General features: G+C 41.6%; 4 protein-coding genes and 1 long non-coding RNA gene across 10 annotated transcripts; 2 read left to right on the top strand and 3 right to left on the bottom strand.

Annotated features, from left to right (window-relative positions):
* Positions 1-4512: 4512 nt before the first annotated feature.
* LOC124259857 (helicase with zinc finger domain 2-like) lies at positions 4513-73308 on the bottom strand. Its single transcript, XM_046694073.1, is given in 35 exon segments — positions 4513-6073; positions 7673-7840; positions 9812-9968; positions 11118-11333; positions 12273-12485; positions 13691-14076; positions 15154-15411; positions 16395-16480; positions 16941-17128; positions 17130-19550; positions 19552-20945; positions 22187-22268; positions 23251-23462; positions 23848-24190; positions 26826-27072; positions 28075-28266; positions 34607-35071; positions 36412-36932; positions 37507-37617; positions 38858-39068; positions 40113-40416; positions 42506-43802; positions 43805-44103; positions 45881-46348; positions 46549-46597; positions 47100-47146; positions 48844-49140; positions 50070-50112; positions 51296-51460; positions 65936-66057; positions 66684-66720; positions 67573-67773; positions 70638-70665; positions 71295-71409; positions 73207-73308. Coding segments are annotated over 34 exon segments (11436 nt in total). The 5' UTR covers positions 71393-71409; positions 73207-73308; the 3' UTR covers positions 4513-5963.
* LOC124259863 lies at positions 61681-62083 on the top strand. The gene is made up of 2 exons (XR_006893938.1): positions 61681-61714; positions 62007-62083. It is a non-coding gene; the product is annotated as an uncharacterized LOC124259863 (long non-coding RNA).
* Positions 73309-75267: 1959 nt separating the features above from the next.
* LOC124259886 lies at positions 75268-77252 on the top strand. The gene is made up of 4 exons (XM_046694107.1): positions 75268-75369; positions 75597-75711; positions 76122-76167; positions 76458-77252. Exons 2-4 carry the CDS (start codon positions 75597-75599, stop codon positions 77086-77088), a joined length of 792 nt encoding a protein of 263 aa, XP_046550063.1. The 5' UTR covers positions 75268-75369; the 3' UTR covers positions 77089-77252.
* An 8806-nt stretch (positions 77253-86058) lies between these two features.
* On the bottom strand, positions 86059-92384 carry LOC124259845. Of its 3 annotated transcripts, none has more exons than XM_046694059.1 (7): positions 92367-92384; positions 91091-91981; positions 89331-90812; positions 88543-88670; positions 87753-87898; positions 87304-87363; positions 86059-87052 (listed from the first exon to the last, which is right to left on the bottom strand). In XM_046694059.1, exons 1-7 carry the CDS (start codon positions 92370-92372, stop codon positions 87000-87002), a joined length of 2766 nt encoding a protein of 921 aa, XP_046550015.1. In that variant the 5' UTR covers positions 92373-92384; the 3' UTR covers positions 86059-86999. The 3 variants fall into 3 exon arrangements, with proteins under 3 accessions (XP_046550015.1, XP_046550016.1, XP_046550017.1); XM_046694060.1 differs by having other exon boundaries at positions 87783-87898; XM_046694061.1 differs by having other exon boundaries at positions 89397-90812.
* Positions 92385-94100: 1716 nt separating this feature from the next.
* Positions 94101-107734, bottom strand: LOC124259844. Of its 4 annotated transcripts, XM_046694058.1 has the most exons (11): positions 107594-107681; positions 106712-106745; positions 103635-103870; positions 100613-100714; positions 100089-100267; positions 98329-99219; positions 96569-98050; positions 95792-95919; positions 95060-95205; positions 94615-94674; positions 94101-94359 (listed from the first exon to the last, which is right to left on the bottom strand). In XM_046694058.1, exons 3-11 carry the CDS (start codon positions 103867-103869, stop codon positions 94307-94309), a joined length of 3276 nt encoding a protein of 1091 aa, XP_046550014.1. In that variant the 5' UTR covers position 103870; positions 106712-106745; positions 107594-107681; the 3' UTR covers positions 94101-94306. The 4 variants fall into 4 exon arrangements, with proteins under 4 accessions (XP_046550014.1, XP_046550011.1, XP_046550012.1 ...); XM_046694055.1 differs by lacking the exon at positions 106712-106745 and having other exon boundaries at positions 107594-107734; XM_046694056.1 differs by lacking the exon at positions 106712-106745 and having other exon boundaries at positions 95090-95205; positions 107594-107733.
* Between the last annotated feature and the right edge of the window lie 2214 nt (positions 107735-109948).

Raw genomic sequence — 109948 nt, 5'->3', positions numbered from 1 at the left:
CACTGGTGAGAGGTGACATATTTGAACTTGGATTACTTACAAAACACCGCCCTGAACATAATCTAGATTTAAGACCAAACTTTGTGTATTGTAAATTAAAATTTATTTCATCTCAATAGTTTATGTATGTTATTATCAATGGCACAATTTTCATATCAATAATCTTTGATAATTGTTCCCATCAATGATATTTTGATCCTTTTAGCAGGGTATGAAACTTGACCTTCCAGCCTGCATTATCATTACCCATCAAAGTTCTCCTTCCAGCCTGCATGATCATTACCCATTGAAGTTGTCCTTCCAGCCTGCATGATCATTACCGATCAAAGTTGTCCTTCCAGCCTGCATTATCATTACCCATCAAAGTTGTCCTTCCAGCCAGCATTATCATTACCCATCGAAGTTGTCCTTCCAGCCTGCATGATCATTACCGATCAAAGTTGTCCTTCCAGCCTGCATTATCATTACCCATCGAAGTTGACCTTCCAGCCTGCATTATCATTACCCATCAAAGTTGTCCTTCCAGCCTGCATGATCATTACCCATCAAAGTTGTCCTTCCAGCCTGCATTATCATTACCCATCGAAGTTGTCCTTCCAGCATGATCATTACCCATCGAAGTTGTCCTTCCAGCCTGCATTATCATTACCCATCAAAGTTGTCCTTCCAGCCTGCATTATCATTACCCATCGAAGTTGTCCTTCCAGCCTGCATGATCATTACCCATCGAAGTTTTCCTTCCACCTGCATTATCATTACCCATCAAAGTTGTCCTTCCAGCCTGCATTATCATTACCCATCGAAGTTGTCCTTCCAGCCTGCATTATCATTACCCATCGAAGTTGTCCTTCCAGCCTGCATTATCATTACCCATCGAAGTTGTCCTTCCTGCCTGCATTATCATTACCCATTGAAGTTGTCCTTCCAGCCTGCATTATCATTACCCATTGAAGTTGTCCTTCCAGCCTGTATTATCATTACCCATCGAAGTTGACCTTCCAGCCTGCATTATCATTACCCATCGAAGTTGTCCTTCCTGCCTGCATTATCATTACCCATTGAAGTTGACCTTCCAGCATTATCATTACCCATCGAAGTTGTCCTTCCAGCCTGCATTATCATTACCCATCGGAGTTGTCCTTCCAGCCTGCATTATCATTACCCATCAAAGTTGTCCTTCCAGCCTGCATTATCATTACCAACCGAGGTTGTCCTTCCAGCCTGCGTTATCAATACCCATCAAAGTTGTCCTTCCAGCCTGCATTATCATTCCCCACTGAAGTTGTCCTTTAAGCCTGCATTATCAATACCCATCAAAGTTGTCCTTCCAGCCTGTATTATCATTACCCATCGAAGTTGTCCTTCCAGCCTGCATTATCATTACCCATTGAGGTTGTCCTTCCAGCCTGCATTATCATTACCCATCGAAGTTGACCTTCCAGCCTGCATTATCATTACCCATCGAAGTTGTCCTTCCAGCATTATCATTACCCATCAAAGTTGTCCTGCCAGCTTGCATTATCATTACCCATCGAAGTTGTCCTTCCAGCCTGCATGATCATTACCCATCAAAGTTGTCCTTCCAGCATTATCATTACCCACTGAAGTTGTCCTTCCAGCCTGCATTATCATTACCCATCAAAGTTGTCCTTCCAGCCTGCATTATCATTACCCATCGAAGTTGACCTTCCAGCCTGCATTATCATTACCCATCGAAGTTGTCCTTCCAGCCTGCATGATCATTACCCATTGAAGTTTTCCTTCCCGCCTGCATTATCATTACCCATCGAAGTGGTCCTTCCAGCCTGCATTATCATTACCCATCGAAGTTGTCCTTCCAGCCAGCATTATCATTACCCATCGAAGTTGTCCTTCAGCCTGCATTATCATTACCCATCGAAGTTGTCCTTCCAGCCTGTGTGGGCCTCATGACAGCATCCAGTGAGTGAGTGAGTGGTTCTGGATGAGCGAGCTAGCATTCCTCTGGAAATATTCCAGCAATATCATGGCAGGGGACACCAGAAATGGCTTCACTCACTGTACTAATGTGGGGAATCGAACCTAGGTCGTCGACATGACAAGTGAACATTCTAACCACTAGACTACTCCAGCATCTGAGACAAGTGACTGCTTCAACTGGTCGCTAAACAACGAGTCTTATACACAACAAACATCATTGCATGGAGTTTTATGGTTTATTCTCTATCAAAACAACACTATATGACATAAAGATGTTGGCTTGATGCCTTCACACACTGGTAATCCATCACTTTCAGCACATGGACATAGTCTGCAGCAGGAAATCTAGTCTGTGTTTGAAACTGAAAACTGGAGCCATTGACAAATAAAAGTAACGTGAAGCACTTCAAAACAGATTACATTTGGATAATAGTTGGGAGCTAATCCTTGTCCTACACAGATAAGCTTGGGAAAACAAAACTGTCCTGGTCCTACCACATTATGACGGAAACTGGAGGTCTAAGAGTAACTGTAATAATGAAGCCGGGATAAAGCACAATACAATACAACAATATATACAACGGCTTCATATACACAGTACAACAAAACAGGCACTTTGGTTAATAGGCAGCAGATTTATCACACCTGGGACAATATCAACAAATTCCACATGAAACCAATAAATTTATCTCTGATAGTCAAACAACATCTATTTCACAAAAACTTCGACTGAACTTGTTCCACAAACACATCAGCAGCAAGCATATTATGTACAATGACAACCAAAGTCAACACCCCCAGTTTCTATTATACACTAGTTTCTATTATACACTGGTAATAGTCATCACAACACGCCAGTATTGCTAATAATGCATACCTGGTATATAATGCATAATAATGTTCTCTTTATACTAGGTATGTCTGATCTACAACACAAGGCATTTTTCTCAACACAAAACGACACAATTCCCTGATACAGGCAAAAGGTATTGTTCCCTCTTATTCAAAATTTCTATTGTAAGAATATACTATACTACTAAAAATAAGTCGAAGACCACTCAACTGTTTCATAAAATTATAGTTCATCTGTCACAGCAATATCGATACAGATTATTGAGATCTATAATTGTTACCTGAAATTCATTGATTATTGATAGATATTGGAGAAGTAACTTTGAGGAAAAATGACAAACCTTTTGATAGAAATCAACATATTTCACATCACTGGTGAGAGGTGACATATTTGAACTTGGATTACTTACAAAACACCGCCCTGAACATAATCTAGATTTAAGACCAAACTTTGTGTATTGTAAATTAAAATTTATTTCATCTCAATAGTTTATGTATGTTATTATCAATGGCACAATTTTCATATCAATAATCTTTGATAATTGTTCCCATCAATGATATTTTGATCCTTTTAGCAGGGTATGAAACTCCAAAAATTTCAGCCAGCCCTGACCAAAACTTACCTGCCTACAAAATATCTTCATATGCATGTCTAAATTTTAACCAGGTGAATTTGAGAATCTGGCAGTCCGTGTTGAAAATAACCCGTCCCAGGCGGTCGGACAGACAGGTATTTTGAACGCTGCTTTTAGTCATCCCTAAGCAAACTTGTCCGATCAACTGTAGTAATATGACAGAGTGGAGGGTCTGTAACCTGGTTCAAGTGGTATTGTTTACACAAATCTAAGTGTCATTCTGTGTCGTGTACTACATGTGCATCAATAAACCTGTACAGAATATTTAAATGTATTCCTTGCAACAATAGTCGATGAATTCATGTAACATCTATGTACAGAGTATGACATTTACACCATGTCAAGGAGGATTATTACTATGCATTTACACATTTCTCAAGCTATCAAATCAGAAATATTCCTCAAACATAATTCATATGCATATCACACACAGGTAAGAGTCCAGCATGACTATCATAACTATTAATTATATTACATGTATATATGTATATACACCAAGATAATATGCTCTTTCTATACATTCACTGACAATGCATAATTCCACTGCTCATCGAACTATAGTTTGTTGTTGTTTTCTAATGTAGACAAAATTATCGGTTTGAGTCATTTTCAATGTGAGTATGGACATTATAATCTACCTGTTTCTCTTTTATCATAGACCATATTATCGGCTTGTGTCATTTTCAGTACAGACTATATTAACAGCCTGTGTTATACAGTGACAATATTTTAAGTACTTAGAAATTCTGGAATAGAGGATGGTACTTCTAAATTATACAAAGTGAGGGCAGAGCGAGGAGTGCTTAACTGTACTTGAGCCCATTCCTCTATGATCTGATAGATAAGGTCCTGTCTCAGAACACTGACAATTACTTGGGATTCATGAGGGCCATGCTCTATCTAGTCTCTGTGTATCAAGTGACAGCATTGAAACTTATAGTAATTGTACTGATTATGGGCTAACTGACCTATTTGACCTATGACTGACTGACTGAGTTTGGTTTTACGCCGCTTTTAGTAATATTCCAGCAACATCATGGCGGGGGACACCAGAAATGGGCTTCACACTATTTGACCTATGACCTTAATGTCCTCGAGGGTTGTAATGAAACACTGTCATTATAATATATTAACCCTGTTATGTAATGCTGCAATCAAAATGGAGACCCGATTCATCGTAAGCACAGCTGTGTCAATTAAACTCTGGTTCAACATGTATTGCTCATGCCATCAGAGGGTATGTAATAATTCTTATATTCATATAGAGACGTATTCAGAGGCAGGCTAGCAAGCACTAAATCTTGAATCATTTCCTCTCACCTTCCATTTGTGTTAGAATAAACTTGAAAATTTATTTACTTATAATACATAAACAAGAACAGTGTTACCTGTGTGACAAAGTGGAGCCGTGGAAGTTTGTGTGTACCAAAGATACTGTGAAACCTGACAAAAAGGCATCATAAACTGGTTCACATTCTTCATAGGAGTGAGTATGGTTTTACGCTGCTTTTAGCAATATTCTAGCAAAATCATGGCGGGGGACACCAGAAATGGGCTTCACTCGTACCCATGTGGGGAATCGAACCCCAATCTTCGGCGTGATGAGCAAACGCCTTTACCACAAGGCTACCCTACGCCCTTCTTCATAGGAACCATAGAATGCATCAAACCAAATTGTTCGCATGATTCTGTCACAAATTTTTGTTTGCTGCCAAATATGTCTCATCAAAGTAATTGTTACATTACTTACAAATCCAGCCTCCAAATATTATCTAATGCTTCTAACTACTACATTTTAAGAACTTTGATGCAATAATACTGGACAAATCCATACAAGCTTGTCATGTTAAAGTAACAGCCCTCACTTAGAAACACAGACCCTGGGCCCAGTTCCACTAACCTAGCAATGCAAACACCATGAGTAAAATTAATGGGAGTTTGGACGGAAATGGCTTTGTGAATATGATGAAGTTTTATCACTCTTGAAAGACATTTAGTCATGCAAGGTGAATTGTTAGAGATTTGCAGCAACAATTTCTTAACTCTTATATTCTAATTAACTTATATATGACTTTAATTGTGAAGATCGGAGCTCATTACGTCAACCACTTGATTGTCTGAAAATGTAAAGACTGACATATAACTGGAACGTACCTGAGTACAGTATTACACAACACACTGATATACTGAGTTCATTTATATGTGTATTCTCGTGTTTGACAGTATCAATAACAACAGAGACAATTAAAATAAACAAATCCAAATAATGTTGGCAAACCCTGCACCAAAGTATATATAAGACTATAACTAAGATAGTGATAATCTGTTATCGGCAAGACAATCTTACAAGAAGCATTGTTATAATCATGCAAATTATACACTATAGCAGGCCATGTCTGGACGTCCAGAACAGATCCTAACATCCACTCCTCGTCGTCATCGTCGTCCTCCCCTACATCGTCTCTGATTCAACTTCGTCATCACGGTAACGTTACCATTTTATCTGATTACACAGATTTAAGTCATTAGTCGAAGAAAGTCATCAGCATCAAGTAGCTTCTGTTTGTTTCTGTAATCTCTGAGAAGTTCTCGCCACAGTGGGTCACACTGAAGCAGGTACTTGTTACCTGAAGGAAAATTAGTGAAAGTGTTAAAGATACATCAGTGCAAGAACATTAGTTGTTAATATGCAGACAATGACTGGAGTACCAGGATCCTATGGGTCCTAGGATCTTATGTGGACAAAGATTGGGTACCGGGATCCCATAGGGACAATAATGAGGTCCTGGGATCCCATAGAGACAATAATGGGGTCCTGGGATCCCATAGGGACAATAATGGGGTCCTGGGATCCCATAGGGACAATAATGGGGTCCTGGGATCCTAGGGACAATAATGGGGGGATCCCTATAGGGACAATAATGGGGTCCTGGGATCCCATAGGGACAATAATGGGGTCCTGGGATCCTATAGGGACAATAATGGGGTCCTGGGATCCTATAGGGACAATAATGGGGTCCTGGGATCCTATAGGGACAATAATGGGGTCCTGGGATCCCATAGGGACAATAATGGGGGTCTGGGATCCCATAGGGACAATAATGGGGTCCTGGGATCCTATAGGGACAATAATGGGGTCCTGGGATCCTATAGGGACAATAATGGGGTCCTGGGATCCTATAGGGACAATAATGGGGTCCTGGGATCCCATAGGGACAATAATGGGGTCCTGGGATCCCATAGGGACAATAATGGGGTCCTGGGATCCCATAGGGACAATAATGGGGTCCTGGGATCCTATAGGGACAATAATGGGGTCCTGGGATCCCATAGGGACAATAATGGGGTCCTGGGATCCTATAGGGACAATAATGGGGTCCTGGGATCCTATAGGGACAATAATGGGGTCCTGGGATCCTATAGGGACAATAATGGGGTCCTGGGATCCTATAGGGACAATAATGGGGTCTGGGATCCCATAGGGACAATAATGGGGTCTGGGATCCTATAGGGACAATAATGGGGGTCTGGGATCCCATAGGGACAATAATGGGGGTCTGGGATCCTTTAGGGATGGGGTCCTGGGATCCTATAGGGACAATAATGGGGGTCTGGGATCCTATAGGGACAATAATGGGGTCTGGGATCCTATAGGGACAATAATGGGGTCCTAGGGATACTTTAGGGACAATAATGGGGTCCTGGGATCCTTTAGGGACAATAATGGGGGTCTGGGATCCTATAGGGACAATAATGGGGGTCTGGGATCCTTTAGGGACAATAATGGGGTCCTGGGATCCTATAGGGACAATAATGGGGTCCTGGGATCCTATAGGGACAATAATGGGGTCCTGGGAACAATAATGGGGGTCCCTTAGGGACAATAATGGGGTCCTGGGATCCTATAGGGACAATAATGGGGCATTGGGATTGTATGTGGACCAGAATGTGTGGAATAAAAATCTTAGACATAAACATTACACAAGCCAGTAACCTTCATAGAAAATCTTTAAAACATGCCACACACATGGAAAGGTCTCAGTATCACATGATATCAACTGAGCTTCTCATATCCATGGCATTGTTTCTGAAGTCGTGAACAAACACAAACTTCAACATACTTGGGAATCAATTTTGCCAGTTCATAATCTCTTACATAGCTACTGATAAAAAACATGGGAAGCCAAGAAAATGCACACAATAAAAAGCAACACATTTGTACCTACCAATAAGCACAAGTCCTTTTCTAGCTCGCGTGATCGCCACATTAACTTGGTGATGGTCTACAACTGCTCCCATGTTGCGGCAAATCCAGCCACTAGTAGGTTGTCGTTCTACCTGACATTTAGGCATCGATCGCACAGTTGATATTATAACATAGTCCCATTCTCTACCTGCAGAAATGGAAAGGAATTACATAAATAACCAACAGCTCTTACTCCTTGATCAGTTACTTCACACCAGCTTTTACTGAATCATTACAGTAGTCAGTTATTTCCACCCAACCATTATATGTCCAAATCTCAAAGCATCACTAGTGATACAGAACTGATTCTGGCTTCCTATGCATTATATTCTCAGACAAGAAGGATCTTCATTCTTCACACTGAAACAATGACAGCTTGAATGCTTCCACATACTATGAACATGATCAAAACATGATCAGATCATGATTGCTAATCGAGCAATGGAAGCATTAAAAAATCTTAACTGAGTCCCATACCTGCTCTATCTACCCAAGAGTAAATGACTACAGGCCGTTTGAGTCAGAAACGGACCGATGAATTGCAAATTTTATCATTGTACAAAATTGCCACATAAATACAAATAGTATACATGTTTATCATTTACTAATACCCAACAGCTTTCTTATATTTGAAAATTTTCCGGACTCCACCAAAAAAGTTCTTTAAATATATCATTAAAATTTTGACACAGTTCACTATTTGTTACGAGGGAGGAGTGCAGAGAAAGGGACAGCCAGGTGTTAGAGAAGCATGTGCACAAGTGCCCACCAAGTTATTGATTCATTAGCCTGTGCTGTGCCGTCCCATCCTTTCTTGCACACCTGGCTGTCCCTTTCTCTGCACTCCTCCCTCGTAACAAATAGTGAACTATGTCAAAATTTTAATGATAGTTATTTAAAGAACTTTTTTGGTGGAGTCCGGAAAATTTTCAAATATAAGAAAGCTGTTGGGTATTAGTAAATGATAAACATGTGTACTATTTATATTTATGTGGCAATTTTGTACAATGATAAAATTTGCAATTCATCGGTCCGTTTCTGACTCAAACGGACTGTACTGTGTGTTGATACTGTGTAAGGATACAGTCCAACACTGTTTTTGAACTCTCATAAGTTGAACATAAGGTTGTCTCCATGCAAAAGCTTGTTTATTGCATTGTCCTTCTATATTCATCAACGTCCAGTGGCAGAGAACCTCATAGCTTGAATAATTTACTTGTGTCCTTTGAACTTGGACAGTGTTCGGCTGCTTCTCACTAAGTGAGTTCGGTTTTACATTGTTTCTAGAAACATTACAGCAATATCACTGTGAGGGACACTGGAGCTAGTTCATGTTCAGTTGGGGCTAGCTAGTGGTGGTCCGATTAATTGAAATAATCGAAGATTGGTTGCAGTGACTAAACGACCAAGCAATCGATCACACAAACAATTCTGGAACACTTTTTGCATTAACAATATTTTTCACAAGGTTGGTTTTGTAAGTTACATTTCATAACCACTACAAGCTTGTTCCAAGTCATGATTAAATTTATCTTAAAGACTCATGGAATTTTATGTTCCTAACATACTAGTTAAGTAGTAATCCTTTCAAGATGTGAATTTGCCACACAAAAAACCCCCAAAGAACTACATGTTTTTTCATTATGTTTTTTTTCAGTAACAAAAAACAACAACAAAAAAACATGAAAATTTCATAAATGACGCGAACCAATTATTTTCGATGATTGATCGGTTGTAATGAAGCAATCATCAATTATGAGGTTTTAACCAATTCCCAACACTAGGGCTAGCAATATAGTTTTTGAGTCATTTTCTTTGTTTATGCCACTAAGCACTAATTCAGCCTTAAGATGGCGATAATCTGTTCGAACCAGACAAACAGGGGATTGATATAATGAACAACATACCTTGCCAACAATGTATGCAATGAACTAAGTTGCCATGTGTGAACACATGATCATTTACTTTTCTTATAAACAGTCCAGCAAACAGACGACTTGGGACATAATCTCAACCAGAATCGCTACATCCTACAGACTCAACTTTAATCTGACCAATCACACCTGGCCATTACAAAAGCTGACAGAATTACCAAAACACACAAGAGAAGCAACTTTACCTTGACTCGCTAGAACTGTGCAGACGGTTATTTTGCGAAGTCCCTTCAGCTGCAGTTTTTTCTGAATAGCGGCACACTGGGCTTGGTGTTGTGATAATACTACAATATCAGACTCACTCACTCTGTACCGGTTAACTAAGCTAGTGGCGATAGTAACCTGCAACACGAGACAAAACAAAACACAATTATTAAAACCAAAACAATATACCAGACATGTAAAACATGGCTCAGCTATTTTGTCAAGTTTTGTACAACAGATACATTTTTACAACTAAGATTTGTTTTGTTTGTTGTTAAATGATGCACACAGAAAGTTTTCAGCTATTTGATTGCAGTGTGTAAATAATCAAATCTGGACTAGATAACCTGATGATTGAGATCATGAGCATCTACACTATTGGGGATATGATGACATGCCTCAACTAAGCCTGACCACTATACTAGGTGAGGTGAGGTGAAATGGGGTTTAACGTCGTGCTTGAGAATATTTCGCTCATATGACGACGTGCATGCATGTGTATGTGTAGGTGCGGCTGCTTGTACTAGCCCAGACTGAAGCTGGTTTTATAGTGCTAGCCCACTGAGATACCATGCCGCAGTGAAGCATGAATAACCCACTCAGACACATTATACTGACTCCGAGCCAACCAGTCCTTGTTGTAGCCATTAATGCCAAGCGCCAGGCAGGGACCAACAAGAACCATATTTTAACGTCTTTTGGTATGACGTGGTTGGGGATCGAACCAGCGGCCTTCCGCTCTCCGGGCAGACGCTCTAACCACTACACCACGGAGGCGGTCACTACTATACTAAGAATGAGTATACATGGCATACATATTGGTTAAAAGGTATCACAACTTCAACAGAAACAAGAGGACATGGTCATCAATATTTCTCCCCGCCAGTGTCCTTTTCCTGTTTGGTTCCTGTTTTTTAACTCCACCATGACATTTGTGTCCTGAAAACACATACCACATTTGGTTTCCCTATCTATAACAGTAACTGAGAAAATCTTTTCCCATTGGGGATAACGTGAACTACGTCAAGAAACGCATGACAAGTGCAATAACTCTGTAACAAATTGTAACACGGTACTCCATCAAGGCACTCATGTCAAACACATACCAAATTCCGTTTCCCTATCTTTAACGTTTTTTGAGAAAACCACTTTCATGCATGATTATGTAATCACACTTTCTTTCTCAAGCCAATATGGAATTACTTTCGACATTCAAAAGTTGACACCTGTTGAGCTTTGTTTCCTATAATTCCCAATATCTGTTCATCACAAAACAATTTGACGTACAGCGTAATTGACTTCCCGGTCGTTGATCTTGGACTGAGTGGAAGTGGCAGCAGGTGTCTGCGAGTCCTCGGTGCCAGCAACATGGCAGAAGGTAACAGGCTGGTTTCTACCGTTAGGCCAGATTGACAAGGGGGCGGCGTTAAGCTGAGACGACGTGCCACATTCCAGGCGATCAGAGTAGAAGTAACGAGAAGGGAACTCAGCTATTCCTTCATGCTGGAATGAAATGTTACACTTATATGAATGACTCTATTTGCTTACGACTATATATAATAATCAATAATCACTTTGAAGAAATATTAGTATGATGTCTTGTAAAAGGATGTCTGTAACCTGGAAATTGGCTTCATGACCTGTCAAGTGAGTATGACCTTATTGATCCAGTAAACATTTATAGCTAAATTGCTTTTAATGAACTGTGAGACATACAAACTGTAATTTGGTCCAGCTCACTTGCTGCATATTCAGAGTGAGTACCCCGCTTCTGTTACAGATAAGGAGTGAGGTGAGGTGAAATTGGGTTTAACGTCGTGCTTGAGAATATTTCGCTCATATGACGAGGTGCATGCGTTTGTATGTCTATGTGAGGCTGCTTGTACTAGCCCAGACTTAAGCTGGTTTTATAGGGCTAGCCAACTGAGAAACCATGCCGCAGTGAAGCATGAATACCCCACTCAGACACATTATACTGACTCCCGAGCCGACCAATCCTTTTCGTACCCATTAATGCCGAACGCCAGACAGGGACCAACAAGTACCATATTTTAACGTCTTTTGGTATGACGCGGTTGGGGATCGAACCTGCGACCTTCCGCTCTCCAGGCGGACGCTCTAACCACTACACCACGGAGGCGGTCCAGATTAGGAATGAGTGAGTTAGTGAGTTTAGAATTCAGCCACACTCCGCAATATTCCAGTTATATGGCAGCGGTCTGTAAATGATCGAGTCTGGAAAAGACAATCCATGAGCATCGATCTATACAAATTGGATACGATGAAATGTGTCAACCAAGTCTGCAAGCCTGACCACCCGATCCTACATAGGCAACACAGGTTGCTGGAATATTGCAGGGGAAAACCATACTCACTCACACTGCTAATTTATGTTGCATATATTATACTAACTAGAAGACAGCCACAAGAAGCCATACATACCATACGATACTGAGTTGTTAACATGAGTGCTCTTGAGGCGTAGCGTTCAAACAAAGATTTATTGAGACCAAGTTGTTTAGCAGCCATCTCCTTGACAGGTGGCTGAAGTTGGTGATGGTCCCCGATCAGGACTACTTGCTTTACTCCTTGGAACAGGATAATTGGGATCATGGCTTCTGGCTCTGTACACATGCCACACTCGTCGATGATAACCTGGAACATAAGATCGAGAATAGTCATACTTTTGAAAACTTGATTTGCTGAACATTGTCAAGGAGAGTAGACACAATTTATGGACAACCTCTTTGAATAAACTGTAATTATGAGGTTCGGGTCTTGATTCTTGTATCTCTCTAACGTAAGAGTGACTTAATTCATCATGTTACAGAATATATGGCTTATGTCTTCCTTGACTAAGTTCTATTGACATATTTACAGGGATGGCAACAGGAAAATCTATTTTCAGCGGAAAACTTTATATTGTGTCATCGAATGGGGGTTTCTCAATGGATTTAGACGATTCACAATTGAACAATTTGAAATAAAATCAGCAGAAAATTGCCATCCCTGTATTTACAACAGCACACAGATCTATGCCAAAAGATCCGTGAAGATCCGGGGTAGAATAGGTCTTCAGCAACCAATGCTGTTGATCACTGGATTGTCTGGTCCAGTCTCGGTTATTTACAGACCGCCGCCATATAGCTGGAATATTGCTGAGTGCGGTGTAAAACTAAACTCACTCACTCTATGCCAAAATGTTGCTATAAGGATATATTGAAGAAGTTGTTATGCATTAACTCTCTCCTTTGTCATCCATGAACTAAGAAATGGTGACTAAACAATTCCTGTTTGCAAGAGATCATTACATCAGAAGACTGCGAGCCTGATCATCTGATCAAGTTAGTTGCCTCTTACGACAAGCATGGGTTACTGAAGATCAATTCTAACCAGGATCTTCATGGGTCACAACAAGCAAGAGGTGCTGGAGAACTATCATAAACCCTCAATCAGCCTGGGACTTAAAATATTTGCATTAAGTGAGTGAGTGTGTTTAGTTTTATGCCGCACTCACCAATATTCCAGCTATATGGCGGCGGTCTGTAAATAATCGAGTCTGGACCAGACAATCCAGTGATCAACAACATGAGCATTGTACTGCGCAATTGGGAACCGATGACGTCAACCAAGTCAGCAAGCCTGACAACCCAATCCCGTTAGTCGTCTCTTACGACAAGCATAGTCGCCTTTTGTGGCAAGCATGGGTTGCTGAAGACCTATTCTACCCCGGATCTTCACGGGTGATTTGCATTAAGAACCTTCACACAAAATCATCATCAAAAAGAGATTCTTTGATAGAGTGTCTCGAATAATCGGACAAGACCAACCACAAAGTTAAACAAGAATATGGTACCAACCTGTTGTACATTTGTTCCCCAGTTCATCTTATGTCTTGCACTTGTGGAACAAGTAGCCAGCAGAATCTCTGCCTGCTGCAGTTCCGCCACGGATGCTGTGGTAATTAGCTCCAGATAGTCGTTGATCTGATCATCACTTATATCGTCCGGGTAAAGCCCAAACAACGTATCTAACTCTTGTATCTGCTGGCTGTACTGGTTCGCAGCTTGACGGATCAGCTCATGAAGAGCTATTTGTTTTATATGTGGATCTACATACACTTCGGAGGCTTTGCGCTTCTTAGGGGCGATAGGGTCTCGAGGGAGCGGGTAATCTCTACGCTCTAATTTCTCACTATACACATGTACAAGACGAGGGCACCTGGGACCCATACTCAGTAGATAAGCTGAAACAGATAGGGGATTACAGAAATAATCGCGATTCAGGATTCTGACTGTGTTCATATAACAGAGATCACAGAGAATGAGAAATGTGTCTTGCTATGTTCTTGTATCTTTTGATGGAGAGCTCATGAGGGAAGCGAGTTAAAATGTAACTTCACATCAGCAATAATGGTGGTGGTGTGTGGTAACGTAGAGAGTGAGTGAGTGAGTGAGTGAGTTTAGTTTTACGCCGCACTCAGCATTATTCCAGTTATATGGCGGCAGTCTGTAAATAATCGAGTCTGGATCAGACAATCCAGTGATCAACATCATGAGCATCATACTGCGCATTTGGGATACGATGACATGTGTCAAACAAGTCAGCGAGCCTGACCACCCGATACCGTTAGTCGCCTCTTACGACAAGCATAGTCCTTTTGTGGCAAGCATGGGTTGCTGAAGACCTATTCTACCCCGGATCTTCACGGGTCAGTGAGGGAATGAGTATGGTGTTTACACTGCTTTTAGCAATATTCCAGCAATATCAAGGTGGGGGGGACACCAGAAATGGGCTTCACACTTTGTTACCATGTGGGGAATCGAACTCGGACTCTTTAACTTTTAACTATTAGGCTACCCCTCCATCCCCCTCTGCATAGAGCCCAGGTCACAAATTTTTGTTAAGTTAGGCAGTGTTAGTCACGTAGAATCCTTAGATAGGTGAACATGTTACACAGCTTGGCATTTGAGAGTTTCTAGGACTCCAGTCCCACAACAAAGCACACGTGACACATGTGGTCTCACACCCTAGCCAATTGCCTCTGGTCACCCAGCAGCGAATGGGTACCCAGTGGGATAAGTCATTTGAGTGTTAACCTTCTCTGCATACAGGCTCTTTATACATAGCCATTATTATATCATTAATACTGTGATCAAACAAATACGCAAAAATACTTGAATGGCTGATAATTATTTTCGCTCCAATTAAAAAACCTTACTTTATCTGTCATTGAAATGCCAACTTTCATCTGGATGACAAAACAAATTTTTCAAATAGTGACAGTGCAACATTTGACAAGATAAACAGTGAGTTTTGTTACCTGCAACAACATGAAGTGATTTATTAGTAGGCCCACAGATGAGGACTTGTGCTGGTTGGTTTGGACTCTTCTTATTGCGCTCACAGAACATAGAGGCCAGCTTGGCCCCCGTCATGGTCTTCCCTGTGCCTGGGGGGCCGTGAATAACTGTGAAGGGCTGACTAAGTGCCTCCTGGGTGGCTCGTTGCTGGTTCTGGTTGGGAGGAGGAAGTGGGGTGCATGGCATCTGTGCCAGGACGTCTACATCAGCAAAACGATCTGAAACAGCAAGGTCCACATCAGCAAAACAATCTAACTAGTAAGGTTCACATTCGTAAAATGATCTGAAACAGAAAGGTCCACATCAACAAATGGATCTGAAACAGAAAGGTCCACATCAACAAAATGATCTGAATCAGAAAGGTCCACATCTGTAAAACGATCTGGAACAGAAAGGTCTATATCCATAAAACGATCTGAAACTGGAAAGCCCACATCAACAAATGCATCTGAAACAGAAAGGTCCACATCAACAAATGCATCTGAAACAGAAAGGTCCACATCAACAAATGGATCTGAAACAGAAAGGTCCACATCTGTAAAACGATCTGGAGCAGAAAGGTCCATATCCGCAAAGTGATCTGAAACAGAAAGGTCCACAACAGCAAAGTGACCTGAAACAGAAAGGTCCTTATCTGCAAAACGATCTGAAAATGTAATTTTCTGACTAAAATTGATATTTTATACTTCAAGGGATTTCAAGTGTTCCACTATCATTCGCAAGAGGAAGGAGACAAGCATAATTAGCATGAGTCAGGATAAGGAAAAATCAGAAAGGTCCATAGGTTTCATTTTGTTCACTGGAGCAGTTTCACCAATCTTTGCAACCTATGCACTTCCACAAAACAGTTCATGAGATATCGCATTGACAAGAGTTTCAAAAGTGGTCAAAGTGTCGTGGTGACCATGAAAATAAGGTCAAGGTATCCCAAATCGACTGGTGTCTGGGTAATCCCCCAACATAGGCTGTCACCAAATTTGAAGACATTGAGTACAACAGTTCATGAGATATCTCGTTAACAAGAATCGGGACGTACGGACAGACGCCACTGAATACATAGTCCCCGTTCCTCTGGGGGGACAACAACATATTCATTTGATTTGGGACTGTTTTATCAATATATCATCATTAATGAAACAAGGAGGGAAAGAATAAGAAAGTTTCATGGTCTTGATAACAGGCAATACTTTGTCAAACTTACTATTGTCTACGGGCTTCCTTCCTGTGGCTATTGCCCTAGCTAAATCTGCTGCCCCATCCAGACATCGCAGTGCATACTCAGCATTCCTGAAACAGTTAGATACCATTGTATAACATAAACGTATTCAGAAATAATAACTGAACAGACATATTTTAACAGCAACAATACAAGCTATAAACACTTTCTGTGTATTACAACACGATTAAGGAGACCAGTTACAGGCAGAGCTCAACACCCCACCCCATTGTTTTTAATTACATGATGTAAGATAAACCATTGCTGAATCATTTCATCTATCATGACAGGGTAATTATAGTAATACTGAAGAGTAAGGTCACTTTTTTGAGCACAAAATCACCATTGCTCTACAAGAATGGGATCATGGGAACTTATTCTGCACGAAATTCTTGAAGGCCTGGGCCACGTTCCACAACACAACGCTAAGATGATCGTAACTCCCTTACTTAACACAGACTTATGACAGTTGCAGAGCTATGACAGCTTTGTGGTATGGAGCTGAGAGCGTTACTTGTCTAATGAACCAACCTGTCTTGAGGAGTCTTGGCAATCCACTCCACTGTGCACTTCATCCTGGCTCCTTCAGGGCCCAGGAGTTGATCTGGCAGCGCCATACTGCTCTGGTTGAGGTCCACCTGCACCTGCAGCTGCTCACCCATCATCCGCTCTACGCCTCGGACACGACAATGTCCGACCCACGTCACTGGATCCGAGGAAGTTCAACAGAACAGACACATCTTCCTGCAGAGTTGGATCAGGAGGCAGCTGGAGCTCCTTGTACCTCACACACATGAAGTCTTGGAAGAAGCTCTGTGCTAACGAGCTGCTCTTGTCAAGCAGGTCATCGAACTGGATATCGCTGGAGAACTTGATCTTCCTCTCTTTACAGAAGTTTACAGGGAGGGTTATTTTGCCTGAGTAAGAAGCTGCAGATGCAGGCCCCCATTCCACACTAACATTATGTACAATGATGCTCTCCAGGCTCTCAACTGCCCGGGTAGCGGCCTCCATCCCAATGATAGGCATCCAACACTGCTGATAATCCCTTTCACTGCTGTATGTGGGTCTGGACGCTGGTTTGGCAGTACTGCCAGTGAAGCATTTCATGGGTGAGGTGCGATGTTCCAGACAAATGTCCAGTTTTGGGGTCAGATGAAGCAGCTGGACCTTCGGAGTCAGGAGACCTTTGTTAACTTCTGCAGCTATCTGAACACACATTACCATACTAGGATGTAACTTGAGAGAGAAATCTACAAAGCTGCTAGCGTTTCTGTTTCTGGAGCCTTCAGATGAAACATCCTCAGCAAAGTGACCTTCTGGAACAATACTCTCCACTTGATCCCTGACAGAGGAGACCATTGTCTGCAGCTTAGCGAAATCTTCCTCTCGGATGGCATTAAGCAGACGTTGCCAGTGGAAGGCGGGAACCTGGTTCACAAACTTGTCTGGGTCCAATTCCTTACCTCGGTCTGCCTGTGACATGTTTGCAACTGGTCCAGCAGTATCGTAGATCCTCTCCTGCCATTTTACCTTCACTTCTACAGGATCTTCAGATACTTCAGGCTTGTCGCTTAGACCAAGATGGACCATCTTGACATTCTTCTCCAAGACAGGAACATCCTTGATGTTGGGGAAGAGCAAGGTGATGGTTGAGTCATCTACCTTCTCAACTACAGGATGCATAACAATCGGCTTCTTTCTCAGGGCAGCTGCCAGGTGGAGGGTCAGCATAGCTTGATCGTAGCTATGTTCACTGTTTAGGACGCTACTGAACTGACTGCAAAGGGTCTGAATGTCCAGCTTACTATATGGACAGGCCGTGTTGTCTATCCTGGCGGCCATCAACCTCTGGACCACGACATCTATGTAGCTACTGAGAGGTCTTGTGAAGGAAGTGAAGGGTGTAACATTTAGAGAGTAGTGTCCCTGTTTATCGGCACTGACATCAGCCGAACATGCATAGTTGGTGGGTTCCTGGATTCTGCACAGCTCTGCTTGAGCGATGGCAAGTTGAGGATGGTTTTCTGGAGCAACAATAAGCTGCTGGACAAGCTCATAGTTCCCTGTGTCTGCTGCAATGCATAAGGTCTTCCACAGACCCTTGATAATATCAAATGTTCCTTGAGCTTGGATCCCCCTCTGTCTGATGTAGGTGAAGATGCATGTACAAGCTACTCTACACTTACAGATTCTGTTTCCATCCAAGAAGGGTTTGGTCAGGGCCACAGTATTGATAGCATCTGTGGCATGCTTTTCTTTCCATTCATCAGACAGCTGCTGGTTCATTGGCCCCTGGCATTTCAAGGGTGTAGCCTGTGGATAGACATTCAACAGGATCTTTGCTACTTGGTGGTTGGCAGTGATCCCCAGTTCCTCCATCAAAAGATGAGCTTTTGGGGTCATCTTGTTGGATCCTTCCAGGTTGACACACAGGTAATCATTCCCCAGCCTGTTCCGGCGCCATAGCAGTGCAACTTGGTACAGAACCACCATACAGCTAGTGAAGTAGTCAGTTTGAGCACCCTCAGAATTGTGAAGAATTTCCTCCGTTTCTCTGAAGGAGAATCTCTTCTTTGAGTTAATGATGCATTTCTTCATGTCTACTTTTGTGATCTCTCCAGACCCATTAACAGTCATGAAAACTGACAAAGTCAATCTGTCTTCATCTGGCTGGATACTACAAAGATCTGTACTAAGCCTGTTGGGCAACATGTGAAGTGGATCTCTGCTGAGGGGGAAGAAGGATGCTCCTCTACGCTGGGCCTCTTCATCCACACTGGAGCCCTGTTGCAGGAAGAAGGCAATGTCGGAGGTGTGCATCCCGACCTCGTACATGCCATCGGCTGTCTGCTCTATGCTCATAGCCTGATCAAGGTCTTGTGATGACGGCTTCGTGACTGTGAAGCACCACCTGTCAGTCAGGTCCTCCCTGGAATTATACAACTCCTGAGGAAGGCTGTAGTTGTGGTACATTGCCATAATCTCATTGTCCACATCTTTCTGTGAGACACTGTGTTCCAGATCCACCAATTTCATCCCAGTGTCCAGATCTCGGCCCTCTGGTAGAACACCAATCACAATTCCAAATGGACAGTAGAACGACAGGTCCCACTTCAAATAACGTACAAGGAACAATTTCCTGGTTGCATCGCTTCGGATTGACTGTTTCAAAGTGGGAGAACTCCACCTTCTGGTCCTGTCTCAACCTGTACACACAGACCTGTTCACTTGACCCCATCTGTGCCTGTGTCGGGGTTGTCAGGTTGAAGATCCTAGGGATGCCTCTGTTGATGGGTATCAGGACACCAGTCCTACTGGCTTCAACACTGCAGACAAAGGATTTACTACTGGGGTCGATTGCTCGTCGTAGAATTCCAACCACTTGGCCATGGACTTCATGATGCTCTGCTTCGTGTTCCAAAACCTCCACAACCACCTCGTCATTGTTGAAAGCTTGACCGCAGTGTCTTCGACTGCTCAGTTTAATCTGGTGGATCGGTGAGGTGACGTCGATTACTCTGGCAAACATCTTCCTGGATGATTCAATATGAAGCACACAGTGCTTGTACTTGTCAGGACTACTCTGGATCAAGCTTCTCAGATGGAAGATGCTGTAGTTCTTTAGGAGATTCCGCTGTCCCTGCTCTTCATCCAACAGTGCCGTGTCTGAATCTTGATCCTCATCGGACTGAAGTCTCCTCTTCTCCTGGGCCCAGGTGGTATCATAATGTACAACAGCATGGCCTCCATCTTCCTTCACCCTGATACACTCCATGTCCAGATGACTTCCATCTCCACCGTCAGCAGCAATCTGCTTGATGATGCCATCACATTCATGTGTGACAACCTGCTTGTCTTCAGCAACTGGCAGCTGTCTACTGAACTGCTTCAGAGGAGGTGGTTGAGGCATGAAGCCATTCGTCCCCAGGGGCCTTAGAGGTTGGGGTGCAACTGGTTTCTGACCAACTGGGGAAGACCGCGATATCTGAGAAGGCTGCTGAGTTGGCGTCACTGTCCGAGATGATGGCGGCAGTGTATGAGATGATGCAGGGGCAGGCTGAGATGTTGAAGATCCAGGGCCATTCTTGCTTTGCCAGACCTTCGAATCCTTTTCTCCCCGTGCTCCTGACAGCGATGCCCTTTGCATTACATCAGCATTACGACTCAGTTCCGTTATCTCTGTCAACCTCAGTCCCATCGGTGACATCTGCAGGTTGAGGACTTGGCTCTTGATGGAGTCGTATGTTACTGATGGAGGGAACAAGCTCTTCATGTTGGCGCAGTGCTTCAGGTAAGTCCTCCACACTTGGACACACTCTCCAACTGCACACAAGCCGACCGGATCACCCACAACACACACATAGGACTTGGCCCGAGTCAGGGCTGTGTTCAGCAGCTTAGGGTCTGACAGGAAGCCGAAGTCCCCGATATCACCGTCACACTCGGATGATTTCAGCAGGTTCTCCACGTGGCTGGACTCCAGCAGATGCCGAGTTCTGCAGGTACTGATGAATAGGGCACGGAACTCTTTTCCTGCAACACAGATGGTGACGTATCATGTACACATCTTTATGAAGGTTGTCAGCAGACATCAAAAGCATGTTCCATCCATATCATGGCAGCTTGTTAAGTAGCAAGTCTTTGAAACTAGTGGTTCAAAGCATGAATTTTTGGCTTGTTTATTGTTAGTTCAACACCACACTGCTTCAATTTACAATGCTTATAATTACAACTTCTCAAAACTTCTTATTCAAACAATCTTTTGACACTGATTCATTTAAGATGTTTTCAAGACTGAGTCAGTTTACACTGAGTGAGTGAGTTTAGCTTTACGCTACACTCAGCAATATTCCAGCTATAAGGCAACATTCTGTAAATAATTGAGTTTGGACTAGACAATCCAGTGATCAACATCATGAGCATCGATGCTGTTGGGATTCAATGATGTCAACCAAGTCAGAGAGCCTGCCCACCCGATCTATTTAGTCGCCTCTTACGACAAGCGCCGCCATATAGCTGGAATATTGCTGGATGCGGTGTAAAACTAAACTCACTCACTCACTCTTATGACAAGCAAGTATCAAGTAGTTTTTCCACAGTTAAACGTGAATATGCCTATTGCTACATGCATCATATCATGATCTGTTACCAAGAGGTGAGGTGAAATTGGGTTTAACGTCGTGCTTGAGAATATTTCGCTCATATGACGACGTGCATGTGTGTGTATGTGTAGGTGCGGCTGCTTGTACTGGCCCAGGCTGAAGCTGGTTTTACAGCGCTAGCCCACTGAGATACCATGCCGCAGTGAAGCATGAATACCCCACTCAGACACATTATACTGACTCCGAGCCGACCAGTCCATGGTGTACCCATAAATGCCGAGCGCCAGGCAGGGACCAACAAATACTATTTTAACGTCTTTTGGTATGACGCAGTAGGGGATCGAACCCGCGACCTTCCGCTCTCCGGGCGGTGTTACCAAGATGCATATCATGAGCTTGCTGCACCCATGTACTGACATGTCCCACACATAGTAAAAGGGGTCACTCTAATGTTGAGCATGGGGCGGTGGGGTAGCCTAGTGGTTAAAGCGTTGGCTCGTCATGCCGAAGACCCGGGTTCGAATCCCCAGATGGGTACAATGTGTGAAGCCCATTTCTGGTGTTCCCCCGCCGTGATGTAGCTGGAATATTGCTAAAAGCGGCATAAAACCAAACTCAGTCAGTCTAATGTTGCCCATAATAATGTAGATGAAGGAATAAAGTCCCACAAACCTTGAACGTTGTGGATTGTGTCGACGCTGATTCTCCGTAGCTCTGGCCTCCTCTTCCTCAACATGTGTCTGATCAGAACAACCTGGAAATGATTTACTGGGTATGTGAGACTAGCTACCAAAATGTTGGATACATTTGTTAAACATCAGTATATAGAATATATAAACCATAAACAACCAGCTGATTATCCATCAAAACCGAATCCACCGAGCACAAAGACACAATAGTGATGAAAATTATGAATGGATCACTGACATCAGGTGTCACAACAAAATGTTGGCAGATCCTGCTCATTTGTTACAGTCAGACTCTATTGAACTGAAAAAAACATTTGGGCCGTTTTCGTGTTGATTTAACATTATTAAGATTGGAAAGTCAACTGGACACTGGTACAGCGTGATATACAAATTTGCTTGCCCGACAGAAAAAAACACTGGACTCGGATGTCGGGCAATGGGTTATTTCCACCCCTGTTTATGTCTCGAGTTTGGCCAAAAAGTCAACACACTCAAAACTGTGTGAAAAGCATTAAAATGCCTTTCAGACATGTAACACTATATTTTGGATTACACTTTCTCAGCGAAGCACTCATAGCTTCGGCTTTGAGCCGTCCCAATTAACACTTGTTAGAATGGTACACAAAGAAGTGGTATAGATTATCAGTGTTCAGACTTTCAGTTTTGTGGAACCCATGGTGGTGACCAGGGTTAGATTGCTGATTTTGTGTGCCTCAGTCAGAGTGGGTTTGAATCCAGGAGGGGACTAAACCCCAAAAAGGGCTAGAATCAGTATTTTACTAAGAAAGTGTAATCCCTAAAATAACATGCTACATCTGAAAGGTGTAAAAGAATTATGAAAGAGCAGCTAAATGTATGGTGTCTCAGTAGGCTATGAAACTAGTTATTTAAAGCTGCAGTCAGCAATTTTCCAGCTACATGACGATCCCGTTAGTCGCCTCTTATGACAATTGCTAAAGACGAACACCTTTACAGGTACTACATAGCTTGTTGGGACTTCTACAAGCATGCATGCAAGTTTGTGTACTTGAACAGTCAGACACACACCTGGTCATAATATGGGGTGACGACCTCAATCTCCTGAGGTGCTCTCTCCCCCCACTCAGTGGGCCAGTTATTGAAGAGGTCCTCCACCCTCTCTACGATCTCCTCCACCTCTGACATGTTGTAGTAGGAGGTGCTGTCTGAGTCCTGGATCTCTCGCCCCTGAACCACGTAGAACACCAGTGGCGTCAGCTCCACCACAGAAGGAACAATTCCTGAAACAGAATACAGATTAGTTCAGGAACTGTTGGATCATTATCATCCCAGTTTAAACAACTCTCCTATCTACTGTGCCCTCCGAATTTCTGAATCAATTGCAGTAAATTTCAGATTTTATTAATACCTGTGTTTAGGTAGACCAAACAAAAGCTCACAAAACTAGTCATTCAAACAAGTAGCTGAGATTACCAAGTTTGAAGCAATGTAGACAAGTAAGGGATGTAGCCCTTGGATACATAGCCATATCCCCTTCATCGGGGTGAGATATGTTTGTTTGTTTGTTGTTTAATTGAGTCTGGACCAGACAATCCAGTGATCAACAGCACGAGCATCCACCAAGTCAGCGACTGGCCTTTAAAAGCCTGCATGACCTTCACATACCCATTGCCTTGAGGCTATCTGGTCCCCCATAGAAGATGGCGGAGATGAAGCGAAGGATCTCCATCTTCGTCCTGTAGTTGATGCTGAGGAATATGTTGAGTGGGTTGTTGGACTTGTTGGCGATCTTCCCTGAGAAGCTCTCGTAGTACGCGTACAGTCGTTCCAACAGCGAGGTGTGGAAGCCGAGCTGTCTTGCCTCTGGGCTGTAAACCTTGGGGCTTATCTGCTTGTGGTCTCCCGTCAACACGATGCAGGTCCTCTCAGTAGCAAGTGACAGCGGCATGATTGTCTCACACTCCAGTGCCTGCGCAGCTTCGTCGATGAATATGTGTGTGAAGTAGCCCTGCAAAGTTCAAGGTATCTTGGGTCACATTTAGAGTGAGTGAGTGAGTGAGTTTGGTTTTACGCCGCTTTTAGCAATATTCCAGCAATATCACAGTGGGGGACACCAGAAATGGGCTTAACACATTGTACCCATGTGGGGAATCGAACCCGGGTCTTCGGCGTGAGGAGCGAACTCCTTAACCACTAGGCTACCCCACCGCCCCAGGTCACATTTAGAAAATTTACAGTTTCTTATATTCATCTACTCGACACCTCTGCTATGTATTGCAGCAAATAATTTTTTTAACAGAGGATCACCAAAATAAAATAATCATCCAAACAATTACCTAAAAGGGCACTATAATGATTGTTAGTTCTCATTCTATCAGTTGCTAGCAATAAGAATCCAAATCTTCTCCTGAAGCCCAATTGTCCAGACTAACAGACACCATCTACACAGCACATCACCATTTCCTGGCAAAACTGATCAAATTACTCAGCATAACTGACTGACTGAGTTTGGTTTTACGCCGCTTTTAGCAATATTCCAGCAACATCACGGCGGGGGACACCTGAAATGGGCCTCACACATTGTGCCCATGTGGGGATTCGAACCCGGGTCTTAGGCGTGACGAGCCAACGCTTTAACCATTAGGCTACCCCACCGCCCTACTCAGCATAAGACCCATGATCCACGTATACCTCAGACTGACTGACTGAGTTTGGTTTTACGCCGCTTTTAGCAATATTCCAGCAATATCACGGCGGGGGACACCAGAAATGGGCTTCACTCATTGTACCCATGTGGTATACCTCAGAAAATGTCAAGAAAGATCAAAGTATTCATCTGAAGGCTCATTATCTTGATTAACACTCACCATCCAATATTTACACAACATACCTTAAATATGTCATGAATGATCAAAGTATTCACCTGAAGACTCACTAACTTGATTAACACTCACCATCCAATATTTACACAACATACCTTAAAAATGTCATGAATGATCAAAGTATTCACCTGAAGGCTCACTAACTTGATTAACATTCACCATCCAATATTTACACAACATACCTTAAAAATGTCAAGAAGGATCACAGTATTCACCTGAAAGCTCACTACCTCAACATTCACCATCCAATATTTACACAGTATACCTCAGAAAATGTCCAAAAGGATCAAAGTATTCACCTGAAGGCTCACTAACTTGATTAACATTCACCATCCAATATTTGCACAACATACCTTAAAAATGTCAAGAAGGATCACAGTATTCACCTGAAAGCTCACTACCTCAACATTCACCATCCAATATTTACACAGTATACCTCAGAAAATGTCCAAAAGGATCAAAGTATTCACCTGAAGGCTCACTAACTTGATTAACATTCACCATCCAATATTTACACAACATACCTTAAAAATGTCAAGAAGGATCACAGTATTCACCTGAAAGCTCACTACCTCAACATTCACCATCCAATATTTACACAGTATACCTCAGAAAATGTCCAAAGGATCAAAGTATTCACCTGAAGGCTCACTAACTTGATTAACATTCACCATCCAATATTTGCACAACATACCTTAAAATGTCAAGAAGGATCACAGTATTCACCTGAAAGCTCACTACCTCAACATTCACCATCCAATATTTACACAGTATACCTCAGAAAATGTCCAAAAGGATCAAAGTATTCACCTGAAGGCTCACTAACTTGATTAACATTCACCATCCAATATTTACACAACATACCTTAAAATGTCAAGAAGGATCACAGTATTCACCTGAAAGCTCACTACCTCAACATTCACCATCCAATATTTACACAGTATACCTCAGAAAATGTCCAAAAGGATCAAAGTATTCACCTGAAGGCTCACTAACTTGATTAACATTCACCATCCAATATTTACACAACATACCTTAAAAATGTCAAGAAGGATCACAGTATTCACCTGAAGCTCACTACCTCAACATTCACCATCCAATATTTACACAGTATACCTCAGAAAATGTCCAAAAGGATCAAAGTATTCACCTGAAGGCTCACTAACTTGATTAACATTCACCATCCAATATTTACACAACATACCTTAAAATGTCAAGAAGGATCACAGTATTCACCTGAAGCTCACTACCTCAACATTCACCATCCAATATTTACACAGTATACCTCAGAAAATGTCCAAAGGATCAAAGTATTCACCTGAAGGCTCACTAACTTGATTAACATTCACCATCAATATTTACACAACATACCTTAAAAATGTCAAGAAGGATCACAGTATTCACCTGAAAGCTCACTACCTCAACATTCACCATCCAATATTTACACAGTATACCTCAGAAAATGTCCAAAAGGATCAAAGTATTCACCTGAAGGCTCACTAACTTGATTAACATTCACCATCCAATATTTACACAACATACCTTAAAAATGTCAAGAAGGATCACAGTATTCACCTGAAAGCTCACTACCTCAACATTCACCATCCAATATTTACACAGTATACCTCAGAAAATGTCCAAAAGGATCAAAGTATTCACCTGAAGGCTCACAACCTTGATCAACATTCACCATCCAATTTATACTGTGTATCCAATATTTACACAGGATATCACACTGTCAAAAACGGTCAAAGTATTTACCTGAAGGCCGAGCTTGGTGAGTTGCAGAGATGTCTCTACGGTAGTGATGACAATCCTGTGATTCATGATGTCCTCCTTTGAGGGGAACTCGAAGGCGATGTTTTCGGCATTGAAGATGCAGTACTTCTGGACCTCAGGTGGCACAGTGTTGACTCGCCTCTCCTTGATGTAGATGCGGCGGAGACTGACGCTGCTGTTCCGTCGCAGGAATGGGTCCAGGTGTTTAACGATGTACAGATCCGCAGCACTGAGGGGAACAACAGCTGAGGTCACTGACTACTTGAACTAAGTATCCAAGACAGATACAAAGAATGAGTGAGTGAGTGAGTTTAGTTTTACGCCACACTCAGCAATATCCCAGCTATATGGCAGCGGTCTGTAAATAATCGAGTCTGGACCAGACAATCCAGTGATCATCAGCATGAGCATCGATCTGCGCAGTTGGGAACCGATGACATGTGTCAACCAAGTCAGCGAAACTGACCTCCCGATCCCGTTAGTCGCCTCTTACGACAAGCATAGTCGCCTCTTACGACAAGCATAGTCGCCTTTTATGGCAAGCACATGGGTTGCTGAAGACCTATTCTACCCGGATCTTCACGGGCCAGATACACAGAAAGTCAAGCACCTTACTAACCGTGCTACATATTTATCTGGAGACAAAGTTCAAATGGCATGGAATCTAAATACGCTTTCTAAAAGGAATATATCAATGTCCTCTTTTTCTAAGATTCCATGCAATAACATTAACACAAATTATAAAAGAGTTTGTCAAGTGTATTAGTCCTTACAGCAACTAAATATGACACAAACTTGCATAGCCATCATTGCCATTGTACTTGTGATCATTTTAATAACTTGAAATGGGAAACACTGATCATTTATAATAACTTGAAATGGGAAACACTGATCATTTATAATAACTTGAAATGGGAAACACTGATCATTTTTAATAACTCGAAATGGGAAACACTGATCATTTATAATAACTTGAAACGGGAAACACTGATCATTTTTAAAAACTTGAATTGGGAAACACTGATCATTTTTAATAACTTGAAATGGGAAACACTTATAATTTTTGAATAATTTGAAATGGGAAACACTGATAATTTTTTAATAATTTGAAATGGGAAACACTAATAATTTAAAATAACTTGAAATGGGAAACACTGGTGATCATTTTTATTAACTTGAAATAGGAAACATGGAGGACGTATCTGCACATTTCTAACATTTGCCTCTATACCTGTTGGATTGTGCACAGATGAGAATTTTTGTCTCTTTTCTCTCCTTTAAGAGCACCATCGCTGCCTGGGCTAGTGTCTCTGTCTTGCCAGTGCCAAATGGACCAAACATAATGAAGGTCGGTGTGTAGCCGGTACGTTCAGCTACGATGTGTTTCACAGCTGCCATCTGGTCGTCATTCAAGATCTTCGAACTAAAAAATACAGCATGAGCATCAATCTATGCAATTGTGATAGGAGCAGCTGGTGTTGTAATTTAAGTAAACTGAAGATCACTGTCTACCTGATCTAAGCACATGTTTCAACAGTTTCAATGACACCTGTCACAAACCCAGAGAGATCATCATTATATCTACCTGATCTAAGCACATGCTTCAACAGTTTCAATCACACCTGTCACAAACCCAGAGAGATCATCATTATATTTAGTCCAGGAGGAGAATCTCAAAAGGTGCCTAGAAATAGGATTTCGTAGCCTCCCCAGTACTGATTTGGTTTGAGACTATTTTCAGTTAGTATGATGTCTTGGGCTCATGAAAAGGCCTGTAATACTCTCAGATTGTGGTATCAGGTTTTTTTTACAGGCCATTATATGAGGTGGGGGTCTCCGAGCATTTTCGTCACATTTGGTTTGCTGTCCGACAACACATAAAGTTAATCATTAATAGTTTTTTACTATCAATCTGACCCTTTCATTTTGACTTCTGTGTACTGCTAAAGGATGTAGAAATTATTTGACATAATTTTGTTTTGAAAAAAAAATCAAAATGGCCGCCATTTTGGCCGCCATTTTGTTTTGTCAGTGTTTTGCCTTCTCGGTACTTAAATTTACATAAAATGAACACGAATGTTTCCATTTACATCCAAAGTTGATACTTTTGATGTTTTTGACACTTGTTTCTCCTAGAGTGATGACTTGGGCACAAAACAAGTTATTTTGTATGATAATATCGTGTTAATTGAATGTTTTACAGCTTATTCTTTGAGACAGGGGTATTTTAGCGATTCTCCGACTTTTCATGGAAATGTGTGATGGTGATTTATTTAATGGTAGTTAACATTATTTTTGTTACTAAAACAAGTTGTTTTTGTTTTCTCTTTACTTCTAGAGTGACAGCATATTATTAGGAATTTTTATATATTACCCAGAATTCAAAATGGCGCCTAAATGGCGCCATTGTAGTTTAACTTCATATGCTTAGTGGAGGACTAAATTTGTACTGATATGAAATCCAAACAACTCATTTGGTGTCTAATGTTTAATACAGTTTAGGAATAGAGCTAAATTTCAATGATATTGTCAATCAAAGCTTCACACTCCTAAAATATTTGATGAAATAACATTATCCAGAAGTGTTTGAAAACTATGCTTCATGACCGATAACTTCGTTTAAGCTTTGGTTGTATGTATTCAAATTGTTCTATCAGATAACTCTTAATCACATTTGATGCATCCATAAGCTTGCAATTAACCCTCCTTTTCACTTTCTTTCATTTCATATGTTACTTCATGTCAGAATCGGACCTGTAAAGATCCGGGTTAGAATTGATCTTCAATAACCCATGCTTGTCGTTGGAGGTGACTAACGGGATCGGTGGTCAGGCTCGCTGACTGGGTTGACACATGTCATCGTATCCCAATTAGCGCAGATTGATGTTCATGCTGTTGATCCCTGGATTGTCTGGTCCAGACACGATTATTCACAGACTGCCGCCATATAGTTGGACTATTGCTTAGTGCGGTGTGAAACTAAACTCACTCATGTCAGAATCGGAGTCATCTACTGGCAACAAGTCGAAGATGTTCGGGCAACAATCATCTGCCATACAAATGAACATGCCTCTGTACACACTATATCATTCTTTCTGCTGGCATGCTGACCTTTTGCATTTACACGATGTCAGTTCAACCAATCCACGGGGAGCAGGATCTCAACACATAGAATAGGGATAAGCTGACCATCACAAATGCTCCAAGCATGGTCAACTGGTGAAGGAATGTTCATGATTGGTTGCAGAGACTGTTTCCAAACATGGACTTCAATGTGATGTTTGGGACTGTTGGATGTTGGTGGGAGGTTTTCATTCAATATCTTGTGTCATCTACAAACATCACTGGATTATTTGGTACATACATAGAACTTACAAACTTGCCACAAGATGTAATGAGTGTTTCTTGAAGATCTAGATTGTCACCCAATTGTGTCAATGTTTGTTGGTGATTTTCAGAGGACTTCTGTAAGTTAATTCCCCATGTCGAACGTTCTACACGTTCTAAAATTGGACGGAGTAATAACGTACTTAAAATGAGATTGCCATACTAAAAACGGAATTGCCATACTACGAACGGAATCGCGGCGCTTCAATCTTACTGGGTACGTGTGCGGGACGTAGTGCAGTCCGGCATCAATTGCAATCACGTTTGTACAGTTTCCAACTGGTCCATCCCATTTGCAGAACTCTACTGAACTCTAGTTAGTCGCTATTCCAATCAATTATGTTCAAAGAAAATGAATTGTTCTGAAGAAGCTTGTAGTAGAAGGTTTTAACAGTTTGCAATGGGTTCTCATCACGTTCTACTACCGTAAAGTATGTTTATGTAGTTCTCATGCAGTTCTTACTTTGTCAACTCTGTGTGCATTACGATATGACAAGGTAGAATTATATATATACATCGTTTTTAACATGGTGCGTCATTTGGGATTGAGTTTCTATGAACAAGTTTGCAGTTGTCAAAATATTGAATGCTGGTTTCCTGCAATTTTATCGGACTGACTGACTGACTGAGTTTAGTTTTACGCCCGCTTTTAGCAATATTCCAGCAATATCACGCGGGGGACACCAGAAATGGGCTTCACACATTGTGCCCATGTGGGAATCGAACCAGCATAGCCGTGACGAATAGCGCTTTAACCACTAGGCTACCCCACCGCCCCATTTTTATGGAAGCAGAGCAAGAGTACAAGGAGTTGGTAGAGCAAGAAAGAAGGAAAACACAAGAACTTGTTGGGTGAGGAACTGGCTTAAACCTGAGAGGTGAATAGTTGTGGGACATTATCATCAACTGATGGGCGAGCTCCGCCTTGATGATCATGAGTCCTTCTACAATGTCTTGAGAATCACCCACACCATGTTTGATGAACTTCTTGAACACATTGACCTCTTTAAAATTAGTTTTCCACCCTTCTTCTTCCTTGGAGGCATGGTGATGTCAATGTTTCCACCTTGAAACTGAAGCGGAATAAGAATGGGCAGGGTATTTATACAAATCGAAACCAGGAAGTGATTGCTATTACGACTGCAGCACTAGAAGCGAATTGAGAAAGTAGTGAGAATGGGAAGAAGTGCCTGAAAATGAGTTGGTTTAGTTAAGAATGAGTTAGAACGGGGTTGTGCTTGTTAAGAGCGAGATAGGTCTAGTTCAGAAGGGATATAAAGTGACTAAGGGCGGGACTGGACTGCTTGAAAACGTTGTCCACACGAGGTGAGCGGGCAATTTTACCCACTCTAAGCGTAACACCAACTGTCTGGGAATGGGGTAAAGAGGAGACAGGCGTACTGAGAACTGTTTATGATCAAACTAGCATTGTAATTTATACAAAAGTTACACGTTCTATCCGTTCGAGCTCACTTTACAATTATTGTTTGGGCGAGTCAGGACATCCTAAGAACTACCTTGGTGTGACTCGGGCTTTACCCACAGGTAGCATGGCTGGATCAACAGAACACCATCGTTAGTTCATAAATACTACAAGACTAGACTTGTTGACTGCTGATGTGTTTGTCCCATTGTCTTGGCATTGGTTTGTTTTGCCAACAATCTTGACTTCTACGCCGTTGGCGATCCTCTTTTGATTTGCTCCCCTACTTTGATTGACTCTCGTCTATGCATACCTGTCCCAAACAACATCAACTCTAATGTAGTCTGTTCGATTCAGAATTGAAGTGAAGTTGTCCCAATGCATATCAGCCAAGTCTCCAAATCTGGAAGCAGTTCCCTTTCTGAACATTTGCAATTTTGCCATTCCATCAACTATATGAACTGGCAACATTCTAAGCTTCTGCTAGTATAAGCAGCGAAGGACCAAAACTTCCTTTTCATGTTCAATTAACAAACCGCTTTTGATGTTCTTTCTTAATTTTTCCATCTGAATGAGCCATTGTAAAATGAACACTAGAAATGTCCATGTTCACATCAAGGCTGATGACAAATCCATTCAATCTTCAAATAAATTATGTCTGTGAACATTGAAAGTGAAGTTGTTGTCCCAAAGGATATGATTCACAGCCTCTTGCATGTTAAACAGATTGGGGCAGAGCAAAGGGATAACTTCATAAGTAGTCGATTGAACTCTTCAGGACAAACTTGTGGTCACCTTTACATCGACTGAACCTGAAAACCTATTCTACATTGATTCCCAAAAGGCTGTAAAGCCCAGGGGGTGAAGCTTCACACAACAAATGGATGACAAGTTGGATGTTCAAGAAACACTCATTACATCTTGTGGCCAGATTGTGAGTTCTATACATGTACCAAAAAATCCAGTGATTATATGTCTGTAGATGACACAAGATACTCAATGGAAACCTCCTACCAACATCCAACAATCTAAAACATCACACTGAGCAGTAAACTACCAAGTCCATGTTTGGAAACAGTCTCTGCAACCAATCATGAACATTCCTTCACCAGTTGACCATGCTTGGAGCATTTGTGATGGTCAGCTTATCCCTATTCTATGTGTTGAGATCCTGCTCCCGTGGATTGGTTGAACTGACATCGTGTAAATGCAAAAGGTCAGCATGCCAGCAGAAAGAATGATATAGTGTGTACAGAGGCATGTTCATTTGTATGGCAGATGATTGTTGCCGAACATCTTCGACTTGTTGCCAGTAGATGACTCCGATTCTGACATGAGTGAGTTTAGTTTCACACGCACTAAGCAATAGTCCAGCTATATGGCGGCAGTCTGTGAATAATGGAGTGTCTGGACCAGACAATCCAGGGATCAACAGCATGAACATCAATCTGCGCCAATTGGGATCACGATGACATGTGTCAACCCAGTCAGCTGAGCCTGACCACCGATCCGTTAGTCACCTCCAACGACAAGCATGGGTTATTGAAGATCAATTCTAACCCGGATCTTTACAGGTCGATTCTGACATGAAGTAACATATGAAATGAAAGAAAGTGAAAAGGAGGGTTAATTGCAAGCTTATGGATGCATCAAATGTGATTAAGAGTTATCTGATAGAACAATTTGAATACATACAACCAAAGCTTAAGCGTAGTTATCGGTCATGAAGCATAGTTTTCAAACACTTCTGGATAATGTTATTTCATCAAATATTTTAGGAGTGTGAAGCTTTGATTGACAATATCATTGAAATTTAGCTCTATTCTAAACTGTATTAAACATTAGACACCAAATGAGTTGTTTGGATTTCATATCAGTACAAATTTAGTCCTCCACTAAGTATATGAAGTTAAACTACAATGGCGGCCATTTAGGCGACCATTTTGAATTCTGGGTAATATATAAAAATTCTAATAATATGCTGTCACTCTAGAAGTAAAGAAAACAAAACAACTTGTTTTAGTAACAAAAATAATGTTAACTACCATTAAATAAATCACCATCACACATTTCCATGAAAAGTCGGAGAATGGCTAAAATACCCTGTCTCAAAGAATAAGCTGTAAAACATTTAATTAACACGATATTATCATACAAAATAACTTGTTTTGTGCCCAAGTCATCACTCTAGGAGAAACAAGTGTCAAAAACATCAAAAGTATCAACTTTGGATGTAAATGGAAACATTCGATTGTTCATTTTTATGTAAATTTAAGTACCGAGAAGGCAAAACCGACAAAACAAAATGGCGGCCAAAATGGCGGCCATTTTGATTTTCAAAACAAAATTATGTCAAATAATTTCTACATCCTTTAGCAGTACACAGAAGTCATAATGAAAGGGGGCAGATTGATAGTAAAAAAACTATTAATGATAAACGTTCAGGTGTTGTCGGACAGCAAACCAAATGTGACGAAAATGCTCGGAGACCCCCACCACATATAATGGCCTGTAAAAAAAAACTGATACCACAATCTGAGAGTATTACAGGCCTTTTCATGAGCCCAAGACATCATACTAACTGAAAATAGTCTCAAACCAAATCAGTACTGGGGAGGCTACGATTTGAAATTTTTCAGCTGCCTCCTCCTGGACTAATTTACCTGATCTAAGCACGTTTCAACAGTTTCAATCACACCTGTCACAAGCCCAGAGAGATCATCATCATATTTACCTGATCTAAGCACATGTTTCAACAGTTTCAATCACACCTGTCACAAACCCAGAGAGATCATCATTATATTTACCTGATCTAAGCACATGCTTCAACAGTTTCAATCACACCTGTCACAAGCCCAGAGAGATCATCATCATATTTACCTGATCTAAGCACATGCTTCAACAGTTTCAATCACACCTGTCACAAACCCAGAGAGACCATCATCATATTTACCTGATCTTTAGGACATGCTTCTCATTCCACTCAGGGCTGAGCTGGACGAAGTCAGGGAACACGATGTCCGTGTTCTTCAGGCAGTCAATGGCGTAGTGCATGCGGCAGAAGTGGAGGCGATGCATCTGGAACTGTATCTCCAGCTCCAGCTTCATCTCTGGCCGGATCTTCAGCCCCTTGACGCACACAGGCGGAATACACAGGTAGATGTACTCCTTGCCTCGGCCGTCGTAGTTGAAGTTGTCCTCGCGCACAATATTTGCCTCATAGACAGTTTTCTTGCTGTCATTCACTGGGGCCATCAGAACCTTTTTGACACTGGTCAGGATCAGTTTGCCGGCATTTGTGTCTTCTGTGAGATTCTCTGTGAGATGCACTCTGCCGAACATTTCCCCAGGTCGAGGGTAGATTGCACACTTGTCTTCTATTTGATTGATGATTTCAATTTCAGTACGGAGATTGTAGCTGCAGCAAGGAAAATCGTAACACATAAATATTTACATGCTTCATGATCATATTGATCTATAGCTGAAAATAGTTTGATATGAAGTAAGAGCTTAAGCTGCACTTTTAATACATGTAATTGGCAGCAGTGTTCCAGCTTACCAGTAACCTAAGTTAAGGGAGTCTGGGTCAGCCTAGTCTGTGTATGATGACCATGATAACATGGGCAATGATTTCTGCTGTTGTTCACAGCCAACAATCATTTTAACCTTGTAACACAGCTGTCACAGCAATCACGTGACTGACCGACTGAGTTTGGTTTTACGCCGCTTTTAGCAATATTCCAGCAACATCATGGCGGGGGACACCAGAAATGGGCTTCACACATTGTGCCCATGTGGGGATTCGAACCCGGGTCTTCGGCATGACGAGCCAACGCTTTAACCATTAGGCTACCCCACGGCCCCCAATCACATGATGCTGGAGGAAAGTTGTTTACTATATGCCTGTCATATAACTACAAAACTTCAAGCAAGGCTCCAGATAACTTTAGAGGATGTGGGTGTACTTACACCTCATATTGCAAGTGGAGGTGTACTGAGAATTTTGAAGAAGTACTGACACATTTTTGTGTGAGCGAGCCGGTGATGTGGTTTGTTATTTATAATATTAAACAACTTTTCAGCTATTAAATTTTATATACGCTAGTTGTACAAAGGTATTGTCCGTACATGATACACTTGAGATCTTAAATTATGTCGTAGATTACGTCATTGAATTTTAGGCGTACATTACGCATGTATATCCCTTATCTGTAGCCCTTCAAGGATGAAAAGGTCCAGTATTTGAAATAAAGAATGCAAAAACAAGGGGTCTTGTCATTACTGTAATGTGAAATACCAAAGGGTGGAGGGTAACAGTAGTAGAAAACCCTCCAAGTGTCAGTCTATCAAAGACTTATCATTTCCCTAGTGAAGAATTAAAGAACTGTCCGCAAAATTTTCACAGAAGTAAAACAGATCGGACTCCAAAATGCTCTTGAGAAATTTCACTTACTGTGATTAAACTTAACACGCCTGCCATGATACATTAAAAACTGAAGAATAGAAAAGAAATTTTCACTTCCTATAAAAAACAGGTCAAACATACCCATAAAGCCTTCATCGTTCAGAATTATTTACAGACCGCCTCCATATAGCTGGGATATTGCTGAGTCCGGCGTAAAACTTAACTCACTCACTCACTTCATCGTTCAGAAGTAAAAGGACTCCAATATGCTCGAGAAATTTCAGTAACGGTTCCCAACAGTTATGGTGGCGTGACTTTAACATGACTGCCATACATAAAATGGTGATGCTGACCTGGATATGATGTGATGTCTGGTCATCTCCTCCAGTTCCAGGAGCTTGTGCATCTTGTGGATGTAGTTGTTGCGGTTGAGCTCCGCGATGATGCTGTTCTGGGTGACAACATGTTCCGAGGAACTGGGCTCCTTGTATTTCCTTAGCAGCTGTTCGTTGAACTCATCTCCGCACATGTTGCCTGGACGTATTATTTCCCGATTGAGGCTGGTCCATCGATCAAATGCCAACTTCTGTCGGAGGGAATGCACCTGTTCATGGATCCTCTGATGACCAACCTCCACGGACATCTTCCGGACCAGGACGGGCGCAGAGCCGAAGTCGAAGATGACCCACTGGCTGAAGGAGCCGAACATGCCACCAGTAAACTTGATGTCAACTCTATAGCAAGCCATCCCTTTGGCATCTGTGTTCTCAAACGTGTCTCCAGGAGCAATCTGGTGAGTTTTGCCATCCTGAGAGCAGATGGTGAAGTGGAGTCTGTCTCGGTTGTACAGCAGGGCTACCTTCTGAAGAGGATTCTGAAAAGATGATGGCATAATACCATCAGGTTTTACACAACTCAGAAAGAAATATGCAAACAGATACACGGACTCGGAAAACATATATATATCTTTTTGTGTGTGTTGTTTATTAAGCTTGTCATTTCAAGCATATTTCAGCCAGTGGTAAGTCCTGGAAACTTGTGGTCCAAAGCATGAACGTTTGTTTGTTTACTATTACTTGTTTAACACCACACTCAGTAATATTCCAGCTACATGGCTGTGGGCTGTAAATAATCGAGTCTGGACCACACAATCCAATGATCAACAGCATGAGCATCTTAATCATACCTTTTAAATTGCTATTTGTATATGTTAGACCAGTTATGTTAGATGACCAGCTGTCATGCCCAATGTCAATGTTTATCTTCATATAAGTGCCAATTCATTATCTAGAATTGTTACTGCTCTGATTTATACTGTATCTTATTTCGAGTGTACCTTAATTATTTAACTCACTCATTGTATTTGTAAAGAAATGAAAAAAAAAAATCTATCCCAGATGTTCACAGGTTTGTGGTGACCTATATCCAAGGTATATGTTGACACTTACAATTGACCTGATGATGTATGTCCACACAAGCGAAGCCTTCTTATCCTCTCTGTACACATTCAGAGACTCCATGGGCGGAGTGACCGTCACACCTTCAACTTCCTCCGACATCTGAAAAAGGTGTAGTGATTTCATGCTGTGCACTAGGGGACTGAGGGGAAATGAATAGGTTTTGGTAACTAAATTCATACTAAAGGTGCTTAAATCACCTTTTGGTGTTACCATGGTAACTGTAACCTGCTGAGTAGGTCAGACAGCCGACTTTGTGTCCTGGAGTGAGTGAGTGAGTTTGGTTTTACGCCGCTTGCAGCAATATTCCAGCAATATCACGGCGGGGGACACCAGAATGTACTTTTCAAGTAAAATTGATATTTTTATACTTATCCTGACTCATAATCTTTTGCTTATCTCCCTTTCCCTTGCGAATGGTAGTGGAACACTTGAATCCCTTGAAGTTCCCGAAGCGGACGTAAAAATACACTCACCCACGAGTTACCTCCCTTTTCCCTTTCCCGCGTAAACAGTCATGTGACCAGCCTTACTTGTCACTCTCACCTGATTTTTCTGCCCATGCAGACTTTACAAGACTCAGGAGTCTGGCAAATGGTTAACGCTCCAACTAGTGTATAGATACTGCAGTCAAACAAGTACGCTGTGGGATTTTATCACACTTGACCTAATATGCGGTCAAATATTCCTTGAGAGGCATTTAGAAGTTGGAGCAGATGACTGTGGTCAAATAACTTCAGTGAGAGGCATGTAGAAGTTGGAGGTGAGGTGAGGTGAAATTGGGTTTAACGTCGTGCTTGAGAATATTTCGCTCATATGATGACGTGCATGCGTGTGTATGTGTATGTGCGGCTGCTTGTACTAGCCCAGACTGAAGCTGGTTTTATAGTGCTAGTTCACTGAGATACCATGCCACAGGGAAGCATGAATACCCCACTCAGACACATTATACTGACTCCGAGCCGACCAGTCCTTGTTGTACCCATTAATGCCGAGCGCCAGGCAGGGACCAACAAGTACCATATTTTAACGCCTTTTGGTACGCTCTAACCACTACACCATGGAGGCGGTCGTAGAAGTTGGAGCAGTAAGGAAGGATAACAATATATGGATGCTGTTACATGTCCAGGTTCCGACAAAAAAGAACTCCTTGAAAAATTATTTTTTGTGAACCAAAACAATGTGTCAGATTCAAGGCAAACACTGAATTGGGAAATCAGTGACCTGTTTGATTTGATCAAGAAAGTCCTGTCCTCTCAAAAGAATCACAACCATCACTTCAAATGATCAATGAAGAAGGGGTTTCTTTAAATATTTCAAAAGAGAGAGTATTACGACTTACAACAGCGATCCCAGAATCGGATGTCTCATACTTCTCAAGGAGTTGATCCATGTAGGAAAAGACCTTCTGTTTCTTGGCCATGTCTCTCTTCAATTGCCGCCACTCGTAGCGCTCTTTCCACTCGTCCAGTTCCTCCTCCGAGTGGGCGTAGTTACAAAGGTTGTACATCTCCGGAACATGGGAGTACTGACACCTCTCATCAATCATGTGTCTGCAATAATATGGAACATGTCATGCATATTACACACACTGCTATATCATGAATTCATGAACAGGTATGTGTTCTCATTGTATTATATCCTGAATTCTCCAGCTTTAGGCCAAATCATGTAAATCATGAATTTGTGAATCCTGGGTTCATATACCCTTGAATCTTAAAATGGGAGTAGAGAAACCCACAAAACATACCCATTGTACATTGTACCCATTCTCCAATCACGGTCGCATTTTCCTCTTGTATCTTATCATGAATTATAGAGTCCTGATGAGTCGAATCGCTGGGGACCAAGTAATAAATTCGACTTATCGATGTATTCGAGACATAGGTATGTCTATGAGGGTAGAAAAAAAGATGATCCCATCCTAATTCCTCCGCCTAAGCATTTGTTTATCTAATGATTTCCATATCACTAATAGGGGCACCTTATCAGTTCCAGTCTGATTAGCACAGACAGTGATATCCGTAAAATCACTAATCTGCCTTTTGAACTCACCGACAGGTACTTCGAGTTATGCATAATATTCGAGACACCAGCATTCGACTCATCAGGATTTGACTGTATATGGCTCCATTATATGAATTCTCTAACCACAGGCAGAATGAATTTTTGAGAATAATGGAAATGCTCATGCATGTCTGTGCATGTCTGCCTCTCACTACCTTGTTTTATGCCACACAGCAATAATCCAGCAAGAAAACATAACACTGTAAATAATCTAACCATATTAATAAAGGGACAACCCGTGAAGGTCTGGGTTAGAATCGATCTTCAACAACCCATGCTTGTGGAAAGAGGTGAATAACAGGATGGGGTGGTCAGACTCCCTGACAGGGTTGACACATCACATCCCAATGTCCATACACCGATGCTCATGATGTTGATCACTGAACTGTCTGCACCAGACTCAAGTATTTACAGATCACCCATTTCTCTGGAATATTGCTGAGTGCAGCATTAAACAAACAAACAAACAAACAAACAAACCAATGAATAAAAGGTCATACTGATCACCTAAACATACAAGATAAACTTACTTAGCGCAGAGGTCGTAACTGGAGGATGGTATTCCCCAGGGAGGCTGGCGATGGTTCCACTGATGATCCTTGTCGGAGTTGACGTTGAACGTGTGCCGCTCCGAGGCGCAGTGGTTGTCCCACTGCTTCTCACTGTTGGACTGTATACCGCAGTACTGGCAGTAGTGGGGGTTAAAGTTCAGGTCAGAGGGAGCAATGACGCGAGCTGCAGCTTTCTGTACAGACACCACAGACTCGCCCGGTTTTGGTGGAGGTACAAGTTGGGCTTTGCGGGAAGCCTCGGCAAGGTCATCCAGCGTTTTCACTGGAAACATCACACACACCATATACAGACTTGAAACTGTCACTCCATGTATGTCCGCTAGGTGTTAAAATATACAACTGAAAGAACTTAAAGCCGCTCATTTTTCCTAAAAGACTCAAGTTAATCTGTCAGAACGTTCCAACTGTGGGCATTCTTTAACACCTGAACCAGTAAACAACATCAACCGATTATGATTATTATCATATATTCTAAACCAAAAGTCACTGTGTTCTTTAATTTGATTGGTTGAAAAACATGATCAAATGGTATTCGATTCCCGGAAATTCGCAGCGTATTATTACATACAAACATCGCTCACACCATTGTATTGTTACGTCGTCAGCTGTGATGACGTCATTAAACGATATTGTGACGTAAAGTCCGAATGACGTCACAAATGAGCAGTTCCAGATGCTACCATGGGAGACAGCTGAAACGGCCGGCTGATGACATTTCACTGCTGGTCCCGTACTCGATGTCAATGAGTGCAGACACAAAACGTGTGTGGACCTTTTGGTTTACTTTTGTGTTTACAATGTCGATAAACATCATGTGTTGGCCAATTTCCGGGTGTTATTGAGTATTTGAAGCAGGGAATATTTCATTTGAAACCTCCGGCTGACGCCATCGGTTCCAAATGAATTCCCATGCTTCAAATACTCAATAACACCCTGAAATTGGCCAACACGCGATGTTTATCTCCTAAATATATGTATAAAGCGCACATATCCACGCAACTAGTGCATGCTCAAGGTGCTGGAGTATTCCCTTGTTCAACGGATGTCTTTCTTTCTGGCATTCTTTAAACCAACTCAACTCCCTGGGGATCATGCAACTCATGCAGCCTGTTAGGTGCAGCGAGTTATCACACAGCCATAATCCTCAGTAGAGCTACCTTGGTAAGATGGGCCTTCAGCATCAGCACTTGGTAATGGTGTAATAGATTTATCAACATGTACCTAGCATGGTTCATCATTTATCAACTTCCATGTCAGAGATGCCAACCCTGAATCTAATGACAGTAGAGCCATGCCTGCCTAAAAGCCAGGCCTGAGCACCGAAAGGTGCGAGTTGGGGGCAAGTGCGAATGGGTCTCACATACATATGGGCCATGACATGCATTCGGTGAGGTGAGGTGAAATTGGGTTTTAGGTTGTGCTTGAGAATATATTGCTCATATGACGACGTGCATGCGTGTGGATGTGTATGTGCGGCTGCTTGTACTAGCCCAGACTGAAGCTGGTTTTATAGTGCTAGCCCACTGAGATACCATGCCGCAGTGAAGCATGAATACCCCACTCAGACACATTATACTGACTTCTAGCCGACCAGTCCTTGTTGTACCCATTAATGCAGAGCGCCAGGCAGGGACCAACAAGTACCATATTTTAACGTCTTTTTGGTAAGACGCGGTCGGGGATTGAACCCGCGACCTTCCGCTCTCCGGGCGGACGCTCTAACCACTACACCACGGAGGCGGTCCACATGTATTTGGAAAAACTATGTGAAAATTTATCCTCAATAACATGCAACATACCCAAAGGATCACATGCTAAGCTTCCAAATGCTTTACCTGATGACGACTCAAATATATCACTGGTGACTTATGAAATTGTATACTGTAAAAACAATTTCTGAACTTCTGAGTTTTTTAAAGACAAATTGGAGAGCAGATTTTGCATTTGAAAATCGGAAGGCTTGGCATCTCTGCCATGTACGAACGTACTCTTCATTTGGTATGTGCAACCTTATGGTTTTGAATCATCTATCAGATGATTTTTTAGGTGCGTAGTTATTTGTATACTGAACTTAATTCAGGACCGAATAATTTTTTCAAGTTTTGTTCTTTTGCCCATTTGACACAGTATTAACGCTGCTCAGTGCTTATTATGAATATGATCAATATAATTAATTATTATCACTATCAGGGAGACTGTAGTGAGTGAGTGTGTCATGTTTTCACTGTATTCCACTTTCTTTGAAGGAGGCAAACAGTGTTCAAAAACATAAACCAATCAATATTAATGGATACACACACTACAATAAAGAAACTTATACAATACTTGGCAGAATTAATATTCCTAATTACCATTATTTTTGCACATCCATTTCCAGATCTCCAGTTCCTCTTCCCCGTGTGCAAACTGACATGGCCCTCCCAGGTTGTAGTCACACTTCTTCTTCTCTCTCACATACTTGCAGATAATGAAGTGGTAGTTGGTGGGGATCTTCCTTGGGAGAGGCCGAATCTCTTTCAAGCTTGGGAGAACCTGGAACATGCGAATCTGGTGCCACAGGTTGTGCAACTTGCTGCATCTGTCCTTGTTTCCGTCTTGGGTGCTTCTGGCTCCCTTCTTCCAGCATATTCCACAGATGATCTGAACGTTGTAAGGGCAGTCACCAGGTCCTGCTGCTGATGGTGGTGGCGTTGCAGTCCTCGTCGGTGCTGTTGCTGCTGTTGTTTTTGGAGGCGGACGTCGAGTGTCTGTAGAGAGCCCAGGCGGCAGAGGTGGTTCTGCTGCATGGTTTCGACTGGTCAGGATGTCAGACTCCTGGACAATCTCCTTTCTGCTCATTCCAGTATCACGCTCCAGCATCCATACATCTCGCTCCACCATGCTGTGGGCAAAACGACAGGTTCCCAGAAACAAGTTTCGACAGAAAAGAAGCCATCTGCAGATTTTAAAGAAGGCTGTTTTGTGTAGGAATCCTCTGCTGTTGATGACTGTAACAGCCCCATCTGGAGCAAAGTGGGCCAGAACAGAGCCTGACTGCCATGGATGTTTGAACATTCCCTTGCAGAATCCACTACCACCTTCTGTAGCTATCATTGGGGGTTGGCTGTAGTAGCAGTTGCGGCAGATGAAGGCAAAGTAACCACCATGTTTGGAGAGGATTTCATTGAGAGAGAAACCTCTGTTCTTACTTGAGGACCGATTCTGCATGATGAACTCGGTCACATTAAAATTGCCTCCATCTTTTTCCAAAGTCCATAGAATCTGTTCGATGATGTTGTGGGCAAAACTGCAGTTTTCCTCTCCATAGTGACACCAATCAATCCGATTGTACGTGACACTGTTACAAATGACATAGTTCCCGGGGAATTCACGGTGATTCTTCCGTTCCCGCACCCGGTACCAGGGATTGTTTCCCTGCCGCCCCCTCATGGCCAGGAGGTTCTCTTCACACAAGTGGGGGTGGGGGCTGTAGATATACCGGCCTGGGAAATTGTTGTAACACAAACACATCTTACACATGACCTTGAACTCATAAGTCTCTGCTATAGGATTATCCATCTTAACCCTCGAGCCTGCATCTCCATCTGGATGTGTAGCTGCAGGTGGTCTGTATTCTTCGGGGGGTGCGTAAGCAATAGGACTTGTCATACCTGGTGGGGGTCCTCGAATGTTGGGGGGTGGAACTGAAAAGTTAGGGGGTGGATGGTGAATTGTTGGGGTTGTTGCATCATAGCACTGCCTGGAATTAGTGGTATACCGACAGCAGGTTGTTTAGTTATCAGGGGAGATTGCCTGGATGGAGGTGGGGCTGATGGCATGTGGGTAGGGCCAGCAGGCACTGGTTTCGCTTGAGCAGTCGGGGTAGCTGTCTGGTAGTTCATTCCTGGGATGACATGCTTCTGGCTGAGGTCAGTGACCGATGAAGCTGGCACTCTGCCAATGCTGGTGTCTGCAAGTACATAGAACAATTACAACACTGAATTGTGTGCTAAAATAGAATTCCATGGGGTTTGTCTTAGACAAATGTTAAACGTGAAAATGAACAACTTCATGGATGACTTTGGGCTTATTGCTTTAGCTACTTTTGATGTAAATTCAAACATTCTTGATCTTATGTTGGAAGAATTTTTAACATTTAACTGGATCCAAAATTCTTTCAAAAAGCAAACCTCGTAGAACACAAGACATCCCTCAATATTAAACACTCTGAGTGAGTTAATGTTACATCCAGAAGGAGGGGCGAAAGGAGAGAGGGGCCGAGGGGGAGAGGGCTGAAGGAGGGAGGGGCAAAAGGAGAGAGGGCTGAAGGAGGGAAGGGGCGAAAGGAGAGAGGGGCTGAGGGAGAAAGGGCAAAGAAGAGAGGGGCCAAGGGAGAGAGGGCTGAAGGAGGGACGGGCAAAGGAGAGAGGGGCCGATGGAGAGAGGGCTGAAGGAGGGAAGGGCAAGGAGATGGGCCGGAGGGAGAGAGGGCTGAAGGAGGTAGGGGCGAAAGGAGAGAGGGGCCGAGAGAGAGGGGGCTGAAGGAGGGAAGGGCAAAGGAGAGAGGGCTGAAGGAGGAAGGAAGCTAAGGAGATGGGCCGAGGGAGAGGGCTGAAGGAGGTAGGGGAGGCTGAAGGAGAGAGGGGCCGAGAGAGAGGGCTGAAGGAGGGAAGGGCAAAGGAGAAAGGGCTGAAGAAGGAGGGAAAAGGGGAGACCAGAAGGAGGGAGGGCTGAAGGAGGGAGGGGCCGATGGAGAGGGGCTGAAGGAGGGAAGGGCAAAGGAGATGGGCCGAGGGAGAGAGGGCTGAAGGAGGTAGGAAAAGGAGAGGGGCCGAGAGAGAGGCTGAAGGAGGGAAGGGTAAAGGAGAGAGAGGGGCCGAGGGAGAGAGGAAGGAGAGAGGGTCCCAGGGAGAGAGGGCTGGAAGGAGGGAGGGGCAAATGAGAGAGGGGCTGAGGGAGAGAGGGCTGAAGGAGGGAGGGGCTGAAGGAGGGAGGGGCCAAAGGAGAGGGCTGAAGGAGGGAAGGGCAAAGGAGAGAGAGGGGACGAGGGAAGAGAGGGCTGAAGGAGGGAGGGCCAAAGGAGAGGGCTGGAAGGAGGGAAGGGCAAAGGAGAGAGGGGCTGAGGGAAAGAGGGCTGAAGGAGGGAGAGGGAAAAGGAGAGAGGGGAAGAGGGAAAGAAAGGGCTGAAGGGAGGGAGGGGCCAAAGGAGAGGGCTGAAGGAGGGAGGGCAAAAGGAGAGAGGGGCCGAGGGAAAGAGGGCTGAAGGAGGGAGGGGCCGAGGGAGAGAGGGCTGAAGGAGGGAGGGGCTGGAGAGGAGAGGGCTGAAGGAGAGAGGGCTGAGGGAGAGAGGGCGAAGGAGAGAGAAGGGCTGAGGGAGGAGGGCTGAAGGAGGGAGGGGCAAAAGGAGAGAAGGGAAGGAGAGAGAGAGGAGAGGGCTGAAGGAGGGAGGGGCAAAAGGAGAGAAGGGCTGAGGGAGACAGGGGGCTGAAGGAGGGAGGGCTGAAGGGAGAAGGGCTGAGAGGAGGGAGGAAGGGCTGGAAGGAGGAAGGGCGAAAAGGAGAGAAGGGCGCTGAGGGAGAGAGGGCTGTAGGAGGAGGGTCAAAGAAGGGAGGAGCCAAGGGAGGGAGGGAGACAAGGAAAAAGGGCCGAGGGCTGAAGGAAGGAGGAGTGAAGGAGGGAGGGCCGAGGAGAGAAGGGCTGAGGGAGGAAGCTTTTTGGTGTTGACTAGAATTCAAATTAAAGCTCACCAACTCCAATCTTTTTAAGATGCTCCACAAATTCTGTAATGATAAACTTGCCCTCCCTGTCCATGCCCCAGAGTCGAACTTCTGGCCAGTGATGTGGAAAGGTACAGCGCTCTTCCCCTACACGACATGGCACTGAGTTCTGGAACTGCTGACAAATCTTGTAGTTGGCATTGCGATGGATCTGGGACTCTGCTCGGGATCGAACTTTCAACCAGTTCAAGTTCTCCTTATCCTTAAGTCTAATTAGAAAAAAGTTCTTCAAGCAGTTGTGTCGGAATGGCTTATAAACATAACCTTTGACCCCCTCTCCAATCTTCTGGAAACAGACTTTACACGCTAACTGGAAGTCAAATTCATCTTTCAGTGGCCAGTCTATTTCAATCTGAGGTGTTTTAGCAGCAGGTTTGGGAGATCTTCTGTCTGGGCTGGCACGCGAGACAGAGCCGGCACGTGTTTCTGCCATCCTCCCTGAAACCAAGACGCTACACATGATGAAGAACAAATAAATCATGATGCTTGTGTTACAGAAAAGAACATTACGAAAGTTAAAACATCTTTAACATGGATACAGCTAATTAAAGCCAAGTGTCTCCAATACAACATCATGTCAGAAGAAATGTCTACGGGTACTTGTGAACACCGGTCCAAACTGTGTCAGTGTTACTTACCTGGAGCCCCAAAATCATCTAGTCCCATCGTCGGAGCCACTGCAGTAGCCTGACAACATAAACAGTGAGATGGAATACAAGTGGGTTTGTTTTGTGTTTAATGCCGCACTCAGCAATATTCCAGCTATATGACAGAGGTCTGTAACCAGTCTGGACCAGACATTCCAGTGATCAACAGCATGAACATCAATCTACGCAATTGGGACACTATAACATACATCAACTAGGTCAGGGAGCCTGGTCACCTGATCCAATTGGTTGCTTCTTATGAGTGAGGTTAGTTTTACGCCGCACTCAGAAATATTCCAACCATATGGCGGTGGTCTGTAAATAATCGAGTCTGGACCAGACAATCCAGTGATCAAGAGCATGAGCATCGATCTGTGCAATGGGGAACCGATGACATGGTCAACCAAGTCAGCGAGCCTGACCACCCGATCCCATTAGTCGCCTCTTACGACAAGCATGGGTTACTGAAGATCAATATTCTAACCCGGACCTTCACGGGTCGGTTGCTTCTGATGACCAGCATGGGTTACTGAAGAACTGACCCAACTGATCTTATGGGTGGAGTGTAGTGTTGGGCATTGGTTGAAATCTCACAATTGATGATTGCTTCATTACCAACGAACAATCATCCAAAAAAATTGGTAAGCGTCATTTTTCAGATTTTCCTCTCCAGGTTGTTATTGCAGATATGTATAACATGATGCAACTTGCTACTTTTAAAGAGATGAATAATATATCATGAACATAAACTTCCTGGAGTCTTCAAGAAATATTCAGCCATGACTTTTCAGTTAGTGAAGTGAGTTTTCTAAGAATTAAACAAGTTTTCAGGCCATGACAACTTCGAAAATATGTATTGTCGTTAAGTGTTTCAAAGACAAAAACAGCAGTTCCAAAATCGTTTGTGTTCGATTATGAGAAAATGTGATCGATTGCTTGGTTGTTTGGTCACTTCGACCAATCTTCGATTATTTCAATTAATCGGAGACACCACTAGTGGAGTGAGAGCAAAGCATGGGAAAGACAATTTACAACACACATTAACTTGATCATTAGTGATATGCTACTTGATTTGCACACCATTCAAGTAGCACTAACTACGAGTTAGGACCTAGCAAAGTGATGATTGACTGCAAGATTGGCGATCACTTTGGAGACTTGATTACCAAGTGATACAGCTAGGAGAACAGTGATATTCTACCCCATACATAAGGTGATGCCCACCCCCATCACACATCCCACCCCACCAATCTGACCCCTCTAATCCTATGTACGAAAACGTCACGTTGAACATGGTGATATACAGAAGGTAGCAATGTTTACTAAGGCTGTAACGATTAACTCGCATGTTCGGTGAATCGAACCGTAGCCCTTCATGAATTCAATTCATTATTTGTGGTCACCAGAACCGATTATTAACGAATATTTACAATTTTTTTAAGGGAGCATGTTTTACTTGAACCCTTATGTCCTTTCCAAAGTGAGATAATCAAGAATGGAACATGTACTAGCCTTGCAGTAGCGCAAGTCATGTTAGTTTGCCAAGGCCACACATGGTACTGTCGACTAAAACTATTACATACCAAATTTGAGTGTCATGAGATCACTGGTTATTGCTGTGACAAATCAAAACTGTCAACAAGGGCGTTCCATATTGTGCATCAATCACTTAACTACAATATTGTATTCATGAATAATTATTCGTATTCGTTACCCAATGTTCATGATACGTATCATATTCGCCACATAGTGTATTTGTTGCAGCCCTAATGTTTACCCTTTACCCCGAAAAGCTGCAGGCCCTAAAAACCCAGAACCATAAAAAGTTGTGGGTCCTGATCAGAACATGTTGGCCCTATATCTTAATATGGAAATAATAGTCTTAGTTATTGGGGATGAAAAAGCTGTCGGCAATAAGGACCTGCAGAAAACAAAAGCTGTGGGTCTGAGAGGTTTTACAGTCGGCTTCGGCCAAAAGGACAGACATTAAGCATTTTCAATCCCTGACTTATGAATCAGCATCATTATGGTGAGTCAGCTTTACATGGAACAAGTGATACGGGTCTTAGACACCCAAGCAACCGATGTCCCTGTATCATGTTAAGAGTGAGCGAGTTTAGTTTTACGGCACTGTTATCAATATCTCATCAATATGACGACGAGGATCACCAGAAATGGGCTTCACATATTGTACCCTTGAGGGGAATGCGATGCTTTAACCACTTGGCTACTCCACGGACCCATATTATGTCAGAAAGTGTGAGCTACAAAATCTGAAGCACCCACCTTGGATCCTATTGGTCCCACCTTCGTGAAGGCTTCGAAGGGCATCATGTCTCCTCCAGTGTCGGGGGAGTAGCGGGGACGCCCATGCTTCCTCCTCCTTAGGCACTTTAGGCTGGGTGATCTTAAACGGAGCGGCTTTTTTCACATTGGTCCGCACACTCTGAAGCTGCTTAACAAACTTCTCGTCCTCCCCGAGGTCACTTGAATCTCCATCCGATTCATCAGTGGTACTCTCCTTCTCCACTGAGTGGGCGGGGGTCTGTACAGGTGCACTCTTCACACCGTTTGACTTGTTAGCTGTGAACATACAGCAGTGTCATACAATAGACTGACTGACTGACTGACTGACTAAGTTTGGTTTTACGCCGCTTTTAGCAATATTCCAGCAACATCACGGCGGGGGGACACCAGAAATGGGCTTCACACATTGTGCCCATGTGGGGATTCGAACCCGGGTCTTCGGCGTGACGAGCCAATGCTTTAACCATTACGCTACCCCACCGCCCCCATACAATAAACTGTTTATAGTCAAGACATTATAATGACGAAACGGATATAACAAAACGTATAATATAACAAAATGTATATTTGTCCCTGACACTTGCTGAATATTTTGTTGAAATGCTTAAAACGAACTATGGCTATAATGAACTAAGATGAGTGGTTCCTTTGAGTTCGTTATAGAAGTAGTTTACTGTACCTGCTGTACACATTGCTGATGGGAAGTGTGTACAGTACTATACTAGTGTCTAGCAAATCTCTAACATGTCTGACAGTCAGTGCGGTTTAACAACTGAAGTCATCAACATCGAAGCAATATGACATCTTGTAAATAATCTAGTCAGGACCAGATAATCCAGTAAAAGATATGCATATTGTGACATTGTATCGTTACCTATGTATCACAATACATATCTCATGACATTGCAATATTGTTCCACCCTTAGGCCCCAAAAAATAAATGTTGTGGTTCCGATTTCCGACATTTCAGAACTAGGGTAGGTAGGTAGGGTTGTTGTTTTTTGCAAAATATTTTTACATTACTTATGTGTCAGAAAATAAATTTAATTTATTATGTGGTGAGTAAAATTGTTAGGCTCAGCGGGAATATTAAGGGTTGGTCGGGAAATCGGAACCACAAGCCTTTTTTTAAGGCCTTACCGAAAAACCACCAAATGCTGAGCTATTACTTCAGCATGTATCAAGTTGAAATAGATGCAACTTACCTTTCTTTTTCTTCGGCATCTTTGCAACTGCCACTTCTCTTTGCTGATGAATAAAGATCACAAAAATATATCATATTGTTCTAATAATTAGCAACAAATCAGAACTCTTCTAATTTGGTGAAAATCCAAATTTTACTTGAGAGAGATGTCTGTGATTTTGGGTAATAATAATGACAGCAACAACAAACAACAATAATAATAGAAATAAATAGGCATGTCATATCCTATAATTGAACATTCTTCCATATAATTGAACATTCTTCCATATAAATACCAACTGAGATAAACAGGCATGTCATATCCTTAAGTTGAACATTCTTCCATATAAATACCAACTGAGATAAACAGGCATGTCATATCCTTCAATTGAACATTCTTCCATATAAATACCAACTGAGATAAATAGGCATGTCATATCCTTCAATTGAACATTCTTCCATATAAATACCAACTGAGATAAACAGGCATGTCATATCCTTCAATTGAACATTCTTCCATATAAATACCAACTGAGATAAACAGGCATGTCATATCCTTCAGTTTAACATTCTTCCATATAAATACCAACTGAGATAAATAGGCATGTCATATCCTTCAATTGAACATTCTTCCATATAAATACCAACTGAGATAAATAGGCATGTCATATCCTTCAGTTTAACATTCTTCCATATAAATACCAACTGAGATAAATAGGCATGTCATATCCTTCAATTGAACATTCTTCCATATAAATACCAACTGAGATAAATAGGCATGTCATATCCTTAAGTTTAACATTCTTCCATATAAATACCAACTGAGATAAATAGGCATGTCATATCCTTCAATTGAACATTCTTCCATATAAATACCAACTGAGATAAACAGGCATGTCATATCCTTAAGTTGAACATTCTTCCATATAAATACCAACTGAGATATTTAGTCAATGTCCTAGATCATGACCCTGTATGAAAACCTAGGTCACACTCTGCTCAATAATATTCTGGTGCCATCATTTATCTGAAAGACCTTTGAATATAAGTTTAGTCAATATTGGAAACTGGAACCAGCGTCAGAATTTAACCTGGTCAATTAGCGTGGAGATTAAAAGTGTTAAACTGTGTTTAAGCAAATCCAACACCATATCTTCCATGAAACTAAGAGCTGGAGGTTAAAGGTTGACTGACAACAATAGTATAGACCCAAGAGATCCGACAAACCCAAGTCAAGTATCAACTAACCTTCTCTGCTTTCAAGGCATTTGTGCCCTGAAGCCATTCATTATCAACCTCTGTTTTGGCTGCAGGTTTAGCATCATTAATGGACACCTGCGATGTCTTCCTAGGTGCAGCTGGGGACGGTTGTTGACACAAGACCTGCAGCTCGTCCAGCAGATCCTTGAATACCTGAAGCAGAGAGTGAGTGAGTGATTTTAGTTTTACGCCACTTTTAGCAATATCACGTCGGGGGACACCAGGAATGGGCTTCACACATTGTACCCATGTGAAGCAGAGAAGTTGAGGCATACACTTACATAGTTTGTGGATTAAAGGAGCACTCAGCAGTACAAAAACAGCATTCTATTTATAGTTGAGTCTGGACTGGATAACCAATGGTCGATACTATGAGCATCAATCCACAAAATTTATGTTCATGGACATGCTATTAACCGTCTGACAACAGTGATTTATTTTGTTACCTCTTACGACCAGCATAGAATATTGGGGATCTTTTCTGAAAACCTGTATTCTCGAAATAATTTGTTGATAGGTGCATAATATTAACGCTCATTGGGACATTGGACACTTTAAGGTACATTTTATTATTTCATACCATTATGGGACTCAATGACTGTCACAAAAAAAAAACCCAAACAAATCTATATCAATTGGTCAGCTGTTTCAATTATAAATGTCAACGTCTTGACATTCTCTGCCTGATGTATCCAAATTCACTAAAGTACTGTCGGAAATAGAAAAAAACTGTATTTTCTCATTTATCTCTACAATTGATATAGTTGATATGTGAAAGTGTGAAATATCTGTTAAACTAAGTTCGGCCTAACTACAGTCTCAGTGGTAGAGAGATAGGAAACGGAGAAAGAGGACTTTCCTGAGGGGAAATTAGTGCAGAAATGAGCAATGCGTTTTTTTTCTAAGTCCAAAAAGACTTATTTGGAACAGACCATGGCTTTATGCAAATTAGCGTGCAACGATATTGTCAGAGCTCCAGATAAGATTTTGCTCATGTGGGTACTGTACCCACTGTATTTTTTTGGAGTGGGTATTATGAATGTTGAGTGGGTATTTCATTTTCCGTTACCCACTGCTTTCAATCAAATATGTGCGTATTTCAGTCATTTTACTCACCTAAGTATTATGTCATTGAGTAAGTTTACTAAACAGGTATGTCCTGCCTTATGTCATACCTAATCAAAACCAACTTAAATATAATGGAAATTATTTCATAAAAAATCACTCATCCTATACTGACAGTACAACACTTGTCCTATACTAACAGTACAACTTGATAGCAATCGATGTCTTTTTCATTACGCAAACGCTTTATAAATATATTCCGTACGCATTAGTTTTAAACTTTTTGCGAATCTAACATTTTAAATGCGTAATTGGTACGCAATAATTATTTTTCAATGCGTAATTGGAAATTTTATATGCATATTTTACCCGGATACGCAGCTTATCTGGGCCTCTGTATTGTATTACAAAGGACACTTTTTAAATGCCCAACTTGAAATTAGACGTAGATTCATTATAAACGATAGCTGACGTAGGATGTAGCTACCATGCAGTCTCACTGTCACTATGAAAAGAAACAGATAGGAGGGGTCGCCTCAAAAGCAAAACCTGGGGTCGGGCTTGGGGATAGAGATATCAGCTAAGATAAGATAATCCTTTAGGGCAATTATACTGGGAAGGTACACGGCACATCAGAACAATTTACAAATAATATCCAGTCCTGTCGATCTTCGGGTGGTCATGCCACCTATATACTACGATGCGTTTCTATGGTTTTCGGCTATCATACTCTCTTACATATCTCAACATAAACTTTATGAAGGAAAGACACGTAAGATGTTAATCAATAGATGAGGCATAGTCAACACACATGAAAAAGCACAAAATATCTTTGAGATGACCCCTTGTGCCTGTAGGCAGCACGTGCATTTCATGCCAGGTGAGTCGACGGTCCGTCGTCATACCTAGCTGAGCGACCTAATTGCCATCTATAGTCTGATCTATTGTTTCAGCAGCTATTCGTATTTTTTCTAAGTTTTGCACGATTTTATGAGTAAACATGCTTTTCTGGATTTCGTATTACGCATCCCACTGAACGCCCAGTTAGGCCGAAGTGGGTTATTTCAACATATGCTATTTGCAATTGTGTCAATTTTAGGGATACAGAGTTAACAGCCTAAAAACAGTTTTTTTTCTATTTCCGACAGTACTATAGTAGAGCCTTTCAATTAATCAATCTTTATTTACTGTACTGAAAAGGCCTTAGGCCTATAGTACATTTTTACATACAGTAGCAGAGGGTGCAAAAGAAATGAATATATTGTAAATATCACATCTGTAGTGCAGAGGATCTGATATTCATCGCATGATATATATACATTGCAAGGTATTTTGTGACTGTGTGATTTTGAGTAGTGCTGGTATTGGCATACAACCTGCCATGCGATGCATCACGATACTAAAATTTTAGTCACGATGATATATTGCCAAAGTATTGTGCACTGAAGCTGCGATACAATACGAATCCCGATACAAGGGTGGCGATACGATACGTATCCCGATACTAAAACCTAATTCTAACACCAACTATAAAACACCTTAAGATCAAAACAAAACCACTTGAAAGTATTTCGTCAAATTCCGCCAGCGTTTTTCAATGTTCATTCGGAAATGAGATAATTACGTTTATACATGGACTTTGTGAATGTTAATAAAATGCGAGCGCTATATTTGACACAGTTCCTGACACAAGAATTTCCAAGAAACTTATGAAGGGAAAATAAGTATGCATACATTTTAATCATTAAACAAAAGTAAGTCTTTCTTGACAGATATTGGGATTCGGCAATATTCAAAGTAAAACATCGATGTATCATGGCCCATTTGAAGTATCGTATCAGGATATACCACAATGTAAAACTCTGTATCGATTCACTGTATCGGCGGCCTATGGATCGATGCATCGATGTGTATCGATGAATCGTCACATCACTAATTTTGGGATGACATGAGTGTATACAATTTGTCTATTCGGGGGTTCAAATAGAAATATTTCTTTATGTATTCTTTTCTGGTATTTGCATACAATGGACAAACAAGCAAGAAATGGTATTCATCTTCTACCTCCTGAAAAGTACAATATTTACACAATCAGTTTTTCCCCTGGTATCCCCAAATGTCTACAATTTTCTATTAGAAGATCACGAGAACTACATCTGAAACGGGCTAGTGCTGTTCGGAATTTCTTAACATTAATGTCTAAAAGGTATTTTTCAGTAAGAATGAATGATTTAAAACAAAAGTAATGATTTAGCTTATTGTGTAAACATAGTGAAGAGTACCACTTTTCAAAATACATATCTTTTACTAGTTTTAGCCTTTGAGTTAAATCATATAAGAAATGCTCTGGTGCTGTTACATTTTGTTCTCTCCAGATGTAATCATACCCGCAAGACTGAAGTATCTTTGACACCAGAGGTCTAGTTACTTTTACCTCTATCATGGTAAAGCATCATTGGCTGAACATCACAAATGGTCCAATCAGAACAGTGCTGTCACACTTACACAAATACAGTAGACAGGGTCCTGAAAACACCAAACTGGTTTCTCCTTCAAACGACTCCAGTATGGTGAGGGTAACTGCCTCAATTTTGTTTTAAAGTAAATTAAAGTGTATTGCAATAATGATTTGATCATGCACCATATTGCATATGTTCTTTTGTTATGGGCCTGAATGAAAATACCTGAAACCATTTCTCCCCCTCCCTCGTCTTGCATTTTTTACACCTACAGTATTTTGTTGGATGTTGCTATATCACAATGGCTAAATTAACACACACATTTTACACAGGAGTGAGTGAGTTGAGTTTTACGCCGCACTCAGCAATATTCCAGCTATATGGCGGCGGTCTGTAAAGATCGAGTCTGGACCAGACAATCCAGTGATCAACAACATGAGCATCGATCTGCGCAATTGGGAACCGATAACATGTGTCCACCAAGTCAGTGAGCCTGACCACCCGATCCCGATTTTACACAGGAAACCGGTCACAAGAGATCAGTTATTCGTTTCACGCATCTTTTAAATTCAGTTCAACTTGTCATTTGTTTTCCTTATATAAACTTTCCAAGCAAGATGACGATCAATGATTTATATATATGCAATGTACCAGTATTTTTCAAACATCATATGTACTCACTAGTATTTCAAACTGTTGTATAACAGAAATACTGCACACCTCTGCACACTATATGCCTCACATAATGCATCTTAGGGACCGTTCATAATTTATGGCTAGGGGTGTGTGATGATTTTTGTGGAGAAACATGTACAATGTGAAAGACCCCCCCCATAATTTATGTACAAAGTAGGTGACCCCCTGCATGTCATGTACAAAATCAATGACCCCCCCCCTTTCCATATTTTTAAATAATAATTTTTAATATTTTTGTGTACAAAGTTGCTGACCCCCTAGAAACGTACAAAATCGATGACCCCCTACCTCCCAGAACAAAATGGGTGAACCCCCTAAAAATCACCCCACCCCCTAAAGCCATAAATTATGAACGGTCCCTTACCATGATGACACGAAGGAAAGGTAGAAAAGCTAAGTGAAGTAGAAACTTTCAATGAACTTCGTGTAATTTCTTTGAGAGGCATTTTAGAAGTTGTGAAGATGAAAGAAAACTGATTTCTATGGATAGTCAACTTCTTTATTGCAATGAGTGCGACGTTTCGGTGTAGGTACTAACACCGTTATCAAGCAAGTGATACAACAATTTGAAGCAAGGAGAATATATACATAGCTGCATAGTGAGTATATACAATTAACAAGGTTGATGTACATTGGATATTTGATAAGTGATTACAGCAGAGGAGGTTGATGTACAGAGTGATTGATTGTGATTAGAGTTGAGTTTATACAATTGATGACTTGACGTACAATGATAAGTGAGTAGGTTGAAGTACACTAGTTGTGATTACAAGCACAAAGGGGGGAGCATGGAAGCCAGATGGACAAAGGAGGTAGGGAAGGATTACTGGTGGTGGTCTTTGATTAGGTGGTGATAGGCTGAAGTGATGAAATAACCTTGATCTCGATTCATGGTGGGGTTGTGGTGTTGGATGTTTATGGCTTCAAGGAGTTTCCTAATTTTGTAGTCTTGTCGGTTGATTTCTAGGATATCAATGTTGTTCCATAGGATGGCATGGTCAGGGTACGTCAACTCATCAATTGTATAAACTCAACTCTAATCACAATCAATCACTCTGTACATCAACCTCCTCTGCTGTAATCACTTATCAAATATCCAATGTACATCAACCTTGTTAATTGTATATACTCACTATGCAGCTATGTATATATTCTCCTTGCTTCAAATTGTTGTATCACTTGCTTGATAATGGTGTTAGTACCTACACCGAAACGTCGCACTCATTGCAATAAAGAAGCTGACTATCCATAGAAATCAGTTTTCCTTGAACTTGGTGTAGCTGCAGCCTAATTAAGAAACAATATACTATGATACCCATCAAAAGTTTAGACACCTAAAGCACTCACTATGTTATTCATATATATTACATGAAAGATGAATTTCTCCACTAACTTGGGGGGGGACCAACTGCAAACTTTATGCAGATGATTTGTACGAAGATCATGCATCAAATTGCTAAAAGGCATGTTCAAATATTGTTCATGTGAACAGCTGCGTTTTGGTGTAAAGTTTTGTTAAGAATTCGCCATTTTACACTGAGTTTCATCATTTACTGAACTCATGACAATAATCTTTTCAACGTTACAAATCTGTTTTACAATACATTAGTTCATGTATAAACAGTACCTTTAAACTGAATGGAATATTTTGCAAAATCAAGTTCAGAACAGTTGACTGAAGTGGCTACATTTCCACTAGTGAGTCTAAACTTTTGATGGGGAGTATATATGTCATGTCTTGTATCAAATGTGTGAATTAAGGGACAAAACTATGTCCCTGTTTTAGAAAAATTACTTCTAAGAGAAGCTCTAGTGACAGATATCACCTACAAGCTGTCGACAGAGGGCGCCATTCCAGGAACTATCCTAAAGCTCAAGTCCAATAAAATGTCGTCTAGTATAGCATGTGTGAGATCAGTTTAACCTAGTCCATATAACTAATGCTTCAGGTCTCACTTCGTAAGCTAGAAAGAATTGACACAGGCTGTATACAGGTAATAAACAAGTGTAGAAGTGAGCAAAGCTCACATACCCCCGCTTCCCACTTTGGGACATGGAAATGACTGATATTGATATATATAATGTCACAAGGATCAGCAGCTCACAAGACTTTCTCTTTGACTCTACTAAACTTTATATAAATGTTAGATAATAGTTTTGGCATGTACTGATTACGGTAATAATTTATGGAAACTAGATTTTTTTGTGTTTTCCGTGGAAACCTGACATGTAATTGAACTTGAGTGTGTCATGTTGCACACAATGGACGTAGATGAAGATTGCTATTTTTTTTAGCACATGGCATATCTGTGGGTCATGATTAACTTGTGTATTAAGTTTGGTGAACCTAGCATGTATAGTTGCGATGATATGCCGTGGTCAGGTCACCATCAAATACATTTTGCATGTACCTAGCATGAACCTAGCATGAACCTAGCATGTAAACTTTAAGAGATATGCTCTGGACAAAATAATCAAACATATTTGGCACTAAGTCATGTTTCCATGGAAACAGCAAAAAATACAATTCATATCTGGATGTAAACCCCAAAAGGCACATTTAGGGATCATGCTTGATATGTGTACCAAGTTTGATGAAGCTAGCATGTATAGTTTGGAAGATCTGCTCCGGACAAGATGACATCCTCATAGTCACAGCCTAAATCATGTTTCCATGGAAACAGCAAAAAAACTAAATTCTGAAAAAAAATTAAAATAGCAAAAGGCACATAAATGGGTAATGATTACTATGTGTGTGAAGTTTGGTGAACCTAGCATGTAAACTTTAAGAGATATGCTCCGGACAAAGTTTCGGGACGGACGGACGGACGGACAGAATGAACGCTATATACCCCCGTTACTTCGTAGCGGGGGTATAAATAATGAAAGTTGACACACACACAGTTATATCTACAACATATTTACCGACACCCTGAACGTGTCACCTGCTGAAATGAGGTGACTTCAACACTGATTACAACAAGTCACATCATATCTCACCATATCAAGCTTGTACATACTAGACTGATTATACTGTTCTACAGTAAACCCAAACAGGTAAAAGTCATGATGACCCAGTCATGCTCTTTTCACAGGTATGTCTTTGTGGGATCGATTTTCTCAAGAGCTGCACAGTAATTGAATATGCTGAGCTAACAAATTGACATGGGTGAAGAGATTGGGAGATCACTATGTACTGAACAATGTGAGTCTTAGAATTACCGGTAACTGGAATGATATCTCACCATATACAATACATGTACTAAGAAACACTAACAGGTAAATCAGTTCTGACATATTTCGTTAAGAAACCCTATGCAGTTGAAGTCCATGACAATTTTGTCTTCAATGACACCATGACTTTTTAAGATCCATATGACAGATGTCAGCTGTTACAATCTATGAAGTAGTGAGATGAAACGGTTATAGGTGCTAAAATGTTTGAAATCTGTTCTATTTGATGTAAAATATGCAGGGGTGTTGAAGCATATTACAACATACCTGTGTCAGGTCCAAAAATAAACTCAGGACAATGATACTGGTATTCCCATGTTTATTTTTATCCCTGACAATGACATCACGTACATGGTTCATGATACTGTGAGGTCACAGTGACCTGCCAATCATTCGACTATTCCAGGAATAAGCAAGTGGCCTGGGACACAGTGACATCATAACTCGATGAGGATGTTACAATGAAGTACTGATCAATGAGCGAGATGGGTTTAATGTCACTATTAGACTTATTCCAAATAGCACACAGGTTGGTCAGACTAGCCACAAAATACTCGTTCAAAATTTCCTTATGCCTAAAAGGACTGGGTGCCCTTTTCTTGCTTGTAAGGAAAGTTGTCTTTTTCAAAATTATTAGCTATTTCATAAAGGAAGCCAAGAAAACAGGAACATCAACTTTGTGAACATTTGTGTGGGGTGTGGGTGTGGGTGGAAGAGACACAAGAAATGGGCTTCACACATTGTACCCATGTGGGGAATCGAACGTGAGTCTTCAGCGTGACAAGACAACATTTAGCCACTAGGCTACCCCACGGCCTCTCATATAAACAAGAATATCCCTTTAGAAGAAGCACTCACCATTTCTTGAGGTATAAATAAACATATGGCACTCAAAAAGAAGCAGTGTATCTTACAAGACATTACGTTATAACTTGGTGGCGATCTTTTATGCAATAAATTCTCTCTATACGTATACATAAAGACTGGTGAACTGAAATTGCACTTCTTGTCATGGACATAGTTACTGACTGACTGACTAAGTTTGGTTTTACGCCGCATTTAGCAATATTCCAGCAACATCACGGCGGGGAACACCAGAAATGGACATAGTTATCATATACATGTACAGTCATTAGCTCATGGACTTACTTTTACCGGTATGGGTGTTGCTGACATTCACAATTGATTTCTGGCTTGTGACTTGATCACAACATGTGATGACATCACTCTTGCTTGGAGCTTGGATGTCCTCTCACTGATAATTTCCACGGTAATTTGTAAACACATGGACAAGTGGGAAAATGTTTATGCCATAAAGTTTTGCTACATTCATGTACAAAATTCTTTTGATACTAAATCCATGCACCATCAATACTTCTTAGTCATAGCTGAAACAGATGTGGCTTCAATGCCTGGTCCTAGAATAAACAGAGATGCCAACCCTATTTGGGGCCTAAGTGTAATACTGGAGGTCAAAAAGTGTAATTTGGACCTAAAAAGTGTAATACTTAAAACACTTACTTAGTGAAAGATGATAACTTTATAAAAATTACTTTTAAAAAAGATAGGAAAGATTCTAGACAGAAATACGCGTGACCAATCATTATGAAGTTCCATACATTGAAAATTGTTGGTCAGGTGACACAAAATACTTTAAATTCCTTACAAGTTAATTGGAATGAGCACAATGCTAAGAGTAAGCGATTCCTATCGGTGTAAGGCCATTTCTGAACCCCTGCACTACTGCATTACGGAAAAAATTCCTGTGAAATTTTATCCACTTTATTGATTTTCGCAAAACGAGTAGAAAAAACAAATAAACAAAAATTATAAGCCAAACGTTAAATCAATCAAAGCAATATTCTTGGGTTTACTTCCCTCAAATTTTAATCTAAGGGCAATTATACTGTACATGGCAATGCCACCTAATACATTCAATAATGATGACGCTTTCTATGGTTATCAGGTATCATACTCTTTACATATCTCAACATAAACTTCATGAAAGAAAGACACGTGAAGATGTTAAGCAATAGATGAGGCATAGTCAACACTTACATGAAAAACATGCACAAAATATCTTTGAGATGACCCCTTGTGCCTGTAGGCAGCACGTGCATTTCATGCCAGGTGAGTCGACGGGTCCGTGTCATGCCATGGCTGGCTGAGCCTAATCTAATTGCCATTTATAGTCTGATCTATAGTTTTCAGCAGCTATTCGTATTTTTTTCTAAGTTTTGCCTGATTTTACGAGTAAACATGCTTTTCTGGATATTCTATTACGCATCCCACTGAATTCCAAGTTAGGCCGAAGTGGGTTATTTCGACATTTGCTGTTTGCAGTTGTGTAAATTTTAGGGATACCGGTACAGAGTAACAGCCTAAAAACAGTTTTTTTCTATTTCCCACAGTACTTTAGTACTAAAGAAATTGCTAATTGAAAAACATTCAAGGGAAGTCTTGAAAGTCTATGAAGAAAATCCAGTGAACCGTTCTTAAAATATCTTGCTGACAATTCAGGTTAACATGCTGAAATCTTCAAAGTGTCGTTGTGACCCTAAAAATTATGTGAAGGTCACCAAACTTGGCTGGGCGTTGGGCCTTGGTGTCAAATATGAAGAAAATCCAGTGAATAGTTTTGGCGATATCTTGCTGACAATCTTAACATGCAATTTAACATGCTGAAATCTTCAAAGTGTCTCTGTGACCTTGAAAATTAAGTGAAGGTCACCAAAATCGACTGGGCCCTGCACCTTCCCTGGATGAAGCTTGGTGTCAAATATGAAGAAACTCCAGTGAACGGTTCTTGAGATAGCTTAACATGCAGGTTTACATCCTGAAAAGTGTCGCCATGACCTTGAAAATTATGTAATGGTCACCAAAATCGACTGGGCCCTCGCCTTCCCTAGATAAAGCCTTGTATTGAATATGAAGACAATCCAGGGAACGGTTCGTGAGATAGCTTAACATGCAGGTTAACATGCTGAAATCTTCAAAGTGTTGCTATGACCTTGAAAATTATGTTAAGGTCACCAAAATCGACTGGGCCCTGCGCTTTCCCTAGATAAAGCTTGGTATTGAATATTTAGAAAATCCAGTTAACGGTTCTTGAGATAGCTTAACATCTAGGTAAAACGTTAAAGTCCCCTTGTGACCTTGAAATGAAGGTCACGGTCACCAAACCTGACTTGGACCTTTCTTATACTGTGATGAACCTTGGTACCAAATATGAAAAGAAACGGTAGTTAAGATATTCCAATTCGTACGGACGGACAGAGCCTAATGCTATATCCCCCGCTTCTCGCTAAATGCGCGGCGGGGGGATAAGAAGTATGGGACCAGTGTATTTTTATTACTGCAGACCAAAGATGCTTGTTATCACAAGAAACATCTTTTGTTCTCCAACTGCGACCACAGCGATAATCCTTGCACGCATCACTTGCTGTGTTTTTACGAGTCGCCTTCCCGCTTCAAGCCGTTCAAACCTAATCACTGCATTTACATTTACATTTATATACATTTATATAGCGCTAATATCCAGTCTTTAGAAGACTGCTAAAGAGCGCTGCTGAACTCCGTATGCAATGCTGAACAAATGAGTTTTTAATCTGGATTTGAAAGTACTGAATGTCTGTACTGATCGAAGAGAGAGGGGTAATTTGTTCCACAAAGCTGGGCCGGCAACCTGAAAAGACCTTTCACCAAATGTCTTGGTCCGGCTGACTACAGTCTGGCACATGTGTTGTTGTGATGACCTCATATGGCGTGTTGGTTGATATTCTTGCACAAGGTCTGAGAGATAAACTGGTTGTGTGTGCAAGGCTTTGAACATCAATATTTTGTAATGGATACGTTGTCGGATCGGTAACCAGTGTAATGTGATCAGAACAGGTGTTATATGCTCTGTCTTCTTTGTGCGTGTCACAACTCGGGCAGCTGAGTTCTGGACTCTCTGTAACTTGCTCAGAAGATATTCTGGAATCCCCTGCAGCAGAGCATTGCAATAGTCCAACCGAGATACTACATATGCTTGCATCAATGTTGCAGCAGTTTGCTGGTTGATGTACTTCCTGATTAAGCCTATGTTGCGGATGAAATAGTAGGCATTCTTGCACATTTTATTGTCGTGCTTTTCAAGGCTAATAGTGCTGTCAAATATCACCCCAAGATTGCGAGCATGATCAGTGGGTTCAATGATACACTCATTAATTATGAGTGTTATTGAAGACAACCTTTGTCGTGTTGAACTTGAACAGAGAATGAGCATTTCTGTTTTGTCTTGATTCAGCTTCAGGAAATGTCTGGTTATCCATTTTTGGATATCAGCAATACAATTTTGAATTGCCGAACATGCTGCATCGCAGGATGACGACTGCAGAGGCTTGAAACCTAGGTAGAGTTGGGTATCATCTGCGTACAAGTGAAAAGCAAGGTTGTGTGATCGGGCTATGTCTCCAAGTGGTGATGTATAAATGACAAACAGAATTGGACCGAGGACTGACCCTTGAGGCACTCCAAATTGAAGTTCTTCCTTCTCCGAAATTGTTCCATTAATACACACTGACTGATGTCGGTTTCATAAGTACGACCTGATCCACTTTAACGCTAGACCAGTGACCCTGATCCTACGTTCAAGGATGGAGATTAAGATGCTGTGGTCTACCGTGTCAAACGCGGCGGATAGGTCCAGTAAGACTAGGATGGCTCCTCCTGTAGAATCAACAGCACACAATAAGTCATTCTGCACACGAACTAGCTACGCCTCGGTGCTGTGCCCTTGCCGATATGCAGATTGCATAACTTCAAACAAGCAGTTTGATTCCATGTGCTCTTTGAGTCTTGATGCAACAACACGCTCCATGAGTTTTGAGAAATAATGACAGGTTAGATACTGGCCTGTAGTTCTTCATTATCTCAGAGTCAAGCTGGCTCTTCTTTATGAGAGGACTGACAAGAGCTTCCTTCATTGACAGTGGCACTGATCCTTCTGAGAAAGATGTGTTTATTGTGTGCATCAGGATAGGAGCAACAGAGTCATGGCACTCCTTTTAGGAACCATGTTGGCACGGGTCTAGGGAACATGATTTACCCGGACTCATCTTAATTATCTCACCCCCTTCTTTTTCAGTTGTATCACCGGAAAAGGCCAGTGGGGAAAAGTCATAACAGTCTATATCTTCGCTGTATGCAGGCGAGGTATCAGATTGGAGATTTTCCAAACATGTCCTTATAACTTGAATTTTCTCTTTGAAGTACTTTGCAAACTTGTTTGCGAAGTTCATCCAGTGCATCAAAGGTTGGTAGAACTTTATCTGTTTTCTTGAACTTTCGATAAACCTCTTTAACATTAGGTCCAGGCTCAACAAAATAGCATTCTTGGTTTTCTATCAAACAGGTAACCATATTCCTTTGGATATTGAAAAGCTGTTTGTGAATTGAAAGTCCAGTCCGTCTCATTTGTCGTTCTAGTTTTCTGCGTTTCTGTTTTTCATTGCGTATGTTGTCATTGTACCAAGCGACATTTTGGTGTATTGTAACTTTCTTTGATACCTGTGGTGCATGCTTATCCAAAGTTTCCTTCAATGCCTCATTGTACAGATCAACACTTTCATCAGCGGATCTGTTCCCATGATGTACCAGGGCATTGTCGAGATCTTGTTTGAAGCTAGGCATATTGATAGTTTTCCATCTTCTGAACACCAGTTCTTGTATTTCTCGCCTGGGCAATACAGCTGTTGAAACCACTTTTCACCCCAGTGCTGGGGTGAAATTAGTGAATCGTTTGAACTCTGATTTCGCAGGGTTTTTTTCATGGCATTATTTTTCAACTTTATAAGTTGAATTTACATTTTTGATAATTTGTTACTGTAAGTCCATACTGAAAGGTATCAGAATCTGCAAAGTTGTGTTTTGCGTTGCATGTGACCTTTAAGGTATGCAAGTTATTGTCACCTTAGCACAAAGATCGCTTTGTACAACCACACCATGGACATCATTTTCCATCTTTAAAGATGTTTTCTCAATGAAGGTAAACTATTCTATCAAATATGTTTATCCACATGAGTAGAATACAGGATTTGAAATGCCCCATATACTAGTGTGCCATGGCAAGGTAAATATTGAAATGGCATGGATAAAAATGTTCCTGGTGCCCTTATGGCATGCCTAATTTTTTAGAGACATAGCACACCTTTAGTCATTTAATAACCAAAACAAAACACTTACGCAAATGACAAACAAGCAAAAACATTTATTGACTTTATCGCCCAGGAAATCACTGGAATTTTGATGGTTGATGTAAAGAAATCTGGTTATTTTTCCATTTAGAGTGATGGGAGTACTGATAGTTCGGTTATTGAAGAGGAAATTGTGTATATTAGATATATTGAACAAGTAAACCTGTCACACAATTCTCAGCTATTAAAGGTGTTGGGAAAGCAGAACAAATGAAGCTTAAGAAAGCCATCTTGAACAGAAGACATATCAGTGATAACAGAAAACTGGTTACATTTGTTGTTTACTAACAATAAATTTCAACAGATCATCATCCTTGCTACAGTCATTTATTCTAAAAACATGTGGGCACACTTGATTTCTTAAAGGCATGTTTAAAATATTTTCCGGGTGCCCAAAGGCACACCTAGAAAAAAAGTATTTCTATTTCTGGAATAGTAAAAAATCAAACTGATGTAAGATGTAAGAAATCATCACATCCTGGCCTCCTGTGTGAGAGGTATTCTCTGGGAACAAGAGCAGCAATTTCACTGAAAATCAGTACACATTCCTTTGTTTCATGGTGCAACTGAGTGAGTGAGTGAGTGAGTGAGTGAGTGAGTGAGTGAGTGAGTGAGTGAGTGAGTGAGTGAGTGAGTGAGTGAGTGAGTGAGTGAGTGAGTGAGTGAGTGAGTGAGTGAGTGTGAGTGAGTGTGAGTGAGTGAGTGAGTAGTTTTACGCCGCTTCTAGCAATATTCAAGCAATATCACAGCGGGGAACACCAGAAATGGGCTTTGCACATTGTACCCATGTGGGGAATTCAACCCGGGTCTTAAGCGCGACAAGCGGATGCTTTAACCACTAGGCTACCCCACCACCCCTGGTGCAACATAGTGCATACAAACCTACAAGCACTCATAAAGGTCAAGTTAATGTAAAAGAATGGAAAGGTTTTCCTTACTGTGGGCTGTTTTGCATATCCAGTCTGCGCCAGCTGCAGAGCATCCTGGTACTTGTGTAGAGCCTTGAGAGCCTGCACCTTGCGGTAGTAAGCCTTCAGATTGGTTGGCTGAGTCCTAATAGCTGAAATATTAAACATATTTCCAAGATTATATGTGACGTAACATTAAAATAATGTGACAAATTATGATGACACCATGGTTTATATCTCAGTGTCCGAAAATTAGCCTTTGGTCTGCTGCAAATGCTGATATGCTAGATATTCCCAAATTGTAATATAAAATATCCTAATTCAGCATGTTCATAAATTTTAACACAATATTTAACAGGTGTTTATGTTGACTTGGTTTAATATTAGGGCAGCATTTATATTTTTTTGTGTTTCTCATCGCCCGACCGACTCTTCTAATTTTATTGCCAACAACACACACACCCCCCAACATTTTGCCATTCTAACACTGCTGACCTGAACCTAAAACCTACTGCCTCGCCATATAAATTGTTTATCTTTCTAAAATTATTACCCCTTTCCCCCCACCAAATTCTGAAAAAATTAAACAAAAACATAACCCCTCCCCTATTTGCCAACCAGTTATTAATTCTAAGATCTTAGATAAATCATGGTAAGAAGGGGTAGCAGTGCAGATGTCTAGTGAAAGATGCCCAAAACATACTAGTAACTTTTAAATGCATCCTTCTATTGAAATAAGTTGAACACTATGAGGTCGAAAGTCAAGACTCTTACATACCTGAATCACAGTCAGCCACAGCTTCTTCAAACAGTTCCTATATTAACAGAAAGACGATATTTACTGATCCTGTGCAATTATTTACAGAAACTTTCTACTCCTAATCAAGATTATAGTATGATGAATATCATCGTGCAACCCTTTTGATGAAATATGCTCTAGACTTCCAATCTAATCTACCAAAGTGTCATGACTTGGACATGATTAGTCCAGCATATTTCTTAGCTAAGGCATTCACTCATCATGTTCATAAGACAGGAGATTTAATCGAGTATGGTTACAGTTTGTCCAGACCCTCAAAATATTTTTCAATGCATTTTGTGGATAAGGGCATATAATATATAGGGCAGAATTGTATGGATCGGGTGCAGAGAAAAATACAGTGGAAACCGCCTAAGTAAAGACCGCTTAACTAAACAGACCTGATAAGTAAACACTTTTCTTTGGTCCCGGCAACTTTCTTCATTAATTATCACTATTAGAGTCTGGTTAACTAAACTCGGATAAGTAAACAATACTGCTTAACTAAACGTCTTCTCACGGTCCCTGGAAGTAAATTCCTTAACAAAAGAGACTGGATAACTAAATTAGCAATCACCACATGATCCGACATGAGGGGCAGTCGTGTCAGTCTCCAGCTAAACAAACATCCTACTTACAGCTCGCTGGCGTCAAGCAGTTGACAATACACTGACAACTGGAGGCCAGCCCTGATAAGTTGTTCATTGTTACATATGCATACATATACATGCATATACTAGTGGTTGTCATTTGCAGGTTTTTATAAGTTTGGATAAGTAAAATACCTGATAAGTAAACAATTTTGGCGAGTCCCTTGAGATTTTACTTATCAGGTTTCCACTGTATTTATTTTGCTTCAAAAGTTTACCTTTTTCAAGCAACACAGAGCTCTGTTTGAAAAGAGAGTTGAGATGAAATCCTTTTTGACTTCATAGTAGAACCGCATCTCCAGCATCCGTGCCACGAACAGAGCATTGCGGTAGTGCATCCAGGCCAGGTCATACATGGTCTCTTTGAAGAGGGTGTTGCCCTCATCCTTCAGGTCCTGCATCAGCTGCAGCAGGGCCGGCTACAAGAACCAAAACAACATATTGATACAGTAGGGCCGGCTACAACACTGCTACAGCAGGGCCGACTACAACACTGATACAGCAGGGCCGACTACAACACTGATACAGCAGGGCCGACTACAACACTGATACAGCAGGGCCGACTACAACACTGATACAGCAGGGCCGACTACAACACTGATACAGCAGGGCCGACTACAACACTGATACAGCAGGGCCGACAACTACAACACTGATACAGCAGGGCCGACTACAACACTGATACAGCAGGACCGACAACACTGATACAGCAGGCCGACTCCACACTGATACAGCAGGGCCGACTACAACACTGATACAGCAGGGCCGCTACAAGTTTAGTACAACACTGATACAGCAGGGCCGACTACGACACTGATACAGCAGGGCCGACTACAACACTGATACAGCAGGGCCGACTACAACACTGATACAGCAGGGCCGACTACAACACTGATACAGTAGGGCCGACTACAACACTGATACAGCAGGGCCGACTACAACACTAATACAGCAGGGCCGACTACAACACTGATACAGCAGGGCCGACTACAACACTGATACAGCAGGGCCGACTACAACACTGATACAGCAGGGCCGACTACAACACTGATACAGCAGGGCTGACTACAACACTGATACAGCAGGGACGACTACGACACTGATACAGCAGGGCCGACTACAACACTGATACAGCAGGGCCGACTACGACACTGATACAGCAGGGTCGACTACAACACTGATACAGCAGGGCCGACTACAACACTGATACAGCAGGGCCGACTACGACACTGATACAGCAGGGCCGACTACAACACTGATACAGCAGGGCCGACTACAACACTGATACAGCAGGGCCGACTACAACACTGATACAGCAGGGCCGACTACAACACTGATACAGCAGGGCCGACTACAACACTGATACAGCAGGGCAGCAGGGGCCGACTACAACACTGATACAGCAGGGCCGACTACAACACTGATACAGCAGGGCCGACTACAACACTGATACAGCAGGGCCGACTACAACACTGATACAGCAGGGCTGACTACAACACTGACACTGAACACTGATACAGCAGGGCCGACTACAACACTGATACAGCAGGGCCGACTACAACACTGATACAGCAGGGCCGACTACAAGTTACTGACACTGATACAGCAGGGCTACAACACTGACTACAGCACAACACACTGATACAGTAGGGCCGACTACAACACTGATACAGCAGGGCCGACACTGATACAGCAGGGCCGGCTACAACACTGATACAGCAGGGCCGACTACAACACTGATACAGCAGGGCCGACTACAACACTGATACAGCAGGGCCGACTACAACACTGATACAGCAGGGCCGACTACAACACTGATACAGCAGGGCCGACTACAACACTGATACAGCAGGGCTGACTACAACACTGATACAGCACTACAACACTGATACAGCAGGGCCGGCTACAACACTGATACAGCAGGGGCCGGCTACAACACTGATACAGCAGGGCCGACTACAACACTGATACAGCAGGGCTGACTACGACACTGATACAGCAGGGCCGACTACAACACTGATACAGCAGGGCCGACTACAACACTGATACAGCAGGGCCGACTACAACACTGATACAGTAGGGCCGACTACAACACTGATACAGCAGGGCCGACTACAACACTGATACAGCAGGGCCGACTACGACACTGATACAGCAGGGCCGACTACAACACTGATACAGCAGGGCCGACTACAGCAGGCTGATACACTACAACACTGATACAGCAGGGCCGACTTACAGGGCCGACTACGACACTGATACAGCAGGGCCGACTACGACACTGATACAGCAGGGCCGACTACAACACTGATACAGCAGGGCCGACTACAACACTGATACAGTAGGGCCGACTACAACACTGATACAGCAGGGCCGACTACAACACTGATACAGCAGGGCCGACTACGACACTGATACAGCAGGGCCGACTACAACACTGATACAGCAGGGCCGACTACGACACTGATACAGCAGGGCCGACTACGACACTGATACAGCAGGGCCGACTACAACACTGATACAGCAGGGCCGACTACAACACTGATACAGCAGGACCGACTACGACACTGATACAGCAGGGCCGGCTACAATTACAACAAGGATAAACGGTATGGGAAGTGAGTAAAGATTATTTGAGACATGTAAGGAAGAACCTAAGCTAACACAAGGAAATGTTAACCTGGTCATTGTTTTGTTCAAAAGAAATCCGCATAATAACGACACCAGGAAGAAACACCATTGTTCGTAGTTCAGTGCCACTCTCACCAGTCTCAGCAATATTACAGTCATTGATATTGCAACGGCAATCTACACTTCGGGGGCACAATACACACAATCAGCCAAACCAACGTCCCTAACCACCTGATCCATTTAGTCCCCTGTAAATAATCCAGTCTGGACCAGACAATCCAGTGATCAACATCATGAGTATTGATCTACACAATTGGGAAACTATGACAGTGTCAACCAAGTTGGCGGGCCTATCATCTGATCCCCATGTTAGCTGCCATGTCATGTTTTACAACCAGCACAAGTTGTATGGAATCAAACATAACCCAAGAACCCCCTTTGAGAAATACACTTGGCAAAAACAACCAAAGTCACCAAGCATGCTAAGGAATGAAATGAAATGCTGAATGAAATGTTATAATGTCTGTTTTCTATATCATGCATTATGTATACATTGCCAAAAATATGCAGTACCAATTACAGATTTACCAAATGGAATTAAACACTGCCAAAAAAGGCACAAATGCCTGATTTCAAGATTGTCTCGCCCTACCTTTGTCGTTCGTGGCTCCTTGTCATCACTGAAATAAAGATAAACCGAGTGACTGAGGGAATCAGGTACAATTCAATCAAGGTAATATTAAATGGGTTTAACGTCGCACATGAGAATATTTCGCTCATATGACGATGTACATACGTGTATATGTGTGGCTGCTGGTACTAGCCCAGACTGAAGCTGGTTTTATAGTGCTAGCTCACTGAGATACCATGCCGCAGTGAAGCATGAATACCCCATTCGACACATTATACTGACTCCGAGCCGACCAGTCATTGTTGTACCCATTAATGCCGAGCTCCAGGCAGGGGTGAGGTGAGGTGAAATTGGGTTTTACGTCGTGCTCCAGGCAAAGACCAACAGGTACCATATTATATTTTTGGGTATGACACAACCAGGGAACGAACCCGCAACCTTCCGCTCTCCGGGCAGACACTCTAACAGCGACACCACGGAGATGGTAAAGATAAATTGAGATATAACTATTATAACCTTGTCTTGACCTTAGTATTAACTGGTGCCTGATTCGTTTGCACAGTGTTATGATTGTGTCACGTTTTGTGGTTGGGTTTACGATTACAATCGTTTCCTGAGCTCCAATTATCGATCTACATGTTGTGAACGACAACTGAATGAATGATTAGGGAACTTTACCTTAGGTCCTCCCAAAATGGCTGAATTCTTGCCTTCCTTTGATCTCTGGCCGTACTTTCATCTGGTGGCTTCCCACCATTAGACCACGAGGGGTCCATGGCTGCCCCCTTGCTTGCTGCAAAAATATAAAATATATTGAGGGTTGATCCATCTATTTTCAAAACTCAGTAATATGAACAGAATGTAAATAACACATGAACATCAAGGGGTCCTTGACATAAATTAATGGTAAAGGATTCAGTAGGGTTGCTAGATTTGTATAATACATAGTGGCAATAGTGTTCAGCAAACATCAAGAATGCTCATTGATTTTTAAAACAGTATAAACAGTATATACATTAAACAATGGAACAAATCACTGAATGTAATTTTAGTAGAATTGCATGGTATTACCTGTTACCAGTATATCGCAATACGCTTTTCAAACGATATGCATTGCAATATTTTGTCTGAGAACAGGTACATTGGGCAAAGAGCATATATGAAGTTTCTGTGATTATCTTTATGGTTTAAATTAAAATCTACCCATTTTCATTCGCGACAGATGTTTTCCTTCGTTATTCACTGACAAAATGGCATACTGTAATACTATTTATTGTATGAAAAATAAAACAGAATCCTTGACTATGCAACCTTATTTTGTGATTGCTGTTATCAGAACCATAATATATATGTTAAGAGACTTATAGTGTAGAAAATAGGATTGACATGCACAATTAGTGTCACTCACTGTCAAACACTGAAGTTCCCAATATATCACAACACGGGTTCATGAATCACAATATTATTATTATTATAATAGGATATTTATATAGCGCACATATCCACGCAACTAGTACATGCTCAAGGCGCAGGTTTTTCCCTCGATCATTGGATATCACTCTCAACAGCACATCATATTATCAATCTCAACTCCCTGGGGAGTATACAACTCTTGCAGCCACTAGGCGCACCAAGACTTTCGCATCCTTGTGAGGTACCCACTGTGACAACACTGAAACAGTCTGCACACAAAGTTGACTCCAAGGTTTTTACACTCGGTCACAGGTGGGTTCGATCCCGGGACCTCAAGCTCGCTGGATCACTTGCCTGGTGCCTTAGACAGCTCGCCCACCATGCCCCATATATATATTGCAATACAATTCATTTGCCAATACACAGCCCAAATCTTTAGGCTTATTGTTACGACATCATGTCATTGTCTGAATGCAGCATCTAACCACAATGGAATTTTATATCATGCACTTTCAGCATGTGATGGTCATGCACACTGTAGTCAAATAGTGTTCATCTAATGGGGAACTAAAAATCACAAACAACTGTGCTTAGCAAACACTTAAAAAAGCCTCAGACAGTACATCAAGGAACAAAATTGTGGGTACAACAGAAGTAAGGAAGTCAATATCTTGACATACACGGATGAATAAGTGTACTTTTTTTACTGTGGGACGAGTACCATCAAATGTTGCAATGAGACCTAACTTAACGCCTAGATAAAATCGCCACATGAAAATGACTATGACAACAGACTAAAAACGATAAATAATTGAACACTTCGATATTCTGTGAGCTGTCTGATGCTTCCATATGATAATTCTGGAATTCCCCACATGCAACAGCAGTTGAAAGATCGATTGTCTATTCTATTCTCAAATATGACAGCGAATGAGATTATGAACATAAAACTTCTAATCAAATATACACTCGGACGCAAGATGTGCTACTTTGTTCAACAATAACTGGAAAACTGGTTCAAAGGGAACAGGGTTGTTCAACAGGCACATGGCGGTAACACAAACTAGGTCTAATGTCGTAATGAACTGTAGCTGGGTTTTACCCAAAACTGGCGATTTAAGCGAGTATGACAACTGTTGAGTATGTCCTTTTCCGTGACCGAAACTTCAAAATTTACCTTATTCAGCCAAGCTGGCGGAAATTTATGAAATGATCAAGTTGAAAAGATTAATCGTCGGCACGCAAACATTCGCTGCCGCTTCCAAGAAGAGACATTTCGGGTGAGTGTAAAAGTATGGATCTCGGTGGAGCCAGCCAGCAGCTGAAGTACATTCACTTGAAATAAATGTATAGTTTTGCATAAGGATATCGTAAATACTGAAAACTAAAATACTTCTAAACTAACATGCTTTAAACAAAGTTTGCTTAATTCAAATGCAATATTGATGTATAACATAAATCGTTGTTCGTTTCTGAACATACGGCAAAGCAAGACCGGAACAGGTACTATGACGCAATATTTGACTGAGCTTTTCCATATTGTAACGCAAACGCAAAATTGCACAATCTCGACAGCTGGCGGCTTTGTGGCCCATACACGATGTTTTCAACCTCAAACCTTTAAACCCAAGGGAGGGATTATAGATCAAGCATAAAGGGTTACGATGATAAACTTTGAAATTCGGCATGTTTTCTACATACCATTCAACAAAATTTGAATTTTTAAAACTACGCTCCTAATATGTTACCCGTGAAAATCCGGGTTAGATTTGCCATCACCAACCCGTGCTTGTCGTAAGTGGCGACTAACGGGATCGGGTGGGCAGGCTCGATGACTTGGTTGACACATGTTGCCGTATCCCAATTTGCGTAGATCGATGCTCATGATGTCAATCACTGGAATATCTGGTCCAGGCTATTTTTTGCAAGCCGCCTTCATACCGATCACATTTACAAAAATCATCGCCAACAGCGACTTTATTTTCTTCGCCGCTTAAGAAACATTATATTGACAAAACCACAATGGCCGTTTTTAAAAAATATCAAACCTTTATTCAAAGTGTGTTGACCTACAATTTTCTATGTTGGTATGTGGGTCTGTCTGCTCGCAACAAAAACAAACTTTTCAAAATTGTTAATACTGCCGAAAATTGCAGCAGTGTCTTTCGAGTATATTCCATTCATCTATGAGCGCCAGATTGTCAAAAAGGCAACTAAAATTAGAATAGATAGTTCCCATATTTTATCTCACCATTTTGAACTTCTTCCTTTTGGACGCCGCTTTCGATTACCTTCCCTCAAAGCAAACAGAGCTCGACAGTCTTTCATACCATCCAGTATTCGTGAATGCAACAAATGTTTTGAATGATGATCATGTAATAACTACTAGAATTATTCAGCCTCTTTACCTGTGTGGTTAATTGTATTAAATCATGTCAGTGTTTATTGTGTGTATGTGTGTAACCAGCAATGCTGCATTCATTTTGTGCATGTAATTCTTGTGCATTTTTTGTGAATTGTGTATATATTCATTCCGAGACCGCTTTGATACAAAAAAGAATTTAATAAAGTTATATCTGATCTTATCTCACCTTATGTATTATGTCTGTAATATTGCTGAGTGCAACAACAAACAAACAAAATAATAAATGTTACGACTTAGCTTTAAATTTATAAACACGTGCATTATCAATCGTGGGAATCATGGCGCATTCTACAGGCATGAGCTGCAGAAGTTCAGTTCTAACCCGAGTCTTTAACATGCCCAACTTGGTAGAGTTCCGCCCGTAACCCCGCTTGAAATGTATTCTATATATTACGATTATTTCAAGGGGTTAGGGTTTAGGTTTAGCATTATGTTAGGTTTAGGGCTAGGGTTAGGGTTAGGATAGGCTTTCTATAAAACCCGTCTCTTCTTACTATAAATCTCAGACATAGCATAGATCTAATGAAAAACGGGGGTTACTGGCTGAAATCTTTCCCCGCACTTCGAGAACTAAAATATTATAATAATTATTCAGAATGAGGCATGAGCTGCTGAAGTCCAGTTCTAACCCGGGTCTTCACGGGTCGTTTAACTATGGTGAAAATTCCGAACTTCTGGAACTAAAACATTATATTCAAAATGAGTTGTCCATGGTCAGCAAACAGTGTGTGTGACGTCACAATGGCAATGACGTCATAGGATGGTTCCATGACGACGTTCTAGTCCAAGTTCTCAGTTCTAAGCGCATTGTCTTTGTGCTCAGACGTGCATTTGCTGCCTGTCATACACATCAGACTATTACTGCCGAGGATTGCTGATATTTAATACCTGTGACCTTCATCTGCTGCAAACGAGGTAAGCAAGTCTTTTGAAAACAATAAATGTGTATTTTATCTTACATTTCCTAAATAAAAGCACTTCATTAAACACATCTTGACCTCGTTCGTCGGCTGAGGCATTTCTCGATAGTGGTAAAAACCGAATTTCATATAAAACGTGCCGATATCAATTAGAAATGTATACGGTATTTCTTCAAATTTCGAAGTTCAAAAAGAATATGTATATGTTTTTCTATCAAACAGATGGCTTTGTGCATGGAAGGTCGATTGAAGCAACGAAAACCTCTCTCTCCCATTCTCGAGGCGGCTTCTATCTTGTCTAGCCCAAGATCAAAGGAACAAAACAATGATATACTCGGTAGGTCATCGTTCTATTGGATTTCAAGTCTTTTATTGGTGATTTATTACGAGGGTCAACACGAACATATAAATTGGGAAGGTTTTTGTTAGTCACATAGGTTTACAAAACTATTGTTTGAAGTGGATGCAGAATATTTGTCAACACGCTAAACATCTGAAGAGTGAGTGAGTTTTTACGCCGCGTTTTAGCAATATTCCAGCATTATCACGACAGGGTATATCAGAACTAGGCTTCACACATTGTGCCCATGTGGGGAATCGAACCCGGGTCTTCTGCGTGACGAGCGAACACTTTAACCACTAGGCTACCCCTCCGCCCTAAACATCTCAACAGAATTGCTGTGTTCAAGCCACTGATCATGTCCTGATGTGGAACTTGTTTAACGCTGTTCGTGCTTTTGTTTTCAGCCCAATACATGGACTTAAAAGCTCAAGTTGGAGATATGGAAGAGAGGTAAGCAGAAGCTGAGCGACTAGACCTCTCTTCTCTTTTCCGGTGGCAAAATACCCCAAAAGAGACACAGAAATATACTTTCAGTACTATAGGCTGTCTCGGATAAGAAAATGGTAACTGACCATACATTTTGACAATTAACTGCGCTGTGGGGAGATATTACAAACATAAGTATAAAACTACATATTTAACCATTTGAGAGGCGTTTTGCAATTGAGAATAGTTGTTATCATTGCTTTTACATAATGAAAATACATCTGTTTTGAAGCAATCAATGTCTCTTTCCCCAGCCTTCTTGACCATCTTCTCCAAGAAAACGAGAACCTGCGCCAGGTGAATGAGCAACAGAGCCGCGAACTTCGACATGAACACGAACTGAGACTTAAAGCTGAAAAAGAGAGGGCCGAGTTCAGAGTAGAATATCTAAATTTCAAGCTCAGTTTGACTATGGAGCATGCCGAACTGCAGGAACTGAAACAGACGCTAGAGGAGCTCACAAGTAGCTGGGAGAAGGAGAAACATGAGGAAGCTGAGCAGAAAGAGAAGCTGGAGGAAGAGCTGAAGCAGCTGAAATCCATCCATCAACTTGCAACCCTCCAGCACCAGGCTCTGCCTCTGACCTGCCAAACTCCAGGCAAATCACAGGCCAGTCTCCCAGTCGTAGCTCCTCCAGCCCACCCGAAGAAGGCACATAGACCCTACACTGGAAAGGCCAAAAGCAGAGTTCATTGCAAGATCCAGCCTGCCCAGAACAACAGGAGCACCCCTTCTGCTTGTGGGGACGGTATGAAGAAGACCACGGATGAAAGCAAGGCCAAGGTCACACCTGGGGAAGAACTCAGAACGAAGGACATTAAGAGTGGTCCAAATCTCTCCAAACAGTCACACAGACACTTAAGAAGAGTTCGTCAGATGCATTAAGACATTTAGAGGATGTTGTGTTGTTGTTGTTGAAGAATATTTGCATTGAGTGTGTACATACAAATTCCAATTTTTGTTTGATGACCAGAATCTCTTTATGAGATGGACACTAAATATTTCTGAAGCAAAATTTGGGTCGTCATTAAACTTTGTTCCTGATCAAATATTGTTGTTTGTCTTTGGGAACTGCCGTTAAGATTGTGTATGTAATGATTTTACATGGACGGACTCATCATAATTTCACCGCTGTCTACTGATCATGTAGTGGTACTGCTGAAGTGAGTCTACTGATCATGTAGTGGTACTGGTGAAGTGAGTCTACAGATCATGTAGTGGTACTGCTGAAGTGAGTCTACTGATCATGTAGTGGTACTGGTGAAGTGAGTCTACAGATCATGTAGTGGTACTGGTGAAGTGAGTCTACTGATCATGTAGTGGTACTGCTGAAGTGAGTCTACTGATCATGTAGTGGTACTGCTGAAGTGAGTCTACTGATCATGTAGTGGTACTGGTGAAGTGAGTCTACTGATCATGTAGTGGTACTGGTGAAGTGAGTCTACTGATCATGTAGTGGTACTACTGATCTGAAGTGAGTCTACAGACCAGTGTGAAGTGAGTCTACTGATCATGTAGTGGTACTGGTGAAGTGAGTCTACTGATCATGTAGTGGTACTGCTGAAGTGAGTCCACTGATCATGTAGTGGTACTGCTGAAGTGAGTCTACTGGTGAAGTGAGTCATGATATGTGTGGTACTGCTGAAGTGAAGTGTCTACATGATCATGTAGTGTAGTGGTACTGTCTACTGATCATGTAGTGGTGAAGTGAGTCTACTGATCATGTAGTGGTACTGCTGCTGAAGTGAGTCTACAGATCATGATCATGTAGTGGTACTGCTGAAGTGAGTCTACTGATCATGTAGTGGTACTGCTGAAGTGAGTCTACAGATCATGTAGTGGTACTGCTGAAGTGAGTCCACTGATCATGTAGTGGTACTGCTGAAGTGAGTCTACTGATCATGTAGTGGTACTGCTGAAGTGAGTCTACTGATCATGTAGTGGTACTGCTGAAGTGAGTCTACAGATCATGTAGTGGTACTGCTGAAGTGAGTCTACAGATCATGTAGTGGTACTGCTGAAGTGAGTCCACTGATCATGTAGTGGTACTGCTGAAGTGAGTCTACTGATCATGTAGTGGTACTGCTGAAGTGAGTCTACTGGTGAAGTGATCATGTAGTGGTACTGTAGTGGTACTGAAGTGAGTCTACTGATCATGTAGTGGTACTGCTGAAGTGAGTCTACTGATCATGTAGTGGTACTGCTGAAGTGAGTCTACTGATCATGTAGTGGTACTGGTGAAGTGAGTCTACTGATCATGTAGTGGTACTGGTGAAGTGAGTCTACAGATCATGTAGTGGTACTGGTGAAGTGAGTCTACAGATCATGTAGTGGTACTGGTGAAGTGAGTCTACTGATCGTAGTGATCATGTAGTGGTACTGGTGAAGTGAGTCTACTGATCATGTAGTGGTACTGAGTGAAGGTACTGATCATGTAGTGAGTCTACTGGTGGTACTGGTGAAGTGAGTCTACTGATCATGTAGTGGTACTGCTGAAGTGAGTCTACAGATCATGTAGTGGTAGTCTGATGATCATGATCATGTAGTGGTACTGGTGAAGTGAGTCTACTGATCATGTAGTGGTACTGCTGAAGTGAGTCTACTGATCATGTAGTGGTACTGCTGAAGTGAGTCTACTGATCATGATAGTGGTACTGGTGAAGTGAGTCTACAGATCATGTGGTAGTGAAGTGAGTCTACTGATCATGTAGTGGTACTGCTGAAGTGAGTCTACAGACCATGTAGTGGTACTGGTAAAGTGAGTCTACAGACCATGTAGTGGTACTGGTGAAGTGAGTCTACAGATCATGTAGTGGTACTGGTGAAGTGAGTCTACAGATCATGTAGTGGTATGTAGTGGTACTGTAGTGGTACTGGTGAAGTGAGTCTACAGACCATGTAGTGGTACTGGTGAAGTGAGTCTACAGATCATGTAGTGGTACTGCTGAAGTGAGTCTACTGATCATGTAGTGGTCCTGCTGAAATGAGTCTACTGATCATGTAGTGGTCCTGCTGAAATGAGTCTACTGATAAAATGTAGTGGTACTGCTGAAGTCTACAGTGACAATTTATACCTGGTTTTGCAAGCCGACGTCATATATTATATCTGTAACATTGCTGAGTACAGCAACAAACAAATAATATAATGTTACTACTTTAATAGCTTTACATTTCCACACATAACGGATTGTGCATTATCAATTGCGGGAATATGGCCTTGCGCTGATTAAATGCCTTTCATCTTGCGCTAAAGAGATTCCATTCCTATTTATTGCGAATAATGAAAAGTAGTATATTTCATCTTATTTTATTTTATTTGTAACACAATATTTTCGGGTTAGACTTTCTTGGTAATGAACAAATTCTAGCACTTGTTTTCGTAGACACTTTCGGCATTCGGGACCGCTCTCATGCTAATCCTTCTCGAAATGAAAATACCGTTACAGTCAAATACGGCCATAAGGAGCTCAAAGGGATAACTAATTTAGTTCATTAGAACCGTAGTTATATGCAGTTCGGATTCAAAAACAGTTCGTTACATGCGTAGATTATTGTATGCGATCTTGTATGGAGATACAAAATTGAAACGTTTAAAGGCGCAATGTCACACATTTTTGACAATATTGTGGCCTATATTTTATAACAAATGGGGCATATGCACTCACTTTCGCTACCTAGTGATGCAATAAAAGACTCATCATCCCTTACGACTTGCTTGGAATAAATAATTGAAACTTCGAGGCAACAGCTTTCAAACAGAGAACACTTGCCATATATGGCATGTAAACAATTGCTCCGTGACTAAACGGAAGTCAGTTGTACTTTGCGCGGCTTTTATTCTAGTAATTTTACAGGAAATGCACGATACATGTTATAAAAAATTGAAGCATAGGAAATGTACTGGCCAGGAAATTCCTTTCTCGTCAGGTCAGGAACAATGTTTCAGCAATATTAGGGCTAGAATACTTTTGTCCAGAAACAAAAGAATGGCATCAAATCAGGCACGTTGTTTTGCACCCTTTGGTTTTTTGTTTGTTGTTTAACGTCACACTCAGCAATATTACATCTATATGACGGCGGTCTGTAAATAATTGAAGTCTGGTACAGACAATACGGTGATCAACATAATAAGCGTCGATCTACGCAATTGGGATACGATGACATGTGTCAAGAAAGTAAACGAGCCTGACCACCCGATCCCACCCTAATGACAAACAAGGGTTGCTGAAGACCAATTCTCACCCAGATCTTCACGCTCCGCATACTTTTGTTACTAGTGACGCTTGACGGAAACAAATCTCACTAGCATAATGTTTAGTGTATGGTTTCACATACTTGAATGAGAGTTGAATGAAACCATAGGCGGACCCAGAAATTGTCAAGGGGTGGGGGTGGGTTGCTCCACCATTGCAAAACATTAACTTCAATGTGGTCTTTAGTCATTTTCAAAGGAGGGGGGGTCGAATCCCTGACACCCCCCTGCTCTCTCTCTCTGTCTCTCTCTCTCTCTAGATCCGCCCACTGGAATCCGCATCTCTGTATTAAAACGTGAGAGTTGGGGAATCAGCTCGCTTGGCAATAGGTATGACCATACCAACCCACACACAACACAACACCTGAGTGAATGTGCTAGACAGCCACCCCCTGATTTGTGACTGTCATCCGTATTATAAACCTATGATAGCTGTCGCAGATAATTGCGTTTACAGATAAAACGTACGATAACGTTGTTATTGTGAACTTGAGATTATGTCATTTAGTTTGACCGAAGCATCGATGGCCTGTCGCGAGTATGCCACGAAGGTATATGTGGCACGGGATTTGACCATGGGATATCAACATACAATACCGATAAACGTGATGCACCTTGGTTCTATTAGCTTTAGAGATACTGGTCCCGGATTAAGTCCGATGCTCGTTATCAGTGTGACCCTTGGCAGGTTTAAGATTGACGAACGCGATCAGTAATACTTCCAGTTATCAATAACATACCGTTAAACTTTGGTCAATTTGTCATTCCTTGTCATCGGGTTCCATTAACACCAGCAACAAAGAGCTCAAAACCTCAATCATCAGCTACTCGGACTCAATGACGTCATCAACTGGGAACACATCCTCCCCTATGGCTTCACCAAGGGCCTATTCGATTATGCTAAACCGGTTTTGGTTTCTGGAAAACCATGCACTCGATTATGTCGAAACCTAAAACTGGGTTCTGAAACTTCGAAACCATCTCCGAGGCAGGTTTCGCAGTTTCGGTTTCGCGTTCCCTCACAACAAGCAGGGCGGAAACGATGTTCAGCTGATCTTGGTGGCAAAATAGAGCAGCAGTTTCTGTAACCAAAACAATGATAAAATTCAACTGAGAACTAGGAAAATATTATTTAAAACCCCAGTCTATTGAACATGACTATTTTATGTAACTTGTATACATATAATTGCTTGTTACAGTATAATTCTCCTATACCAACCGTTACGCAACATAACAACACATTTTACAGTGGGACACGCTGTACGCTGCACGGCCGAGATTTATTCATGAGACTGCAACATACATTCATCACATACATCTGATCACAATATCTTGCTGCTGCCCGCCACGTAAAACCAGAGGAAAACAACTCTCTTGGAGAAAATACTCTGGAACCGTGTTCCCTCAACGAATGCAAACAACAACTACCGGAGGGTTTACAGTATACATGTGATCTAGTATATATATCCTTCACCTTAAATACAGTACGCAAGTAACTAAAATAATATACTAAACAAGTATATTTTAAAGGTGCATCACTTAATCAGATCGCTAGGAACCCACAATAAGTACGTTGTACTGACAATAACATGCGTGTACATACAATATTAAAACACAACCTCTCTGTTTACTACAACATCTTTACAGTCCAAACAATATATACCAACTGCGCGTATGACACCTTACAATAGTATTATAACGGCTCTTCAGCCCACAGCAATATACATCATCGTATGACTGCACATACAGCAGCTTACATTAGTATTATAACGGCTCTTCAGCCCACAGCAATATACATCATCGTATGACTGCACATACAGCAGCTTACATTAGTATTATCACGGCTCTTCAGCCCACAGCAATATACATCATCGTATGACTGCACATACAGCAGCTTACATTAGTATTATAACGGCTCTTCAGCCCACAGCAATATACATCATCGTATGACTGCACATACAGCAGCTTATATTAGTATTATAACGGCTCTTCAGCCCACAGCAATATACATCATCGTATGACTGCACATACAGCAGCTTACATTAGTATTATAACGGCTCTTCAGCCCACAGCAATATACATCATCGTATGACTGCACATACAGCAGCTTATATTAGTATTATAACGGCTCTTCAGCCCACAGCAATATACATCATCGTATGACTGCACATACAGCAGCTTACATTAGTATTATAACGGCTCTTCAGCCCACAGCAATATACATCATCGTATGACTGCACATACAGCAGTTTACATTAGTATCGCACTGGCTATGTAACCTAGCAACAGCAACACACCTGGATTACAACAGATCTTAGTCCCACTGCCACAAACCTGAAACATACAACACAAATACTGAACACAAATATGTTTTGCATATAATATGACGTAATGGCCGTGCTTGCACTAGAGCGAGAATGAACAATTCAAATCTTAATACCCTTAAATACCCCTGTTTAGCGCCACCTACTGGCTCAGACTACTCAAAGCTCCACACCACTAGGAGAAAGTAATTTCCTTCTTATTCATCCTTCAGCCGAAAGAAATGACATTTACATATACGCAAATATTTACCTCCAAAAGCATCTCATCTCTTTATTATTTATTCATTCCCTGATAAAATGATAAAAATATATTACCTTCGGCAATGCTGTCATCCAATTCCTTCCACATATATATAGTAGCTGAGACATTTTTGGGTATCCATTTTGAAACCGGATGGTGAAACCATCCACTCGTTTATAAAACTAGAAACTAGTTTCACTTTGAAACCATGTATCCGAAACTAGACACTCGTTTATAACAGGAGAAACCAGTTTCAGAAACCAAAACCAGTTTCGCAATAATCGAACAGGCCCTAAATGAAAACACACCACCTATAAATAGCGTTAGAGGTTTCTTCATCTCACCCGCCTGTAATGAACTGTTCAATAAATATTTAATTTAAAAAGTCACGGGTTCGAATCCCCACATGGGTACATTGTGTGAAACCCATTTCTGGTGTCCCCCGCCTTGATGTTGCTGGAATATTGCTAAAAGCGGCGTAAAACCAAACTAAGTCAGTCAGTTTAAAAAGTCACTCTACCAGTTGTGTTCTCTGTCCATCATGTTGTTACGATAGCATCCTTACTATGTCGGGGAAGGTGGGGTAGCCTAGTGGTTAAAGCGTTCGCTCGTCACGACAAAGAGAAGTGTTCGATTCCTCATGTGAAGTCCATGTATGGTAAATGAGTTTAGATTTACGCCGCTTTAACCAATATGCCAGCAATATCAAGGTGGAGACACCAGAATGCAGTTGAAAATGGAACACTGATCAAACCGGCGTTAAACACACACTCACTCTCTCAAATGCTTCACGTGAGCCAATTTTTTGTGTCCCCCGCCGTGATATTGCTGAAATAATGCTAAAAGCGGCGTAAAACTAAACTCACTCACTCACTCAAATGGTTTACCCGATTTACCTTCTTATACGTGTCCTAATGTAAGAGGAGTGATTGTTGTTTATGCCACAAATGAGTAAAAACCTACCACATATCACGGATGGCAGTGGAGTAGCCTAGTGGTTTCGTAGTTACAATGTGTGAACTCATTTCGGGTGTCCCCGCCAATGATATTGCTGGAATTTTGCTAAAAGCGGCGTAAAACCATACTCACTCAAGTATCACGTTGGCCGGTCGAGTCTGGACAAGATAACCCAGTAGTTGATAGCTTGAGCAGTTACGCACAAAATGACACATACTGTCAAATGTGCTCTAAGACGGCTCTTTAATAAATATGGGATTGTTACGCTATATCTGTCCCAGAATCCCTACTTATAGGAAAAGAAGAATTTAAGCGCAACTCATATCCTAGCAAGCCTTCTACATGTATTTCGTCATCCCTTGCTTAGCCATTTCCCCATGTCAGAGTGACCTTTCAGCATGCCTAGTGGTGCATACAAGCCTGCTTTACATGACAATCAAGTCTGAAAGGTCAAGTGTCAGTGAACGATGAACTTCCAAAGTAGGGGACACTCGGAAATAAGTTACGATTTCCACCATTATAGGAGATGCTAATTTCTAGTCATCTTGTATGTTAATAATGAACGAATGGAGAACATATTACGACCCTTAGTGAAGCATGACAGCAAAAGTTGATTTGTTAGTTTGGTTGTTGCTTAACGCCACGCTCAGCAATATTCCAGCAATGTGGCAGCGGTCTGTAAATGATCGAGTCTGGCCAAGACAGTCCAGTGATCGACAGCATGAGCATCGATCTACGCAAATGGGACACGATGACATGTGTCAACCAAGCCTGCGTGCCTGACCACCGTCAGTCGCCTCTTAAGACAAGCAGGGTTACTGAAGACCAATTCTAACCCGGATCTCCACGGGTTAGATTTTATGACCGCCAGCGATCTTTAAGGTCGATGGGGGAAAGATGGGGGGTTTCAAACTGAACATGTTTTATCAGTAGTGCGTAATACCGCCAAACATTTGTCCACCCGACGATGACGAGACACACGTAGGAGACTCCCAACGGTCATTTGAAGGAGTTTCTTATTTATAACAGGGTTGGTAGGTCAGATGTTTTTGATCCACTAATGTTCTCAAAATAATGACCTTTCCCTGATTTCCCATATTTTGAAAGGCCCTACCCCATATTGAACATGTTTTCACGACCTTCCGTTAAACTTGAACTGCAGTTTACATTTAATGCCCGTCACATATGTGTAATATCTCATTACACTCCCATAGAGACCGTCCTAATTTTGGTGGCCATCCCCAGATTCCCTCTTATCCATTCCTCTTGTAATAAATGACCGGTCTCTAAACTAGTAGTTTATTTCGTCCTGGACTGTATTTTAGTTATGTCATCGAACCTACTTATATCTTCAACCTAATTATATCATCAAACTCGAACGAGTGAGTATGGTTTTACGCCGCTTTTAGCAATATTCCAGAGATATCACGGCGTGGGGCACCAGAAATACGCTTCACATATTGTACCCATGTGGGGAATCGAACCCGGGCCTTCGGTGTGACGAGCGAGCGCTTTAACCACTAGGCTACCCCACCGCCCCTCATCAAACACCCCTTGAAGTAACACATGGCGTAGAGGTCTATCACTTCGTGAGATCACGCGTGAGGTGCCTACAGACCGACAGATCAAGGACCATAGTGGGGAGAAAGTTTGGTTTGGTCTTACGTTCTGCGGATCCTGACACAGCCACGGGACGCAACTACTCACCATTGGACCTAGATGCCAGTGGCGGTTACATATATCCTACAGTCTGGCCGAAATATATGGATTAACAAATTACTTAATATAATTAAAGATTCATTAAATTTTCTGAATTATAGGCCCATGTAATTCAGTAAAACCCCATTAAATCTTTTATTGTATTCTATTTGATATTTCCCGGATTAACTATGATCCATGTATTCCTGTGATCCAATAGACGTTTTCAACTGTAATCGTTCGGAACATGTCATTTCTTAATTGACAGAGTTTCAGTATATGTACTGTGTCGTTTTCCCTCCCCGATTTCTTTTCCCAAGAAAAAGCTGCCCCTGTACTTGCCGAATGCAAGGAAAACACGCATGCTCTTTCAATATATCTCATATACAATCTCAATTTGGATTTTTCAATCAGGTGAACATTGAAGTGTAAAAATATGTCATTTAAGGGGCTGTTCATAATTTATGGCTAGGGGGTGTGATGATCATTTTCATGGAGAAGCAAGTACAATGTGAATGACCCCCCTTAAAAGTTATGTACAAAGTATGTGACCCCCCTGCATGTGATGTACAAAATCAATGACACCTCCCCCACCCAGTTCTAAATTCTGAACGGTCCCTAAGCAGCACAGACGTGCTCGTATTGCATTCTATAAAATATGCATTAATGTTTATTTACATATTTGACTGAGCCGCAGCGAGTGTATAAAATATCTGGTAAAATATCTAATAGAAGGAAATTAGATTCCTCCTTTTGTTTCTAAAAATAAATAAATAAAATATATATTTCTCACTAATTGTGAAAGTTGTTTCGTGAAATTTTAAAATTTAGATCACTTGGTAATAGTTTTAAAATTAATTCATGATTTAGAAGAAGTCGCTTTGCTTCGGGAAAATGTTAATTTAATGTGAAGAAAGATCAAACTGGCCTGTTTTTTTATGAGTGTCAAAGGTAAGAGTATATTGTTTATCAAACCAGGGCATCAATTCAACATACAACGGCGTGGAAACTTGAGATATGAACAATTCATTATTTCACGTCGTAATTAACATTCAAGACGATGGGAAACACAGCCCAAAATACGAACAACAACGAACCCGACAACAAAGTGCAGACATCGTATGCTTGAATGTGTTGTTGCATTTTAATCATAACATCTTTAATCACGTTCTTCGTCAAGCTCATCTCATCTTCCGAGTCGGACAGCTTGACACCGGGTGTCACATACAAGCAGGCGTGCCCTGCCTTCCACTGAAAGTCCGTAGTTGTGTACTGTACACATATCACTTGACACCGGGTGGCACACATGAACAAACGCGCCCTGCTATCGGGTGTCATCCTGCCGGTTTGGATCATCGACCGGGTGGAGGTATATCACTGTAATGAAGATTGAGTACAATTTATCGTACGTTGATTGGATGCATGTACTTCGTGAAATGTGTTCAGAATAGGGTCTAAACATATTTATCTGTGATATTGTAATCTTGGGAACCAATAAAAAGCCCAAGAACACCCCCACCCACCTACCCACAAACACACACAAAAAACCCCCAAAACAAAAAACAACAACCCAAGAACAAACCAAAAACCGACACCCCCCTAAAACAACAACTGTTATACTGGCTCACCAGGTTGGTTGTTGTTTGAGACTGGTTCTGCATATGCATATTCATGATCCTTATGGTAGTCTGAAACGAAACAACAGCCACTATTTAAATGGATTTGAAGGAGCCTGTAAAACAAATGGTTGTGCCCATGTCCGGAATCAAACCGGGTTCTTCAGTGTAACCAGCGAATGCTTTAACCACTAGCCTAACCCACCGCCCCAGTGGGAAAAGAAAGACTGTCGAGTGAGGGGACAGTCGAATAAGAAACTGGATCTTAACACATGTCCAATTATGGCATGTCACGGAATATGTTCTTGTGGGTGTATAAATCAGGTCGTATAGATGTTCATGGAGGATTGGTCCTAATCAAAGACATTTATCAGTCAATGTATTCATTCATTTCAAAACGTCTCTGACATCTTTGTTGCATCTCTTGGATGAAGCATAAGCTTATCCTTATTTAAACCTACCACTCGTTATATATTCCACTATTTCCTCACTTGTTTCAAGTTTTCTGTATTTCATACACATGATGATGACGGTCACAGTGAGAAGAAGGATGATCGCTGCCTCCACAGCAACTGCAGCTATGAAGTCGTCACGGATGGGGCTGTCGCTGAAACAACGAAAGGAAGTACAGGCAACAAACTCTGCGATAGTTGTCTTCCAAATGTGCTCATGCTGCACCAAGCTGGTGACTTAGACAGGTATAGTTTAGTACAATGATGGTTGCAATGACGAACAATCATTTAGTTGTGCAATCAGCGACGTTGTTTCAAAAGTGATCATTCGAGGTTAATTTCTATGTCATATCTTCCCCACGGACGTTCGTAGGAAGATATGACAAGTAACAACACAAGTCTAGAGGAGGAAGAGCATTATGATGACGAACTGGAAAAAGAGACGGAGTCTTTGAATTACATTTAGATGTTATACAAGTATAAGGGTTCTACACATGCTATGGATGTCAACTAAGGTCAGTTGTTTAATGCCGCACTCGGCAATATTCCAGCTATATGGCGGCGTCCTGTAAATAAGCGAGTTTGGACCTGACAATCCAGTGATCAACAACAAGAGTAATGATCTACGCAATTGGGATACGATGACATGTGTGAACCAATTCAGCTAGCCTGACCACCCGATCACGTTGGTCGCCTTTTATGACAAACATGGGTTGCTGAAGACCATTTCTAACCTGAATCTTCACGCGTGTCAACTTATTTGTTGTTCTTTGCGGTGTAATGGACACCACAGACTTACGTAGTTTCCTGTTCTTCATACACACATCTGTCGCACTCATACTGACTGGGGCACTCGGAACTGTACGTCACTTTGGGTTCCAGAACATCCATATTGAATGCTAGTGAGTCGCCAGTAGCTCTGCCCACCTGTGAGTGATCGTTTAAAAGGGGATCTTTAGCCACATCTTTAGTGAGTAAGTGAGTTGGCTTTTACGCCGCTTTTAGCAATATTCTAGCAATATCACGGCGGGGACACCAGAAATGGGCTTCACCAGAAATGCACCCATGTGGGGAATGGAACCCTGACCTTCTGCGAGACAAGCCCCTTTCAACGCTTTAACCACTGGCGGGGACACCGAGAAATACCCCATCGCCCCTTTTCACATCTTGAAACATAGATAACACAAAAACATTGTAACAAGCATTACTGAATTTACTCTAGGGGGTTGATGTCAAGCAGTCAGGGTTTGGCAGAATCATGGTAAATATGACTGACGCCGCTTAAATTCCAGCAATATTCCAGCAATATCACGGCGTGGACATCAGAAATAGTCTTCACACATTGTACCCCTGTGGGGAATCGAACATCGGCGATTGACGAGTCTACTTCGCCGTCCCGACTCAAAGATAAATCCAGGAGCAAGCCATACGTGTTGAAGTGGTAATTCTTTGTCAAGCATATTTCACAACTCTCTATTTGACTGAAATGTCAATTATAGATTGTGACAGTTAAAACACAATAGCACAATTAGAATGAATTCCATATAATCAATTTCGCTTTCTGGATTATATAAAATGAAAATTCACTTCTTTGTATTCCAGGTCATTGGATCCGATGGCTCCTACTATCTGATAGATAACAAAGCCACTTGCGCCATTCCCATCCTCATCAAATACACGATGTTGTTTGCCGTCCCTGAAGACGTCCAGCTCAACATCTTTGGTGTAGCGGATCAGCTCAGTGGTTGAGTATTCTCGACACTTTGTGGCAGCCCCCCAACATACATTTAGAAGGCTGCTTCTGAAACCTCGAACCAAGGCATACAGGGCAGTGGTAGCGAATGGGACCCACGTGTCAATCTGATGGTGACTCGAGAGTAGTGAGGCAGTACATTCCTGTCTGTCCTTTTTCAGAAAACTGTCTGGGAAGTAACAGTTGGCACTTTTCTCCAAAAACGGTCTGAGCCATGGGTTTTCATCAGAAGAACTGCTGATGTTGCGAAAATACTGCTCAAAGTTTGGGTCAACTGGGAGATCCTGAGCCATGGTGAAGCTTCCTTTGAGGTTGTAGTTGCCTTTAATGACGTTGGTCCGTCTTGCCCAGCCCTCTCCAGATCCAAAGAAAATAAATTCTCCCAGTTCAATCTCTTCACTGAGAGCTTTCATCAGAGCTGGTGTAGTGTGTGATCGAGAGAATACAATCACCATTTTGGCTGCCCTAAACTGTCTCAGTTTATACACGATGCCCACATATTCTTTTGGATCAATGTCTTCTTCTACTGGTACGCTTTGGGCAACACAAACCCCTGCCTTCTTGGCCCCTTCGAGGACAGAATCCCGACCAGACTGGCCATATGCCTCATCAGTGTACAAAACTTGGATGTAGCTGGCTCCGACCTTCTTGGCTACTTTCATCATTGGTTGCACTTGGTCATCAAGTGAGGATGCTGTTCTCATGAAAGTTGGGTATGTTTTCCTGTCTTTCAACTTGGAGCTAGTGGATGCATAGGCTATAAATAATTGGTCCAGCTGTTCCATTGTAGATGCCAGTGGAATGCTGATGGAACTTGCTAATGGCCCTATATAGCCAATTACCTTGTCAGTAATCGCTGAACTAAAGACCCCTCCCCCAAGATCAAGTTCCCCTCTATGCAACTTGACAATTTTATCACGAATTATCAAAGGGTTATTGCAAGTGTCCAACACAACCAACCCTATGGATGTGTTTCCAGTAACAGATGCAAATTCTCCAGTTTCGCTGTTCACATCTTTTACAGCAAATACAAGTGCCTCTGCAATGTCTACGCCTGTAGCTGGTCGTAGGGGACCACACTTAAAGACGTTTTGGGAGTCTCCACTACCGGTTTGTTTGTTGTGAATGGGAACAAGAGCAACAACATAATGGTCGCCTTTAATGTGTATGATCTCCTCTGAGGGTTCTTTAACACATTCTGAACAGATGTGACCCTTCTGACAATTACCAGGAACCGGGCCACCTGTATTGCCTGATTTGTCAGAGGACTGGATTTGATCAAAGGACAAATGTAGGGATCCATTATAAGAGCCAACCTGAAATACAAAAAGAAATTATTTTTTTCTCCGACATTTTTTGAATGTATTTATCCACATGAATTTCAGGAAGACGTATGTTTTGTAACCCAACTTAAGATAACAACTTCAGAACAAAATGAAGGATTTAGTCAGAAAACAAGATTTAATATTCTATTCATTATATATTTTTGTTCAATTTGAAACCTTATGCTAATACAGTTTTATGACATTAGTATAGCAATAAACTGTCAGCCATATAATGAGAATTATTATTCTGTTCATCAATAATGACCTACCTTATGAAAGTTAAATTCTGTATCATTCCTCTTGTAGTTATAAACTTCGTACAAGCTCTTCTCAGCCTGCAGGTGTATCTCGCCTTTGATGAAGGAAATGTTTCCTGTCCATGGGAATAAACTAGTCATCAGATCTGAGGGTTCCAATCTGAGCTTTTCGATTTCTGCAATTAATGTTTCCTGTGATACGTCTCTCATGGCATTGCATAGTGTATTCCCTGCACCACATGTCCGACTGATGACGTTCTTTAAGGCCTGTGCCACCACACCAGTGGCCAGAACTGCATAGGAAATGAAGAGAGGTTGTTGTGTGATTTTGTAGCTCTTGGACGAGTCACTCCAACACTTGGTAATGTCGGTTCCTGGAAGTAGATCACAACCAGTCAAAGACTGGAAGTAAAGGGATAACCAACGATTTGTCTGTGCTTCTTCGCGGAATGTTGTTGCATTTTCAAACAGAAAGTTCCAGTAAGAGGTAAATTCAGATATTGGTTCATACACAGGTGTAGGTACAAGAAGTCCCTTTGCTCTATCAAACACATCATTCTGTCCGTTCTGTAGATAGGATGGTTCCAGCGCTACCGCCTCAGACACAATCAACTGGAACTGTTCCATGTATAGATGCTCATCAAAGTACTCTAACACTCGAGTCACAGTTCGTCCTCTCCCGAAGAACACCATTCCCGAAACTGGGCTTGACTTAATGTCTAGCTTTTCTCGCAGTGAAGCAATACTGATTGTAGTGGTGATCATTTCAAACAGTGGAATGCAGATTTCCCGACGTTCAGACTCCTCTTTCAAAGCTGTTGCACCTTCAATGCTATAGGACTCATTCTCGTAGCCAATGGCAACGTAATTCCATTTCAACTGTTGAATGAGCTGCAGCATGACCTGGAATGAAAACATGTAATTTTGAGAAAAAATGTATATGCAAACATGTCGTCAAAATAATTCTAATGTGCATATGTTTATATCCCAATCTACTCCTCTGACTACTGTTTTGCTAGTGTCACTTCATAGTCTTTAAATCTACCTTCTGTCACCGACAGTCAAATACCAATTTCTTATTTAACACTAACACTCGCTATACATTCGTCTGGTTCCTTGTTTTCCAGATGAAGACGTGAAACTCTTCTGTGACCTTGACATTCGATAGGACCTGACATTCTCAAACATTTTGTGTCATTCCCATACATATAAATTGGGAATGAGAGTTTTGGAATTCACTGCATCAATTTTGTTTCCTTTTGAAAGAGATATAAGAACATGAACCAACCTCCATAAACTTTAAGAGCTCACATGAAGATCTCACTGATTCATCTGTTGAAGGAACAACACAAAGTCATGAAACGTCGTTAGATTTTACAAACGAACGTCCCGTCTTCGTGTTCTTCCAATGTGTAATTTCTATTTAAAGAACTCAAATATTTAACTGGATAGGTTTGGCTGGTGAATTCATCGACCCATGAAATGCAATTTTTATCTTAAAAAAAAACAAGGCCAGTATATCATACATAATGGCGTTATGTGTTAGAAGAGTGCCCCATCTGACCTCCACCTGTCTGATTATCAGAGAAACATTCATATACTTTTCATCTCATCTCTGGCGGTGAAGTTTTATGTTTAATAATCTGGAGCAGCATTGAATGGGCCAACAGATATATGTGGGGAATCGAACCCGGGCCTTCGGTGTGACGAGCGAGCGCTTTAACCACTAGGCTACCCCACCGCCCCTCATCAAACACCCCTTGAAGTAACACATGGCGTAGAGGTCTATCACTTCGTGAGATCACGCGTGAGGTGCCTACAGACCGACAGATCAAGGACCATAGTGGGGAGAAAGTTTGGTTTGGTCTTACGTTCTGCGGATCCTGACACAGCCACGGGACGCAACTACTTACCATTGGACCTAGATGCCAGTGGCGGTTACATATATCCTACAGTCTGGCCGAAATATATGGATTAACAAATTACTTAATATAATTAAAGATTCATTAAATTTTCTGAATTATAGGCCCATGTAATCCAGTAAAACCCCATTAAATCTTTTATTGTATTCTATTTGATATTTCCCGGATTAACTATGATCCATGTATTCCTGTGATCCAATAGACGTTTTCAACTGTAATCGTTCGGAATATGTCACTTCTTAATTGACAGAGTTTCAGTATATGTACTGTGTCGTTTTCCCTCCCCGATTTCTTTTCCCAAGAAAAAGCTGCCCCTGTACTTGCCGAATGCAAGGAAAACACGCATGCTCTTTCAATATATCTCATATACAATCTCAATTTGGATTTTTCAATCAGGTGAACATTGAAGTGTAAAAATATGTCATTTAAGGGGCTGTTCATAATTTATGGCTAGGGGGTGTGATGATCATTTTCATGGAGAAGCAAGTACAATGTGAATGACCCCCCTTAAAAGTTATGTACAAAGTATGTGACCCCCCTGCATGTGATGTACAAAATCAATGACACCTCCCCCACCCAGTTCTAAATTCTGAACGGTCCCTAAGCAGCACAGACGTGCTCGTATTGCATTCTATAAAATATGCATTAATGTTTATTTACATATTTGACTGAGCCGCAGCGAGTGTATAAAATATCTGGTAAAATATCTAATAGAAGGAAATTAGATTCCTCCTTTTGTTTCTAAAAATAAATAAATAAAATATATATTTCTCACTAATTGTGAAAGTTGTTTCGTGAAATTTTAAAATTTAGATCACTTGGTAATAGTTTTAAAATTAATTCATGATTTAGAAGAAGTCGCTTTGCTTCGGGAAAATGTTAATTTAATGTGAAGAAAGATCAAACTGGCCTGTTTTTTTATGAGTGTCAAAGGTAAGAGTATATTGTTTATCAAACCAGGGCATCAATTCAACATACAACGGCGTGGAAACTTGAGATATGAACAATTCATTATTTCACGTCGTAATTAACATCAAGACGATGGGAAACACAGCCCAAAATACGAACAACAACGAACCCGACAACAAAGTGCGAGACATCGTATGCTTGAATGTGTTGTTGCATTTTAATCATAACATCTTTAATCACGTTCTTCGTCAAGCTCATCTCATCTTCCGAGTCGGACAGCTTGACACCGGGTGTCACATACAAGCAGGCGTGCCCTGCCTTCCACTGAAAGTCCGTAGTTGTGTACTGTACACATATCACTTGACACCGGGTGGCACACATGAACAAACGCGCCCTGCTATCGGGTGTCATCCTGCCGGTTTGGATCATCGACCGGGTGGAGGTATATCACTGTAATGAAGATTGAGTACAATTTATCGTACGTTGATTGGATGCATGTACTTCGTGAAATGTGTTCAGAATAGGGTCTAAACATATTTATCTGTGATATTGTAATCTTGGGAACCAATAAAAAGCCCAAGAACACCCCCCACCCACCTACCCACAAACACACACAAAAAAAAACCCCCAAAACAAAAAACAACAACCCAAGAACAAACCAAAAACCGACACCCCCCTAAAACAACAACTGTTATACTGGCTCACCAGGTTGGTTGTTGTTTGAGACTGGTTCTGCATATGCATATTCATGATCCTTATGGTAGTCTGAAACGAAACAACAGCCACTATTTAAATGGATTTGAAGAAGCCTGTAAAATGGTTGTGCCCATGTCCGGAATCAAACCGGGTTCTTCAGTGTAACCAGCGAATGCTTTAACCACTAGCCTAACCCACCGCCCCAGTGGGAAAAGAAAGACTGTCGAGTGAGGGGACAGTCGAATAAGAAACTGGATCTTAACACATGTCCAATTATGGCATGTCACGGAATATGTTCTTATGCGTGTATAAATCAGGTCGTATAGATGTTCATGGAGGATTGGTCCTAATCAAAGACATTTATCAGTCAATGTATTCATTCATTTCAAAACGTCTCTGACATCTTTGTTGCATCTCTTGGATGAATCATAAGCTTATCCTTATTTAAACCTACCACTCGTTATATATTCCACTATTTCCTCACTTGTTTCAAGTTTTCTGTATTTCATACACATGATGATGACGGTCACAGTGAGAAGAAGGATGATCGCTGCCTCCACAGCAACTGCAGCTATGAAGTCGTCACGGATGGGGCTGTCGCTGAAACAACGAAAGGAAGTACAGGCAACAAACTCTGCGATAGTTGTCTTCCAAATGTGCTCATGCTGCACCAAGCTGGTGACTTAGACAGGTATAGTTTAGTACAATGATGGTTGCAAATGACGAACCATTCTCTTCCCACAGAGGTTACTTGTCATATCTTCCTACGGACGTTCGTAGGAAGATATGACAAGTAACCTCTGTGGGAAGAGAATGATGACGAACTGGAAAGAGGAAGTCTTTGAATTACATTTAGATGTTATACACATAAGGGTTCTACACATGCATGGATGCCAACTAAGGTCAGTTGTTTAATGCCGCACTCGGCAATATTCCAGCTATATGGCGGCGTCCTGTAAATAAGCGAGTTTGGACCTGACAATCCAGTGATCAACAACAAGAGTAATGATCTACGCAATTGGGATACGATGACATGTGTGAACCAATTCAGCTAGCCTGACCACCCGATCACGTTGGTCGCCTTTTATGACAAACATGGGTTGCTGAAGACCATTTCTAACCTGAATCTTCACGCGTGTCAACTTATTTGTTGCTCTTTGCGGTGTAATGGACACCACAGACTTACGTAGTTTCCTGTTCTTCATACACACATCTGTCGCACTCATACTGACTGGGGCACTCGGCACTGTACGTCACTTTGGGTTCCAGACCTTCCATATTGAATGCTAGTGAGTCGCCAGTAGCTCTGCCCACCTGTGAGTGATCGTTTAAAAGGTGATCTTTAGACACATCTTGAGTGAGTGAGTGAGTGAGTTGGCTTTTACGCCGCTTTTAGCAATATTCTAGCAATATCACGGCGGGGACACCAGAAATGGGGCTTCACCAGAAATGTACCCATGTGGGGAATGGAACCCTGACCTTCTGCGTGACAAGCGAACGCTTTAACCACTGGGCTACCCCATCGCCCCTTTCACATCTTGAAACATAGATAACACAAAACACTGTAACAAGCATTACTGAATTATACTCTAGGGGGTTGATGTCAAGCAGTCAGGGTTTGGCAGAATCATGGTAAATATGACTGACGCCGCTTAAATTCCAGCAATATTCCAGCAATATCACGGCGGGGACATCAGAAATAGTCTTCACACATTGTACCCCTGTGGGGAATCGAACATTGGTCTTCGGCGTGACGAGTCTACTTCGCCGTCCCGACTGAAAGATAAATCCAGGAGCAAGCAATACGTGTTGAAGTGGTAATTCTTTGTCAAGCATATTTCACAACTCTCTATTTGACTGAAATGTCAATTATTGATTGTGACAGTTAAAACACAATAGCACAATTAGAATGAATTCCATATAATCAATTTCGCTTTCTGGATTATATAAAATGAAAATTCACTTCTTTGTATTCCAGGTCATTGGATCCGATGGCTCCTACTATCTGATAGATAACAAAGCCACTTGCGCCATTCCCATCCTCATCAAATACACGATGTTGTTTGCCGTCCCTGAAGACGTCCAGCTCAACATCTTTGGTGTAGCGGATCAGCTCAGTGGTTGAGTATTCTCGACACTTTGTGGCAGCCCCCCAACATACATTTAGAAGGCTGCTTCTGAAACCTCGAACCAAGGCATACAGGGCAGTGGTAGCGAATGGGACCCACGTGTCAATCTGATGGTGACTCGAGAGTAGTGAGGCAGTACATTCCTGTCTGTCCTTTTTCAGAAAACTGTCTGGGAAGTAACAGTTGGCACTTTTCTCCAAAAACGGTCTGAGCCATGGGTTTTCATCAGAAGAACTGCTGATGTTGCGAAAATACTGCTCAAAGTTTGGGTCAACTGGGAGATCCTGAGCCATGGTGAAGCTTCCTTTGAGGTTGTAGTTGCCTTTAATGACGTTGGTCCGTCTTGCCCAGCCCTCTCCAGATCCAAAGAAAATAAATTCTCCCAGTTCAATCTCTTCACTGAGAGCTTTCATCAGAGCTGGTGTAGTGTGTGATCGAGAGAATACAATCACCATTTTGGCTGCCCTAAACTGTCTCAGTTTATACACGATGCCCACATATTCTTTTGGATCAATGTCTTCTTCTACTGGTACGCTTTGGGCAACACAAACCCCTGCCTTCTTGGCCCCTTCGAGGACAGAATCCCGACCAGACTGGCCATATGCCTCATCAGTGTACAAAACTTGGATGTAGCTGGCTCCGACCTTCTTGGCTACTTTCATCATTGGTTGCACTTGGTCATCAAGCGAGGATGCTGTTCTCATGAAAGTTGGGTATGTTTTCCTGTCTTTTAACTTGGAGCTAGTGGATGCATAGGCTATAAATAATTGGTCCAGCTGTTCCATTGTAGATGCCAGTGGAATGCTGATGGAACTTGCTAATGGCCCTATATAGCCAATTACCTTGTCAGTAATCGCTGAACTAAAGACCCTTCCCCCAAGATGAAGTTCCCCTCTATGCAACTTGACAATTTTATCACGAATTATCAAAGGGTTATTGCAAGTGTCCAACACAACCAACCCTATGGATGTGTTTCCAGTAACAGATGCAAATTCTCCAGTTTCGCTGTTCACATCTTTTACAGCAAATACAAGTGCCTCTGCAATGTCTACGCCTGTAGCTGGTCGTAGGGGACCACACTTAAAGACGTTTTGGGAGTCTCCACTACCGGTTTGTTTGTTGTGAATGGGAACAAGAGCAACAACATAATGGTCGCCTTTAATGTGTATGATCTCCTCTGAGGGTTCTTTAACACATTCTGAACAGATGTGACCCTTCTGACAATTACCAGGAACCGGGCCACCTGTATTGCCTGATTTGTCAGAGGACTGGATTTGATCAAAGGACAAATGTAGGGATCCATTATAAGAGCCAACCTGAAATACAAAAAGAAATTATTTTTTTCTCCGACATTTTTTGAATGTATTTATCCACATGAATTTCAGGAAGACGTATGTTTTGTAACCCAACTTAAGATAACAACTTCAGAACAAAATGAAGGATATAGTCAGAAAACAAGATTTAATATTCTATTCATTATATATTTTTGTACAATTTGAAACCTTATGCTAATACAGTTTTATGACATTAGTATAGCAATAAACTGTCAGCCATATAATGAGAATTATTATTCTGTTCATCAATAATGACCTACCTTATGAAAGTTAAATTCTGTATCATTCCTCTTGTAGTTATAAACTTCGTACAAGCTCTTCTCAGCCTGCAGGTGTATCTCGCCTTTGATGAAGGAAATGTTTCCTGTCCATGGGAATAAACTAGTCATCAGATCTGAGGGTTCCAATCTGAGCTTTTCGATTTCTGCAATTAATGTTTCCTGTGATACGTCTCTCATGGCATTGCATAGTGTATTCCCTGCACCACATGTCCGACTGATGACGTTCTTTAAGGCCTGTGCCACCACACCAGTGGCCAGAACTGCATAGGAAATGAAGAGAGGTTGTTGTGTGATTTTGTAGCTCTTCGACGAGTCACTCCAGCACTTGGTAATGTCGGTTCCTGGAAGTAGATCACAACCAGTCAAAGACTGGAAGTAAAGGGATAACCAACGATTTGTCTGTGCTTCTTCGCGGAATGTTGTTGCATTTTCAAACAGAAAGTTCCAGTAAGAGGTAAATTCAGATATTGGTTCATACACAGGTGTAGGTACAAGAAGTCCCTTTGCTCTATCAAACACATCATTCTGTCCGTTCTGTAGATAGGATGGTTCCAGCGCTACCGCCTCAGACACAATCAACTGGAACTGTTCCATGTATAGATGCTCATCAAAGTACTCTAACACTCGAGTCACAGTTCGTCCTCTCCCGAAGAACACCATTCCCGAAACTGGGCTTGACTTAATGTCTAGCTTTTCTCGCAGTGAAGCAATACTGATTGTAGTGGTGATCATTTCAAACAGTGGAATGCAGATTTCCCGACGTTCAGACTCCTCTTTCAAAGCTGTTGCACCTTCAATGCTATAGGACTCATTCTCGTAGCCAATGGCAACGTAATTCCATTTCAACTGTTGAATGAGCTGCAGCATGACCTGGAATGAAAACATGTAATTTTGAGAAAAAATGTATATGCAAATATGTCGTCCGAATAATTCTAATGTGCATATGTTTATATCCCAATCTACTCCTCTGACTATTGTTTTGCTAGTGTCACTTCATAGTCTTTAAATCTACCTTCTGTCACCGACAGTCAAATACCAATTTCTTATTCAACACTAACACTCGCTATACATTCGTCTGGTTCCTTGTTTTTCAGATGAAGACGTGAAACTCTTTTGTGACCTTGACATTCGATAGGACCTGACATTCTCAAACATTTTGTGTCATTCCCATACATATGATTTGTGAATGAGAGTTTTGGAATTCACTGCATCAATTTTGTTTCCTTTTGAAAGAGATATAAGAACATGAACAACCTCCATAAACTTTAAGAGCTCACACATGAAGATCTCACTGATTCATCTGTTGAAGGAACAACACAAAGTCATGAAACGTCGTTAGAATTTACATACAAACGTCACGTCTTCGTGTTCTTCCAATGTGTAATTTCTATTTAAAGAACTCAAATATTTAACTGGATAGGTTTGGCTGGTGAATTCATCGACCCATGAAATGCAATTTTTATCTTAAAAAAGACCAAGGCCAGTATATCATACATAATGGCGTTATGTGTTAGAAGAGTGCCCCATCTGACCTCCACCTGTCTGATTATCAGAGAAACATTCATATACGTTTCATCTCATCTCTGGCGGTGAAGTTTTATGTTTAATAATCTGGAGCAGCATTGACTGGGCCAACAGATATATGATCAATATTCAGAGGATACAGAGGGCTACAGCAAAGAAGAGACGTGGATGGAGTGTTTCATTAGCATATAAATACTCAGAAAGCCTTTCCCTACCTCCACTTGGACATTGTCTGCCGCTATGACACGGTACAGATTTTTGTAGACAGTTTTATCTGTGAGACTGGCGGCTGTGGCGGAGTAGCTGATCTGTAGCAGACGATCCTCTACCGGAAGTGAGCTAAGCAGACGTGACACTGGTTGAGTTTCTGATGTGCTTTCTGGGCCAAGAACACCTGGAAATAGGATGGAAAGCTTAATATCATATCTTCAAACGCCTTCGTTATCTCCCGTAAGGTTCCTTCGAACGATGTAGCGTTTGAAACACAAAATCAGCATTAGAAATACACGAAAATGCATATTTGAATAGAGAACGTCAACCCCAAGAATAACAGTCTCAATTATCAATTATTAGACTACAGTGGGCGAAAGACATAACAGCAATGAGTATGTTTTTAACATAGATAAATAATAGAAAAAACCCTGATAAATATACTTGAGTTCGCCCTTAACCTATCTCTAGCCCTGATAATACTAAAACCATCCAAATCCTTGTACATTACTATCATTGAGTGGCTCACCAAATAGAAGAGCTGTGGTATTTTCCTCTGATGTCCTAAACATCTCCAGGGTTCTCTTCACGGCTCGAGCTGGATCTCCGCACGTCTTGGACGCCATTAGACCTTTAACATCAATTTAAATTAGTCCTCATAAAATACGTGAAAAACATGTGTCCATAACTTGTGAACCAGAAGATATGTACCCAACTCTATGGCTATTCTGACATCCATCACCAGAAGATATGTACCCAACTCTATGGCTATTCTGACATCCATAACCAGAAGATATGTACCCAACTCTATGGCTATTCTGACATCCATAACCAGAAGATATGTACACAACTCTATGGCTATTCTGGACATCCATAACCAGAAGATCTGTACTCAACTCTATGGCTATTCTGACATCCATAACCAGAAGATATGTACCCAACTCTATGGCTATTCTGACATCCATAACCAGAAGATATGTACCCAACTCTATGGCTATTCTGACATCCATAACCAGAAGATATGTACCCAACTCTATGGCTATTCTGACATCCATAACCAGAAGATATGTACCCAACTCTATGGCTATTCTGACATTTCAACAATGGCTTGACATCCATAACCAGAAGATTCAGCAAGTATTCTGACGAACCAGAAGATATGTACCCAACTCTATGGCTATTCTGACATCCATAACCAGAAGATATGTACCCAACTCTATGGCTATTCTGACATCCATAACCAGAAGATATGTACCCAACTCTATGGCTATTCTGACATCCATAACCAGAAGATATGTACCCAACTCTATGGCTATTCTGACATCCAGAAGATAACCAGAATCCATATAAGATATGTACCCAACTCTATGGCTATTCTGACATCCATAACCAGAAGATATGTACCCAACTCTATGGCTATTCTGACATCCATAACCAGAAGATATGTACCCAACTCTATGGCTATTCTGACATCCATAACCAGAAGATATGTACCAACTCTATGGCTATTCTGACATCCATAACCAGAAGATATGTACTGACCAACTCTATGGCTATTCTGACATCCATAACCAGATAGATACCCAACTCTATATGGCTACATCCATAACCAGAAGATATGTACCCAACTCTATGGCTATTCTGACATCCATAACCAGAAGATATGTACCCAACTCTATGGCTATTCTGACATCCATAACCAGAAGATATGTACCCAACTCTATGGCTATTCTGACATCCATAACCAGAAGATATGTACCCAACTCTATGGCTATTCTGACATCCATAACCAGAAGATCTGTACCCAACTCTATGGCTATTCTGACATCCATAACCAGAAGATATGTACCCAACTCTATGGCTATTCTGACATCCATAACCAGAAGATATGTACCCAGTTTATTCAAGCCGACCGTTTTGTCCGTGAAATGGAAGTAGACGGCACTGAACAAGGGCTACTTAGTTGGCAGATTTGCAGAAAGTGCTTTGTACTGACGATTAGCGACAGATCGCATTCGGGAAGTGCACCCATATGTCAGATAATGGTTTAGAGGGGAATTTGTGGTAACCAACAGACGGGACTTGTCATCATCTCCATCCGGCCAGATCTACAGGGACGACGGTCCAGTAGGCTTAGTTGTTTGCCAGCAGCAACAGGGAACAACACCTTGGCGGCGTATAAAGCCACCGTTCTTCCATGGCCAGCTCGCAGACCAGGTCACTAAACACCTGAGTGATCCATGAGGCCATAGAGGAACGGCGAGCTTCTGCGCCGTCAAGATCCACCCATCCATCCATCCATCAATCAATGTATCCATCCATATAAAGATTTTTGATTTTTGCTGTCTCGAAGGCGGAGCGATTGCTTTTGACTCATCAAAGTTTTCTCATTATGAATTTGGTCCATGGAAGTACTAAAAAACAATGTCAACAGAGTCGACTAACCACCTTTTGTAGTTCACGAAGACAAAATGGATACAGGATGGTAGTTCTCCAACATTGTAACCTCATGTGGTTATCTCATCAATGGCTTGACTATTAATTTTTGGGTCTGGTATCTGTAAAACGACTCAAATTGATCATGGCAATACCTACTACATTACCGTGCCCAGTGAAACTGAGAAGCCCATGTTCTTTGTGATGTCATTTCTACATCACCTGGTGTGGGATACTCCTATGATTCATGTAATATCCGCAATGGTACCAGCGTTAAATATATAGCCATCGAATGACCCTAACCTGTGTGTTTTATATTTAGCCACCAGACATGGGTGTACGGTTCAGCCTAATGCCCCCTTTACACTTGAGCCGGAATGCTGTCGGGATGAAAAATCCTGGAGATTCCTGGAGATTCGAACTGCATTCTAAAACATCTTACTGCATTCCGAATGCTTTCCAACTAATCGGGTCAATTATTGTAACATGCCCGGATGTTTTGAACATGTTTAAAACTTTCGGGGTACATTCGAAGTGGAAACATATTTAACGGTACTTGAAGCGCATTCTAACTAGATTCTAAGTACTCATGCATTCTAAATAGTCTGAACGTCTTCGAGGGAGAATGGAAAAGGCAAGCCACTTCAACTCCTATCAGAATGTCCCGAATGCGTCTCGAATGACTCTGAATGTATCTCGATTGCTGCTGGAATATAGGTGGAATATTCTTTAAATGTATCGAAATATTTCGATTGCGGTTGGAATACAGGACGAATGTACCTCGACTGCACCTTGTATACATTCAGAACGTCGCGAATGCTCTTCAAATAAGTCCTAACGTCATCAGAACACCGCCGAATCGCATAAAAACGTGGCCACCTGTCACTGAAAAGCATTTGGGAGTCACCAACGTCATGCATGTACTGTAAACATACATGGTGAGTCATTATGGCATTATGCCACGTTTAGCAAAACTTAACAATGAGGCTCGGAAAAAGCGTTTTCCTGTTTGAAATCGAACCCAGAACTTTAGTGTGACGAGCACACGTTTTTACCATTAGGCTACAACACCGCTCCTTTAACTACAGAAAATAAGAACATATAATCCTATCTACCTAGCTTGACCCCGGGGATGAAGTTCTGGCGATTGAGTTGTTGGAGGGTCCACCGAACGGCTTCGTGAACTTGAACAGACACACGGTTGATGCCAGTACACTGGCCGTCTTCACTTGTCTGGATAGAGAACAACCCTCCAATGAGGACATCCCCCGGCAACGTGACGACGTTCTGAGACTCCCCTGGCACCACGATGACCAGCACCAACAGACAGATTCCTGGAAGGAGTGCCATTCTGCAAGAATACAAGGATTAGATGCGTGTGTCCGATGTAATGTTTCTCAACACAGTACAGAGTTTCAAATGTTAAATTCAGCGAGGTTAAATCTACGATGACCTAACTCAGTAACTTTATCTCCAATCTACCAAGACTAAAAAGAACGAAGACTCTTTGGTGATTATACATTAAGTATTGGGCAAATTTTGCGCTCTATGTGCCCAAGTGGGACATGGTGGGCGAGCTGTCTAAGGCTCAAGGCAAGCGATCCAGGGAACTTGAGGTGGCTGGATCGAGCCCACCTGTGACCGGGTGTAAAACACCTTAGAGTCAACTTTGTGTGCAGACTCTTTCAGTGTTGTCAAAATCCCTAGTGTACAGTACACAACCCTGTGCACTTAAAAGATCCCGATGGTGGCCACATGGTGTTCAAACACCTAGATGCGTTTACAGCAACGTGCAGTAAAAAGTACTGTGACTATGTGTCCCAGTCCAGCTGTGAATGGGTACCTTGTACGGATGGGAAAGCCACATTAACTCGGTGCGCGTAGTGGCTGCAAGAGTTGTATGATCCCCGGGGAGTTGAGATTGATAATATGATGTGCCGTTTGAGATGTGCCAATGATCACATGTCATCGTATCACAATTGCGTAGATCGGTGCTCATGTTGTTGATTTCTGGATTGTCATGTCCAGACTAATTTCTTTGCAGACGGCCGTCATATAGCTGGAACATTGCCGCGTGCAGCGTTAACCAAATAAACAACAGACAAACGTAGTACAAACAAAAACAGTACATGAGATATGGTCCCGCCAGCCGGCGGATTAGTGACCACTGATCACTAATTAGCTGACTGGCAAGTATTCACCTGCAGACTCAAGATATGACACCAGTAAACATTCAATTATTGTGATTAGTTACTAGTATAACATCACTCTACAGTCTATAAGTGAACTATGTTTATAATGTGTACAATGTGCATTTGTGGTCTTGTGCATTCATCCACCATGGCAAACATCCAGGTTGACACAAATTTCATGCCAAATGGTAGACTGACTGACTGACTGAGTTTTGGTTTTACGCCGCTTTTAGCAATATTCCAGCAACATCACGGCGGGGGACACCAGAAATGGGCTTCACACATTGTGCCCATGTTGGGATTCGAACCCGGGTATTCGGCGTGACGAGCCAACGCTTTAACCACTAGGCTACCCCACCGCCCCCCAAATGGTAGAGGAGATCAATGCTTGATATTTAGGGGTTGTAGATTTAAGATCAAGACAAGGAGATCAGCTTCTATCCACTGGAAGTGTGCTCAGAAAGACTGCCATGCTACAGTCAACACCAAAGATGGTCTATTGACATCAGACCGTGGCGAACACAACCATGTTGTAGACAGACAGATTGCTATTTACAAGTTCGTCCTCAGTTTGAAGGTCATGGTCCGTCGACAACAAAAGCTGATACCTTCAATTTATGAAGAAGAATTATGAGGTGTTGTTATTTACAGTCAAGCTGATATTGGATAATTGTACATGTTGAACGTCTTATGGTAAAACCTCTTATATAACTATGAACACATATCGTATATCAAAGTTTCTATGTTTGACGCAAATATCATACTGATCGAACAACACCGATCCAGCCATTATTGAGAAGATTCCAACCTTCAACAGCATCAGAAGTGGCACTTTACCGATCCACCGCCTCCTTCCGGCAGCGATCAGCAGTTGACCTCCTAGACTCCTACACCAAGACAACATCTGGGGAGGAATTTCTGCTTTCATTCGATGGCGACAACGACAAAGTCCTCATCGTTGCCACAAATGAGAACCTGGCAGAAGCAGAAGTGTGGTTCAGTGATGGCAATTTGGCAAATGTCGATCACTTTTTGACTCAGATATTCACTATACATGCTTTCGTTGGGGACAAGACGTGCCCCTTTGTGTATGGCCTTCGCCAAATAAGAAGCAAGCAATGTATGATCGCTTCTTAAGACTGTTGAAATCTGAAGCCGTAGCTAGAACCATCAACCTAATTCCAAGTCAGATCTTTACTGACTTTGAGTGTGCCGCCCAGAATGTCTTCCTTACCAGCTTTCCTGAAGCACAACTGGTTGCCTGCATGGTTCACTACACGTAAGCCGTCTGGAAGAATGTGCAGAAAGTTGGTTTGGCTAACGCATACGAGGACAGTCCAGATGTCAGGCTGCCGGTGCGGAGAACCATGGCTCTTCTCCTGGTTCCTGTTGCTGACATCAGCGACGTGTGGTTTGATGCCATGGAGCATGCCCCACCCAGTGAGTCAGTTGACAACATCACAGATTACGTCACTTCTTACTGGGTGGAGGGAGACCACGGGAGACAATGTGGAACCATTGCACCACTGAAGGGCCGAGCACAACAAACCACGTCGAGGGCTGGCATAGGAAACTCAGTGTTTTCATTGAGAGCCACCCCAACGTCTTCAAGATGATAGACTTTTTCAAGAAAGAACAGGCATACACACAGTCGTCTGTTCTGCAGCTCCGAGCTGGTGCCAGGTCACCACCAAGAAAGAGGCGGTACATCGAGGTGGACAAGAACTTGGCACCTTTGAGGCCCTACTTGAAGCTGGTGATCTGACTGCGCTTTAGGACACAGATGGTGTATCTCGTCTCGTTGGCTATTAATTTGTAATATCATGTAAAATGTCATGTATTAATAAATATGTTCGACATATATTCTGTCACAGTCATTTCTTAAATTACAAAACTTACAAGACCAAATAACATAGTAACCAATATATCACAGTGACCGATTAGCGTGGGCCAAGAGTGCATGTGACCAAATTTCACAGGGAACAAAATAAAAAGCACACCTTTTGTTCTTGGAGATGATCTCTTTCCACTGATCTGGAACTGCAAAATAAAGCTGCGTGGTGAACGGGAATGGTGGGATGGGAGCATGATTGTGATTTGATACCTGGTGGGATGGGGAGCAGTGTGATTTGATACGAAATAGCCACTGGCCCGCCAGCCCGTGGCTAGTAAAACTCCAATCGGGCCAGTAAATCACAATTCCGCAATCACTGACCCGACTGGCTAATGTATTTTCATGGGGTCATTTTGTAAATATATCACTCTCTCTGACTTGTTAAGTTATCACACACTTTTAAATCATGCAAGATTATGGCATGATAAAAATATTCATCATATCAGCAGCTTAACGATGAAACCCGTGTCATGCCGACAATATCTTATTCTCAACTATTTTAAAAATCCTTTGCTTAGTTTCCACATTCAAATTTCGGGTTTGTCAATTATTTTGTGGGCTAGTAACTTTCAGGCATAGCTAGCCCGACTGACTGGCAAAATGTAAAACTTTCGCACACTGGATACCTCAGACGGACCAATCAGACTCGAGTAATTACCTAGTTCGTGGAAGAACGCACAGAGTACGTCGCAATACGTATTCTATTTCCTTGTTAACGTGCTTGTGAATACGGTAACATGAAAATAAACTAACATACTTGAAGCTATAATAATACCTGTGTTCACTACCGTAAAAACTATTACTAAAACAATCATAGTTTGCCGACCCCATCTTAGGTAACATTTTGTTCATGCCTCCGCGAGTACCTGCAACATTATCCATGACCCAGCTGCCCCATCTCACCGTATACCCCGGTGGCAGGATCAGGTCAAATGTATGTTCGTTCCATTAAACTATGGAGCGTGATCGCCTCACCTGAACATCTTACCTGGGTGTCAAAAATTTCTGCCCTTCAAAATCCACTACTGAAAGACCTCGTTTGTCCCACTTCACAACACTGACGCTAGTCATCTGAGATTGAACAGGAAGATGATTGTATATATTTCTTAGGTACAGTGGATGTAACCCCTTGTCTTCTTTCTAAACATCGGTGTATCTGTTCAAGCATGGGTGGTCATGCGTGCGTCCTCTTTGTGGTGTTTGTAAAGGATATTGGCTTGCTCTGCATGAGGTCTCATATGAAGAACGCTGTGGGGGCTCCACAATAGTGAAACATGCAATTTCAGGACATCAAACACTTTTTTTAGTTAAACCAGAGGATGTTTAAATAAGCTCACAAAATCAGGTTGTTTTAAAGGCTGACTGACTGAGTTTGGTTTGACGCCGCTTTTAGCAATATTCCAGCAACATCACGGCGGGGGAACACCAGAAATGGGCTTCACACATTGTACCCATGTGGGGATTCGAACCCGGGTCTTCGGCGTGACGAGCCAACGCTTTAACCATTAGGCTACCCCACCGCCCCTGTTTCAAAGGACTTTAAAGAGAAATTATATCAGTTTTAACTAACTAGAACGCAAATTCGTGTGTGTGTGTGCGTGCGTGTGCGTGTGATCTATCTCAGTGGGCTAGCACTATAGACCGGCAACTGTTTAAATTTTAGTACAGGTAGCCGCAGCCGCACACGCATACGCACACGCACACCAACATGAACACATTATCCTCGGGTTTCTTGCGTTATGGAGGTGTACTTTATTACCGTCTGATGTGGATGGTTCTGGATAATTGGGTATTTCCGTTTTAAAATACTATTGAGAATTGGATTAACGCGACAGGTTTTATTATCTGGTCCTATACTGCAGTATAAGTATTTAACTAATGCATTATCCGTGACACATGTTGATGACGTAAAAACATGTATGCCATAGCCTATTAATTATGCAAATTAGATATGCAAAGTAGCTAACCGGAAATGAGACTCTTTTCGCCGGTGTACGCATTCTTTTTCGAAAGCTAAATATCACTGAAAATATACTGACATATTATGTTATATTAACAAAACTTTATATTTAAATTTCAAAATCGTTGTTATTACCGTTATTAGAAGTTTCAATGATTCTGCAAAACTCCGTTCAGTTATTTTCGTAAATAATCAGAAGAATCTTTTTTGTTTCAGCAAAAGAATATGTCACTCGACAATGGAACACGTGTATCACTACGCACAATGTATTTGCCATTTTAACAAACACTCGTGATGAATCCTCTATGTCTCTGAGTGTAGCATGACGCTGATTTTACAACCCGCTTCCCCAACAAGCGAGGATTTGTCACAGGATACGTCATATGTGAAATAGAATTCTCCTGGTCACGTTCTTGGCTGGCCAACACAACACCCATGCTCATGGATTTAACCATAACGATAACGATGCATCACTTTTCCATACACAAAGCTATGATTGATAATGCTTCACCAACAACGTTCTTTCTTGGATAGAAACTAATTCACAATTCAGTTATTACACCCGTGTTAATTAAGGAGAAAACAATAATGGTTAGTTAAAAGTGTTTATTCAATGGAAAATGTACAATCATACTATAAAATCAATGAGCTGTTTGTGTTTACAATTAATTTTGAAGTACACTCCAATCAAATCATGAAGATGGCCCAAAACATTTATGTTTGAACAACTTGAATAAAAGAATGGATTTTCATGTTGTAAAGTTGTTTTAGCGATTTACGTTGTTGTGATCAGTATAAATTATACACGAATAATTCTGGGTTCGTTTGTAACAGGCTACTGTTATAAAAGTGCAAGAACAAACTATGAACGCAAGTTCTTTCCAGTTGTTGGACAATATAAAAGACTACGTACGAGGACAAACTGTAAAAGTGTTGCTTGTTCAATGTGGCCTAACATAGGTATGATGACCATGAAATATCATATTGTTTGGAGTTTAGAAATATGTGGAAATCTTTCTTCAACAACAGGTAATGTATGTATAATAAAATACATATTTCATACTTTCAATATTAACCACAGTTAACAAATGAACGAATGACTACTGTGAGTGTTTCTTTTACTGTTTGAGTAAATTTTGCTTTTACATAAACATGCGAATCATTTGTGACTTGAATAGGAAATCAAATAGTCGAAATTATGTAACAAATGGAACAGTAGAAAAAAACCCAACATGACAAACCCCACCCCCCCAACAACTAAATCAAACAGAACATAAAAAAACTCGCCACAGCCGGAAACCCCCCAAATTTAGATTATTAAAAACTAACAAAAGAAGCAACAACGGCAACAATACCCCCCCAAAAAAAACAACAACCCCAAAA

The sequence above is a fragment of the Haliotis rubra genome, unplaced genomic scaffold, assembly GCF_003918875.1.
Source record: "Haliotis rubra isolate DU_JTF1 unplaced genomic scaffold, ASM391887v1 Scf74, whole genome shotgun sequence".
Taxonomy (NCBI): Eukaryota; Metazoa; Mollusca; class Gastropoda; order Lepetellida; family Haliotidae; genus Haliotis; species Haliotis rubra.
Note: the sequence above shows the minus strand (reverse complement) of the source record. Positions and strands in the feature narration are given on the sequence as shown.

Bases quoted from the DNA above. Each gene is read 5' to 3' on its own strand.
- LOC124259845 (XM_046694059.1), bottom strand. The intron at 87,364-87,752 runs GTAGGTTTAAAT...GTTTCGTTTCAG, and splicing joins AGTGGAATATATAACGAGTG to ACTACCATAAGGATCATGAA. The intron at 87,053-87,303 runs GTGAGCCAGTAT...TCTTCATTACAG, and splicing joins CTCAAACAACAACCAACCTG to TGATATACCTCCACCCGGTC.
- LOC124259844 (XM_046694055.1), bottom strand. From the start codon at position 107,676: ATGACTAGCGTCAGTGTTGTGAAGTGGGACAAACGAGGTCTTTCAGTA. The intron at 99,220-100,088 runs GTAGGGAAAGGC...TTTTCATTCCAG, and splicing joins CAGACAATGTCCAAGTGGAG to GTCATGCTGCAGCTCATTCA. The intron at 98,051-98,328 runs GTAGGTCATTAT...TTTGTATTTCAG, and splicing joins CAGAATTTAACTTTCATAAG to GTTGGCTCTTATAATGGATC.
- LOC124259886 (XM_046694107.1), top strand. From the start codon at position 75,597: ATGGCTTTGTGCATGGAAGGTCGATTGAAGCAACGAAAACCTCTCTCT. The intron at 75,712-76,121 runs GTAGGTCATCGT...TTTTGTTTTCAG, and splicing joins ACAAAACAATGATATACTCG to CCCAATACATGGACTTAAAA. The intron at 76,168-76,457 runs GTAAGCAGAAGC...CTCTTTCCCCAG, and splicing joins GTTGGAGATATGGAAGAGAG to CCTTCTTGACCATCTTCTCC.